This window comes from Leuresthes tenuis, unplaced genomic scaffold (genome assembly GCF_036924035.1).
Source record: "Leuresthes tenuis unplaced genomic scaffold, fLeuTen1.0.hap1 SCAF_18, whole genome shotgun sequence".
Lineage (NCBI taxonomy): Eukaryota > Metazoa > Chordata > Actinopteri > Atheriniformes > Atherinopsidae > Leuresthes > Leuresthes tenuis.
The window spans coordinates 28,279,023-28,398,293 of record NW_027325372.1 but is presented as its reverse complement, the minus strand read 5'-3'; the positions used below and the strand labels follow the sequence as shown (position 1 = coordinate 28,398,293).

The 119,271-nt window shown below is 42.4% G+C and overlaps 13 non-coding genes and 1 pseudogene across 13 annotated transcripts; 6 read left to right on the top strand and 8 right to left on the bottom strand.

Annotated features, from left to right (window-relative positions):
* Positions 1–26,440: 26,440 nt before the first annotated feature.
* LOC140276325 (U5 spliceosomal RNA) lies at positions 26,441–26,554 on the top strand. Its single transcript, XR_011908928.1, has one exon. It is a non-coding gene; the product is annotated as a U5 spliceosomal RNA (small nuclear RNA).
* Positions 26,555–29,374: 2,820 nt separating this feature from the next.
* Positions 29,375–29,558, bottom strand: LOC140276156 (U2 spliceosomal RNA). Its single transcript, XR_011908836.1, has one exon. It is a non-coding gene; the product is annotated as a U2 spliceosomal RNA (small nuclear RNA).
* A 312-nt stretch (positions 29,559–29,870) lies between these two features.
* Positions 29,871–29,984, bottom strand: LOC140276424 (U5 spliceosomal RNA). Its single transcript, XR_011909019.1, has one exon. It is a non-coding gene; the product is annotated as a U5 spliceosomal RNA (small nuclear RNA).
* Positions 29,985–47,154: 17,170 nt separating this feature from the next.
* Positions 47,155–47,342, bottom strand: LOC140275991 (U2 spliceosomal RNA). Its single transcript, XR_011908685.1, has one exon. It is a non-coding gene; the product is annotated as a U2 spliceosomal RNA (small nuclear RNA).
* A 275-nt stretch (positions 47,343–47,617) lies between these two features.
* On the bottom strand, positions 47,618–47,731 carry LOC140275857 (U5 spliceosomal RNA). Its single transcript, XR_011908566.1, has one exon. It is a non-coding gene; the product is annotated as a U5 spliceosomal RNA (small nuclear RNA).
* A 411-nt stretch (positions 47,732–48,142) lies between these two features.
* On the bottom strand, positions 48,143–48,333 carry LOC140275778 (U2 spliceosomal RNA). Its single transcript, XR_011908494.1, has one exon. It is a non-coding gene; the product is annotated as a U2 spliceosomal RNA (small nuclear RNA).
* A 4,697-nt stretch (positions 48,334–53,030) lies between these two features.
* LOC140276237 (U2 spliceosomal RNA) lies at positions 53,031–53,207 on the top strand (annotated as a pseudogene).
* A 30,048-nt stretch (positions 53,208–83,255) lies between these two features.
* LOC140276039 (U2 spliceosomal RNA) lies at positions 83,256–83,446 on the top strand. The gene has a single exon (XR_011908730.1). It is a non-coding gene; the product is annotated as a U2 spliceosomal RNA (small nuclear RNA).
* Positions 83,447–83,856: 410 nt separating this feature from the next.
* LOC140275822 (U5 spliceosomal RNA) lies at positions 83,857–83,970 on the top strand. Its single transcript, XR_011908534.1, has one exon. It is a non-coding gene; the product is annotated as a U5 spliceosomal RNA (small nuclear RNA).
* A 275-nt stretch (positions 83,971–84,245) lies between these two features.
* LOC140276161 (U2 spliceosomal RNA) lies at positions 84,246–84,433 on the top strand. Its single transcript, XR_011908841.1, has one exon. It is a non-coding gene; the product is annotated as a U2 spliceosomal RNA (small nuclear RNA).
* A 529-nt stretch (positions 84,434–84,962) lies between these two features.
* Positions 84,963–85,148, bottom strand: LOC140276210 (U2 spliceosomal RNA). The gene has a single exon (XR_011908878.1). It is a non-coding gene; the product is annotated as a U2 spliceosomal RNA (small nuclear RNA).
* A 275-nt stretch (positions 85,149–85,423) lies between these two features.
* LOC140275819 (U5 spliceosomal RNA) lies at positions 85,424–85,537 on the bottom strand. Its single transcript, XR_011908533.1, has one exon. It is a non-coding gene; the product is annotated as a U5 spliceosomal RNA (small nuclear RNA).
* Positions 85,538–85,947: 410 nt separating this feature from the next.
* LOC140276027 (U2 spliceosomal RNA) lies at positions 85,948–86,138 on the bottom strand. Its single transcript, XR_011908719.1, has one exon. It is a non-coding gene; the product is annotated as a U2 spliceosomal RNA (small nuclear RNA).
* Positions 86,139–111,114: 24,976 nt separating this feature from the next.
* On the top strand, positions 111,115–111,304 carry LOC140275954 (U2 spliceosomal RNA). Its single transcript, XR_011908652.1, has one exon. It is a non-coding gene; the product is annotated as a U2 spliceosomal RNA (small nuclear RNA).
* Positions 111,305–119,271: the final 7,967 nt, after the last annotated feature.

The following is a 119,271-nucleotide window of genomic DNA, read 5'->3' as shown; positions in this document are numbered from 1 at the left end:
TTTACAAACTATGGTCGGACATTTACACCTTCTTGCAGCTGAACACCTCCTCTCCCGCTTATGATGATGTGTGGTTTGATATTCGAAAATTTTCTTTCATGTTTTCTAGCAATTATTGATGGACATTCAGACCTTCTTGCAGCTGAACACCTCCGCTCCCGCTTTTGATGATGTATAGTCGGGCTTTCGAGCCTTTTCTTCCCCGGTTTTTACAAAATTATTGTTGGACATTCAGACCTTCTTGCAGCCGAAAACCTCCGCTCCCTCTTTTGATCATACATTGTCGGGCATTCGCACCTTCTCTTACCCGCTTAATACAAACCAGGGTCGGACTTTCACACCTTTTAGTAGCCGAACAACTCCGCTCCCGCTATTGATTGTGTACAGTCGGGTATTTTCACCTTTTCTTACCTGCTTTTTACCAACTATGGTCAGACATTCACACCTTCTTACAGTGGAACACCTCCGCTCCCTCTTTTGATGGTGTATGTTCGGGCATTCGAACCTTTTCTTACCCGCTTTTTACAAACTATGGTCGGACATTAAAACCTTCTTGTAGCCGAACACATCCACTCCTGCTTTTGATGATGTATGGTTTGGCATTCGTACCTTTTCTTACCCATTTTGCAGTAATTATGGGTGGACATTCACACCTTTTTGCATTTTAACACCTCCTCTCCCACTTATGATCATGTGCGGTTTGATATTCGAAAATTCTCTTCCATGTTTTCTAGCAATTATTGATGGACATTCAGACCTTCTTGCAGCTGAACACCTCCGCTCCCTCCTTTGATGGTGTATGTTCGGGCACTCGAACCTTTTCTTACCCGCTTTTTACAAACTATGGTCAGACATTCAAACCTTCTTTTAGCCGAACGCATCCACTCCTGCTTTTGATGATGGGTATTCAAACCTACTTGTTGCCCGCTTTTCATTAATTATGGGTGGACATACACACCTTGTCGCAGCCAAACACCTCCGCTCCCTGTTAGGATCATGTATGGTTGGGCATTCGTACCTTTTCTTACCCATTTTGCAGTAATTATGGGTGGACATTCACACCTTCTTGCATTTGAACACCTCCTCTCCCGCTTATGATCATGTGCGGTTTGATATTCGAAAATTCTCTTCCATGTTTTCTAGCAATTATTGATGGACATTCAGACCTTCTTGCAGCTGAACACCTCCGCTCCAGCTGTTGATGGTGTATAGTCGGGCTTTCGAGCCTTTTCTTCCCAGATTTTTACAAAATATGGATGGACATTCAGACCTTGTTTCAGCCGAAAACCTCCGCTCCCTCTTTTGATCATACATTGTCGGGCATTCGCACCTTTTCTTACCCGCTTTTTACAAACCATGGTCGGACTTTCACACCTTTTAGTAGCGGAACAACTCCGCTCCCGCTATTGATTGTGTACAATCGGGTATTTTAACCTTTTCTTACCTGCTTTTTGCCAACTATGGTCGGACATTCACACCTTCTTACAGCGGAACACCTCCGCTCCCTCCTTTGATGGTGTATGTTCGGGCATTCAAACCCTTTCTTACCCGCTTTTTACAAACTATGGTCAGACATTCACACCTTCTTGCAGCCGAACACTTCCGCTCTACCTTTTAGTGTTCTATGGGGTATTCACACCTTTTTTTTCACCGCATTTTATAGATTATGGTTGTAAATTCTCACCCACTCTTATCCGAAGACCTCTCCTCCTGCTTTGGTTAATATATAGTCGGGCATTCGAACCTTTTCTTACCCGCTTTTTACAAATTATGGTCGAACATTCACACCTACTTGCAGCCGAACACCTCCGCTCCCGCTTTTGATGGTGTATAGTCGGGCTTTCGAGCCTTTTCTTCCCCGGTTTTTACAAATTATGGTTGGACATTCAGACCTTGCAGCCGAAAACCTCCGCTCCCTCTTTTGATCATACATTGTCAGGCATTCGCACCTACTTGCAGCCGAATACTTCCGCTCCAGGCCCCCCCAGGCCCCCCCTCAACAGGTGCGCTCTTGTGAAAAAGCAAACAGTGGCAGCAACAAAAACACAACGGGAACACCGTATTGAGGCTTTGTTCTGACCGCTCATTTGGTATGCCGTTTCTTTCAAGCAATTCTCCCGGTTAGCCCGCACTCGGCTCGCTCCCAGAGCCGTGTTTGATAAGATCCGACCATTTTATTACGGGAGGATCAGTATGTATGGATTCTGATGTGACTGATAAACCCATTCGTATCTTAAGCATAATCTAATACATGAGACAACGCCCTGGCACACAATCAAAAAAAAAAGAGAGAGCGGTTTTGTGTCCCCACAGTCCATAATGTAGAAAAGAGAGAAAAAAGCCTTTCTGATTTGGTGTGTGTGCTCACAGTGCAGAGTGTAGAGAAAAGAGAGAAAAGAAAGCCGTTTTGGTGTCACGGGTGTTGTGACTTACACACACACATTTCTGAATTGAGAAAGGAAATTATTTTAGAGGAAGCACTAGAGTTTAGATCCCACATTTGTTGATAGGCATTCATTTATTTCTTCACTTCTGATGAAGTTTCAACAATAAACAACAAACTTTGTATTATGAGAAAGAACCAGACTCATTCTTCAGGAATCCGAAAATAAGCTCTATTTTACGAGTTATGCACGAATTCGGATTCTCCTATAAAACGAATTCCTTAACTCTAACCAAGTTAAGACTGCTTTGTCCTTCATATTTATTCATGTCTAATCAAGTTTCAACGATAAACAACGTTGTACTTTGTACTTCTTCAGCAATAAGCATCTCTCGACATATGACGAAATACAGATTTTGCTATAAAATTAATTCCTTCTATCAGCCTGACTTAAAACTGTTTGTCCTCCTTATTTATCCACTTCAAATCAAGTTTCAACAATTAAAAAAATTTTGTAGTTTGAGAAAAAACAAATTAATCTTAAGCAATCAGTAGGGTAAGAAAGGGTAAGAAAAGGTGCAAATGCCAACCATACATCACTAAAAGGTGGAGCGGAAGTATTCGGCTGCAAGTAGGTGCGAATGCCTGACAATGTATGATCAAAAGAGGGAGCGGAGGTCTTCGGCTGCAAGGTCTGAATGTCCAACCATAATTTGTAAAAACCGGGGAAGAAAAGGCTCGAAAGCCCGACTATACACCATCAAAAGCGGGAGCGGAGGTGTTCGGCTGCAAGTAGGTGTGAATGTTCGACCATAATTTGTAAAAAGCGGGTAAGAAAAGGTTCGAATGCTCGACTATATATTAACCAAAGCAGGAGGAGAGGTCTTCGGATAAGAGTGGGTGAGAATTTACAACCATAATCTATAAAATGCGGTGAAAAAAAAGGTGTGAATACCCCATAGAACACTAAAAGGTAGAGCGGAAGTGTTCGGCTGCAAGAAGGTGTGAATGTCTGACCATAGTTTGTAAAAAGCGGGTAAGAAAAGGTTCGAATGCCCGAACATACACCATCAAAGGAGGGAGCGGAGGTGTTCCGCTGTAAGAAGGTGTGAATGTCCGACCATAGTTGGCAAAAAGCAGGTAAGAAAAGGTTAAAATACCCGATTGTACACAATCAATAGCGGGAGCAGAGTTGTTCCGCTACTAAAAGGTGTGAAAGTCCGACCATGGTTTGTAAAAAGCGGGTAAGAAAAGGTGCGAATGCCCGACAATGTATGATCAAAAGAGGGAGCGGAGGTTCTCGGCTGAAACAAGGTCTGAATGTCCATCCATATTTTGTAAAAATCTGGGAAGAAAAGGCTCGAAAGCCCGACTATACACCATCAACAGCTGGAGCGGAGGTGTTCAGCTGCAAGAAGGTCTGAATGTCCATCAATAATTGCTAGAAAACATGGAAGAGAATTTTCGAATATCAAACCGCACATGATCATAAGCGGGAGAGGAGGTGTTCAAATGCAAGAAGGTGTGAATGTCCACCCATAATTACTGCAAAATGGGTAAGAAAAGGTACGAATGCCCAACCATACATGATCCTAACAGGGAGCGGAGGTGTTTGGCTGCGACAAGGTGTGTATGTCCACCCATAATTAATGAAAAGCGGGCAACAAGTAGGTTTGAATATCCATCATCAAAAGCAGGAGTGGATGTGTTCGGCTACAAGAAGGTTTGAATGTCTGACCATAGTTTGTAAAAAGCGGGTAAGAAAAGGTTCGAATGCCCGAACATACACCATCAAAGGAGGGAGCGGAGGTGTTCCGCTGTAAGAAGGTGTGAATGTCCAACCATAATTGGCAAAAAGCAGGTAAGAAAAGGTTAAAATACCCTATTGTACACAATCAATAGCGGGAGCGGAGTTGTTCCGCTACTAAAAGGTGTGAAAGTCCGACCATGAATTGTAAAAAGCGGGTAAGAAAAGGTGCGAATGCCCGACAATGTATGATCAAAAGAGGGAGTGGAGGTTTTCGGCTGAAAGAAGGTCTGAATGTCCATCCATAATTTGTAAAAATCGGAGAAGAAAAGGCTCGAAAGCCCGACTATACACCATCAACAGCTGGAGCGGAGGTGTTCAGCTGCAAGAAGGTCTGAATGTCCATCAATAATTGCTAGAAAACATGCAAGAGAATTTTCGAATATCAAACCGCACATGATCATAAGCGGGAGAGGAGGTGTTAAAATGCAAAAAGGTGTGAATGTCCACCCATAATTACTGCAAAATGGGTAAGAAAAGGTACGAATGCCCAACCATACATCAACAAAAGCAGGAGTGCATGTGTTCGGCTACAAGAAGGTTTTAATGTCCGACCATAGTTTGTAAAAAGCGGGTAAGAAAAGGTTTGAATGCCCGAACATACACCATCAAAAGAGGGAGCGGAGGTGTTCCACTGTAAGAAGGTGTGAATGTTTGACCATAGTTGGTAAAAAGCGGGTAAGAAGAGGTGAAAATACCCGACTGTACACAATAAATAGCGGGAGCGGAGTTGTTCGGCTACTAAAAGGTGTGAAAGTCCGACCCTGGTTTGTAAAAAGCGGGTAAGAGAAGGTGCGAATGCCCGACAATGTATGATCAAAAGAGGGAGCGGAGGTTTTCGGCTGCAAGAAGGTCTGAATGTCCAACAATAATTTTGTAAAAACCGGGGAAGAAAAGGCTCTAAAGCCCGACTATACATCATCAAAAGCGGGAGCGGAGGTGTTCAGCTACAAGAAGGTCTGAATGTCCATCAATAATTGCTAGAAAACATGAAAGAAAATTTTCGAATATCAAACCACACATCATCATAAGCGGGAGAGGAGGTGTTCAGCTGCAAGAAGGTGTGAATGTCCGACCATAGTTTGTAAAAAATGGGTAAGAAAAGGTGCGAATGCTCAACCATACATCATCAAAAGCAGGAGTGAATGTGTTCGGCTAAAAGAAGGTTTGAATGTCCGACCATAGTTCGTAAAATGCGGGTAAGAAAAGGTTCGAATTCCCGAACAAACACCATCAAAAGAGGGAGCGGAGGTGTTCCGCTGTAAGACGGTGTGAATGTCCAACAATAGTTGGTAAAAAGCGCGTAAGAAAAGGTTAAAATACCCGACTGTACACAATCAATAGCGGGAGCGGAGTTGTTCGGCTACAAGAAGGTGTGAAAGTCCGACCATGGTTTGTAAAAAGCGGGTAAGAAAAGGTTCGAATGCCCGAATATATACCATCAAAAGCGGAAGCGGAGGTGTTCGGCTGCAAGAAGGTGTGAACGTCCAACCAAAGTTTGTAAAAAGCAGTGAAGAAAAGTTTCGAATATCCAACCAAACATAATCAAAAGCGGTAGCAGAGCTGTTCGACTGCAAGTAGGTGTGAATGTCAGATCATAATTTGCAAAAAGCTGATGAGAAAGGGTTAGAATGCCCGACTATACACCATCAAATGCGGAAGCGGAAGTGTTCGGCTGTGAGTAGGTGTGAATGTCAAACCATAATTGCTGAAAAATGTGTTAGAAAAGACTAGAATGCCGGACCATACATCATCAAAAGCGGGAAAAGTGGTATTCGGCTGCAAGTAGGTGTGAATATCCAGCCATAATTACTCATAAACCGGTAAGAAAAGGTAGTATTGCCATACCATACATTATCAAAACAGGGAGCGGAGGTGGTTCAGCTGCAAGGTGTGAATGTCTGACTAAAGTTTATAAAAAGCGGGTAAGACAAGGTGCGAATGCCTGACAATGTATGATCAAATGAGGGAGCGGAGGTTTTCGGCTGCAAGGTCTGAATGTACAACCATAATTTGTAAAAACCGGGGAAGAAAAGGCTCGAAAGCCCGACTATACACCATCAAAAGCGGGAGCGGAGGTGTTCGGCTGCAAGTAGGTGTGAATGTTCGACCATAATTTGTAAAAAGCGGGTAAGAAAAGGTTTGAATGCCCGACTATATATTAACAAAAGCAGGAGGAGAGGTCTTCGGATAAGAGTGGGTGAGAATTTCCAACCATAATCAATAAAATGCGGTGAAAAAAAAGGTGTGAATACCCCATAGAACACTAAAAGGTGGAGCAGAAGTGTTCGGCTGCAAGAAGGTGTGACTGTTCGACTATATTTGGTGAAAAGCAGGTGAAGCAAGGTCTGAATGCCCAACCTTACATCATCAAAAACGAGATCAGAGGTGTTTGGCTGCAAGAAGGCCATAGTTTGCCAAAAGCGGGTAAGCTGCGAATGACCGACTAAATATCAACAAAAGTGGGGGCGGAGGTCTTCGGATGCAAGTGGGTGTGAATATCCCACCATACAAGTATGGTGGAGAGGAAGCTGTGATTGGCCGACCATAGTAAAAAGCGGGTGAGAAAAGGTGCGAATGTCCAATCATACATGATCAAAACAGGGAGCGGAGGTGTTTGGCTGCGACAAGGTGTGTATGTCCACCCATAATTAATGAAAAGCGGGCAACAAGTAGGTTTGAATACCCATCATCAAAAGCAGGAGTGGATGTGTTCGGCTACAAGAAGGTTTGAATGTCTGACCATAGTTTGTAAAAAGCGGGTAAGAAAAGGTTCGAGTGCCCGAACATACACCATCAAAAGAGGGAGCGGAGGTGTTCCGCTGTAAGACGGTGTGAATGTCCATCAATAATTGCTAGAAAACATGAAAGAAAATTTTCAAATATCAAACTGCACATGATCATAAGCACTAGAGGAGGTGTTCAGCTGCAAGAAGGTGTGAATGTCTACCCATAATTACTGAAAAATGGGTAAGAAAAGGTGCGAATGCCTAACCATACATCATCAAAAGAGGGAGCGGAGGTGTTCCGCTGTAAGACGGTGTGAATGTCCGACCATAGATGGTAAAAAGCGGGTAAGAAAAGGTTAAATTACCCGACTGTACACAATCGAAAGAGGGAGCGGAGTTGTTCAGCTAAGAGAAGGTGTGAAAGTCCAACCTTGGTTTGTAAAAAGCGGGTGAGAAAAGGTTCGTATGCCCGAATATACACCATCAAAAGCGGAAGCGGAGGTGTTCGGCTGCAAGATATTGTGAACGTCCGACCAAAATATGTAAAAAGAAGTTAAGAAAAGGTTCGAATATCCAACCAAACATAATCAAGAGCGGGAGCAGAGCTGTTCGACTGCAAGTAGGTGTGAATGTCAGATCATAATTTGCAAAAACATGATGAGAAAGGGTGAGAATGCCCGACTATACATCATCAAATGCGGGAGCGGAGTTGTTCGGCTGTGAGTAGGTGTGAATCTCCGACCATAATTGCTGAAAAATGTGTTAGAAAAGGTAAAAATGCCGGTCCATACATCATCAAGAGCGAGAGAGGTTGTGTTCGGCTGCAAGTAGGTGTGAATGTCCAGCCATAATTACTCACAAACGGGTAAGAAAAGGTAGTATTGCCAGACCATATATGATCAAAACAGGGAGCGGAGGTGGTTCAGCTGCAAGAAGGTTTGAATGTCAAACTAAAGTTCAAATATATTAACAAAAGCGGGAGGAGAGGTCTTCGGATGAAAGTGGTTGAAAATTTCCAACCATAATGTATAAAATGCGGTGAAAAAAAAGGTGTGATAGAACACTAAAAGGTGGAGCGGAAGTGTTCGGCTGCAAGAAGGTGTGAATGTCCGACTATATTTGGTGAAAAGCAGGTGAAGCAAGGTCTGAATGCCCAACCTTACATTATCAAAAGCGAGATCAGAGTTGTTTGGCTGCAAGAAGGCCATAGTTTGCCAAAAGCGGGTAAGGTGCGAATGTCCGACTAAATATCAACAAAAGTGGGGGCGGAGGTTTTCGGATGCAAGTGGGTGTGAATGTCCGACTATATTTGGTGAAAAGCAGGTGAAGCAAGGTCTGAATGCCCAACCTTAAATCATCAAAAGCGAGATCAGAGGTGTTGGGCTGCAAGAAGGCCATAGTTTGCCAAAAGCGGGTAAGGTGCGAATGACCAACTAAATATCAACAAAAGTGGGGGCGGAGGTCTTCGGATGCAGGTGGGTGTGAATATCCCACCATACAAGTATGGTGGAGAGGAAGCTGTGAATGGCCGACCATAGTAAAAGGCGGGTGAGAGAAGGTGCGAATGTCAAACCATACATAATCAAAACAGGGAGCGGAGGTGTTCTGCTGTAAGAAGGTGTGAATGTCCAACCATAGTTGGTAAAAAGCGGGTAAGAAAAGGTTAAAATACCCGACTGTACACAATCAATAGCGGGAGCGGAGTTGTTCGGCTACTAAAAGGTGTGAAAGTCCGACCATGGTTTGTAAAAAGCGGGTAAGAAAAGGTGCGAATGCCCGACAATGTATGATCAAAAGAGGGAGTGGAGGTTTTCGGCTGCAAGAAGGTCTGAATGTCCAACCATAATTTGTAAAAACCGGGGAAGAAAAGGCTCGAAAGCCCGACTATACACCATCAAAAGTGGGAGCGGAGGTGTTCAGCTGCAAGACGGTCTGAATGTCCATCAATAATTAATAGAAAACATGAAAGAAAATTTTCGAATATCAAACTGCACATGATCATAAGCGGGAGAGGAGGTGTTCAGCTGCAAGAAGGTGTGAATGTCTACCCATAATTACTGAAAAATGGGTAAGAAAAGGTGCGAATGCCTAACCATACATCATCAAAAGAGGGAGCGGAGGTGTTCCGTTGTAAGACGGTGTGAATATCCGACCATAGATGGTAAAAAGCGGGTAAGAAAAGGTTAAATTACCCGACTGTACACAATCAAAAGAGGGAGCGGAGTTGTTCAGCTAAGAGAAGGTGTGAAAGTCCGACCTTGGTTTGTAAAAAGCGGGTAAGAAAAGGTTCGTATGCCCGAATATACACCATCAAAAGCGGAAGCGGAGGTGTTCGGCTGCAAGATATTGTGAACGTCCGACCAAAGTTTGTAAAAAGAAGTTAAGAAAAGGTTCGAATATCTAACCAAACATAATCAAAAGCGGGAGCAGAGCTGTTCGACTGGAAGTAGGTGTGAATGTCAGATCATAATTTGCAAAAAGCTGATGAGAAAGGGTGAGAATGCCCGACTATACACCATCAAATGCGGTAGCGGAGTTGTTCGGCTGTGAGTAGGTGTGAATCTCCAACCATAATTGCTGAAAAATGTGTTAGAAAAGGTAAAAATGCCGGTCCATACATCATCAAAAGCGAGAGAGGTTGTGTTCGGCTGCAAGTAGGTGTGAATGTCCAGCCATAATTACTCACAAACGGGTAAGAAAAGGTAGTATTGCCAGACCATATATGATCAAAACAGGGAGCGGAGGTGGTTCAGCTGCAAGAAGGTTTGAATGTCCGACTAAAGTTCAAATATATTAACAAAAGCGGGAGGAGAGGTCTTCGGATGAGAGTGGTTGAAAATTTCCGACCATAATGTATAAAATGCGGTGAAAAAAAGGTGTGATAGAAGACTAAAAGGTGGAGCGGAAGTGTTCGGCTGCAAGAAGGTGTGAATGTCCGACTATATTTGGTGAAAAGCAGGTGAAGCAAGGTCTGAATGCCCAACCTTACATCATCAAAAGCGAGATCAGAGGTGTTTGGCTGCAAGAAGGCCATAGTTTGCCAAAAGCAGGTAAGGTGCGAATGTCCGACTAAATATCAACAAAATTTGGGGCGGAGGTCTTCGGATGCAAGTGGGTGTGAATATCCCACCATACAAGTATGGTGGAGAGGAAGCTGTGAATAGCCGACCATGGTTTGGAAAAAGCGGATAAGAAAAGGTTTGAATGCCCGAACATACACCATCAAAAGAGGGAGCGGAGGTGTTCCGCTGTACGAAGGTGTGAATGTCCGACCATACTTGGTAAAAAGCGGGTAAGAAAAGGTTAAAATACCCGACTGTACACAATCAATAGCGGGAGCGGATGTGTTCGGCTACAAGAAGATGTGAAAGTCCGACCATGGTTTGTAAAAAGCGGGTAAGAAAAGGTGCGAATGTCAGACAATGTATGATCAAAAGAGAGAGCGGAGGTTTTCGGATACAAGAAGGTTTGAATGTCCCACCATAGTTGGTAAAAAGCGGGTAAGAAAAGCTTCGAATGCCCGACTATACACCATCAAAAGCGGGAGCAGAGGTGTTCCGCTGTAAGACGGTGTGAATATCCGACCATAGTTGGTAAAAAGCGGGTAAGAAAAGGTTAAAATACCCGACTGTACACAATCAAAAGCGGGAGCGGAGTTGTTCGGCTACAAGAAGGTGTGAAAGTCCGACCATGGTTTGTAAAAACCGGGAAGAAAAGGCTCGAAAGCCCGACTATACACCATCAAAAAGAAGGTTTGAATGTCCATCAATAATTGCTTTAAAACAAGAAAGTAAATTTTCGAATATCAAACCGCACATGATCATAAGCGGGAGAGGAGGTGTTCGGCTGCAAGAAGGTGTGAATGTCCACCCATAATTCATGAAAAATGGGTAAAAAAAAAGGTGCGAATGCCTAACAATACATCATCAAAAGCAGGTGTGAATGTCAGATCATAATTTGTAAAAAGCTGATGAGAATGGGTGAGAATGCCCGACTATACACCATCAAATGCGGGAGCGGAGGTGTTCGGCTCTGAGTAGGTGTGAATGTCCGACCATAATTGCTGAAGAATGTGTTAGAAAAGATAAGAATGCTGGACCATACATCATCAAAAGCGGGAGAGGTGGTGTTCGGCTGCAAAAAGGTGTGACTGTTCGACTAAAGTTTGTAAAAAGTGGGTAAGACAAGGTGCGAATGCCTGACAATGTATGATCAAAAGCGGGAGCGGAGGTGTTCAGCTGCAAGAAGGTCTACATGTCCATCAATAATTGCTAGAAAACATGAAAGAAACTTTTCGAAAATCAAACCGCACATGATCATAAGTGGGATAGGAGGTGTTCAGCTACAAGGTGTGAATGTCCACCCATAATTCCTGAAAAATGGGCAAAAAAAAGGTGTGAATGCCCAACCATACATCATCAAAAGCAGGAGTGGAAGTGTTCGGCTACAAGAAGGTGTGAACGTCCAACCAAAATATGTAAAAAGAAGTTAAGAAAAGGTTCGAATATCCAACCAAACATAATCAAAAGCGGGAGCAGAGGTGTTCGACTGCAAGTAGGTGTGAATGTCAGATCATAATTTGCAAAAAGCTGATGAGAAAGGGTGAGAATGCCCGACTATACATCATCAAATGCGGGAGCGGAGTTGTTCGGCTGTGAATAAGTGTGAATCTCCGACCATAATTGCTGAAAAATGTGTTAGAAAAGGTAAAAATGCCGGTCCATACATCATCAAAAGCGAGAGAGGTTGTGTTCGACTGTAAGTAGGTGTGAATGTCCAGCCATAATTACTCACAAACGGGTAAGAAAAGGTAGTAGCCAGACCATATATGATCAAAACAGGGAGCGGAGGTGGTTCAGCTGCAAGAAGGTTTGAATGTCAAACTAAAGTTCAAATATATTAACAAAAGCGGGAGGAGAGGTCTTCGGATGAGAGTGGTTGAAAATTTTCAACCATAATGTATAAAATGTTGTGAAAAAAAAGGTGTGATAGAACACTAAAAGGTGGAGCGGAAGTGTTCGGCTGCAAGAAGGTGTGAATGTCCGACTATATTTGGTGAAAAGCAGGTGAAGCAAGGTCTGAATGCCCAACCTTACATCATCAAAAGCAAGATCAGAGGTGTTTGGCTGCAAGAAGGCCATAGTTTGCCAAAAGCAGGTAAGGTGCGAATGTCCGACTAAATATCAACAAAATTTGGGGCGGAGGTCTTCGGATGCAAATGGGTGTGAATATCCCACCATACAAGTATGGTGGAGAGGAAGCTGTGAATAGCCGACCATGGTTTGGAAAAAGCGGATAAGAAAAGGTTTGAATGCCCGAACATACACTATCAAAAGAGGGAGCGGAGGTGTTCCGCTGTACGAAGGTGTGAATGTCCGACCATACTTGGTAAAAAGCGGGTAAGAAAAGGTTAAAATACCCGACTGTACACAATCAATAGCGGGAGCGGATGTGTTCGGCTACAAGAAGATGTGAAAGTCCGACCATGGTTTGTAAAAAGCGGGTAAGAAAAGGTGCGAATGTCAGACAATGTATGATCAAAAGAGAGAGCGGAGGTTTTCGGATACAAGAAGGTTTGAATGTCCCACCATAGTTGGTAAAAAGCGGGTAAGAAAAGCTTCGAATGCCCGACTATACACCATCAAAAGCGGGAGCAGAGGTGTTCCGCTGTAAGACGGTGTGAATATCCGACCATAGTTGGTAAAAAGCGGGTAAGAAAAGGTTAAAATACCCGACTGTACACAATCAAAAGCGGGAGCGGAGTTGTTCGGCTACAAGAAGGTGTGAAAGTCCGACCATGGTTTGTAAAAACCAGGAAGAAAAGGCTCGAAAGCCCGACTATACACCATCAAAAAGAAGGTTTGAATGTCCATCAATAATTGCTTTAAAACAAGAAAGTAAATTTTCGAATATCAAACCGCACATGATCATAAGCGGGAGAGGAGGTGTTCGGCTGCAAGAAGGTGTGAATGTCCACCCATAATTCATGAAAAATGGGTAAAAAAAAAGGTGCGAATGCCTAACAATACATCATCAAAAGCAGGTGTGAATGTCAGATCATAATTTGTAAAAAGCTGATGAGAAAGGGTGAGAATGCCCGACTATACACCATCAAATGCGGGAGCGGAGGTGTTCGGCTCTGAGTAGGTGTGAATGTCCGACCATAATTGCTGAAGAATGTGTTAGAAAAGATAAGAATGCTGGACCATACATCATCAAAAGCGGGAGAGGTGGTGTTCGGCTGCAAAAAGGTGTGACTGTTCGACTAAAGTTTGTAAAAAGTGGGTAAGACAAGGTGCGAATGCCTGACAATGTATGATCAAAAGCGGGAGCGGAGGTGTTCAGCTGCAAGAAGGTCTACATGTCCATCAATAATTGCTAGAAAACATGAAAGAAACTTTTCGAAAATCAAACCGCACATGATCATAAGTGGGATAGGAGGTGTTCAGCTACAAGGTGTGAATGTCCACCCATAATTCCTGAAAAATGGGCAAAAAAAAGGTGTGAATGCCCAACCATACATCATCAAAAGCAGGAGTGGAAGTGTTCGGCTACAAGAAGGTGTGAACGTCCAACCAAAATATGTAAAAAGAAGTTAAGAAAAGGTTCGAATATCCAACCAAACATAATCAAAAGCGGGAGCAGAGGTGTTCGACTGCAAGTAGGTGTGAATGTCAGATCATAATTTGCAAAAAGCTGATGAGAAAGGGTGAGAATGCCCGACTATACATCATCAAATGCGGGAGCGGAGTTGTTCGGCTGTGAATAAGTGTGAATCTCCGACCATAATTGCTGAAAAATGTGTTAGAAAAGGTAAAAATGCCGGTCCATACATCATCAAAAGCGAGAGAGGTTGTGTTCGACTGTAAGTAGGTGTGAATGTCCAGCCATAATTACTCACAAACGGGTAAGAAAAGGTAGTAGCCAGACCATATATGATCAAAACAGGGAGCGGAGGTGGTTCAGCTGCAAGAAGGTTTGAATGTCAAACTAAAGTTCAAATATATTAACAAAAGCGGGAGGAGAGGTCTTCGGATGAGAGTGGTTGAAAATTTTCAACCATAATGTATAAAATGTTGTGAAAAAAAAGGTGTGATAGAACACTAAAAGGTGGAGCGGAAGTGTTCGGCTGCAAGAAGGTGTGAATGTCCGACTATATTTGGTGAAAAGCAGGTGAAGCAAGGTCTGAATGCCCAACCTTACATCATCAAAAGCAAGATCAGAGTTGTTTGGCTGCAAGAAGGCCATAGTTTGCCAAAAGCGGGTAAGGTTCGAATGTCCGACTAAATATCAACAAAATTTGGGGCGGAGGTCTTCGGATGCAAGTGGGTGTGAATATCCCACCATACAAGTATGGTGGAGAGGAAGCTGTGAATAGCCGACCATAGTTTGGAAAAAGCGGGTAAGAAAAGGTTTGAATGCCCGAACATACACTATCAAAAGAGGGAGCGGAGGTGTTCCGCTGTACGAAGGTGTGAATGTCCGACCATACTTGGTAAAAAGCGGGTAAGAAAAGGTTAAAATACCCGACTGTACACAATCAATAGCGGGAGCGGATGTGTTCGGCTACAAGAAGATGTGAAAGTCCGACCATGGTTTGTAAAAAGCGGGTAAGAAAAGGTGCGAATGTCCGACAATGTATGATCAAAAGAGAGAGCGGAAGTTTTCGGATACAAGAAGGTTTGAATGTCCCACCATAGTTTGTAAAAAGCGGGTAAGAAAAGCTTCGAATGCCCGACTATACACCATCAAAAGCGGGAGCAGAGGTGTTCCGCTGTAAGACGGTGTGAATGTCCAACCATAGTTGGTAAAAAGCGGGTAAGAAAAGGTTAAAATACCCGACTGTACACAATCAATAGCGGGAGCGGAGTTGTTCGGCTACAAGAAGGTGTGAAAGTCCGACCATGGTTTGTAAAAACCAGGAAGAAAAGGCTCGAAAGCCCGACTATACACCATCAAAAAGAAGGTTTGAATGTCCATCAATAATTGCTTTAAAACAAGAAAGTAAATTTTCGAATATCAAACCGCACATGATCATAAGCGGGAGAGGAGGTGTTCGGCTGCAAGAAGTTGTGAATGTCCACCCATAATTCATGAAAAATGGGTAAAAAAAAAGGTGCGAATGCCTAACAATACATCATCAAAAGCAGGTGTGAATGTCAGATCATAATTTGTAAAAAGCTGATGAGAAAGGGTGAGAATGCCCGACTATACACCATCAAATGCGGGAGTGGAGGTGTTCGGCTCTGAGTAGGTGTGAATGTCCGACCATAATTGCTGAAGAATGTGTTAGAAAAGGTAAGAATGCTGGACCATACATCATCAAAAGCGGGAGAGGTGGTGTTCGGCTGCAAAAAGGTGTGACTGTTCGACTAAAGTTTGTAAAAAGTGGGTAAGACAAGGTGCGAATGCCTGACAATGTATGATCAAAAGCGGGAGCGGAGGTGTTCAGCTGCAAGAAGGTCTACATGTCCATCAATAATTGCTAGAAAATATGAAAGAAACTTTTCGAAAATCAAACCGCACATGATCATAAGTGGGATAGGAGGTGTTCAGCTGCCAGGTGTGAATGTCCACCCATAATTCCTGAAAAATGGGCAAAAAAAAGGTGTGAATGCCCAACCATACATCATCAAAAGCAGGAGTGGAAGTGTTCGGCTACAAGAAGGTGTGAACGTCCAACCAAAATATGTAAAAAGAAGTTAAGAAAAGGTTCGAATATCCAACCAAACATAATCAAAAGCGGGAGCAGAGCTGTTCGACTGCAAGTAGGTGTGAATGTCAGATCATAATTTGTAAAAAGCTGATGAGAAAGGGTGAGAATGCCCGACTATACATCATCAAATGCGGGAGCGGAGTTGTTCGGCTGTGAGTAGGTGTGAATCTCCGACCATAATTGCTGAAAAATGTGTTAGAAAAGGTAAAAATGCCGGTCCATACATCATCAAAAGCGAGAGAGGTTGTGTTCGACTGCAAGTAGGTGTGAATGTCCAGCCATAATTACTCACAAACGGGTAAGAAAAGGTAGTAGCCAGACCATATATGATCAAAACAGGGAGCGGAGGTGGTTCAGCTGCAAGAAGGTTTGAATGTCAAACTAAAGTTCAAATATATTAACAAAAGCGGGAGGAGAGGTCTTCGGATGAGAGTGGTTGAGAATTTCCAACCATAATCTATAAAATGCGGTGAAAAAAAAGGTGTGATAGAACACTAAAAGGTGGAGCGGAAGTGTTCGGCTGCAAGAAGGTGTGAATGTCCGACTATATTTGGTGAAAAGCAGGTGAAGCAAGGTCTGAATGCCCAACCTTACATCATCAAAAGCAAGATCAGAGTTGTTTGGCTGCAAGAAGGCCATAGTTTGCCAAAAGCGGGTAAGGTGCGAATGTCCGACTAAATATCAACAAAATTTGGGGTGGAGGTCTTCGGATGCAAGTGGGTGTGAATATCCCACGATACAAGTATGGTGGAGAGGAAGCTCTGAATAGCCGACCATAGTTTGGAAAAAGCGGGTAAGAAAAGGTTTGAATGCCCGAACATACACCATCAAAAGAGGGAGCGGAGGTGTTCCGCTGTACGAAGGTGTGAATGTCCAACCATACTTGGTAAAAAGCGGGTAAGAAAAGGTTAATATACCCGACTGTACACAATCAATAGCGGGAGCGGATGTGTTCGGCTACAAGAAGATGTGACAGTCCGACCATGGTTTGTAAAAAGCGGGTAAGAAAAGGTGCGAATGTCCGACAATGTATGATCAAAAGAGAGAGCGGAGGTTTTCGGATACACGAAAGTTTGAATGTCCTACCATAGTTTGTAAATAGCGGGTAAGAAAAGGTTCGAATGCCCGACTATACACCATAAAAAGCGGGAGCGGAGGTGTTCCGCTGTAAGATGGTGTGAATGTCCAACCATAGTTGGTAAAAAGCGGGTAAGAAAAGGTTAAAATACCCGACTGTACACAATCAATAGCGGGAGCGGAGTTGTTCGGCTACAAGAAGGTGTGAAAGTCCGACCATGGTTTGTAAAAACCAGGAAGAAAAGGCTCGAAAGCCCGACTATACACCATCAAAAAGAAGCTTTGAATGTCCACCAATAATTGCTTTAAAACAAGAAAGTAAATTTTCGAATATCAAACCGCACATGATCATAACCGCTTATGAGGAGGTGTTCGGCTGCAAGAAGGTGTGAATGTCCACCCATAATTCCTGAAAAATGGGTAAAAAAAAAGGTGCGAATGCCTAACAATACATCATCAAAAGCAGGTGTGAATGTCAGATCATAATTTGTAAAAAGCTGATGAGAAAGGGTGAGAATGCCCGACTATACACCATCAAATGCGGGAGTGGAGGTGTTCGGCTCTGAGTAGGTGTGAATGTCCGACCATAATTGCTGAAGAATGTGTTAGAAAAGGTAAGAATGCTGGACCATACATCATCAAAAGCGGGAGAGGTGGTGTTCGGCTGCAAAAAGGTGTGACTGTTCGACTAAAGTTTGTAAAAAGTGGGTAAGACAAGGTGCGAATGCCTGACAATGTATGATCAAAAGCGGGAGCGGAGGTGTTCAGCTGCAAGAAGGTCTACATGTCCATCAATAATTGCTAGAAAACATGAAAGAAACTTTTCGAAAATCAAACCGCACATGATCATAAGTGGGATAGGAGGTGTTCAGCTGCAAGGTGTGAATGTCCACCCATAATTCCTGAAAAATGGGCAAAAAAAAGGTGTGAATGCTCAACCATACATCATCAAAAGCAGGAGTGGAAGTGTTCGGCTACAAGAAGGTGTGAACGTCCAACCAAAATATGTAAAAAGAAGTTAAGAAAAGGTTCGAATATCCAACCAAACATAATCAAAAGCGGGAGCAGAGCTGTTCGACTGCAAGTAGGTGTGAATGTCAGATCATAATTTGTAAAAAGCTGATGAGAAAGGGTGAGAATGCCCGACTATACATCATCAAATGCGGGAGCGGAGTTGTTCGGCTGTGAGTAGGTGTGAATCTCCGACCATAATTGCTGAAAAATGTGTTAGAAAAGGTAAAAATGCCGGTCCATACATCATCAAAAGCGAGAGAGGTTGTGTTCGACTGCAAGTAGGTGTGAATGTCCAGCCATAATTACTCACAAACGGGTAAGAAAAGGTAGTAGCCAGACCATATATGATCAAAACAGGGAGCGGAGGTGGTTCAGCTGCAAGAAGATTTGAATGTCCTACTAAAGTTTGTAAAAAGCGGGTAAGACAAGGTGCGAATGCCCGACAATGTATGATCAAAAGAGAGAGCGGAGGTGTTCGGCTGCAAGGTCTGAATGTCCAACCATAATTTGTAAAAACCGGTTAAGAAAAGGCTTGAAAGCCCGACTATACATCATCAAAAGCGGGAGCGGAGGTGTTCAGCTGCAAGAAGGTGTGAATGTTCGACTAACGTTTGTAAAAAGCTGGTAAGACAAGGAGCGATGTCCCGACATTGTATGATCAAAAGCGGGAGCGGAGGTGTCCAGCTGTGAGTAGGTGTGAATGTCCGAGCATAATTGCTGAAAAATGTGTTAGAAAAGGTAAGAATACTGAACCATACATCATCAAAAGCGGTAGAGGTGGTGTTCGGCTGCAAGAAGGTGTGAAAGTCCGACAATGGTTTGTAAAAAGCGGGTAATAAAAGGTTCGAATGCCCGAATATACATCATCAAAAGCGGAAGCGGAGGTGTTCGGATGCAAGAAGGTGTGAACGTCCGACCAAAGTTTGTAAAAAGCAGTGAAAAGCGAGAAAAAGCTTTTCGTGAGTTCTGCATGATTTGGGATTTTGCTTATAAAATGCATTACTTCACTCAAACTATGTTAAAACTGATTTGTCCTTCATATTTACCATGTCTAGAAAGATTTAAACAAAAAAACAACGTTGTACTTTGCAGTAAAAGAAAGAGCAAATCTAAAGTTTCAGGAATCCGAGTATAAGCCTGCTTTCATGAGTTCTGCACGATTTCGGATTTTGCTATAAAATGAATTGCTTTGCTCAAACCAAGTTAAAACTGCTTTGTCCTTCCATATTCATCAATGTCTAGATCGACTTCAACAAAGAAAAACATTGGACTTTGCAGTAGAAGAAGTTGAAATCCATCTACACATTGATAAATATGGACAAAGCAGTTCCCACTTGCCCATAAGAAAATAAGCTTATTCTCGGATTCCTGATCAGTTCAGGAAACTTCAGTTTTGCTCTTTCTTCTACTGCAAAATACAATGTTTTTCTTTGTTGAAGTCGATCTAGACATTGATAAATATGAATGAAAAAGCAGTTTTAACTTGGCTTGAGTGAATGAATTCATTTTATACATAAAATCCGAAATCGTGCAGAACTCATGAAAATAAGCTTATTCTCGGATTCCTAAAACTTTTGATTGGCTCTTTCTTTTACTGCAAAGTACAACGTTGTTTTTTTGTTTAAATCTATCGAGACATTGATAAATATGAAGGTAAAAGCCGTTTTAACATAGGTTGAGTGAAGGAATTGATTTTATAGATTAAATCCCAAATCATGCAGAACTCCTCAAAAGGGGCGTATGGCTTAATCACAAGTGTGGCTCTTTCTCATTCAGGGTAGTATGAGGAAGTTTATGCTTGAAATATATGTAGAAATGGGTACATATGAAGGACAAAGCAGTGTTAACTTAGTTTGAGTGAAGGAATTCATTTTATACATAAAATCCCAAATCATGCAGAACGTATGAAAAGAAGCTTATGCTCGGATTCCTGATCCTTCAGTTTTGCTCTTTCTTCTACTGCAAAATACAATGTTGTTCTTTGTTGAAGTTGATCTAGACATTGATAAATATGAAGGAAAAAGCAGTTTTAACTTGGTTTGAGTGAATGAATTCATTTTATACATAAAATCCGAAATCGTGCAGAACTCATGAAAATAAGCTTATTCTCGGATTCCTAAAACTTTTGATTTGCTCTTTCTTTTATTGCAAAGTACAACGTTGTTTTTTTGTTTAAATCTATCGAGACATTGATAAATATGAAGGTAAAAGCTGTTTTAACATAGTTTGAGTGAAGGAATTAATTTTATAGATAAAATCCCAAACCATGCAGAACTCCTCAAAAGGGGCGTATGGCTTAATCACAAGTGTGGCTCTTTCTCATTCAGGGTAGTATGAGGAAGTTTATGCTTGAAATATATATAAAAATGGGTACATATGAAGGACAAAGCAGTGTTAACTTAGTTTGCGTGAAGAAATTCATTTTATACATAAAATCCGAAATCGTGCAGAACTCATGAAAATAAGCTTATTCTCGGATTCCTAAAACTTTTGATTTGCACTTTCTTTTACTGCAAAGTACAACGTTGTTTTTTGTTGAAATCTATCTAGACATTGATAAATACCAGCCGAAACTCTGCTGCCGCTTTTGATAATTTATGGTTGGGCATTCTTACCTTTTCTTACCCGCTTTTTACAAATTATGATCTTACATTCACACCTACTTGCAGTCGAACAACTTCTCATCCACTTATGATCATGTGCGGTTGGGCTTTCGCACCTTTTCTTACCCATTTTTCAGTAATTATGGGTGGACATTCAGACCTTCTTGCAGCCGAAAACCTCCGCTCCTCTTTTGATCATACATTGTCGGGCATTCACACCTTGTCTTACCCGCTTTTTACAAACTTTAGTCGGACATTCAAACCTTCTTGCAGCAGAACCACCTCCGCTCCCTGTTTTGATCATATATGGTCTGGCAATAGTGACTTTTCTTACCCGTTTGTGAGTAATTATGGCTGGACATTCACACCTACTTGCAGCCGAACACAACCTCTCCCGCTTTTGATGATATATGGTCCGGCATTCTTACCTTTTCTAACACATTTTTCAGCAATTATGGTCGGACATTCACACCTACTCACAGACGAACACCTCCGCTCCTACATTTGATAGTGTATAGTCGGGCATTCTCACCCTTTCTCAACAGCTTTTTGCAAATTATGATCTGATATTCACACCTACTTGCAGTCGAACAGCTCTGCTCCCGCTTTTGATTATGTTTGGTTGGATATTCGAACATTTTCTTAACTGCTTTTTACAAACTTTGGTCGGACGTTCACAATATCTTGCAGCCGAACACCTCCGCTTCCGCTTTTGATGGTGTATATTCGGGCATACGAACCTTTTCTTACCCGCTTTTTACAAACCAAGGTCGGACTTTCACACCTTCTCTCAGCTGAACACCTCCTCTCCCGCTTATGATCATGTGCAGTTTGATATTCGAAAATTTTCTTTCATGTTTTCTAGCAATTATTGATGGACATTCAGACCGTCTTGCAGCTGAACACCTCCGCTCCCACTTTTGATGGTGTATAGTCGGGCTTTCGAGCCTTTTCTTCCCCGGTTTTTACAAATTATGGTTGGACATTCAGACCTTCTTGCAGCCGAAAACCTCCACTCCCTCTTTTGATCATACATTGTCGGGCATTCGCACCTTTTCTTACCCGCTTTTTACAAACCATGGTCGGACTTTCACACCTTTTAGTAGCCGAACAACTCCGCTCCCGCTATTGATTGTGTACAGTCGGGTATTTTAACCTTTTCTTACCCGCTTTTTACCAACTATGGTTTGACATTCACACCTTCTTACAGCAGAACACCTCCGCTCCCTGTTTTGATTATGTATGGTTTGACATTCGCACCTTCTCTCACCCGCCTTTTACTATGGTCGGCCATTCACAGCTTCCTCTCCACCATACTTGTATGGTGGGATATTCACACCCACTTGCATCCGAAGACCTCCGCCCCCACTTTTGGCAAACTATGGCCTTCTTGCAGCCAAACACCTCTGATCTCGCTTTTGATGATGTAAGGTTGGGCATTCAGACCTTGCTTCACCTGCTTTTCACCAAATATAGTCGGACATTCACACCCACTTGCATCCGAAGACCTCCGCCCCAAATTTTGTTGATATTTAGTCGGACATTCGCACCTTACCCGCTTTTGGCAAACTATGGCCTTCTTGCAGCCAAACACCTCTGATCTCGCTTTTGATGATGTAAGGTTGGGAATTCAGACCTTGCTTCACCTGCTTTTCACCAAATATAGTCGGACATTCACACCTTCTTGCAGCCGAACACTTCCGCTCCACCTTTTAGTGTTCTATCACACCTTTTTTTCACCGCATTTTATACATTATGGTTGGAAATTTTCAACCACTCTCATCCGAAGACCTCTCCTCCCGCTTTTGTTAATATATTTGAACTTTAGTCGGACATTCAAACCTTCTTGCAGCTGAACACCTCCGCTCCCTGTTTTGATCATATATGGTCTGGCAATACTACCTTTTCTTACCCGTTTGTGAGTAATTATGGCCTGACATTCACACCTACTTGCAGCCAAACACAACCTCTCTCGCTTTTGATGATGTATGGACCGGCATTCTTACCTTTTCTAACACATTTTTCAGCAATTATGGTCGGAGATTCACACCTAGTCACAGCCGAACAACTCCGCTCCCGCATTTGATGGTGTATAGTCGGGCATTCTCACCCTTTCTCATCAGCTTTTTGCAAATTATGATCTGACATTCACACCTACTTGCAGTCGAACAGCTCTGCTCCCGCTTTTGATTATGTATGGTTGGATATTCGAACCTTTTCTTAACTGCTTTTTACAAACTTTGGTTGGACGTTCACACCTTCTTGTAAGCGAAAAACATGCACTCCTGCTTTTGATGATGTATGGTTGGGCATTCGCACCTTTTTTTTACCCATTTTTCAGGTATTATGGGTGGACATTCACACCTTCTTGCAGCTGAACACCTCCTCTCCCACTTATGATCATGTGTGGTTTGATTTTCGAAAATTTTCTTTCATGTTTTCTAGCAATTATTGATGGACATTTAGACCTTCTTGCAGCTGAACACCACCTCTCCCGATTTTGATGATGTATGGACCGGCATTTTTACCTTTTCTAACACATTTTTCAGCAATTATGGTTGGAGATTCACACCTACTCACAGCCGAACAACTCCGCTACCGCATCTGATGGTGTATAGTCGGGCATTCTCACCCTTTCTCATCAGCTTTTTGCAAATTATGATCTGACATTCACACCTACTTCCAGTCGAACAGCTCTGCTCCCGCTTTTGATTATGTTTGGTTAGATATTCGAACCTTTTCTTAACTGCTTTTTACAAACTTTGGTCGGACGTTCACAATATCTTGCAGCCGAACACCTCCGCTTCCGCTTTTGATGGTGTATATTCGGGCATACGAACCTTTTCTTACCCGCTTTTTACAAACCAAGGTCGGACTTTCACACCTTCTCTTAGCTGAACAACTCCGCTCCCTCTTTTGATTGTGTACAGTCGGGTAATTTAACCTTTTCTTACCCGCTTTTTACCATCTATGGTCGGACATTCACACCGTCTTACAGCGGAACACCTCCGCTCCCTCTTTTGATGATGTATGGTTAGGCATTCGCACCTTTTCTTACCCATTTTTCAGTAATTATGGGTAGACATTCACACCTTCTTGCAGCTGAACACCTCCTCTCCCGCTTATGATCATGTGCAGTTTGATATTCGAAAATTTTCTTTCATGTTTTCTAGCAATTTTTGATGGACATTCAGACCGTCTTGCAGCTGAACACCTCCGCTCCCACTTTTGATGGTGTATAGTCGGGCATTCGAGCCTTTTCTTCCCCGGTTTTTACCAATTATGGTTGGACATTCAGACCTTCTTGCAGCCGAAAACCTCCACTCCCTCTTTTGATCATACATTGTCGGGCATTCGCAACTTTTCTTACCCGCTTTTTACAAACCATGGTCGGACTTTCACACCTTTTAGTAGCCGAACAACTCCGCTCCCGCTATTGATTGTGTACAGTCGGGTATTTTAACCTTTTCTTACCCGCTTTTTACCAACTATGGTTGGACATTCACACCTTCTTACAGCAGAACACCTCCGCTCCCTGTTTTGATTATGTATGGTTTGACATTCGCACCTTCTCTCACCCGCCTTTTACTATGGTCGGCCATTCACAGCTTCCTCTCCACCATACTTGTATGGTTGGATATTCACACCCACTTGCATCCGAAGACCTCCGCCCCCACTTTTGTTGATATTTAGTCGGTCATTCGCACCTTACCCGCTTTTGGCAAACTATGGCCTTCTTGCAGCCAAACACCTCTGATCTCGCTTTTGATGATGTAAGGTTGGGCATTCAGACCTTGCTTCACCTGCTTTTCACCAAATATAGTCGGACATTCACACCTTCTTGCAGCCGAACACTTCCGCTTTTAGTGTTCTATGAGGCATTCACATATTTTTTTTCACCGTATTTTATAGATTATGGTTGGAAATTCTCACCCACTCTCATCCGAAGACCTCTCCTCCCGCTTTTGTTAATATATAGTCGGGCATTCGAACCTTTTCTTACCCGCTTTTTACAAATTATGGTCGAACATTCACACCTACTTGCAGCTGAATACTTCCGCTCCACCTTTTAGGTATGTATGGTTGGCATTTGCACCTCTTTTTATACTGATTGCTGAAGATTAAGTTGTTCTTTCTCAAACTACAAATTTTTTTTAATTGTTGTTAATTGAAGTGGATAAATAAGGAGGACAAACAGTTTTAAGTCAGACTGATAGAAGGAATTCATTTTATAGCAAAATCTGTATTTCGTCATATGTCGAGAGATGCTTATTGCTGAAGAAGTTCTTTCTCATTCTACAAAGTACAACGTTGTTTATCGTTGAAACTTGATTAGACATGAATAAATATGAAGGACAAAGCAGTCTTAACTTGGTTTGAGTTAATGAATTCGTTTTATAGGAGAATCCGAATTCGTGCATAACTCATAAAATAGACCTTATTTTCGGATCCCTGAAGAATGAGTCTGGTTCTTTCTCATAATACAAAGTTTGTTGTTTATTGTTGAAACTTCATCAGAAGTGAAGAAATAAATGAATGCCTATCAACAAATGTGGGATCTAAACTCTAGTGCTTCCTCTAAAATAATTTCCTTTCTCAATTTAGAAATGTGTGTGTGTAAGTCACAACACCCGTGACACCAAAACGGCTTTCTTTTCTCTACACTCTGCACTATGAGCACACACACCAAATCAGAAAGGCTTTTTTCTCTCTTTTCTACATTATGGACTGTGGGGACACAAAACCGCTCTCTCTCTTTTTTTTTTTTTATCGTGTGCCAGGGCGTTGTCTCACGTATTAGATTATGCTTAAGATACGAATGGGTTTATCAGTCACATCAGAATCCATACATACTGATCCTCCCGTAATAAAATGGTCGGATCTTATCAAACACACTTTGTTTCTTGTGACAATCAAGTCAGCGAAACAGCGTATACACGTCAAGACACTGAATCAAGTTTGCCACAAGAACTCATAAGTTTGGCAGTATTGCTCTGCCGTCAGCAATCATACACCCATTTTATTTTCGTGAGACATGTGCAAGCACCTGTTCATCTACTGTTCTATCAATATGAATTAGTGATCTATTATCAATAAGGATACTTCTACAACTACTATCAAAGTATGTCCGGACTTCTTATGTTGTCAGTTGCTATATATGAATAAGTGGGTAGCTACTGACAAGCATTAAGCATGTCACACAGCCCAAACATATAACATTTCAGGACACACCACACAGTTAACAACCACAGTGAAGCGTGTCAAAGCCCAAACATGTAACATTCAACAGGACACTTACACAACACATTCAAATCAAACAGTCAGACAACATACAAGAACATATACCCCAGCCGGCATTGCTCCCTGCCTATTTTCGTACAGCACACTATGTGTGCGCACACCTTTATTCACAAACTCTTCAACTTATACTCTTTTACCGAAGCTGCTACAGCTCGATTGGCCGAATACCCTTTGATCCTATTTCGGTGAATTTGACATCTGCCTTACATATAACAGATTAGCGGTTTAGCAGTTTTAATTTAGTTTGAGTGAAGGAATTCATTTTATAGCAAAATCCGAAATCGTGAAGCACTCATGAAAGTAAGCTTATTCTCGGATTCCTGAAACTTTAGATTTGCTCTTTCTTTTACTGCAAAGTACAACGTTGTTTTTTTTGTTTAAATCTTTCTAGACATGGTAAATATTAAGGACAAAGCAGTTTTCACATAGTTTGAGTGAAGGAATTCATTTTATAGATAAAATCCCAAGAGTCTGCTGAGAAAAGAGAGTGAATGCGAAGTAGACTTTAACACGGCTATGGGAGCGAGCCGAGTGTGGGCTAACCGGGAGAATTGCTTGAAAGAAACGCGACACCGAATGAGCGATCAGAACAAAGCCTCAATACGGGATTCTCGTGGTGTTTTTGTTGCTGCCTTGTCTTTTGCACAGAGTAAAAGACAAGGCAGCCATCGAATAGGGCCCGATTGTTCCTAGTTGGTCAGCCGAGGAGCAGGGGGGGGGGGGCAAGCGTCTCAACCAAGCAAAGCTCACCATGGGGAAGGTGGCTATGCCAACTAGCCTGATGCCCTGCTCCCGCAGTGACGGATAATCGTACTCTGGTTTCTCTTCATAACGTACAAGTCTTTCGCCTTTTACCAAAGATTTCTGTGGAGAGCAGCACTAATGAGTTGTTTCTATTTTTGGCAGGCTTTACCTTTGCAGGTGAAGCCCTTTCTGTCTGTGCAAAAGAAATCTTCTTACTGTGCAGAGTGACTTCTCTGAGTAGAGTCGCCTTACTTGTTGCGACTGTGCCGATGTTCGAAGCTGGAGTGCAAAGTTGTTGCTTGAATGGTGCTTGCTGGAGCGTGCGGGAGTGCAAAGTTATACCATTTAAAAGGGCTGAAGAGTGCTCAGTGCAGCGGGTGGGCGACACTCTGGCCACCTTGAAAACCGAGGTTACATCCACTACCAGGGGCAGCCCAAGTTCTGCCGCAAGTGTGGTGAGCATGGGCACCTGGTTGAGGCTTGTACCAAGGTGTTATGTGGGAAGAGCAGAGAAATTGGGCAAACTTTTGGAGAGTGTCCAAATGGCAAGAAATGTAATCTCTGTGGAGAATTAAATCACCTCTTCAGAGATTGCCCTAAATCTTTTGCCAACAAATTAAAGACGGTAAAGCCACAGTCAAGCCAACAAAGAGAAGGACCAAAGGTGGCAGTTGGTGAACAAAGTGAAGAGGTTGACCCAATAAATTCAAACTTCCCGCCAAAAGCTTGGATTGGAAGTGAGGAGCAAAAAGGGGAGGGGCCTGTAGAGGCCTCACCACTCAGTGTTGAAGTCTGTGAGAATTCACAGGCAGAGGGTGGAGCTACGCTAAATGAGGAGGAAGAGCAGACAGGTGAGTCTAGTAAAGATACTCACCTCCCCGAAGGTCAACAGCCGAAGAGGACGGCATCTGAGCCTCTGATTCCCCAGTGGTATCAGAGAAGAGGGGAAGGGTTAGGTCCCTTTCAGACAGTTCTTCAGTGGAAGAACCTAGAGTCTTCCCCTCCGACTCACCAAATGAGGTCTCCTTTTTAACTTCAGCTCTGCAATCAACCCCCAGGGACTCAAAGTTAAATGCAACATTGCGTCAGAGGCCAACACCGAGAGTCCGAAAAGGAAATATAGATCACCCTACTCACTTTTCACCTAAAGAAATGAAGGAAGAGCTAGTTTCCCAAGAAATAACCTGTGTGTAATTTGTTTTGATAACTTAGAAAAACGAAAATGACATACCTACTTTCCTTTATGCTTTTAATGGTTCTCACCTTCTCAACACTAAATGTGAGAAGTGTGAAATCAAAGACAAGAGCCCAGAGTATTTTATCCTTCTTAGACTCCATAAAATCAGATGTGTTTTTAATACAAGAATGTGGACTACCTTTTTTAAAAAACCATAGACAATGGGAGGAAACGTGGCCCCATTTATCGATATGGAGTGGCTCAAATCAAAATAAAAATGATGGTGTGGTCATTCTAATTAAAAATCTGCATGTTCTGGTGAAAGGTAGCACAGTGGTGAGAGACGGACGGGCACTTTTAGCACACTTGAATTTTATGGGGCAAGACTTTAACCTCTTAAATATTTATGGTTTCAATGGAAAAAATGAAAGGTATGACCTTTTAGAAGATATACAGCTTTACATGCTAGGGCAAGTACCTTTAGTTGTAGGAGGGGATTTTAACTGTATCTTGAGCAGGAAAGATAGAAAAAGAGCAGGGGTAGATTTTAAAGTGGATAAGACTTCGATTTTACTTCAGGGCATATGCAGGGATTTTAAGCTTACTGACTGTTTTAAAACCATGCATCCCAGAGAGGAGGGCTTCACCTAGTTTAGTCATGATGGCACCAGAGCCTCTCGCATTGATTATTTCTTTACTAGAGATTGCCCACCCACTGATGTTAGAATAACCCCTGTTTTCATTTCAGACCACCTTATGCTCTCCTGCACCCTTTCACCCCCTTCTGGTGTGACGGTAGGAAGTGGTCTGTGGAAACTCAACTGTTCCCTGTTGGAGGATGAAATCATAGTCAGTCAGTACAGGGAATGTTATAAAGAGTGGCAGACCCTTCAAGACCTCTACAAAACACATGCACAATGGTGGGAAATGGTGAAGGAAACGACCCAGACTTTTTTTAAACAGCAAGGTAAACGTAAAAAAAGGAAAGAGAATAGATGTATGATGGGACTACATAAACGCTTACAGAGCTACTTTAAACTAAATCAGTGTGGCATAGACTTTGAAGAAGTCATTTTAGATGTTTTTAAAGATTTTGAAAAACTCGACCGACTGCCTGACAGTTTTAGAGTGGGAATAGTGACTCTACTTTATAAAAAAAATTATAAGACTGACCTAAAGAATTGGAGGCCCATCACACTTTTAAACTTTGACTGTAAACTTTTTAGCAAGGTTTTAGCGACACGGATGTCCTCTGTTTTAGAGGAGGTAATTCACCCAGACCAAGCTTGTGCCATCTCAGGGAGACAACTCACCGACAGCCTCGTACTGATTCGAGACATCATTGATTACGCTAGAGACAGAAACACCCGGCTTGTCATCTTAAATTTAGACTTTGAAAAAGCATTTGATCGGGTCTCACATCAATATCTCTTTCAGGTGTTGCAGCCATCGAAAAGGGCCCGATTGTTCCTACTTGGTGAGCTTTGCTTGGTTGAGACGCTTGCCCCCCCCCCCCTGCTCCTCGGCTGACCAAGTAGAAACAATCTATTCGATGGCTGCCTTGTCTTTTACTCTGTGCAAAAGACAAGGCAGCCACAAACACCACGGGAACACCGTCTTGAGGCTTTGTTCTGACCACTCATTCGGTGTCGCGTTTCTTTCAAGCAATTCTCCCGGTTAGCCCGCACTCGGCTCGCTCCCAGAGCCGTGTTAAAGTCCACTTCGCATTCACTCTCTTTTCTCAGCAGATTAAAAGAAAGTTTCATCTTGGGCTCCCTGAAACTTCCATCCTGCACCGCTGTTTGCTTTTTCACAAGAGCAGAGGAGAGCGCACCGTTCCCAGCGGCACTGCAGTACCGGGTCGAGGCTTGGGGTGAACGGAGCAAGCTTCTTTTTCAACTCCTATTCTTAAAAATCCATTTTATATGTTGTCCTCGTATAGAGGACATATTAAACTGATAAGAACAGATACTACACTTGATCTTAGCCAAAAGGCCGAGAAGCGATAACTGTCCACTGTTTCAGGTCCGAGGGCCCTTGCTGGCACAATGCGCACTTGTAGCAGTGTTCTTTTTATGGCCATAGGTGGCCAGAGTGTCACGTTGCACCTCCGCCCACCCGCTGCACTGAGCACTCACTCTTCAGCCCTTTTAAATGGTATAACTTTGCACTCCCGCATGCTCCAGCAAGCACCATTCAAGCAACAACTTTGCACTCCAGCTTCGAACATCGGCACAGTCGCAACAAGTAAGGCGACTCTACTCAGAGAAGTCACTCTGCAAAGTAGCAAGATTTCTTTTGCACAGACAGAAAGGGCTTCACCCGCAAAGGTAAAGCCTGACAATAATAGAAACAACTCATTAGTGCTGCTCTCCACGGAAGTCTTTAGTAAAAGGCGAAAGACTTGTATGTTATGAAGAGAAACCAGAGTACGATTATCCGTCACTGCGGGAGCAGGGCATCAGGCTAGTTGGTATAGCCACCTTCCCCATGGTGAGCTTTGCTTGGTTGAGACGCTTGCCCCCCCCCCCCTTGCTCCTCGGCTGACCAAGTAGGAACAATCGGGCCCTATTCGATGGCTGCCTTGTCTTTTACTCTATGCAAAAGACAAGGCAGCAACAAAAACACCACGAGAATCCCGTATTGAGGCTTTGTTCTGACCGCTCATTCTGTGTCGCGTTTCTTTCAAGCAATTCTCCCGGTTAGCCGACACTCGGCTCGCTCCCATAGCCGTGTTAAAGTCTACTTCGCATTCACTCTCTTTTCTCTGCAGACTCTTGGGATTTTATCTATAAAATGAATTCCTTCACTCAAACTATTTTAAAACTGCTTTGTCGTTCATATTTACCATGTCGAGAAAGATTTAAACAAAAAAAACAACGTTGTACTTTGCAGTAAAAGAAAGAGCAAATCTAAAGTTTCAGGAATCCGAGAATAAGCTTACTTTCATGAGTGCTTCACGATTTCGGATTTTGCTATAAAATGAATTCCTTCACTCAAACTAAATTAAAACTGCTAAACCGCTAATCTGTTACATGTAAGGCAGATGTCAAATTCACCGAAATAGGATCTAAGGGTATTCGGCCAATCGAGCTGTAGCAGCTTCGGTAAAAGAGTATAAGTTGAAGAGTTTGTGAATAAAGGTGTGCGCACACATAGTGAGCTGTAGGAAAATAGGCAGGGAGCAATGCCGGCTGGGGTATATGTTCTTGTATGTTGTCTGACTGTTTGATTTGAATGTGTTGTGTAAGTGTCCTGTTGAATGTTTGGGCTTTGACACTTCACTGTGGTTGTTAACTGTGTGGTGTGTCCTGAAATGTTATATGTTTGGGCTGTGTGACATGCTTAATGCTTGTCAGTAGCTACCCACTTATTCATATATAGCAACTGACAACATAAGAAGTCCGGACATACTTTGATAGTAGTTGTAGAAGTATCCTTATTGATAATAGATCACTAATTCATAGTGATAGAACAGTAGATGAACAGGTGCTTGCACATGTCTCACGAAAATAAAATGGGTGTATGATTGCTGACGGCAGAGCAATACTGCCAAACTTATGAGTTCTTGTGGCAAACTTGATTCAGTGTCTTGACGTGTATACGCTGTTTCGCTGACTTGATTGTCACAAGAAACAAAGTGTGTTTGATAAGATCCGACCATTTTATTACGGGAGGACCAGTATGTATGGATTCTGATGTGATTGATAAACCCATTCGTATCTTAAGCATAATCTAATACGTGAGACAACGCCCTGGCACACAATCAAAAAAAAAAAGAGAGAGCGGTTTTGTGTCCCCACAGTCCATAATGTAGAAAAGAGAGAAAAAAGCCTTTCTGATTTGGTGTGTGTGCTCATAGTGCAGAGTGTAGAGAAAAGAGAAAAAAGAAAGCCGTTTTGGTGTCACGGGTGTTGTGACTTACACACACACATTTCTGAATTGAGAAAATAAATTATTTTAGAGGAAGCAGTAGAGTTTAGATCCCACATTTGTTGATAGGCATTCATTTATTTCTTCACTTCTGATGAAGTTTCAACAATAAACAACAAACTTTGTATTATGAGAAAGAACCAGACTCATTCTTCAGGAATCCGAAAATAAGCACGAATTCGGATTCTCCTATAAAACGAATTAATTAACTCAAACCAAGTTAAGACTGCTTTGTCCTTCATATTTATTCATGTCTAATCAAGTTTCAACGATAAACAACGTTGTACTTTGTAGAATGAGAAAGAACTTCTTCAGCAATAAGCATCTCTCGACATATGACGAAATACAGATTTTGCTATAAAATAATTTCTTCTATCAGGGTGACTTAAAACTGTTTGTCCTCCTTATTTATCCACTTCAAATCAAGTTTCAACAATTAAAAAAAAATTGTAGTTTGAGAAAGAACAACTTAATCTTCAGCAATCAGTATAAAAAGAGGGTAACAAAAGGTGCAAATGCCAACCATACATCACTAAAAGGTGGAGCGGAAGTATTCAGCTGCAAGTAGGTGGGAATGTTCGACCATAATTTGTAAAAAGTGGGTAAGAAAAGGTTCGAATGCCCGACTAAATATTAACAAAAGCGGGAGGAGAGGTCTTCGGATGAGAGTGGGTGAGAATTTCCTACCATACAAGTATGGTGGAGAGGAAGCTGTGATTGGCCGACAATAGTAAAAAGCAGGTGAGAAAAGGTGCGAATGTCAAAACATACATGATCAAAACAGGGAGTGGAGGTGTTTGGCTGCGACAAGGTGTGAATGTCCACCCATAATTAATGAAAAACGGGCAACAAGTAGGTTCGAATGCCCAACCATACATCATCAAAAGCAGGAGTGGATGTGTTCGGCTTCAAGAAGGTATGAATGTCCATCAATAATTGCTATAAAACATGAAAGAAAATTTTCGAATATCAAACCGCACATAATCATAAGCGGGAGAGGAGGTGTTCCGCTGCAAGAAGGTGTGAATATCCACCCATAATTACTGAAAAATGGGTAAGAAAAGGTGCCAATGCCCAACCATACATCATCAAAAGCAGGAGTGGATGTGTTCGGCTACAAGAAGGTTTGAATGTCCGACCATAGTTTGTAAAAAGCGGGTAAGAACAGATTTGTATGCCCGACTGTACACAATCAAAAGAGGGAGCGGAGTTGTTCAGCTACAAGAAGGTGTGAAAGTCCGACCATGGTTTGTAAAAAGCGGGTAAGAACAGGTTCGTATGCCCGAATATACACCATCAAATGCGGGAGCGGAGGTGTTCGGCTGTGAGTAGGTGTGAATCTCCAACCATAATTGCTGAAAAATGTGTTAGAAAAGGTAAGAATGCCGGTCCATACATCATCAAAAACGGGAGAGGTGGTGTTCGGCTGCAAGTAGGTGTGAATGTCCAGCCATAATTACTCACAAATGGGTAAGAAAAGGTAGTATTGCCAGACCATACATGATCAAAACAGGGAGCGGAGGTGGTTAAGCTGAAAGAAGGTGTTAATGTCCGGCTAAAGTTAATAAAAAGCGGGTAAGAAAAGGTGCGAATGCCCGACAATGTATGATCAAAACAGGGAGCGGAGGTGTTTGGCTGCGACAAGGTGTGAATGTCCACCCATAATTAATGAAAAACGGGCAACAAGTAGGTTCGAATGCCCAACCATACATCATCAAAAGCAGGAGTGGATGTGTTCGGCTTCAAGAAGGTATGAATGTCCATCAATAATTGCTATAAAACATGAAAGAAAATTTTCGAATATCAAACCGCACATAATCATAAGCGGGAGAGGAGGTGTTCCGCTGCAAGAAGGTGTGAATATCCACCCATAATTACTGAAAAATGGGTAAGAAAAGGTGCGAATTCCCAACCATACATCATCAAAAGCAGGAGTGGATGTGTTCGGCTACAAGAAGGTTTGAATGTCCGACCATAGTTTGTAAAAAGCGGGTAAGAACAGATTTGTATGCCCGACTGTACACAATCAAAAGAGGGAGCGGAGTTGTTCAGCTACAAGAAGGTGTGAAAGTCCGACCATGGTTTGTAAAAAGCGGGTAAGAACAGGTTCGTATGCCCGAATATACACCATCAAATGCGGGAGCGGAGGTGTTCGGCTGTGAGTAGGTGTGAATCTCCAACCATAATTGCTGAAAAATGTGTTAGAAAAGGTAAGAATGCCGGTCCATACATCATCAAAAGTGGGAGAGGTGGTGTTCGGCTGCAAGTAGGTGTGAATGTCCATTAATAATTGCTTTAAAACATGAAAGAAAATTTTCGAATATCAAACCTTACATGATCATTAGCGGGAGAGGAGGTGTTCAGCTGCAAGAAGATGTGAATATCCACCCATAATTACTGAAAAATGGGTAGGAAAAGATGCGAATGTCCAACCATAAATCATCAAAAGCAGGAGTGGAGTTGTTCAGCAACAAGAAGGTATGAAAGTCCAACCATGGTTTGTAAAAAGCGGGTAAGAGAAGGTTCGAATACCCGAATATATACCATCAAAAGCGGAAGCGGGGGTGTTCGGCTGCAAGAAGGTGTGAACGTCAGATCATAATTGTTGAAAAATGTGATAGAAAAGACTAGAATGCCGGACAATACATCATCAAAAGCGGGAGAGGTGGTTTTTCGGCTGCAAGTAGGTGTGAATGTCCAGCCATAATTACTCACAAATGGGGGAAGAAAAGGTAGCATTTCCAGACCACACATGATCAAAACAGGGAATGGAGGTGGTTCAGCTGCAAGGTGTGAATGTCTGACTAAAGTTTGTAAAAACCGTGTAAGACAAGGGGCGAATGCCCGACAATGTATGATCAAAAGAGGGAGCGGAGGTTTTCGGCTGCAAGGTCTGAATGTCCAACCATAATTTGTAAAAATCGGGGAAGAAAAGGCTCGAAAGCCCGACTATACACCATCAAAAGCGGGAGCAGAGGTGTTCAGGTGCAAGAAGGTGTGAATGTCCGACCAAAAATTACTGAAAAATGGGTAAGAAAAGGTGCGAATGCCAAATCATACATCATCAAAAGCAGGAGCGGATGTGTTCGGCTACAAGAAGGTTTGAATGTCCAACCATAGTAAGTAATATTTGGGTAAGAAAAGGCTCGAATGCCCGACTATACACCATCAAAAGCGGAAGCGGAGGTGTTCGGCTGCAAGACGGTGTGAACGTCCGACCAAAGTTTGTAAAAAGCTTTAAGAAAATGTTCGAATATCCAACCAAACATAATCAAAAGCGGGAGCAGAGCTGTTCGACTGCAAGTAGGTGTGAATATCAGATCATAATTTGCAAAAAGCTGATGAGAAAGGGTGAGAAATCCCGACTATACACCATCAAATGTGGGAGCGGAGGTGTTCGTCTGTGAGTAGGTGTGAATGTCCGACCATAATTGCTGAAAAATGTGTTAGAAAAGGTAAGAATGCCGGACCATATATCATCAAAAGCGGGAGAGGTTGTGTTCGGCTGCAAGAAGGTGTGAATGTCCAGCCATAATTACTCACAAACGGGTAAGAAAAGGTACTATTGCCAGACCATATATGATCAAAACAGGGAGCGGAGGTGGTTCAGCTGCAAGAAGGTTTGAATGTCCGACTAAAGTTTGTAAAAAGCGGGTAAGACAAGGTGTGAATGCCCGACAATGTATGATCAAAAGAGGAGCGGAGGTTTTCGGCTGCAAGAAGGTCTGAATGTCCACCCATAATTACTGAAAAATGGGTAAGAAAAGGTGCGAAAGCCCAACCGCACATGATCATAAGTGGATGAGAAGGTGTTCGACTGCAAGTAGGTGTAAATGTAAGATCATAATTTGTAAAAAGCGGGTAAGAAAAGGTAAGAATGCCCAACCATAAATTATCAAAAGCGGCAGCAGAGTTTCGGCTGGTATTTATCAATGTCTAGATAGATTTCAACAAAAAACAACGTTGTACTTTGCAGTAAAAGAAAGTGCAAATCAAAAGTTTTAGGAATCCGAGAATAAGCTTATTTTCATGAGTTCTGCACGATTTCGGATTTTATGTATAAAATGAATTTCTTCACGCAAACTAAGTTAACACTGCTTTGTCCTTCATATGTACCCATTTCTACATATATTTCAAGCATAAACTTCCTCATATTACCCTGAATGAGAAAGAGCCACACTTGTGATTAAGCCATACCTCCCTTTTGAGGAGTTCTGCATGATTTGGGATTTTATCTATAAAATTAATTCCTTCACTCAAACTATGTTAAAACGGCTTTTACCTTCATATTTATCAATGTCTCGATAGATTTAAACAAAAAAACAACGTTGTACTTTGCAATAAAAGAAAGAGCAAATCAAAAGTTTTAGGAATCCGAGAATAAGCTTATTTTCATGAGTTCTGCACGATTTCGGATTTTATGTATAAAATTAATTCATTCACTCAAACCAAGTTAAAACTGCTTTTTCCTTCATATTTATCAATGTCTAGATCGACTTCAACAAAGAACAACATTGTATTTTGCAGTAGAAGAAAGAGCAACACTGAAGGATCAGGAATCCGAGAATAAGCTTATTTTCTTATGGGCAAGTGGGAACTGCTTTGTCCTTCATATTTATCAATGTGTAGATGGATTTCAACTTCTTCTACTGCAAAGTCTTTGTTGAAGTCGATCTAGACATTGATGAATATGGAAGGACAAAGCAGTTTTAACTTGGTTTGAGCAAAGCAATTCATTTTATAGCAAAATCCGAAATCGTGCAGAACTCAGGAAAGCAGGCTTATACTCGGATTCCTGAAACTTTAGATTTGCTCTTTCTTTTACTGCAAAGTACAACGTTGTTTTTTTGTTTAAATATTTCTAGACATGGTAAATATGAAGGACAAATCAGTTTTAACATAGTTTGAGTGAAGTAATGCATTTTATAAGCAAAATCCCAAATCATGCAGAACTCACGAAATGCTTTTTCTCTCTTTTCACTGCTTTTTACAAACTTTGGTCGGACGTTCACACCTTCTTGCATCCGAACACCTCCGCTTCCGCTTTTGATGATGTATATTCGGGCATTCGAACCTTTTTTTACCCGCTTTTTACAAACCATTGTCGGACTTTCACACCTTCTTGCAGCCGAACACCACCTCTCCCGCTTTTGATGATGTATGGTCCAGTATTCTTACCTTTTCTAACACATTTTTCAGCAATTATGGTCGGACATTCACACCTACTCACAGCTGGACACCTCCGCTCCCGCTTTTGATCATACAATGTCGGGACATCGCTCCTTGTCTTACCAGCTTTTTACAAACTTTAGTCGAACATTCACACCTTCTTGCAGCTGAACACCTCCGCTCCCGCTTTTGATGATGTATAGTCGGGCTTTCGAGCCTTTTCTTACCCGGTTTTTACAAATTATGGTTGGACATTCAGACCTTGCAGCCGAACACCTCCGCTCTCTCTTTTGATCATACATTGTTGGGCATTCGCACCTTGTCTTACCCGCTTTTTACAAACTATAGTCAGACATTCACACCTTGCAGCTGAACCTCCGCTCCCTGTTTTGATCATGTATGGTCTGGCAATACTACCTTTTCTTCCCCCGTTTGTGAGTAATTATGGCTGGACATTCACACGTACTTGCAGTCGAACAGCTCTGCTCCCGCTTTTGATTATGTTTGGTTGGATATTCGAACCTTTTCTTAAATGCTTTTTACAAACCATGGTCGGACGTTCACACCTTCTTGTAGCCGAACAACTTCGCTCCCGCTATTGATTGTGTACAGTCGGCTATTTTAACCTTTTCTTACCCGCTTTTTACCAACTATGGTCGGACATTCACACCGTCTTACAGCGGAACACCTCTGCTCCCGCTTTTGATGGTGTATAGTCGGGCATTCGAACCTTTTCTCATCAGCTTTTTGCAAATTATGATCTGACATTCACACCTACTTGCAGTCGAACAGCTCTGCTCCCGCTTTTGATTATGTTTGGTTGGATATTCAAACCTTTTCTTAACTTCTTTTTACATATTTTGGTTGGACGTTCACACCTTCTTGTAGCCGAACACTTCCACTCCTGCTTTTGATAATGTATGGTTGGGCATTCACACCTTTTTTTTGCCCATTTTTCAGGAATTATGGGTGGACATTCACACCTTGCAGCTGAACACCTCCTATCCCACTTATGATCATGTGCGGTTTGATTTTCGAAAAGTTTCTTTCATGTTTTCTAGCAATTATTGATGGACATGTAGACCTTCTTGCAGCTGAACACCTCCGCTCCCGCTTTTGATCATACATTGTCAGGCATTCGCACCTTGTCTTACCCACTTTTTACAAACTTTAGTCGAACAGTCACACCTTTTTGCAGCCGAACACCACCTCTACCGCTTTTGATGATGTATGGTCCAGCATTCTTACCTTTTCTAACACATTCTTCAGCAATTATGGTCGGACATTCACACCTACTCAGAGCCGAACACCTCCGCTCCCGCATTTGATGGTCTATAGTCGGGCATTCTACAGCGGAAAAGACTCATTCTTATGTTTGGTTAGATATTCGAACCTTTTCTTAACTGCTTTTTACAAACTTTGGTCGGACGTTCACAATATCTTGCAGCCGAACACCTCCGCTTCCGCTTTTGATGGTGTATATTCGGGCATACGAACCTTTTCTTACCCGCTTTTTACAAACCAAGGTCGGACTTTCACACCTTCTCTTAGCTGAACAACTCCGCTCCCTCTTTTGATTGTGTACAGTCGGGTAATTTAACCTTTTCTTACCCTCTTTTTACCATCTATGGTCGGACATTCACACCGTCTTACAGCGGAACACCTCCGCTCCCTCTTTTGATGATGTATGGTTAGGCATTCGCACCTTTTCTTACCCATTTTTCAGTAATTATGGGTAGACATTCACACCTTCTTGCAGCTGAACACCTCCTCTCCTGCTTATGATCATGTGCAGTTTGATGTTCGAAAATTTTCTTTCATGTTTTCTAGCAATTATTGATGGACATTCAGACCGTCTTGAAGCTGAACACCTCCGCTCCCACTTTTGATGGTGTATAGTCGGGCTTTCGAGCCTTTTCTTCCCCGGTTTTTACAAATTATGGTTGGACATTCAGACCTTCTTGCAGCCGAAAACCTCCACTCCCTCTTTTGATCATACATTGTCGGGCATTCGCACCTTTTCTTACCCGCTTTTTACAAACCATGGTCGGACTTTCACACCTTCTTGTAGCCGAACAACTCCGCTCCCGCTATTGATTGTGTACAGTCGGGTATTTTAACCTTTTCTTACCCGCTTTTTACCAACTATTGTTGGACATTCACACCGTCTTACAGCGGAACACCTCCGCTCCCTCTTTTGATGGTGTATGTTCGGGCACTCGAACCTTTTCTTACCCGCTTTTTACAAACTATGGTCAGACATTCAAACCTTCTTGTAGCCGAACACATCCACTCCTGCTTTTGATGATGGGTATTCAAACCTACTTGTTGCCCGCTTTTCATTAATTATGGGTGGACATACACACCTTGTCGCAGCCAAACACCTCCGCTCCCTGTTTTGATCATGTATGATTGGACATTCGCACCTTTTCTCACCCGCTTTTTACTATGGTCGGCCATTCACAGCTTCCTCTCCACCATACTTGTATGGTGGGATATTCACACCCACTTGCATGTGTAAGTCACAACACCCGTGACACCAAAACGGCTTTCTTTTCTCTCTTTTCTCTACACTCTGCACTATGAGCACACACACCAAATCAGAAAGGCTTTTTTCTCTCTTTTCTACATTATGGACTGTGGGGACACAAAACCGCTCTCTCTTTTTTTTTTTGATTGTGTGCCAGGGCGTTGTCTCACGTATTAGATTATGCTTACGATACGAATGGGTTTATCAGTCACATCAGAATCCATACATACTGATCCTCCCGTAATAAAATGGTCGGATCTTATCAAACACACTTTGTTTCTTGTGACAATCAAGTCAGCGAAACAGCGTATACACGTCAAGACACTGAATCAAGTTTGCCACAAGAACTCATAAGTTTGGCAGTATTGCTCTGCCGTCAGCAATCATACACCCATTTTATTTTCGTGAGACATGTGCAAGCACCTGTTCATCTACTGTTCTATCACTATGAATTAGTTTATCTATTATCAATAAGGATACTTCTACAACTACTATCAAAGTATGTCCAGACTTCTTATGTTGTCAGTTGCTATATATGAATAAGTGGGTAGCTACTGACAAGCATTAAGCATGTCACACAGCCCAAACATATAACATTTCAGGACACACCACACAGTTAACAACCACAGTGAAGTGTCAAAGCCCAAACATGTAACATTCAACAGGACACTTACACAACACATTCAAATCAAACAGTCAGACAACATACAAGAACGTATACCCCAGCCGGCATTGCTCCGTGCCTATTTTCCTACAGCTCACTATGTGTGCGCACACCTTTATTCACAAACTCTTCAACTTATACTCTTTTACCAAAGCTGCTACAGCTCGATTGGCCGAATACCCTTAGATCCTATTTCGGTGAATTTGACATCTGCCTTACATGTAACAGATTAGCGGTTTAGCAGTTTTAATTTAGTTTGAGTGAAGGAATTCATTTTATAGCAAAATCCGAAATCGTGAAGAACTCATGAAAGTAAGCTTATTCTCGGATTCCTGAATCTTTAGATTTGCTCTTTCTTTTACTGCAAAGTACAATGTTGAGCAGCACTAATGAGTTGTTTCTATTTTTGGCAGGCTTTACCTTTGCGGATGAAGCCCTTTCTGTCTGTGCAAAAGAAATCTTGTTACTGTGCAGAGTGACTTCTCTGAGTAGAGTCGCCTTACTTGTTGCGACTGTGCCGATGTTCGAAGCTGGAGTGCAAAGATGTTGCTTGAATGGTGCTCGCTGGAGCGTGCGGTAGTGTAAAGTTATACCATTTAAAAGGGCTGAAGAGTGCTCAGTGCAGCGGGTGGGTGGAGGTGCGGAATGCGAAGTAGACTTTCACACCTTCTTTTAGCCGAACAACTCCGCTCCCGCTATTGATTGTGTAGAGTCGGGTATTTTAACCTTTTCTTACCCGCGTTTTACCAACTATGGTCGGACATTCACACCTTCAACATGCCCTTCTATGTCCACAATTTTGGCGTCACGAACAGGATCCCTCGACTGGTGTCTCTGGACCGGACCGCAGTGCATGGCCAGCCTGGACTGAAGTAGCTGTTCCAGCCTCATACCTCCAAGGCCTTTTCTGAGAGAGAGGACTGGCAGGTCCTTTTCCTGAATACCAGCGCTGGGATCATTTTTTAAATATGATAGTCTGAGATGATAGGACTGCTTTTTAGTTTTTATTTGAATAAAAGAGGGTTTCCCAGTTGTGTCATTAGTGAGACAGAGATTTCATGGGTAAGGGAAACTTTTGAAGCAGTCCGAAGAAGTGTGAAGTACTCCGAAGAAGTGTGAGTACAGATTAAGGTCCTCATTGGAGACGTCCTTTGAGTGAAGGAATATATTTCCCCATTCCAAGTCTGAGAATGGGAAACAGTAGGTCTCAGACTTTTGACCCTACCGGGGGACCTAAGCATGTTGAAATGAAAAAGAAATATGGTCCAGAGGTTTTCCACCTGAAGGTTCTTTTAGTATGTTAGAAATAAGAAAATTAGAAGAAAAGTTTTGCAAATATGAGAAAGAGATGAAGCAAAAAAAAAGAAAATTAAGTTTAAATAAGAAGTAAGAAAGGTATAGAATGTTGGAAAAAATAAAGTGTATTAAGAGAAAGAAAGGAAAATGTTAAACGAATGCCATGACGGAATGATGATAATAATTTAGTATGTGGACGAAAAGATAATTCAGCTCTGATTAAGACTGAATCTTCTTTTAAACCATCACCATATTCCACTGATAACACTTTTTCTCCTTCTGCACCTCTTTACCCCACCCTGAGCGCTCTCGCTGTGCCGGATCCAGACCTGGACTCCTGCCCTCCACGACGCCTGCAACAACAACAGCCAGCCCTGCCACAAGCCTCTGGCTCTCGGGAAGAAGGGACTTCTTCCATCCTCCCTCGGGAAGAAATTCCATCATTCTCACAACATCAGTTACATAGGTCTGATGATGAGGAAAAGGAAGACGTTTGGTTCTCCAGCGTACCTGCCCAAGAACTTTTAACGCAAGTGACAAAAATCCTTTACCCACAATCTGGACTTCAGAGATCTAAACGTGAGAAAAAACAAAACCAGATTCAAACCATGCCTATGGTTAAAGTTGCAGTTCCCACTGGACCATTACTGGTTTATCGACCCTGGACTGAGACTGACATCATGGAAGCATAACAATGCTTACCAGATCCAGAGATTTCTGGACCCCATTTTGCTGACGAGTTGCGAGATTTCTGCGCACAATTCTGCCCGACCGGGGTTGAATTGCGTCGCATATTGGCAAAAAAGTTCAAACTGACCGACCTCTGCAAAATAGAGGCCAGTATGCTACAACTGGATTTGCGACCTACCAACAGTGAACGAGGACATAATGATAACGCTCAATATGAAGCAGCCATCCAAAGACTGTGTCAAGCCATCACCACTCAATTTCCAACCAAAATCAATATGTCCCACATTTACACCTGCAAACAGAAACCCGGTGAAGGGACTGATGATTTTTTACACCGCATCCTTGAGGAAGTCAGCAAGCACAGCGGTCATCAGAGACCAAGGGATTTGGGTAATGAATCAGGACCATGGGAGAGTATTGCATGCAATGCAATAATTAAAGGCCTCATGCCAGATGTCGCCACTGAAGTAAAGAACATTTACGTGGGATGGTGTGAGGGTCCTCGTTTGGCTGACGTTCGCCGATATGCTCGCCATGCTGAGAGCCAAGTTGAGACGCTTAAGATATAGGACAAGTGTGAAAAGGAGCTGCATTTGGCAGCCATGACCATGTATTACGCAGTTGGTTTAAACAGAGGACGAGGCCGAAGTCGAAGACGTGGACGTGTGGGAGAGGAGGTCGAAATGGGCCACGCCAGAGCTATGATCCGAATATTTGTTTTTACTGTGGCTGTGTCCACAGCTGAAAAGTGATGAAATTGGGCAAAAGGCTGACTGAGGGTGGGAGGCAGGTTCTGGACGTCACGTGGCAGCGGAGCCTCCACTAATGGGTGATAGCACAAACACACTCACACATTTTTCCTGCTCTGTGTAGTGAAGAAACGCTTGCCGACTGTGATTCACGTCGTAAAGTTTTGCATGCTATTTCCGTCCTAGAGCAAAGATATTTCTCTCAGAATATAGGAACTTATGTTCATCAGTAGTGACGTCAGGGGAGTTTGATTGTCCTCCAAAGTTAAGTGGAAACCACGTTTACTCTATGTCTGCATCAGGCCAGGTTGTGAAGGAGAAAATGACATCGCCCATTGCGTGTGTCACTCCAGATGGGCTCTCCTTCAAACACTCATTTTTGTTATCAGAGTTGTGTCCCATTAACCTGATGGGCTGTGATCTCATGTGTAAATTAGGCATTATTTTAACTTCTACACCAGAGGGTGTTAACGTTATGTTACAGCCTGACAAAGTTTTCACAGCAGTGCAGTTTGATTCATCTGCACTTACATATGCTTATGAGTGGAAACTTCCCAGCTCTCCTTTTTCACAACAACTAGTGGAAGAAGCAAAAGCGTTAGTTTCACCCCTTTCTGATTTCATGCAACCTGCTGATTTGCACTGCACATCACACATTTCTTTGGGGCCTGACAATGACTATGAGAAGAAGTGAAAAAATATGTGCGCCTACTTTATTGACTCCAGAGAACTTAGATTTTTTTAATGTTTGTGGTACTCGCCCTCACATTTCCTTGGCCAAACGTACACACTGGCAGTGACAAGGTGTGGGAGAGTTTGTTGCTACATGTCAGAAAGAAATGGAGTGGACTGTTTCACCTGCTGATCCAAATTTGATGTGTTCATCAGGTTTTTGCAAATTATGATCTGACATTCACACATGCTTTTGATGATGTATGGTTGGGCATTCGCACCTTTTTTTACCCATTTTTCAGGAATTATGGGTGGACATTCACACCTTCTTGCAGCTGAACACCTCCTCTCCCGCATATGATCATGTGCGGTTTGATATTCGAAAATTTTCTTTCATGTTTTCTAGCAATTATTGATGGACATTCAGACCTTCTTGCAGCTGAACCCCTCTGCTCCCGCTTTTGATGGTGTATAGTCGGGCTTTCGAGCCTTTTCTTCCCCGGTTTTTACAAATTATGGTTGGACATTCAGACCTTCTTTTAGCCGAAAACCTCCGCTCCCTCTTTTGATCATACATTGTCGGGCATTCGCACCTTTTCTTACCCGCTATTTACAAAAAATGGTCGGCCATTCACACCTTCTTGTAGCCGAACACATTCGCTCCCGCTATTGATTGTGTACAGTCGGGTATTTTAACCAACTACGGTCGGACATTCACACCTTCTTATGGCGGAACACCTCCGCTCCCTCTTTTGATGGTGTATGTTCGGGCATTCGAACCTTTTCTTACCCGCTTTTTACAAACTATGCTCGGACATTCAAACCTTCTTGTAGCCTAACACATCCAGTACTGCTTTTGATGATGTATGGTTGGGCATTCGCACCTTTTTTTTTACCCATTTTTGAGGAATTATGGGTGGACATTCACACCTTCTTGCAGCTGAACACCTCCTCTCCCACTTATGATCATGTGCGGTTGGATATTCGAAATTTTTTTTTCATGTTTTCTAGCAATTATTGATGGACAATCAGACCTTCTTGCAGCTGAACACCTCCGCTCCCGCTTTTGATGGTGTATAGTTGGGCTTCCGAGCCTTTTCTTCCCCGGTTTTTACAAATTATGGTTGGATATTTAGACCTTCTTGCAGCCGAAAACCTCCGTTCCCTCTTTTGATCATACATTGTCGGGCATTCGCACCTTTTCTTACCCGCTTTTTACCAATTATGGTCGGATATTCACACCTTCTTACAGCGGAAAACCTCCGCTCCCTTTTTTGATCATTTATGGTCTGGCAATACTACCTTTTCGTACCCGTTTTTGAGTAATTATGGCTGGACATTCACAGCTTCTTGCAGCCGAACACCTCTTCTCCCGCTTTTGATGATGAATGGTCCGGCATTCTTACCTTTCCTAACACATTTTTCAGCAATTATTGTCGGTCATTCACACCTTTCTCATCAGCTTTTTGCAAATTATGATCTGACATTCACACCTACTTGCAGCCGAACACCTCGGCTTCCGCTTTTGATGGTGTATATTTTGGCATTCGAACCTTTTCTTACCCGCTTTTTACCAACTATGGTCGGATATTCACACCTTCTTACAGCGGAACACCTCCGCTCCCTCTTTTGATGGTGTATGTTCTGGCATTCGAACCTTTTCTTACCCACTTTTTACAAACTATGCTCGGACATTCACACCTTGCAGCGAAACACGTCCGCTCCCTCTTTTGATTGTGTACAGTCGGGTTTTTTAACCTTTTCTTACCCGCTTTTTACCAACTATGGTCGGACATTCACACCTACTTGCAGTCGAACAGCTCTGCTCCCACTTTTGATTATGTTTGGTTGGATATTCAAACCTTTTCTTAACTGCTTTTTACAAACTTTGGTCGGACGTTCACACCGTCTTTCAGCGGAACACCTCCGCTCCCTCTTTTGATGGTGTATGTTCGGGCATTCGCACCTTTTCTTACCCGCTTTTTACAAACTATGGTCGTACATTCAAACCTTCTTGTAGCCGAAAACCTCCACTCCCTCTTTTGATCATACTTTGTCGGGCATTCGCACCTTTTCTTACCCGCTTTTTACAAACTATGCTCGGACATTCAAACCTTCTTGTAGCCAAACACATCCACTCCTGCTTTTGTTGATGTATGGTTGGGCATTCGAACCTACTTGTTGCCCGCTTTTCATTAATTATGGGTGGACATTCACACCTTGTCGCAGCCAAACACCTCCGCTCCCTGTTTTGATCATGTATGGTTGGACATTCGCACCTTTTCTCACCCGCTTTTTGCAAACTATGGTCGGCCATTCACAGCTTCCTCTCCACCATACTTGTATGGTGGGATATTCACACCCACTTGCATCCGAAGACCTCCGCCCCCACTTTTGTTGATATTTAGTCGGTCATTCACACCTTACCCGTTTTCTTGCCGCCAAACACCTCTGATCTCGCTTTTGATGATGTAAGATTGGGCATTCAGACCTTGCTTCACCTGCTTTTCACCAACTATATATATAACATTCACACCTTCTTGCAGCCGAACACTTCCGCTCCAACTTTTAGGTATCTATCACACCTTTTTTTTCACCGCATTTTATAGATTATGGTTGGAAATTCTAAACCACTCATCCAAAGACCTCTCCTCCCGCTTTTGTTAATATATTTGAACTTTAGTCAGACATTCACACCTACTTGCAGCCGAACACCACCTCTCTAGCTTTTGAGGATGTATGGTCCGGCATTCTTACCGTTTCTAACACATTTTTCAGCAATTATGGTAGGACATTCACACCTTCTTGCAGCTGAACACCTCCTCTCCCACTTATGATCATGTGCGGATTGATTTTCGAAAATTTTCTTTCATGTTTTCTAGCAATTAAAAATGGACATTTAGACCTTCTTGCAGCTGAACACCTCCGCTCCCGCTTTTGATCATACATTGTCAGGCATTCACACCTTGTCTTACCCGCTTTTTACAAAATTTAGTCGAACATTCACACCTTTTTGCAGCCGAACACAGTTTTTTGCAGCCGAATTTGGGCATTCGAACCTTTTCATACCCACTTTTTACCAACTATGGTCGGACATTCACACCGTCTTACAGCGGAACACCTCCGCTCCCTCTTTTGATGGTGTATGTTCGGGCATTCGAACCTTTTCTTACCCGCTTTTTACAAACTATGCTCGGACATTCAAACCTTCTTGTAGCCGAACACATCCACTCCTGCTTTTGATGATGTATGGTTGGGCATTCGAACCTACTTGTTGCCCGCTTTTCATTAATTATGGGTGGACATTCACACCTTGTCGCAGCCAAACACCTCCGCTCCCTGTTTTGATCATGTATGGTTGGACATTCGCACCTTTTCTCACCCGCTTTTTGCAAACTATGGTCGGCCATTCACAGCTTCCTCTCCACCATACTTGTATGGTGGGATATTCACACCCACTTGCATCCGAAGACCTCCGCCCCCACTTTTGTTGATATTTAGCCGATCATTCGCACCTTACCCGCTTTTGGCAAACTATGGCCTTCTTGCAGCCAAAAACCTCTGATCTCGCTTTTGATGATGTAAGGTTGGGCATTCAGACCTTGCTTCACCTGCTTTTCACCAAATATAGTCGGACATTCACACCTTCTTGCAGCCGAACACTTCCGATTCACCTATTAGTTTTCTATGGGGCATTCACACCTTTTTTTACACCGCATTTTATAAAAACACCACAGGAACACCGTATTGAGGCTTTGTTCTGACCGCTCATTCGGTGTCGCGTTTCTTTCAAGCAATTCTCCTGGTTAGCCCGCACTCGGCTCGCTCCCAGAGCCGTGTTAAAGTCTGCTTCGCATTCACTCTCTTTTCTCAGCAGATCTGCTTTTTCACAATAGCAGAGGAGAGCGCACCATTCCCAGCGGTTCTGCAGTACCGGGTCGATGCTTGGAGTGAACGGAGCAAGCTCCTTTTTCAACTCCTATTGATAAAAATCCATTTAATATGTAGTCCTTGCATAGACATATCACATATTAAACTGATAAGTACAGATACTACACTTGATCTTAGCCAAAAGGCCGAGAAGCGATATCTGTCCACTGGTTCACGTCCGAGGGCCCTTCCTGGCACAATGCGCACTTGTAGCGGTGTTCTTTTTATGGCCATAGTGTCACTTTGCACCTCCGCCCACCCGCTGCACTGAGCACTCTTCAACCCTTTTAAATGGTATAACTTTACACTACAGCACGCTCCAGCGAGCACCATTCAAGCAACATCGGCACAGTCGCAACAAGTAAGGCGACTCTACTCAGAGAAGTCACTCTGCACAGTAACAAGATTTCTTTTGCACAGACAGAAAGGGCTTCCCCCGCAAAGGTAAAGCCTGCCAAAAATAGAAACAATTCATTAGTGCTGCTCTCCACGGAAGTCTTTAGTAAAAGGCGAAAGACTTGTACATTATGAAGAGAAACCAGTGTACGATTATCCATCACTGCGGGAGCAGGGCATCAGGCTAGTTGGCATAGCCACCTTCCCCATGGTGAGCTTTGCTTGGTTGAGACGCTTGCTCCCCCCCCTTGCTCCTCGGCTGACCAAGTAGGAACAATCGGGCCCTATTCGATGGCTGCCTTGTCTTTTACTCTGTGCAAAAGACAAGGCAGCCACAAACAACACGGGAACACCGTATTGAGGCTTTGTTCTGACTGCTCATTCGGTGTCGCGTTTCTTTCAAGCAATTCTCCCGGTTAGCCCGCACTCGGCTCGCTCCCAGAGCCGTGTTAAAGTCTGCTTCGCATTCACTCTCTTTTCTCAGCAGATTAAAAGAAAGTTTCATCTTAGGCTCCCTGAAACTTCCATCCTGCACCGCTGTTTGCTTTTTCACAAGAGCAGAGGAGAGCGCACCATTCCCAGCGGCACTGCAGTACCGGGTCGATGCTTGGAGTGAACGGAGCAAGCTCCTTTTTCAACTCCTATTGATAAAAATCCATTTAATATGTAGTCCTCGCAAAGAGGACATATCAGACATTAAACTGATAAGAACAGATACTACACTTGATCTTAGCCAAAAGGCCGAGAAGCGATAACTGTCCACTGGTTCACGTCCGAGGGCCCTTCCTGGCACAATGCGCACTTGTAGCGGTGTTCTTTTTATGGCCATAGTGTCACTTTGCACCTCCGCCCACCCGCTGCACTGAGCACTCTTCAGCCCTTTTAAATGGTCTAACTTTACACTACCACACGCTCCAGCGAGCACCATTCAAGCAACAACTTTGCACTCCAGCTTCGAACATCGGCACAGTCGCAACAAGTAAGGCGACTCTACTCAGAGAAGTCACTCTGCACAGTAACAAGATTTCTTTTGCACAGACAGAAAGGGCTTCATCCGCAAAGGTAAAGCCTGCCAAAAATAGAAACAACTCATTAGTGCTGCTCAACGTTGTACTTTGCAGTAAAAGAAAGAGCAAATCTAAAGTTTCAGGAATCCGAGAATAAGCTTACTTTCATGAGTTCTTCACGATTTCGGATTTTGCTATAAAATGAATTCCTTCACTCAAACTAAATTAAAACTGCTAAACCGCTAATCTGTTACATACAAGGCAGATGTCAAATTCACCGAAATAGGATCTAAGGGTATTTGGCCAATCGAGCTGTAGCAGCTTCGGTAAAAGAGTATAAGTTGAAGAGTTTGTGAATAAAGGTGTGCGCACACATAGTGAGTTGTAGGAAAATAGGCAGGGAGCAATGCCGGCTGGGGTATATGTTCTTGTATGTTGTCTGACTGTTTGATTTGAATGTGTTGTGTAAGTGTCCTGTTGAATGTTACATGTTTGGGCTTTGACACGCTTCACTGTGGTTGTTAACTGTGTGGTGTGTCCTGAAATGTTATATGTTTGGGCTGTGTGACATGCTTAATGCTTGTCAGTAGCTACCCACTTATTCATATATAGCAACTGACAACATAAGAAGTCCGGACATACTTTGATAGTAGTTGTAGAAGTATCCTTATTGATAATAGATAAACTAATTCATAGTGATAGAACAGTAGATGAACAGGTGCCTGCACATGTCTCATGAAAATAAAATGGGTGTATGATTGCTGACGGCAGAGCAATACTGCCAAACTTATGAGTTCTTGTGGCAAACTTGATTCAGTGTCTTGACGTGTATACGCTGTTTTGCTGACTTGTCACAAGAAACAAAGTGTGTTTGATAAGATCCGACCATTTTATTACGGGAGGATCAGTATGTATGGATTCTGATGTGACTGATAAATTTGGTGTGTGTGCTCACAGTGCAGAGTGTAGAAAAAAGAGAGAAAAGAAAGCCGTTTTGGTGTCACGGGTGTTGTGACTTACACACACACATTTCTGAATTGAGAAAGGAAATTATTTTAGAGAAAGCACTAGAGTTTAGATCCCACATTTGTTGATAGGCATTCATTTAATTTTTCTTTTAATCAGTTTTAAAGTGAATACTAACTGAGAAATGAAAAAGGTGAAGAGTTTAGAAGCTTGGTTCAAGAGCAAAACTTGGTTTATGATCAGCTGAGTCTCTAAACAGAACAGCAAAGGGCTTCATCGAACATTTAAAAAAGATTCAGATTGTTAGAATATCCAGAATTTATAGGAATGGTGGTGATTACTCTTATTTTCTAGAATGGAAATAACTGCACCATGTCTGTTTTATGAATTTAAGGTTCTAAAAAGTTTTGTTCTCGTTTTTCTATGATTAACCGAATGTATGTGAGAGTCCAAACAGACAGAAGGGTTACTTGCTGCAAGATTAAACATTTGCATTAACTGACTCCAGCAACTCTGAGTCTCATTGAGAGACTTTTCTCAACAATTGGGTCCTCAAACCAGATCTCAACGTTTTTTCCGCTTTCCAGGGTCGGAGCTGAAACCGTGCACGGGGGAGTCCAGTACTCCTAATGAAAGACCCCCTGCTGAATTGCGGTAATTAGGGGCCAGTGTCCACTCAAAGGGGGAAAAAGGGACGAGATCGTACTTTTGAATCAATGGCCAGAAGCCATTGGCAGTGCAGGCATCAACAATAATGGTGTTATTTCACCCATTAACACTTAAGGTACCTCATGCAGTGGCTGTGATATGGTTACTTAACAAAATATCTTTACCAGACATCTCTCCTACATAACAGTTCTTCTTTCACAGCCACACCTTGTTGTCGAGAGATGTGCTACACTTAATCCATCCACACTGCTACCTACCCCACAGATGGAAAGCCTCATGATTGCATGTCAGAAATAACCATCAGTGTTTTACCCAGGCCAGACTTAACTGATATACGTTATGAAAATGCAGAAATAACTATATTTATTCAACAGGTCAAGCAAAAAACCCTGATGGCACAAATGCTACAGGATTTGCAGTAGTAACAGAAACTGAAGTTTTCTTAAAACAACCACTACCAAAAAATTACTCTGTTCAAGCAGTCGAATTGGTAGCTTTAACTGAAGCTTGTAAATTAAATAACAAAAAGGTTGTTAACGTTTACACTGACAGTCAGTATGCCTTCTCAACTGTACATGTGTTAACACAGCATTGGAAAAACAGGTATGTTGACATCCACAGCTAAATGTATAAACTACAAATATTTTAGCATTATTAGATGTTATTCAATTGCCATCTACAATAGACTCGTATGAATGACCGGAAGGAAAACCATACTGCCAAAGAATTTGTTTAAATATGCTGCAGTATTGAGCCACGGACCATGTCATGTCTCAACAGGAGGGATGGAAGCAATAATGAACAAGGTTTTTACAGCATATGGTTTTACTAATTATTGAATTTTTTTTTTTAGAATAAATAAATGAATAAAGTTTTGTCTAGCAGGTCAAATATGTGCAAAATACATTCCACAGGGCAATCTAAGACCAAAACGAAGATAATTCCCTAAGCCAGTGTATCTTTTTCAACATATTTGTTTGGATTTCATTATTTCATTATTGTGTAGATTTCATTGAACTAAATTAATGTTAAGGGAAACGATTCTGCTCAGTGACAACAGAGGTTTTTACCAAATGGTCTGAAATATTTCCATGTGCACAAGCAGATGCACTCTCAGTAGCAAAATCACGCGTAAAATAACTTATTTCTAGATTTGAAATACCTGAAAAGATCTTCAGTGATAATTTGACACACTTTGTAAACTATGTCATCTCACTGATGGCAAAGAACTTAAAATAGATCTTAGAAACCACTGTGATATAGAAGGTTTCGCTAACACATTGGAATTGTTTTACTATTTACATATGCATGTGCAGTGAAGAATTGCTTGCTGCTGATAAATGCAAAGAAGAACAGCTTACACATAGATGCTCACATATAGGCTGCTGAATGCAATGAAGACCTGCTTATCCAGTAAATTTCAATGTCAATGTGTAATATTCAATTAGGATTTGCAAAACAGTGAAGTTAAACAATGAATGGGTCCATAGTCGGTATGAGAAGACTACAGGAATATTTACCTGGGTGTACGTTCAAACAGAGATGAGAAAATTGCGATAAATTATTGTTTGTTTGTTTGTTAGTATGTATATGAATGTTATGTGTATAAACTGTGTTGAGTTGTAGTTACTCAGTAGTGTCTCAGTGAAACAACCGACGGGGGAAGCCTTGCGGTGACAACAAAAGCAGTGTTTTACTGATCAGTCAAGTTGCTCCAGTGTACTCCATACAAACTGGTTGGCTACTGAAGGGATAGAAAATGGGGAATACTTGTTTTAAAGCAAACAAGGAATTAGATGGGAAAAATATATGTTTTAACGGGACCCAGACAATATTAAATACTCAGACAGATGGGAGAAGAAGTGTAGTTTTGTAGGAAATCACAAAATTATTACATAAAATTAGTGAAATCAATTGAAGAATGCCTTTCTGAAGAGCTGTTTACCACAGATGAGCAGCTTTGCGACCAAGCACATTGTAGATCGCTTTACTGCCAAAATGATCTAGTTTAATGGATTGGTTTAGACATGCATAACAGCATTTTAAGAACAAAGAGAGAAACAAAAAGGGACAACGCTTCATGGTGGAAGGTGATGTATAAATAACTGTGTATATGATGAAGGAGAGACCATTTGAGCAGCACAGCCATTTCGCAGCACAGGGACAGCAGTCCAAGTTAAAGGATCTCCCACGTGGTATCACCTGTCACACTGTGTCAAGGCATCAAAAAAAGAAAAAATCACCAAACTCAAGGACAAAGAGACGAAGACTCCGGTGAACGAAGAGAGAGGACTTACAAACCAGAAATACAAAAGGATGCTCGATATCAAGATCCAGAAGAAGAGGCTAACAATGCCACGAACACTTACGATGCTGGGAATGATGCCAGCAATGAACAGAGAAGAAGATTCAGTGTCATCAATCTGCAACACGTGCCTCTAATGAGGGGGTGAATATAGAATCCTCAACGATTACAACGTCTCTGGGAACTGTGACAACAACAAGGTTTAAACCATTTTGATATATATTGTAACCTATTGGCTAAGGAATAGTGCTGAAAATGAGGTAAATCTAATCCACCACTGTCCTTGGTCTTCTGTAGGGTTTGTAAACTAATACGTGGTGGTTTGTTTTTCCACAGAAATTTGGAGATGCATGAATCTAGTGACTTAAACCAAGTAGCAGATGGTTTTATGGGGATCATTGAGAACAAATAGTTAACTTTTGGTAGTATCATCATTTTAATGGTTGTAACTGTCCCCATAAGTGATATAGGTAAGGACTTCCAACGAGAGAGATCGTCCTCTACTCTCTTTAATAATTGCACATAATCCATCTGTACTTATCAGTTTAATATGTGATATGTCTATGCAAGGACTACATATTAAATGGATTTTTATCAATAGGAGTTGAAAAAGGAGCTTGCTCCGTTCACTCCAAGCATCGACCCGGTATTGCAGTGCCGCTGGGAACGGTGCGCTCTCCTCTGCTGTTGTGAAAAAGCAAACAGCGGTGCAGGATGGAAGTTTCTTTTAGTCTGCTGAGAAAAGAGAGTGAATGCGAAGCAGACTTTAACACGGCTCTGGGAGCGAGCCGAGTGCGGGCTAACCAGGAGAAATGCTTGAAAGATACGCGACACCGAATGAGCGGTCAGAACAAAGCCTCAATACGGTGTTCCTGTGGTGTTTTTATAAAATGCGGTGAAAATAAAGGTGTGAATGCCCCATAGAAAACTAAAAGGTGGAGCGGAAGTGTTCGGCTGCAAGAAGGTGTGAATGTCCGACTATATTTGGTGAAAAGCAGGTGAAGCAAGGTCTGAATGCCCAACCTTACATCATCAAAAGCGAGATCAGAGGTTTTTGGCTGCAAGAAGGCCATAGTTTGCCAAAAGCGGGTAAGGTGCGAATGACCGACTAAATATCAACAAAAGTGGGGGCGGAGGTCTTCGGATGCAAGTGGGTGTGAATATCCCACCATACAAGTATGGTGGAGAGGAAGCTGTGAATGGCCGACCATAGTTTGCAAAAAGCGGGTGAGAAAAGGTGCGAATGTCCAACCATACATGATCAAACCAGGGAGCGGAGGTGTTTGGCTGCGACAAGGTGTGAATGTCCACCCATAATTAATGAAAAGCGGGCAACAAGTAGGTTCGAATGCCATACCATACATCATCAAAAGCACGAGTGGATGTGTTCGGCTACAAAAAGGTTTGAATGTCCGAGCATAGTTTGTAAAAAGCGGGTAAGAAAAGGTTCGAATGCCTGAACATACACCATCAAAAGAGGGAGTGGAGGTGTTCCGTTGTAAGACGGTGTGAAGGTCCGACCATAGTTGGTAAAAAGTGGGTATGAAAAGGTTCGAATGCCCAAATTCGGCTGCAAAAAACTGTGTTCAGCTGCAAAAAGGTGTGAATGTTCGACTAAAGTTTGTAAAAAGCGGGTAAGACAAGGTGCGAATGCCTGACAATGTATGATCAAAAGCGGGAGCGGAGGTGTTCAGCTGCAAGAAGGTCTAAATGTCCATTATTAATTGCTAGAAAACATGAAAGAAAATTTTCGAAAATCAATCCGCACATGATCATAAGTGGGAGAGGAGGTGTTCAGCTGCAAGAAGGTGTGAATGTCCTACCATAATTGCTGAAAAATGTGTTAGAAACGGTAAGAATGCCGGACCATACCTCATCAAAAGCTAGAGAGGTGGTGTTCGGCTGCAAGTAGGTGTGAATGTCTGACTAAAGTTCAAATATATTAACAAAAGCGGGAGCGGAGGTGTTCAGCTGCAAGAAGGTCTGAATGTCCATCAATAATTGCTAGAAAACATGAAAGAAAATTTTCGAATATCAAACCGCACATGATCATAAGCGGGAGAGGAGGTGTTCAGCTGCAGGAAGGTTTGAATGTCCACCCATAATTCCTGAAAAATGGGTAAGAAAAGGTAGTATTGCCAGACCATACATGATCAAAACAGGGAGCGGAGGTGGTTCGGCTGCAAGAAGGTGTGAATGTCCGACTAAAGTTCAAATATATTAACAAAAGCGGGAGGAGAGGTCTTCGGATGAGAGTGGTTGAGAATTTCCAACCATAATCTATAAAATGCGGTGAAAAAAAAGGTGTGATAGAACACTAAAAGGTGGAGTGGAAGTGTTCGGCTGCAAGAAGGTGTGAATGTCCGACTATATTTGGTGAAAAGCAGGTGAAGCAAGGTCTGAATGCCCAACCTTACATCATGAAAAGCGAGATCAGAGGTGTTTGGCTGAGAGAAGGCCACAGTTTGCGATGCAATAATTAAAGGCCTCATGCCAGATGTTGCCACTGAAGTAAAGAACATTTACGTGGGATGGTGTGAGGGTCCTCGTTTGGCTGACGTTCGCCGATATGCTCGCCATGCTCAGAACCAAGTTGAGACGCGTAAGACAACCAAAAGGGACAAGTGTGAAAAGGAGCTGCATTTGGCAGCCATGACCATGTATTACGCAGTTGGTGTAAACAAAGGACGAGGCCGAAGTCGAAGACGTGGACGTGTGGGAGAGGAGGTGGAAATGGGCCACGCCAGAGCTATGATCCGAATATTTGTTTTTACTGTGGCCAGACTGGACACTGGAAGAAGGACTGTCCACAGCTGAAAAGTGATGAAATTGGGCAAAAGACTGACTGAGGGTGGGAGGCAGGTTCTGGACGTCACGCGGCAGCGGAGCCTCCACTAATGGGTGATAGCACAAACACACTCACACATTTTTCCTGCTCTGTGTAGTGAAGAAACGCTTGCCGACTGTGATTCACGTAGTAAAGTTTTGCATGCTATTTCCGTCCTAGAGCAAAGATATTTCTCTCACAATATAGGAACTTATGTTCATCAGTAGTGACGTCAGGGGAGTTTGATTGTCCTCCAAAGTTAAGTGGAAACCACATTTACTGTATGTCTGCATCAGGCCAGGTTGTGAAGGAGAAAATGACAATGCCCATTGCGTGTTGTCACTCCTGATGAGCTCTCCTTCAAACACTCATTTTTGTTATCAGAGTTGTGTCCCATTAACCTGATGGGCTGTGATCTCATGTGTAAATTAGGCATTATTTTAACTTCTACACCAGAGGGTGTTAAGGTTATGTTACAGCCTGACAAAGTTTTCACAGCAGTGCAGTTTGATTCATCGGCACTTACATATGCTTATGAGTGGAAACTTCCCAGCTCTCCTTTTTCACAACAACTAGTGGAAGAAGCAAAAGCGTTAGTTTCACCCCTTTCTGATTTCATGCAACCTACTGATTTGCACTGCACATCACACATTTCTTTGGGGCCTGACAATGACTATGAGAAGAAGTGAAAAAATATGTGCGCCTACTTTATTGGCTGTGTCGCTCACTCCAGAGCACTTCGATTTTTTTAATGTTTGTGGTACTCGCCCTCACATTTCCTTGGCCAAACGTACACACAGGCAGTGACAAGGTGTGGGAGAGTTTGTTGCTACATGTCAGAAAGAAATGGAGTGGACCGTTTCACCTGCTGATCCAAATTTGATGTTTTCTGAACGATTGTCAGCATACAAAAAAACATTTTTGAGTACAATGCATTGTCAAAGAACTGTGGACTTAATTCCTACCACAGAATCACATTTTGAAGCATGTTTTTTATCTGAAACAGATTTGTCTTCGATACCCATGTTGGCTGAAGTGCCCAATGATCTTTGGGCTAAGAGCAAATATGATGTGGGGTTGATAAAAGGCTGTGAACCAGTAATTGTCACCCCTAAATCAGACTTTTGTCCATGTAAAAAACAATACCCTTTTAAGCCTGAAGCAATTAAAGGGATTAAACCTGTTTTTCAATCTTTTCAGAAAACAGGCGTTATTGTTCCTTTTGATAATTCACCTGTGCTTACTCCATTGATTCCTGTTAAAAAGATTAAAGATGCTGGCCAGCCAGATGAATGGCGTTTTGTACAGGACCTCCAAGCGGTGAATACTAAAGTTCAGCCACATGCTCCTACTGTGCCCAACCCACACACTATTTTGTCTCAAATTACATCAGATGCACAGTTTTTCTCAGTGGTTGACTTGTCGCCAGTGCACCCTGATAGCCCATTTTGGTTTGCTTTTTAGTTTGAAGGGAGATCTTGGACTTTTACCCGGTTATGCCAGGGGTACTGTGAAAGTCCCACTATTTACAATGCTGCCCTCAAAGCTAGTCTGGATTAACTTCATTCAACCACAGGCTCTGCTCTTTTGCAGTATGTGGATGACATCCTTTTATGTAGTCCATCTAAACAACAGTGTGAAAAAGACAGTGAATCTGTTGAAACATCTTCATTCTTATAGCCTTAAAGCCAGCCTTTCTAATTTACAGTTTGTACAGGACGAAGTCACCTTTTTGGGTCATGTGATTTCTAAGGATGGGCGCTCACTTTCTCCTAAACGTGTTGCTGCAGTTCAGATCATTCCTAAACCGGTTACTAAAAAACAGCTTATGTCATTCTTAGGTATAACATCTTACTGCAGGAACTTTATTCCTAACTACTCTTTTCTCGAAGCTCTCTTAGGTGCTCTTATCCATGGTAAAGGCCTCCAGTCAGCTGACCGTGTTCCATGGACTCCTGAGGCTGAATCAGCCTTTAGTCAGCTTAAGCTGGCTCTTCAAACAGCACCAACACTTGGCATTCCAGATCCTCATAAACCTTTCATACAGGCAGTTGATGAGAAGCATGACATCTGTTCTTATGCAGGAACATGGGGCAGGCAAAGGCCAGTGGCTCATTTCTCAGCAAAACTGGACTCTGTGGCTGCAGGCCTGCCTGGTTGTCTTCGTGTTGTTGCAGCTGCAGAGAAAGCTGTCCTGGCCTCCCAAGATATTGTGGGCTACGCTAATTTGACTTTTTTGGTTCCTCATGCTGTTGCCATTATTCTTCTCGAGCAGAAAACTTCACATCTTTCAACTGCTCGTTGGCTCAGATACACCTCTGTGATATGCCAAATGTCACTGTTAAACGTTGTACTGTTCTGAATCCTGCTACTTTGCTTCCGACTCCTGAGGATGGGGAGCCTCATGACTGTGAAGCTGTTTTGGAACAAGTTTGTACACCCCGACCTGATCTTTTAGAGACTCCTCTTCCAAACTCTGACATGATTCTTTTTGTAGATGGATCAGCTTTGCGTGATCCAGCCACAGGTACTAACTGTGTTTGGTTTGCAGTATGTTCTTCACATGACACTTTGTTGTCTGGTTCTCTTCCTAAACATTTCTCTGCTCAAACTACTGAGCTTATTGCACTTACTGAAGCTTGTAAGTTGGCAGCTGGTAAGTCTGTCACTATTTACACAGATTCCAGATATGCTTTTGGTGTTGTTCATGACTTTGGTGCGCTGTGGAAACACAGGCATTTCCTTAAATCAGATGGTAAAACTATTCTGAACTCCAAGCAGGTTTCTGATCTTCTTGATGTGATCCTTTTGCCTACAGCAATCTCGGTCTGTAAGTGTGCGGCTCACACTAACTCAGACGATCCTGTTGCTTGTGGCAATGCCAGAGCTGATGCTGCAGCTAAGCAAGCAGCTAAATCTTTTCCTGTTTTCGCTTCCCTCTCTTTGCAGGCAGAAGACTCCCTCACAGATCTCCATGCTTTGCAAACTTTTGCCTCTGCAGATGAAATTTGGTCCTCTGGACGCATTTGGTCCTCTGTGGGTGCAACTCATATGGATGGTGTTTGGATGGGACCTGATGGTAAACCCTGTCTACCTAAACATTTTTTTCCTCATTTTTCAAAATTGACACATGGGTTGGACCATGTGTCAAAAGGGGGGATGCTGAATGCACTCACTGCTCAGTGGTTCACAAAAGGGTTCAGTTCATATGCGCAAAAATACTGTCAGTCATGTATGGTTTGTGCCACACATAATGTAGGAAAGGCATTACACACATCGCAAGTTGCACACCCTCCACCAGAGAAACCTTTTGAACATTTGATGATGGATTTTGTTGAACTCACACCAGCTGAAAGAAAGAAATATGCACTAGTAATAGTGGACGTGTTTAGTAAATGGGTTGAAGTTTTCCCTGCAAAACATGCAAACAGTAATGCAGTGACTAAAGCACTGCTAAACAGAAATCATTCCTAGATGGGGCATTCCAGAGAAGATCAGCAGTGATAATGGCACACATTTTGTAAACACTGCATTGACTGAGGTTGGTAAATTCCTGGGAATAACCTTGCGCACACATTGTGCTTATCATCCACAGAGTGGAGGTGCTGTGGAAAGAGAAAATGGTACATTAAAGTCCAAGTTAGCCAAATGTTGTGAAGAAACAGGTCTGCCATGGACAAAAGTATTACCTATTGTGCTTACCTACATGAGAATGAGAATCAGAGCTCAAGTGAATCTCAGCCCATTTGAAATTTTATTTGGCAGACCTCCTAACCTGGGATTGGGACCTGTAACCAGACCCCTCCCTTCCACAACTGTTTGTGATGATGCTATGTTGTCTTACTGTCGAAACCTTTCCACTGTTCTATCTCAAGTTTCACAGACAGTAAAAGCAGCCCTTCCAGCCACAGAAAACACACCACTCCAACCAGATGACAGGTGGTGAAGGAACTTCGCAGGAAACATTGGAAGTCCAAACGTTGGCAAGGCCCGTTCCAGGTGCTACTGGTCACTCATACAGCTGTTAAAGTTGCAGAGAGAGCAACCTGGATTCATGCCAGTCACTGTAAGAAGGTACCAGAACCAGTAGATGGCTTCCACCCTGACATACATCAGCCTAACCAACACGCCCGGAAGGACAAAGATAAGAGTCAGCAGTAAAAGCTGTACTCCACCGGTGTGTTAAGTGCTAGTAACCTCTGACACCGAAGATTGAAACATCCTTGCTGAGACCTGCGATGAAGGTGATCATACACATGCTGTGAACCATGGCAGAAACTGTTTGTTGTTTATATTTTCTTATTTGTAACCAGCATGTGCACATTGTACACATTCGTCCTGTACAAACTGTAACTTAGAAAGGCTGGCTTTATGGCCATAAGAAGGAAGATGTTTCAACAGATTCACTGTCTTTTTCACACTGTTGTTTAGATGGACTACATAAAAGGATGTCATCCACATACTGCAAAAGAGCAGAGCCTGTGGTTGATTGAAGTTAATCCAGACTAGCTTGAGGGCAGCATTGTAAATAGTGGGACTTTCACAGTACCCCTGGCATAACCGGGTAAAAGTCCAAGATCTCCCTTCAAACTAAAAAGCAAACCAAAATGGGCTATCAGGGTGCACTGGCGACAAGTCAACCACTGAGAAAAACTGTGCCTCTGATGTAATTTGAGACAAAATAGTGTGTGGGTTGGGCACAGTAGGAGCATGTGGCTGAACTGCAGCATTCACCGCTTGGAGGTCCTGTACAAAACGCCATTCATCTGGCTGGCCAGCATCTTTAATCTTTTTAACAGGAAACAATGGAGTAAGCACAGGTGAATTTTCAAAGGAACAATAACGCCTGTTTTCTGAAAAGATTGAAAAACAGGTTTAATCCCTTTAATTGCTTCAGGCTTAAAAGGGTATTGTTTTTTACATGGACAAATGTCTGATTTAGGGGTGACAATTACTGGTTCACAGCCTTTTATCAACCCCACATCATATTTGCTCTTAGCCCAAAGATCATTGGGCACTTCAGCCAACATGGGTATCGAAGACAAATCTGTTTCAGATAAAAAACATGCTTCAAAATGTGATTCTGTGGTAGGAATTAAGTCCACAGTTCTTTGACAATGCATTGTACTCAAAAATGTTTTTTTGTATGCTGACAATCGTTCAGAAAACATCAAATTTGGATCAGCAGGTGAAACGGTCCACTCCATTTCTTTCTGACATGTAGCAACAAACTCTCCACACCTTGTCACTGCCAGTGTGTACGTTTGGCCAAGGAAATGTGAGGGCGAGTACCACAAACATTAAAAAATCGAAGTGCTCTGGAGTGAGCGACACAGCCAATAAAGTAGGCGCACATATTTTTTCACTTCTTCTCATAGCCCCAAAGAAATGTGTGATGTGCAGTGCAAATCAGTAGGTTGCATGAAATCAGAAAGGGGTGAAACTAACGCTTTTGCTTCTTCCACTAGTTGTTGTGAAAAAGGAGAGCTGGGAAGTTTCCACTCATAAGCATATGTAAGTGCCGATGAATCAAACTGCACTGCTGTGAAAACTTTGTCAGGCTGTAACATAACCTTAACACCCTCTGGTGTAGAAGTTAAAATAATGCCTAATTTACACATGAGATCACAGCCCATCAGGTTAATGGGACACAACTCTGATAACAAAAATGAGTGTTTGAAGGAGAGCTCATCGGGAGTGACAACACGCAATGGGCATTGTCATTTTCTCCTTCACAACCTGGGCTGATGCAGACATACAGTAAACGTGGTTTCCACTTAACTTTGGAGGACAATCAAACTCCCCTGACGTCACTACTGATGAACATAAGTTCCTATATTCTGAGAGAAATATCTTTGCTCTAGGACGGAAATAGCATGCAAAACTTTACTACGTGAATCACAGTCGGCAAGCGTTTCTTCACTACACAGAGCAGGAAAAATGTGTGAGTGTGTTTGTGCTATCACCCATTAGTGGAGGCTCCGCTGCCGCGTGACGTCCAGAACCTGCCTCCCACCCTCAGTCAGCCTTTTGCCCAATTTCATCACTTTTCAGCTGTCCAGTCTGGCCACAGTAAAAACAAATATTCGGATCATAGCTCTGGCGTGGCCCATTTCGACCTCCTCTCCCACACGTCCACGTCTTCGACTTCGGCCTCGTCCTCTGTTTACACACACTGCGGAATACATGGTCATGGCTGCCAAATGCAGCTCCTTTTCACACTTGTCCCTTTTGGTTGTCTTACACGTCTCAACTTGGTTATGAGCATGGCGAGCATATCGGCGAACGTCAGCCAAACGAGGACCCTCACACCATCCCACGTAAATGTTCTTTACTTCAGTGGCGACATCTGGCATGAGGCCTTTAATTATTGCATCGCAAACTGTGGCCTTCTCTCAGCCAACACCTCTGATCTCGCTTTTCATGATGTAAGTTCCTGCGTATGCTGCCGCTTACCTGGATGACGTCATCATCCATAGCAACAGCTGGGCGGAGCATGTTCAGCAGATGGCGGCAGTGCTGGAGTCACTGCGGCAGGCGGGGCTCACGGCCAACCCAAAGAAGTGTGCAGTTGGATGGAGGGAGGTACGGTATCTGGGGTACCACTTGGGCGGCGGACAGGTGCGTCCACAGGTAGACAAGACAGCAGCGATTGCAGCCTGCCCAAAACCTAAGATCAAGAAAGAGGTGAGGCGGTTTTTGGGGCTGGCCGGATATTACCGGCGATTTATTCCCAACTTCGCGAAAAGGTGCCTCTGATCCGGTCCGGTGGACGAAGCAGTGCCAGGTGTCACTTGAGAGGGTAAAGCAGACCCTCTGTGGGGAGCCTCTTCTCCACACACCTAACTCCTCTCTCCCATTTGTCCTGCAGACTGATGCATCGGGAAGGGGTCAGGGGCTGTTCTGTCCCAGCAAGCAGGTGCGGGGCGTTGACCGCCCAGTGCTTTACATCAGCCAGAAACTATCCGAGAGGGAGACCAGATACAACACGATGGAGAGGGAGTGCCTGGCCATCCGGTGGGTGGTCGGCGCTATGCGGTATTACTTGCTGGGGCGCCCATTCACCCTTTGCTCGGACCTTGCTCCCCTCCAGTGGCTCCACCGAATGAAAAATGTCAATGCACGGATCACCCGCTGGTATCTGGCACTACAGCCTTTTAAATTCAAAGTGGTCCATAGGCCGGGGGCACAGATGGCGGTGGCCGACTTCCTTTACAGCTCGCATGGCGAGGTGGGGGGGGGGGGGGGGGGGGGGGGGGGGGGGGGGGGGGGGTAGGTTAGGCCGGACCGCTCCCCGGCCAAAAAACTCAGAGCTGTTAAGGAGGATTGAAGTGGAGTCGGCAGCACGAACCGGGAGGGAAGGCCTGCGAACGACTCCACATTCATGAAAAAGGGTTAAATAAACTATACGTTGAACCGTCCTCTGTCTCTGAGTCTCTCTGAAAGAACCCGCAGTGGCAACAGGCCGCCTCAATGTGCAATTATTAAAGACAGTAAAGGACGATCTCTCTCGTTGGAAGTCCTTACCTATATCACTTATGGGGAGAGTTACAACCATTAAAATGATGATACTACCAAAAGTTAACTATCTGTTCTCAATGATCCCCATAAAACCACCTGCTACTTGGTTTAAGTCACTAGATTCATGCATCTCTAAATTTCTGTGGAAAAACAAACCACCACGTATTAGTTTAAAAACCCTACAGAAGACCAAGGACAGGGTGGATTAGATTTACCTAATTTTCAGCACTATTCCTTAGCCAATAGGTTACAGTATATATCAAAATGGTTTAAACCTAGCCCAATACATGAACATGGATAAGTATAGAACAAGCATTGTGTGATAATCTGGAAATCTCTGACCTGCCACTTATTAGTCAAAACGTGAAAAATCACAAATGTTTCAAAAGCATTAACATCAGCACCTCTCTGACAGCCTGGTGGGAATTTCTTAAAATAACAAAGTCTTCACTTGTCCCGTGTAAGCTTACACCCATCTGGAACAATCCTGACATCCTGCAAAACAAAAAAATGCTAAACTTTACTCTGTGGAAGATCAAAGGAATCAAACATCTGGAACATATAATCCAAAATGGACATTTTATTTCATTTGATGAGCTCATATCACAACATGAGATAGGCAGCAATAAATTCCTAGAATATCAACAACTTAAGTCTATAATAACAAAGAAATATATCCTCCACCAACCAGACTTACAACTCCCGATTAGGGAAGCAGAATTTCTAAGCATCTGCACCCCAAAACTACTATCAAAAATATATAAATTATTGTCTAAGATAGATGACACAATGTCTCTACCGTCCTCAAAATGGGAGGCAGATTTATCCATCAGTTCTAGTCATAGCTTCTGGCCACAAATATGTTTGAACACCTTCACAATGACTCGAAATCCTAATTTACAGCTCATACAATACAAAATTCTTCATAGAACACACTATACAGGACAAAGGATGTTCAGGATGGGTCTAACACACTCAAACATCTGCTCACATTGCACAGATAACACACCTGATGATTATGCACACGCTTTGTGGTTTTGTGCGCCTGTCCAGAAGTTCTGGCTTGAAGTCTGTGCGGACCTATCAACATGGCTAAAGTGTAGCATTCCTGCATGCCCCACACTGTGCATACTGGGTGACTTAGACAACATCAACGTGGAATTTAGCTTAGCACACATGATCCTCACAGTGTTATGTATAGCAAAGAAAACTATTCTCATGAACTAGAAAGCGAAGAACAATCTGTGTATTAACCAGTTTAGAAATTTTCTTTTAGATTATATTAGCATGGAAACAATGTCTGCCTCCTAAAAACATCAATTGGCTGAATTTAATTCTCTCTGGTCTTAGCTTGATCAAATAGTGTTGGTGGTGGGTTGCTGTCCCGTCGCTCTGGGCGGTTGGTCATTGCTGGGGGGACTGTGTGTCGGGCTTGGAGGGCAGTTTTGGGGGCTTGCGGGTGGGGCTGTCTTGCGGTGTGGGGCGGGGTCCCTTAGGGGCCTTGGGGTGGTGGCTGCTGGCTCTGTACCGGGTGACGGGGCCGCTCTGGCGTGGGTGGTGGAGCTGGGCCTGGACCTGGTGGCTTGCCGCTGCCTTGTGCCCGGGGCGGGGCCCTGCCTGTGCCTGGGGGGTCTGGGTTGCCCTGGACATGCCACAGCATGCGTGGGTTGGTGCAGGTCCTGGTGCCGGCCTTGTTGCTCTGGGAACTCCAAGGTGTCCGCAGGTGGTTATTTTTTTTAGGGTGTTGGGGTGTGCGGTGAGGAGGAGGGGGTCTGTATGGGGGTGTGCTTTTCCCCTGTTGGGGGGGGCCTGGGGGGGCCTGGGTGATGGTGGGTCTCAGGCCCGGGCTGCTGCGACTGGTGTAACCGGGTGATTTGTTTGTTTGTTTGTTTGATTTTTGTTGTTGTTTGTTTGTTTTTGTAGAGGTCCTCCGGGGTGGGGTTGGGTTGAGTGGGGTGGGGCGGGATGGGTTCCTTCTGGGGGTACAGTAGCTCCCGGAATATGGTGACTGCAGGCCCCGAGCCTGGTGGACATCAGGCCCTCCTGCCCTGTGTTGGGTCCCAGGTAGCGGGGATGCCTATTGCAGCCAGTCTCTGGCTGCCCTCTCCGGGGTGGGAGGGACCAGGAGGATGAATTAATTATTCTGCTAGTTTATATATTGTAAACATAAACAATAAACAATTATAAAACTTCCCTTGGCAAAGCAAATCTGTTTGGCATAAAGGTATTCAGACTACAATTCTGCTGCCATAATGCACAATTCCGGATTTTGATATAAAATGAATTCCTTCACTCAAACCAAGTTAAAACTGCTTTTCCTTCATATTTATCCATGTCTAAATAGCTTTAAACAAAAAAGAACGTTGTACTTTGCAGGATAGGAAACAACAACACTAAACCTTTAGGAATCCGAGAATAAGCTTATTTTCACGAGTTCTACACAATTTCGGATTTTGATATAAAATGAATTCCTTCACTCAAACTAAGTTAAAACTGCTTTGTCCTTCATATTTATCCATGTCCAAATAGCTTTAAACAAAAAAGAACGTTGTACTTTGCAGGATAGGAAAGAACAACACTAAACCTTTTCAGGAATCCGAGAATAAGCGTCGTTTGACGAGTTCTACACAATATCGGATTTTGATATAAAATTAATTCCTTCACTCAAACCAAGTTAAAACTGCTTTGTCCTTCATATTTATCCATGTCTAAATACCTTTAAACAAAAACGAACGTAGTACTTTTCAGGATAGGAAACAACAACACTAAATTTTTTCAGGAATCCAAGAATAAGCTTCTTTTCACGAGTTCTACACAATTCCGGATTTTGATATAAAATGAATTCCTTCACTCAAACTAAGTTAAAACTGCTTTGTCCTTCATATTTTTGCATGTCTAAATAGGTTTCAGGCATAAAATTCTTCATATTACCCTGTATGTGAAAGAAGCATACTTGTGATGGAGCAATACACTCCTTTTGGGTAACCTAAACTGATGGTTTGGGAGGAAAGTTAGAAGAACAATCAACTATCAACCAAAGACAGATGACGTGATGAGCGGGCAATATAACTGTGTTTTTGCTTCAGAGCAACTCTGTATTCTGTACTGTGTTGTTCTCTCTTTCAAGATATTATTATTAAAGCCTCTTATCTCCTCAGAAGAAAATAACTGACTCTGTGCGTTACTAAATTTCCACCACAATTTTGGCGTCACGAACAGGATCCCTCGACTGGTGTCTCTGGACCGGATCGCAGTGCATGGCCAGCCTGGACTGAAGTAGCTGTTCCAGCCTCATACCTCCAAGGCCTTTTCTGAGAGAGAGGACTGGCAGGTCCTTTTCTTGAATACCAGCGCTGGGATCATTTTTGAAATATGATAGTCTGAGACGATAGGACTGCTTTTTAGTTTTTATTTGAATAAAAGAGGGTTTCCCGGTTGTGTCATTAGTGAGACAGAGATTTCATGGGTAAGTGAAACTTTTGAAGCAGTCCGAAGAAGTGTGAAGTACTCCGAAGAAGTGTGAGTAGAGATTAAGGTCCTCATTGGAGACGTCCTTTGAGTGAAGGAATATATTTCCCCATTCCAAGTCTGAGAATTGGAAACAGTAGGTCTCAGACTTTTGACCCTACCGGGGGACCTAAGCATGATGAAATGAAAAAGACATATGGTCCAGAGGTTTTCCACCAGAAGGTTCTTTTAGTATGTTAGAAATAAGAAAATTAGAAGAAAAGTTTTGCAAATATGAGAAAGAGATGAAGCAAAAAAAAAGAAAATTAAGTTTAAATAAGAAGTAAGAAAGGTATAGAATTTTGGAAAAAATAAAGTGTATTAAGAGAAAGAAAGGAAAATGTTAAACAAATGCCATGACGGAATGATGATAATAATTTAGTATTAGCTGTGCCGGATCCAGACCTGGACTCCTGCCCTCCACGACGCCTGCAACAACAACAGCCAGCCCTGCCACAAGCCTCTGGCTCTCGGGAAGAAGGGACTTCTTCCATCCTCCCTTGGGAAGAAATTCCATCATTCTCACAACATCAGCTACATAGGTCTGATGATGAGGAAAAGGAAGACGTTTGGTTCTCCAGCGTACCTGCCCAAGAACTTTTAACGCAAGTGACAAAAATCCTTTACCCACAATCTGGACTTCAGAGATCTAAACATGAGAAAAAACAAAACCAGATTCAAACCATGCCTATGGTTAAAGTTGCAGTTCCCACTGGACCATTACTGGTTTATCGACCCTGGACTGAGACTGACATCATGGAAGCATAACAATGCTTACCAGATCCAGAGATTTCTGGACCCCATTTTGCTGACGAGTTGCGAGATTTCTGCGCACAATTCTGCCCGACTGGGGTTGAATTGCGTCGCATATTGGCAAAAAAGTTCAAACCGTCCGACCTCTAGAAAATAGAGGCCAGTATGCTACAACTGGATTTGCGACCTACCAACAGTGAACGAGGACATAATGATAACGCTCAATATGAAGCAGCCAACCAAATACTGTGTCAAGCCATCACCACTCAATTTCCAACCAAAATCAATATGTCCCACATTTACACCTGCAAACAGAAACCCGGTGAAGGGACTGATGATTTTGTACACCGCATCCTTGAGGAAGTCAGCAAGCACAGCGGTCATCAGAGACCAAGGGATTTGGGTAATGAATCAGGACCATGGGAGAGTATTGCATGCAATGCAATAATTAAAGGCCTCATGCCAGATGTCGCCACTGAAGTAAAGAACATTTACGTGGGATGGTGTGAGGGTCCTCGTTTGGCTGACGTTCGCCGATATGCTCGCCATGCTCATAACCAAGTTGAGACGCGTAAGACAACCAAAGGGACAAGTGTGAAAAGGAGCTGCATTTGGCAGCCATGACCATGTATTACGCAGTTGGTGTAAACAGAGGACGAGGCTGAAGTCGAAGACGTGGACGTGTGGGATCAGAGCTATGATCCGAATATTTGTTTTTACTGTGGCCAGACTGGACACTGGAAGAAGGACTGTCCACAGCTGAAAAGTGATGAAATTGGGCAAAAGGCTGACTGAGGGTGGGAGGCAGGTTCTGGACGTCACACGGCAGCGGAGCCTCCACTAATGGGTGATAGCACAAACACACTCACACATTTTTCCTGCTCTGTGTAGTGAAGAAACGCTTGCTGACTGTGATTCACGTAGTAAAGTTTTGCATGCTATTTCCGTCCTAGAACAAAGATATTTCTCTCAGAATATGGGAACTTATGTTCATCAGTAGTGACGTCAGGGGAGTTTGATTGTCCTCCAAAGTTAAGTGGAAACCACGTTTACTGTATGTCTGCCTCAGGCCAGGTTGTGAAGGAGAAAATGACAATGCCCATTGCGTGTTGTCACTCCCGATGAGCTCTCCTTCAAACACTCATTTTTGTTATCAGAGTTGTGTCCCATTAACCTGATGGGCTGTGATCTCATGTGTAAATTAGGCATTATTTTAACTTCTACACCAGAGGGTGTTAAGGTTATGTTACAGCCTGACAAAGTTTTCACAGCAGTGCAGTTTGATTCATCGGCACTTACATATGCTTATGAGTGGAAACTTCCCAGCTCTCCTTTTTCACAACAACTAGTGGAAGAAGCAAAAGTGTTAGTTTCACCCCTTTCTGATTTCATGCAACCTACTGATTTGCACTGCACATCACACATTTCTTTGGGGCCTGACAATGACTATGAGAAGAAGTGAAAAAATATGTGCGCCTACTTTATTGGCTGTGTCGCTCACTCCAGAGCACTTCGATTTTTTTAATGTTTGTGGTACTCGCCCTCACATTTCCTTGGCCAAACGTACACACTGGCAGTGACAAGGTGTGGGAGAGTTTGTTGCTACATGTCAGAAAGAAATGGAGTGGACCGTTTCACCTGATGATCCAAATTTGATGTTTTCTGAACGATTGTCAGCATACAAAAAAACATTTTTGAGTACAATGCATTGTCAAAGAACTGTGGACTTAATTCCTACCACAGAATCACATTTTGAAGCATGTTTTTTATCTGAAACAGATTTGTCTTCGATACCCATGTTGGCTGAAGTGCCCAATGATCTTTGGGCTAAGAGCAAATATGATGTGGGGTTGATAAAAGGCTGTGAACCAGTAATTGTCACCCCTAAATCAGACTTTTGTCCATGTAAAAAACAATACCCTTTTAAGCCTGAAGCAATTAAAGGGATTAAACCTGTTTTTCAATCTTTTCAGAAAACAGGCGTTATTGTTCCTTTTGAAAATTCACCTGTGCTTACTCCATTGTTTCCTGTTAAAAAGATTAAAGATGCTGGCCAGCCAGATGAATGGCGTTTTGTACAGGACCTCCAAGCGGTGAATGCTGCAGTTCAGCCACATGCTCCTACTGTGCCCAACCCACACACTATTTTGTCTCAAATTACATCAGATGCACAGTTTTTCTCAGTGGTTGACTTGTCGCCAGTGCACCCTGATAGCCCATTTTGGTTTGCTTTTTAGTTTGAAGGGAGATCTTGGACTTTTACCCGGTTATGCCAGGGGTACTGTGAAAGTCCCACTATTTACAATGCTGCCCTCAAAGCTAGTCTGGATTAACTTCAATCAACCACAGGCTCTGCTCTTTTGCAGTATGTGGATGACATCCTTTTATGTGGTCCATCTAAACAACAGTGTGAAAAAGACAGTGAATCTGTTGAAACATCTTCCTTCTTATGGCCATAAAGCCAGCCTTTCTAAGTTACAGTTTGTACAGGACGAAGTCACCTTTTTGGGTCATGTGATTTCTAAGGATGGGCGCTCACTTTCTCCTAAACGTGTTGCTGCAGTTCAGATCATTCCTAAACCGGTTACTAAAAAACAGCTTATGTCATTCTTAGGTATAACATCTTACTGCAGGAACTTTATTCCTAACTACTCTTTTCTCGAAGCTCTCTTAGGTGCTCTTATCCATGGTAAAGGCAGCTGCAGTTATGACATGCAGCTCCAGTCAGCTGATCGTGTTCCATGGACTCCTGAGGCTGAATCAGCCTTTAGTCAGCTTAAGCTGGCTCTTCAAACAGCACCAACACTTGGCATTCCAGATCCTCATAAACCTTTCATACAGGCAGTTGATGAGAAGCATGGTTGTATGACATCTGTTCTTATGCAGGAACATGGGGCAGGCAAAGGCCAGTGGCTCATTTCTCAGCAAAACTGGACTCTGTGGCTGCAGGCCTGCCTGGTGGTCTTTGTGCTGTTGCAGCTGCAGAGAAAGCTGTCCTGGCCTCCCAAGATATTGTGGGCTACGCTAATTTGACTGTTTTGGTTCCTCATGCTGTTGCCATTATTCTTCTCGAGCAGAAAACTTCCCATCTTTCAACATCTTGTTGGCTCAGATACACCTCTGTGCTCCTTGATATGCCAAATGTCACTGTTAAACGTTGTACTGTTCTGAATCCTGCTACTTTGCTTCTGACTCCTGAGGATGGGGAGCCTCATGACTGTGAAGCTGTTTTGGAACAAGTTTGTACACCCCGACCTGATCTTTTAGAGACTCCTCTTCCAAACTCTGACATGATTCTTTTTGTAGATGGATCAGCTTTGCGTGATCCAGCCACAGGTACTAACTGTGTTTGGTTTGCAGTATTTTCTTCACATGACACTTTGTTGTCTGGTTCTCTTCCTAAACATTTCTCTGCTCAAACTACTGAGCTTATTGCACTTACTGAAGCTTGTAAGTTGGCAGCTGGTAAGTCTGTCACTATTTACACAGATTCCAGATATGCTTTTGGTGTTGTTCATGACTTTGGTGCGCTGTGGAAACACAGGCATTTCCTTAAATCAGATGGTAAAACTATTCTGAACTCCAAGCAGGTTTCTGATCTTCTTGATGCGATCCTTTTGCCTACAGCAATCTCGGTCTGTAAGTGTGCGGCTCACACTAACTCAGACGATCCTGTTGCTTGTGGCAATGCCAGAGCTGATGCTGCAGCTAAGCAAGCAGCTAATTTTTTTCCTGTTTTCGCTTCCCTCTCTTTGCAGGCAGAAGACTCCCTCACAGATCTCCATGCTTTGCAAACTTTTGCCTCTGCAGATGAAATTTGGTCCTCTGGACGCATTTGGTCCTCTGTGGGTGCAACTCATACGGATGGTGTTTGGATGGGACCTGATGGTAAACCCTGTCTACCTAAACATTTTTTTCCTCATTTTTCAAAATTGACACATGGGTTGAACCATGTGTCAAAAGGGGGGATGCTGAATGCACTCACTGCTCAGTGGTTCACAAAAGGGTTCAGTTCATATGCGCAAAAATACTGTCAGTCATGTATGGTTTGTGCCACACATAATGTAGGAAAGGCATTACACACATCGCAAGTTGCACACCCTCCACCAGAGAAACCTTTTGAACATTTGATGATGGATTTTGTTGAACTCACACCAGCTGAAGGAAAGAAATATGCACTAGTAATAGTGGACGTGTTTAGTAAATGGGTTGAAGTTTTCCCTGCAAAACATGCAAACAGTAATGCAGTGACTAAAGCACTGCTAAACAGAAATCATTCCTAGATGGGGCATTCCAGAGAAGATCAGCAGTGATAATGGCACACATTTTGTAAACACTGCATTGACTGAAGTTGGTAAAATCCTGGGAATAACCTTGCGCACACATTGTGCTTATCATCCACAGAGTGGAGGTGCTGTGGAAAGAGAAAATGGTACATTAAAGTCCAAGTTAGCCAAATGTTGTGAAGAAACAGGACAAAAGCATTACCTATTGTGGTTACCCCTAATGTTGTCTTACTGTCGAAACCTTTCCACTGTTCTATCTCAAGTTTCACAGACAGTAAAAGCAGCCCTTCCAGCCACAGAAAACACACCACTCCAACCAGATGACAGGTGGTGAAGGAACTTCGCAGGAAACATTGGAAGTCCAAACGTTGGCAAGGCCCGTTCCAGGTGCTACTGGTCACTCACACAGCTGTTAAAGTTGCAGAGAGAGCAACGTGGATTCATGCCAGTCACTGTAAGAAGGTACCAGAACCAGTAGATGACTTCCACCCTGACATACATCAGCCTAACCAACACGCCCGGAAGGACAAAGATAAGAGTCAGCAGTAAAAGCTGTACTCCACCGGTGTGTTAAGTGCTAGTAACCTCTGACACCGAAGATTGAAACATCCTTACTGAGACCTGCGATGAAGATGATCATACACATGCTGTGAACCATGGAAGAAACTGTTTGTTGTTTGTATTTTCTTATTTGTAACCAGCATGTGCACATTGTATCTTGATTTCACAGGAAGCAATAATACAGGGCTGCTGTATTTTTCCCTGTGTGAAAGGCCTCATTGTATGTATCTCACCAAATGATTCAAATGACTCAAAGAACTTTTTTGCTTTCAAAATTTTTCCTCTAGTGACGCTGACTTAGAGAGGCATGAAGATAATCATATTTAATTGTTCATGTTTTGATTGTTTATCATTGGACCCTTTATCACTATGATGCCTGCATTTTAAACTCACGTTGTGTGCAAATGCAGGCTGATGTTTTACAGATAAAGTTATTATTTTCCTTGTTTCTTTTGGGTTGATTAATATAATGGTATTATTATAATCAAAAGGGAGGAATGTAATGGAAAATAATTCTTATATGCATTGTATTGAGTGTTACTGTGTATAACCTGCAAATGACTGAGCTGCAAGGTACCACCCTGCCCTGTTTTCTTAAATTCCTCTTTACAATGGTGGGCTTGTTATTATAAGATAGCTGCACTTTAGGGGGGACAGGGTTAGGCTGGTATTTACGAGTGTGTCTGGGTAACCTCAACTAATGGTTGGGGAGGAAAGTTAGAAGAACAATCAACTATACCCAAAAACAGATGACGTGATGAGTGGGCAATATAACTGTGTGTTTTTGCTTCAGTGGTCAGAGCAACTCTGTATTCTGTACTGTGTTGTTCTCTCTTGCAAGATATTATTATTAAAGCCTCTTATCTCCTCAAAAGAAAATAACTGACTCCCCAAGTGCAAGTGTCAGGACAAATGATCAAACTTCTCCAAGCTTCAGTCTGCAGAGAGGTACAAGACAGGGTTGCCCACTTTCGCCCTCACTTTTTGCTATTTTCATCGAACCTTTAGCAGCTGCTATCAGACAAGATAGAAATATTAAAGGCATCCAACCCCAAAATATTGAGCATAAAATAAGTCTTTATGCTGATGATGTATTACTTTTCCTTCAGAACTCACAGACGTCTCTCACTCACACGATCACACTCATAAATAAATTCTCAGCACTTTCTGACTACTCTATCAATTGGTCTAAGACCACAGTTCTGCCCATTAACTATAGGGACCAGAATATACCTGCGATCACTTTACAGTCAGGAAATATTAGATATTTAGGCATAAACATTTCCTCCAGACTCTCAGAGCTAACAAAGCTAAATTATGTGCAATTATTAAAGACAGTAGAGGACGATCTCTCTCGTTTGAAGTCCTTACCTATATCACTTATGGGGAGAGTTACAACCATTAAAATGATGATACTACCAAAAGTTAACTATTTGTTCTCAATGATCCCCATAAAACCATCTGCTACTTGATTTAAGTCACTAGGTTCATGCATCTCCAAATTTCTGTGGAAAAACAAACCACCACGTATTAGTTTAAAAACCCTACAGAAGACCAAGGACAGTGGTGGATTAGATTTACCTAATTTTCAGCACTATTCCTTAGCCAATAGGTTACAGTATATATCAAAATGGTTTAAACCTAGCCCAATAGATGAACCATGGATAAATATAGAACAAGCATTGTGTGATAATCTGGAAATCTCTGACCTGCCACTTATTAGTCAAAACGTAAAAAATCACAAATGTTTCAAGAGCATTAACATCAGCACCTCTCTGACAGCCTGGTGGGAATTTCTTAAAATAACAAAGTCTTCACTTGTCCCGTGTAAGCTTACACCCATCTGGAACAATCCTGACATCCTGCAAAACAAAAAAATGCTAAACTTTACTCTCTGGAAGATCAAAGGAATCAAACATCTGGAACATATAATCCAAAATGGACATTTTATTTCATTTGATGAGCTCATATCACAACATGAGATAGGCAGCAATAAATTCCTAGAATATCAACAACTTAAGTCTATAATAACAAAGAAATATATCCTCCACCAACCAGACTTACAACTCCTGATTAGGGTAGTAGAATTTCTAAGCATCTGCACCCCAAAACTACTATCAAAAATATATAAATTATTGTCTAAGATAGATGACACAATGTCTCTACCGTCCTCAAAATGGGAGGCGTATTTATCCATCAGTTCTAGTCATAGCTTCTGGCCACATATATGTTTGAACACCTTCAGAATGACTCGAAATCCTAATTTACAGCTCATACAATACAAAATTCTTCATAGAACACACTATACAGGACAAAGGATGTTCAGGATAGGTCTAACACACTCAAACATCTGCTCACATTGCACAGATAACACACCTGATGATTATGCACACGCTTTGTGGTTTTGTGCGCCTGTCCAGAGGTTCTGGCTTGAAGTCTGTGCGGACCTATCAACATGACTAAAGTGTAGCATTCCTGCATGCCCCACACTGTGCATACTGGGTGACTTAGACAACATCAATGTGGAATTTAGCTTAGCACACATGATCCTCACAGTGTTATGTATAGCAAAGAAAACTATTCTCATGAACTGGAAAGCGAAGAACAATCTGTGTATTAACCAGTTTAGAAATTTTCTTTTAGATTATATTAGCATGGAAACAATGTCTGCTTCCTCAAAACATCAATTGGCTGAATTTAATTCTCTCTGGTCCCTTCTGATTAGCTTGATCACATAGTGGTGGTGGTGGGTTGCTGTCCCGTCGCTCTGGGCGGTTGGGTGTGTGCTGGGGGGGGCTGTGTGGCTTCGGGCGTCTGGTGGTCTCTCGGGTCGTGGGGAAATACAGCAGCCCTGTATTATTGCTTCCTGTGAAATCAAGATACAATGTGCACATGCTGGTTACAAATAAGAAAATACAAACAACAAACAGTTTCTTCCATGGTTCACAGCATGTGTATGATCATCTTCATCGCTGGTCTCAGTAAGGATGTTTCAATCTTCGGTGTCAGAGGTTACTAGCACTTAACACACCGGTGGAGTACAGCTTTTACTGCTGACTCTTATCTTTGTCCTTCCGGGCGTGTTGGTTAGGCTGATGTATGTCAGGGTGGAAGTCATCTACTGGTTCTGGTACCTTCTTACAGTGACTGGCATGAATCCAGGTTGCTCTCTCTGCAACTTTAACAGCTGTGTGAGTGACCAGTAGCACCTGGAACGGGCCTTGCCAACGTTTGGACTTCCAATGTTTCCTGCGAAGTTCCTTCACCACCTGTCATCTGGTTGGAGTGGTGTGTTTTCTGTGGCTGGAAGGGCTGCTTTTACTGTCTGTGAAACTTGAGATAGAACAGTGGAAAGGTTTCGACAGTAAGACAACATAGCATCATCACAAACAGTTGTGGAAGGGAGGGGTCTGGTTACAGGTCCCAATCCCAGGTTAGGAGGTCTGCCAAATAAAGTTTCAAATGGGCTGAGATTCACTTGAGCTCTGATTCTCATTCTCATGTAGGTAAGCACAATAGGTAATGCTTTTGTCCATGGCAGACCTGTTTCTTCACAACATTTGGCTAACTTGGACTTTAATGTACCATTTTCTCTTTCCACAGCACCTCCACTCTGTGGATGATAAGCACAATGTGTGCGCAAGCTTATTCCCAGGAATTTACCAACCTCAGTCAATGCAGTGTTTACAAAATGTGTGCCATTATCACTGCTGATCTTCTCTGGAATGCCCCATCTAGGAATGATTTCTGTTTAGCAGTGCTTTAGTCACTGCATTACTGTTTGCATGTTTTGCAGGGAAAACTTCAACCCATTTACTAAACACGTCCACTATTACTAGTGCATATTTCTATGCATTGAGTTGCACCCACAGAGGACCAAATGCGTCCAGAGGACCAAATTTCATCTGCAGAGGCAAAAGTTTGCAAAGCATGGAGATCTGTGAGGGAGTCTTCTGCCTGCAAAGAGAGGGAAGCGAAAACAGGAAAAAAATTAGCTGCTTGCTTAGCTGCAGCATCAGCTCTGGCATTGCCACAAGCAACAGGATCGTCTGAGTTAGTGTGAGCCGCACACTTACAGACCGAGATTGCTGTAGGCAAAAGGATCGCATCAAGAAGATCAGAAACCTGCTTGGAGTTCAGAATAGTTTTACCATCTGATTTAAGGAAATGCCTGTGTTTCCACAGCGCACCAAAGTCATGAACAACACCAAAAGCATATCTGGAATCTGTGTAAATAGTGACAGACTTACCAGCTGCCAACTTACAAGCTTCAGTAAGTGCAATAAGCTCAGTAGTTTGAGCAGAGAAATGTTTAGGAAGAGAACCAGACAACAAAGTGTCATGTGAAGAACATACTGCAAACCAAACACAGTTAGTACCTGTGGCTGGATCACGCAAAGCTGATCCATCTACAAAAAGAATCATGTCAGAGTTTGGAAGAGGAGTCTCTAAAAGATCAGGTCGGGGTGTACAAACTTGTTCCAAAACAGCTTCATGAGCGTCATGAGGCTCCCCATCCTCAGGAGTCGGAAGCAAAGTAGCAGGATTCAGAACAGTACAACGTTTAACAGTGACATTTGGCATATCAAGGAGCACAGAGGTGTATCTGATCCAACAAGCAGTTGAAAGATGTGAAGTTTTCTGCTCGAGAAGAATAATGGCAACAGCATGAGGAACCAAAACAGTCAAATTAGCGTAGCCCACAATATCTTGGGAGGCCAGGACAGCTTTCTCTGCAGCTGCAACAGCACGAAGACAACCAGGCAGGCCTGCAGCCACAGAGTCCAGTTTTGCTGAGAAATGAGCCACTGGCCTTTGCCTGCCCCATGTTCCTGCATAAGAACAGATGTCATACAACCATGCTTCTCATCAACTGCCTGTATGAAAGGTTTATGAGGATCTGGAATGCCAAGTGTTGGTGCTGTTTGAAGAGCCAGCTTAAGCTGACTAAAGGCTGATTCAGCCTCAGGAGTACATGGAACACGATCAGCTGACTAGAGCTGCATGTCATAACTGCAGCTGCCTTTACCATGGATAAGAGCACCTAAGAGAGCTTCGAGAAAAGAGTAGTTAGGAATAAAGTTCCTGCAGTAAGATGTTATACCTAAGAATGACATAAGCTGTTTTTTAGTAACCGGTTTAGGAATGATCTGAACTGCAGCAACACGTTTAGGAGAAAGTGAGCGCCCATCCTTAGAAATCACATGACCCAAAAAGGTGACTTCGTCCTGTACAAATTGTAACTTAGAAAGGCTGGCTTTATGGCCATAAGAAGGAAGATGTTTCAACAGATTCACTGTCTTTTTCACACTGTTGTTTAGATGGACCACATAAAAGGATGTCATCCACATACTGCAAAAGAGCAGAGCCTGTGGTTGATTGAAGTTAATCCAGACTAGCTTTGAGGGCAGCATTGTAAATAGTGGGACTTTCACAGTACCCCTGGCATAACCGGGTAAAAGTCCAAGATCTCCCTTCAAACTAAAAAGCAAACCAAAATGGGCTATCAGGGTGCACTGGCGACAAGTCAACCACTGAGAAAAACTGTGCATCTGATGTAATTTGAGACAAAATAGTGTGTGGGTTGGGCACAGTAGGAGCATGTGGCTGAACTGCAGCATTCACCGCTTGGAGGTCCTGTACAAAACGCCATTCATCTGGCTGGCCAGCATCTTTAATCTTTTTAACAGGAAACAATGGAGTAAGCACAGGTGAATTTTCAAAAGGAACAATAACGCCTGTTTTCTGAAAAGATTGAAAAACAGGTTTAATCCCTTTAATTGCTTCAGGCTTAAAAGGGTATTGTTTTTTACATGGACAAAAGTCTGATTTAGGGGTGACAATTACTGGTTCACAGCCTTTTATCAACCCCACATCATATTTGCTCTTAGCCCAAAGATCATTGGGCACTTCAGCCAACATGGGTATCGAAGACAAATCTGTTTCAGATAAAAAACATGCTTCAAAATGTGATTCTGTGGTAGGAATTAAGTCCACAGTTCTTTGACAATGCATTGTACTCAAAAATGTTTTTTTGTATGCTGACAATCGTTCAGAAAACATCAAATTTGGATCAGCAGGTGAAACAGTCCACTCCATTTCTTTCTGACATGTAGCAACAAACTCTCCCACACCTTGTCACTGCCAGTGTGTACGTTTGGCCAAGGAAATGTGAGGGCGAGTACCACAAACATTAAAAAAATCGAAGTGCTCTGGAGTGAGCGACACAGCCAATAAAGTAGGCGCACATATTTTTTCACTTCTTCTCATAGTCATTGTCAGGCCCCAAAGAAATGTGTGATGTGCAGTGCAAATCAGTAGGTTGCATTAAATCAGAAAGGGGTGAAACTAACGCTTTTGCTTCTTCCACTAGTTGTTGTGAAAAAGGAGAGCTGGGAAGTTTCCACTCATAAGCATATGTAAGTGCCGATGAATCAAACTGCACTGCTGTGAAAACTTTGTCAGGCTGTAACATAACCTTAACACCCTCTGGTGTAGAAGTTAAAATAATGCCTAATTTACACATGAGATCACAGCCCATCAGGTTAATGGGACACAACTCTGATAACAAAAATGAGTGTTTGAAGGAGAGCTCATCGGGAGTGACAACACGCAATGGGCATTGTCATTTTCTCCTTCACAACCTGGCCTGATGCAGACATACAGTAAACGTGGTTTCCACTTAACTTTGGAGGACAATCAAACTCCCCTGACGTCACTACTGATGAACATAAGTTCCTATATTGTGAGAGAAATATCTTTGCTCTAGGACGGAAATAGCATGCAAAACTTTACTACGTGAATCACAGTCGGCAAGCGTTGCTTCACTACACAGAGCAGGAAAAATGTGTGAGTGTGTTTGTGCTATCACCCATTAGTGGAGGCTCCGCTGCCGCGTGACGTCCAGAACCTGCCTCCCACCCTCAGTCAGCCTTTTGCCCAATTTCATCACTTTTTAGCTGTGGACAGTCCTTCTTCCAGTGTCCAGTCTGGCCACAGTAAAAACAAATATTCGGATCATAGCTCTGGCGTGGCCCATTTCGACCTCCTCTCCCACACGTCCACGTCTTCGACTTCGGCCTCGTCCTCTGTTTACACCAACTGCGTAATACATGGTCATGGTTGCCAAATGCAGCTCCTTTTCACACTTGTCCCTTTTGGTTGTCTTACGCGTCTCAACTTGGTTCTGAGCATGGCGAGCATATCGGCGAACGTCAGCCAAACGAGGACCCTCACACCATCCCACGTAAATGTTCTTTACTTCAGTGGCGACATCTATATAATATTGTCTGGGTCCCGTTAAAACATGTATTTTTCCCATCTAATTCCTTGTTTGCTTTAAAACAAGTATTCCCCATTTTCTATCCCTTCAGTAGCCAACCAGTTTGTATGGAGTACACTGGAGCAACTTGACTGATCAGTAAAACACTGCTTTTGTTGTCACCGCAAGGCTTCCCCCGTCGGTTGTTTCACTGAGACACTACTGAGTAACTACAACTCAACACAGTTTATACACATAACATTCATATACATACTAACAAACAAACAAACAATAATTTATCGCAATTTTCTCATCTCTGTTTGAACGTACACCCAGGTAAATATTCCTGTAGTCTTCTCATACCGACTATGGACCCATTCATTGTTTAACTTCACTGTTTTGCAAATCCTAATTGAATATTACACATTGACATTGAACTTTACTGGATAAGCAGGTCTTCATTGCATTCAGCAGCCTATATGTGAGCATCTATGTGTAAGCTGTTCTTCTTTGCATTTATCAGCAGCAAGCAATTCTTCACTGCACATGCATATGTAAATAGTAAAACAATTCCAATGTGTTAGCGAAACCTTCTATATCACAGTGGTTTCTAAGGTCTATTTTAAGTTCTTTGCCATCAGTGAGATGACATTGTTTACAAAGTATGTCAAATTATCACTGAAGATCTTTTCAGGAATTTCAAATCTAGAAATGAGGTATTTTACGCGTGATTTTGCTACTGAGAGTGCATCTGCTTGTGCACATGGAAATATTTCAGACCATTTGGTAAAAACCTCTGTTGTCACTGAGCAGAATCGTTTCCCTTAACATTAATTTAGTTCAATGAAATCTACACAATAATGAAATAATGAAATCCAAACAAATATGTTGAAAAAGATACACTGGCTTAGGGAATTATCTTCGTTTTGGTCTTAGATTGCCCTGTGGAATGTATTTTGCACATATTTGACCTGCTAGACAAAACTTTATTAATTTATTTATTCTAAAAAAAAAAATTCAATAATTAGTAAAACCATATGCTGTAAAAACCTTGTTCATTATTGCTTCCATCCCTCCTGTTGAGACATGACATGGTCCGTGGCTCAATACTGCAGCATATTTAAACAAATTCTTTGGCAGTATGGTTTTCCTTCCGGTCATTCATACGAGTCTATTGTAGATGGCAATTGAATAACATCTAATAATGCTAAAATATTTGTAGTTTATACATTTAGCTGTGGATGTCAACATACCTGTTTTTCCAATGCTGTGTTAACACATGTACAGTTGAGAAGGCATACTGACTGTCAGTGTAAACGTTAACAACCTTTTTGTTATTTAATTTACAAGCTTCAGTTAAAGCTACCAATTCGACTGCTTGAACAGAGTAATTTTTTGGTAGTGGTTGTTTTAAGAAAACTTCAGTTTCTGTTACTACTGCAAATCCTGTAGCATTTGTGCCATCAGGGTTTTTTGCTTGACCTGTTGAATAAATATAGTTATTTCTGCATTTTCATAACGTATATCAGTTAAGTCTGGCCTGGGTAAAACACTGATGGTTATTTCTGACATGCAATCATGAGGCTTTCCATCTGTGGGGTAGGTAGCAGTGTGGATGGATTAAGTGTAGCACATCTCTCGACAACAAGGTGTGGCTGTGAAAGAAGAACTGTTATGTAGGAGAGATGTCTGGTAAAGATATTTTGTTAAGTAACCATATCACAGCCACTGCATGAGGTACCTTAAGTGTTAATGGGTGAAATAACACCATTATTGTTGATGCCTGCACTGCCAATGGCTTCTGGCCATTGATTCAAAAGTACGATCTCGTCCCTTTTTCCCCCTTTCAGTGGACACTGGCCCCTAATTACCGCAATTCAGCAGGGGGTCTTTCATTAGAAGTACTGGACTCCCCCGTGCACGGTTTCAGCTCCGACCCTGGAAAGCGGAAAAAACGTTGAGATCTGGTTTGAGGACCCAATTGTTGAGAAAAGTCTCTCAATGAGACTCAGAGTTGCTGGAGTCAGTTAATGCAAATGTTTAATCTTGCAGCAAGTTCAAGAATGTGTGTGTGTGTGTGGGTGTATGTGTGCGAACGTGTGTGAGTTTGTGTGTGTGAGAGTTTAAAGAACCTGTTATCCACAGGCAGGTCTTAACTAGTATGGCACAGGTCCAGCCTGTCTCATCTTTTTTGGAAGGTCCAGTGCTCGGCCGTAACCCTTCTGTCTGTTTGGACTCTCACATACATTCGGTTAATCATAGAAAAACGAGAACAAAACTTTTTAGCCCCTTAAATTCATAAAACAGACATGGTGCAGTTATTTCCATTCTAGAAAATAAGAGTAATCACCACCATTCCTATAAATTCTGGATATTCTAACAATCTGAATTTTTTTTAAATGTTCGATGAAGCCCTTTGCTGTTCTGTTTAGAGACTCAGCTGATCATAAACCAAGTTTTGCTCTTGAACCAAGCTTCTAAACTCTTCACCTTTTTCATTTCTCAGTTAGTATTCACTTTAAAACTGATTAAAAGAAAAATTAAATGAATGCCTATCAACAAATGTGGGATCTAAACTCTAGTGCTTTCTCTAAAATAATTTCCTTTCTCAATTCAGAAATGTGTGTGTGTAAGTCACAACACCCGTGACACCAAAACGGCTTTCTTTTCTCTCTTTTCTCTACACTCTGCACTGTGAGCACACACACCAAATCAGAAAGGCTTTTTTCTCTCTTTTCTACATTATGGACTGTGGGGACAGTCCATAATGTGTGCCAGGGCGTTGTCTCACGTATTAGATTATGCTTAAGATACGAATGGGTTTATCAGTCACATCAGAATCCATACATACTGATCCTCCCGTAATAAAATGGTTGGATCTTATCAAACACACTTTGTTTCTTGTGACAAGTCAGCGAAACAGCGTATACACGTCAAGACACTGAATCAAGTTTGCCACAAGAACTCATAAGTTTGGCAGTATTGCTCTGCCGTCAGCAATCATACACCCATTTTATTTTCATGAGACATGTGCAGGCACCTGTTCATCTACTGTTCTATCACTATGAATTAGTTTATCTATTATCAATAAGGATACTTCTACAACTACTATCAAAGTATGTCCGGACTTCTTATGTTGTCAGTTGCTATATATGAATAAGTGGGTTGCTACTGAAAAGCATTAAGCATGTCACACAGCCCAAACATATAACATTTCAGGACACACCACACAGTTAACAACCACAGTGAAGCGTGTCAAAGCCCAAACATGTAACATTCAACAGGACACTTACACAACACATTCAAATCAAACAGTCAGACAACATACAAGAACATATACCCCAGCCGGCATTGCTCCCTGCCTATTTTCCTACAACTCACTATGTGTGCGCACACCTTTATTCACAAACTCTTCAACTTATACTCTTTTACCGAAGCTGCTACAGCTCGATTGGCCAAATACCCTTAGATCCTATTTCGGTGAATTTGACATCTGCCTTGTATGTAAAAGATTAGCGGTTTAGCAGTTTTAATTTAGTTTGAGTGAAGGAATTCATTTTATAGCAAAATCCGAAATCGTGAAGAACTCATGAAAGTAAGCTTATTCTCGGATTCCTGAAACTTTAGATTTGCTCTTTCTTTTACTGCAAAGTACAACGTTGAGCAGCACTAATGAGTTGTTTCTATTTTTGGCAGGCTTTACCTTTGCGGGTGAAGCCCTTTCTGTCTGTGCAAAAGAAATCTTGTTACTGTGCAGAGTGACTTCTCTGAGTAGAGTCGCCTTACTTGTTGCGACTTTGCCGATGTTCGAAGCTGGAGTGCAAAGTTGTTGCTTGAATGGTACTCGCTGGAGCGTGTGGTAGTGTAAAGTTATACCATTTAAAAGGGCTGAAGAGTGCTCAGTGCAGCGGGTGGGCGGAGGTGCAAAGTGACACTATGGCCATAAAAAGAACACCGCTACAAGTGCGCATTGTGCCAGGAAGGGCCCTCGGACGTGAACCAGTGGACAGTTATCGCTTCTCGGCCTTTTGGCTAAGATCAAGTGTAGTATCTGTTCTTATCAGTTTAATGTCTGATATGTCCTCTATGCGAGGACTACATATTAAATGGATTTTTATCAATAGGAGTTGAAAAAGGAGCTTGCTCCGTTCACTCCAAGCATCGACCCGGTACTGCAGTGCCGCTGGGAACGGTGCGCTCTCCTCTGCTCTTCTGAAAAAGCAAACAGCGGTGCAGGATGGAAGTTTCAGGGAGCCTAAGATGAAACTTTCTTTTAATCTGCTGAGAAAAGAGAGTGAATGCGAAGCAGACTTTAATACGGCTCTGGGAGCGAGCCGAGTGCGGGCTAACCGGAACAATTGCTTGAAAGGAACGCGACACCGAATGAGCAGTCAGAATAAAGCCTCAATACAGTGTTCCCGTGTTGTTTGTGGCTGCCTTGTCTTTTGCACAGAGTAAAAGACAAGGCAGCCATCGAATAGGGCCCGATTGTTCCTACTTGGTCAGCCGAGGAGCAAGGGGGGGAGCAAGCGTCTCAACCAAGCAAAGCTCACCATGGGGAAGGTGGCTATGCCAACTAGCCTGATGCCCTGCTCCCGCAGTGATGGATAATCGTACACTGGTTTCTCTTCATAATGTACAAGTCTTTCGCCTTTTACTAAAGACTTCCGTGGAGAGCAGCACTAATGAATTGTTTCTATTTTTGGCAGGCTTTACCTTTGCGGGTGAAGCCCTTTCTGTCTGTGCAAAAGAAATCTTGTTACTGTGCAGAGTGACTTCTCTGAGTAGAGTCGCCTTACTTGTTGCGACTGTGCCGATGTTGCTTGAATGGTGCTCGCTGGAGCGTGCGGTAGTGTAAAGTTATACCATTTAAAAGGGTTGAAGAGTGCTCAGTGCAGCGGGTGGGCGGAGGTGCAAAGTGACACTATGGCCATAAAACGAACACCGCTACAAGTGCGCATTGTGCCAGGAAGGGCCCTCGGACGTGAACCAGTGGACAGATATCGCTTCTCGGCCTTTTGGTTAAGATCAAGTGTAGTATCTGTACTTATCAGTTTAATATGTGATATGTCTATGCAAGGACTACATATTAAATGGATTTTTATCAATAGGAGTTGAAAAAGGAGCTTGCTCCGTTCACTCAAAGCATCGACCCGGTACTGCAGTGCCGCTGGGAACAGTGCGCTCTCCTCTGCTCTTGTGAAAAAGCAAACATTTTTCGAATATCCAACCGCACATGATCATAAGTGGGAGAAGAGGTGTTCAGCTGCAAGAAGGTGTGAATGTCCACCCATAATTCCTCAAAAATGGGTAAGAAAAGGTGCGAATGCCCAACCATACATCATCAAAAGCTAGAGAGGTGGTGTTCGGCTGTAAGATGCTGCGAATGTCCGACCATAGTTGGTAAAAAGCGGGTAAGAAAAGGTTAAGGCATTCAGACCTTGCTTCACCTGCTTTTCACCAAATATAGTCGGACATTCACACCTTCTTGCAGCCGAACACTTCCGCTCCACCTTTTAGTTTTCTATGGGGCATTCACACCTTTTTTTACACCGCATTTTATAAAAACACCACAGGAACACCGTATTGAGATTTTGTTCTGACCGCTCATTCGGTGTCGCGTTTCTTTCAAGCAATTCTCCTGGTTAGCCCGCACTCGGCTCGCTCCCAGAGCCGTGTTAAAGTCTGCTTCGCATTCACTCTCTTTTCTCAGCAGATTAAAAGAAACTTCCATCCTGCACCGCTGTTTGCTTTTTCACAAGAGCAGAGGAGAGCGCACCGTTCCTTTTTCAAATCCTATTGATAAAAATCCATTTAATATGTAGTCCTTGCATAGACATATCACATATTAAACTGATAAGTACAGATACTACACTTGATCTTAGCCAAAAGGCCGAGAAGCGATATCTGTCCACTGGTTCACATCCGAGGGCCCTTCCTGGCACAATGCGCACTTGTAGCGGTGTTCGTTTTATGGCCATAGTGTCACTTTGCACCTCCGCCCACCCGCTGCACTGAGCACTCTTCAACCCTTTTAAATGGTATAACTTTACACTACCGCACGCTCCAGCGAGCACCATTCAAGCAACATCGGCACAGTCGCAACAAGTAAGGCGACTCTACTCAGAAAAGTCACTCTGCACAGTAACAAGATTTCTTTTGCACAGACAGAAAGGGCTTCACCCGCAAAGGTAAAGCCTGCCAAAAATAGAAACAATTCATTAGTGCTGCTCTCCACGGAAGTCTTTAGTAAAAGGCGAAAGACTTGTACATTATGAAGAGAAACCAGTGTACGATTATCCATCACTGCGGGAGCAGGGCATCAGGCTAGTTGGCATAGCCACCTTCCCCATGGTGAGCTTTGCTTGGTTGAGACGCTTGCTCCCCCCCTTGCTCCTCGGCTGACCAAGTAGGAACAATCGGGCCCTATTCGATGGCTGCCTTGTCTTTTACTCTGTGCAAAAGACAAGGCAGCCACAAACAACACGGGAACACCGTATTGAGGCTTTGTTCTGACTGCTCATTCGGTGTCGCGTTTCTTTCAAGCAATTGTCCCGGTTAGCCCGCACTCGGCTCGCTCCCAGAGCCGTGTTAAAGTCTGCTTCGCATTCACTCTCTTTTCTCAGCAGATTAAAAGAAAGTTTCATCTTAGGCTCCCTGAAACTTCCATCCTGCACCGCTGTTTGCTTTTTCACAAGAGCAGAGGAGAGCGCACCGTTCCCAGCGGCACTGCAGTACCGGGTCGATGCTTGGAGTGAACGGAGCAAGCTCCTTTTTCAACTCCTATTGATAAAAATCCATTTAATATGTAGTCCTCGCATAGAGGACATATCAGACATTAAACTGATAAGAACAGATACTACACTTGATCTTAGCCAAAAGGCCGAGAAGCGATAACTGTCCACTGGTTCACGTCCGAGGGCCCTTCCTGGCACAATGCGCACTTGTAGCGGTGTTCTTTTTATGGCCATAGTGTCACTTTGCACCTCCGCCCACCCGCTGCACTGAGCACTCTTCAGCCCTTTTAAATGGTATAACTTTACACTACCACACGCTCCAGCGAGCACCATTCAAGCAACAACTTTGCACTCCAGCTTCGAACATCGGCAAAGTCGCAACAAGTAAGGCGACTCTACTCAGAGAAGTCACTCTGCACAGTAACAAGATTTCTTTTGCACAGACAGAAAGGGCTTCATCCGCAAAGGTAAAGCCTGCCAATAATAGAAACAACTCATTAGTGCTGCTCAACGTTGTACTTTGCAGTAAAAGAAAGAGCAAATCTAAAGTTTCAGGAATCCGAGAATAAGCTTACTTTCATGAGTTCTTCACGATTTCGGATTTTGCTATAAAATGAATTCCTTCACTCAAACTAAATTAAAACTGCTAAACCGCTAATCTTTTACATACAAGGCAGATGTCAAATTCACCGAAATAGGATCTAAGGGTATTTGGCCAATCAAGCTGTAGCAGCTTCGGTAAAAGAGTATAAGTTGAAGAGTTTGTGAATAAAGGTGTGCGCACACATAGTGAGTTGTAGGAAAATAGGCAGGGAGCAATGCCGGCTGGGGTATATGTTCTTGTATGTTGTCTGACTGTTTGATTTGAATGTGTTGTGTAAGTGTCCTGTTGAATGTTACATGTTTGGGCTTTGACACGCTTCACTGTGGTTGTTAACTGTGTGGTGTGTCCTGAAATGTTATATGTTTGGGCTGTGTGACATGCTTAATGCTTTTCAGTAGCAACCCACTTATTCATATATAGCAACTGACAACATAAGAAGTCCGGACATACTTTGATAGTAGTTGTAGAAGTATCCTTATTGATAATAGATAAACTAATTCATAGTGATAGAACAGTAGATGAACAGGTGCCTGCACATGTCTCATGAAAATAAAATGGGTGTATGATTGCTGACGGCAGAGCAATACTGCCAAACTTATGAGTTCTTGTGGCAAACTTGATTCAGTGTCTTGACGTGTATACGCTGTTTCGCTGACTTGTCACAAGAAACAAAGTGTGTTTGATAAGATCCGACCATTTTATTACGGGAGGATCAGTATGTATGGATTCTGATGTGACTGATAAACCCATTCGTATCTTAAGCATAATCTAATACGTGAGACAACGCCCTGGCACACATTATGGACTGTCCCCACAGTCCATAATGTAGAAAAGAGAGAAAAAAGCCTTTCTGATTTGGTGTGTGTGCTCACAGTGCAGAGTGTAGAGAAAAGAGAGAAAAGAAAGCCGTTTTGGTGTCACGGGTGTTGTGACTTACACACACACATTTCTGAATTGAGAAAGGAAATTATTTTAGAGAAAGCACTAGAGTTTAGATCCCACATTTGTTGATAGGCATTCATTTAATTTTTCTTTTAATCAGTTTTAAAGTGAATACTAACTGAGAAATGAAAAAGGTGAAGAGTTTAGAAGCTTGGTTCAAGAGCAAAACTTGGTTTATGATCAGCTGAGTCTCTAAACAGAACAGCAAAGGGCTTCATCGAACATTTAAAAAAGATTCAGATTGTTAGAATATCCAGAATTTATAGGAATGGTGGTGATTACTCTTATTTTCTAGAATGGAAATAACTGCACCATGTCTGTTTTATGAATTTAAGGGGCTAAAAAGTTTTGTTCTCGTTTTTCTATGATTAACCGAATGTATGTGAGAGTCCAAACAGACAGAAGGGTTACGGCCGAGCACTGGACCTTCCAAAAAAGATGAGACAGGCTGGACCTGTGCCATACTAGTTAAGACCTGCCTGTGGATAACAGGTTCTTTAAACTCTCACACACACAAACTCACACACGTTCGCACACATACACCCACACACACACACACATTCTTGAACTTGCTGCAAGATTAAACATTTGCATTAACTGACTCCAGCAACTCTGAGTCTCATTGAGAGACCTTTCTCAACAATTGGGTCCTCAAACCAGATCTCAACGTTTTTTCCGCTTTCCAGGGTCGGAGCTGAAACCGTGCACGGGGGAGTCCAGTACTCCTAATGAAAGACCCCCTGCTGAATTGCGGTAATTAGGGGCCAGTGTCCACTGAAAGGGGGAAAAAGGGACGAGATCGTACTTTTGAATCAATGGCCAGAAGCCATTGGCAGTGCAGGCATCAACAATAATGGTGTTATTTCACCCATTAACACTTAAGGTACCTCATGCAGTGGCTGTGATATGGTTACTTAACAAAATATCTTTACCAGACATCTCTCCTACATAACAGTTCTTCTTTCACAGCCACACCTTGTTGTCGAGAGATGTGCTACACTTAATCCATCCACACTGCTACCTACCCCACAGATGGAAAGCCTCATGATTGCATGTCAGAAATAACCATCAGTGTTTTACCCAGGCCAGACTTAACTGATATACGTTATGAAAATGCAGAAATAACTATATTTATTCAACAGGTCAAGCAAAAAACCCTGATGGCACAAATGCTACAGGATTTGCAGTAGTAACAGAAACTGAAGTTTTCTTAAAACAACCACTACCAAAAAATTACTCTGTTCAAGCAGTCGAATTGGTAGCTTTAACTGAAGCTTGTAAATTAAATAACAAAAAGGTTGTTAACGTTTACACTGACAGTCAGTATGCCTTCTCAACTGTACATGTGTTAACACAGCATTGGAAAAACAGGTATGTTGACATCCACAGCTAAATGTATAAACTACAAATATTTTAGCATTATTAGATGTTATTCAATTGCCATCTACAATAGACTCGTATGAATGACCGGAAGGAAAACCATACTGCCAAAGAATTTGTTTAAATATGCTGCAGTATTGAGCCACGGACCATGTCATGTCTCAACAGGAGGGATGGAAGCAATAATGAACAAGGTTTTTACAGCATATGGTTTTACTAATTATTGAATTTTTTTTTTTAGAATAAATAAATGAATAAAGTTTTGTCTAGCAGGTCAAATATGTGCAAAATACATTCCACAGGGCAATCTAAGACCAAAATGAAGATAATTCCCTAAGCCAGTGTATCTTTTTCAACATATTTGTTTGTATTTCATTATTTCATTATTGTGTAGATTTCATTGAACTAAATTAATGTTAAGGGAAACGATTCTGCTCAGTGACAACAGAGGTTTTTACCAAATGGTCTGAAATATTTCCATGTGCACAAGCAGATGCACTCTCAGTAGCAAAATCACGCGTAAAATAACTCATTTCTAGATTTGAAATTCCTGAAAAGATCTTCAGTGATAATTTGACACACTTTGTAAACTATGTCATCTCACTGATGGCAAAGAACTTAAAATAGATCTTAGAAACCACTGTGATATAGAAGGTTTCGCTAACACATTGGAATTGTTTTACTATTTACATATGCATGTGCAGTGAAGAATTGCTTGCTGCTGATAAATGCAAAGAAGAACAGCTTACACATAGATGCTCACATATAGGCTGCTGAATGCAATGAAGACCTGCTTATCCAGTAAAGTTCAATGTCAATGTGTAATATTCAATTAGGATTTGCAAAACAGTGAAGTTAAACAATGAATGGGTCCATAGTCGGTATGAGAAGACTACAGGAATATTTACCTGGGTGTACGTTCAAACAGAGATGAGAAAATTGCGATAAATTATTGTTTGTTTGTTTGTTAGTATGTATATGAATGTTATGTGTATAAACTGTGTTGAGTTGTAGTTACTCAGTAGTGTCTCAGTGAAACAACCGACGGGGGAAGCCTTGCGGTGACAACAAAAGCAGTGTTTTACTGATCAGTCAAGTTGCTCCAGTGTACTCCATACAAACTGGTTGGCTACTGAAGGGATAGAAAATGGGGAATACTTGTTTTAAAGCAAACAAGAAAAATACATGTTTTAACGGGACCCAGACAATATTATATAGATGTCGCCACTGAAGTAAAGAACATTTACGTGGGATGGTGTGAGGGTCCTCGTTTGGCTGACGTTCGCCGATATACTCGCCATGCTCAGAACCAAGTTGAGACGTGTAAGACAACCAAAAGGGACAAGTGTGAAAAGGAGCTGCATTTGGCATCCATGACCATGTATTACGCAGTTGGTGTAAACAGAGGACGAGGCCGAAGTCGAAGACGTGGACGTGTGGGAGAGGAGGTCGAAATGGGCCACGCCAGAGCTATGATCCGAATATTTGTTTTTACTGTGGCCAGACTGGACACTGGAAGAAGGACTGTCCACAGCTAAAAAGTGATGAAATTGGGCAAAAGGCTGACTGAGGGTGGGAGGCAGGTTCTGGACGTCACGCGGCAGCGGAGCCTCCACTAATGGGTGATAGCACAAACACACTCACACATTTTTCCTGCTCTGTGTAGTGAAGCAACGCTTGCCGACTGTGATTCACGTAGTAAAGTTTTGCATGCTATTTCCGTCCTAGAGCAAAGATATTTCTCTCAGAATATAGGAAATTATGTTCATCAGTAGTGACGTCAGGGGAGTTTGATTGTCCTCCAAAGTTAAGTGGAAACCACGTTTACTGTATGTCTGCATCAGGCCAGGTTGTGAAGGAGAAAATGACAATGCCCATTGCGTGTTGTCACTCCCGATGAGCTCTCCTTCAAACACTCATTTTTGTTATCAGAGTTGTGTCCCATTAACCTGATGGGCTGTGATCTCATGTGTAAATTAGGCATTATTTTAACTTCTACACCAGAGGGTGTTAAGGTTATGTTACAGCCTGACAAAGTTTTCACAGCAGTGCAGTTTGATTCATCGGCACTTACATATGCTTATGAGTGGAAACTTCCCAGCTCTCCTTTTTCACAACAACTAGTGGAAGAAGCAAAAGCGTTAGTTTCACCCCTTTCTGATTTCATGCAACCTACTGATTTGCACTGCACATCACACATTTCTTTGGGGCCTGACAATGACTATGAGAAGAAGTAAAAAAATATGTGCGCCTACTTTATTGACTCCACTTTGATTTTTTTAATGTTTGTGGTACTCGCCCTCACATTTCCTTGGCCAAACGTACACACTGGCAGTGACAAGGTGTGGGAGAGTTTGTTGCTACATGTCAGAAAGAAATGGAGTGGACTGTTTCACCTGCTGATCCAAATTTGATGTTTTCTGAACGATTGTCAGCATACAAAAAAACATTTTTGAGTACAATGCATTGTCAAAGAACTGTGGACTTAATTCCTACCACAGAATCACATTTTGAAGCATGTTTTTTATCTGAAACAGATTTGTCTTCGATACCCATGTTGGCTGAAGTATCCAATGATCTTTGGGCTAAGAGCACATATGATGTGGGGTTGATAAAAGGCTGTGAACCAGTAATTGTCACCCCTAAATCAGACTTTTGTCCATGTAAAAAACAATACCCTTTTAAGCCTGAAGCAATTAAAGGGATTAAACCTGTTTTTCAATCTTTTCAGAAAACAGGCGTTATTGTTCCTTTTGAAAATTCACCTGTGCTTACTCCATTGTTTCCTGTTAAAAAGATTAAAGATGCTGGCCAGCCAGATGAATGGCGTTTTGTACAGGACCTCCAAGCGGTGAATGCTAAAGTTCAGCCACATGCTCCTACTGTGCCCAACCCACACACTATTTTGTCTCAAATTACATCAGATGCACAGTTTTTCTCAGTGGTTGACTTGTCGCCAGTGCACCCTGATAGCCCATTTTGGTTTGCTTTTTAGTTTGAACAGAGATCTTGGACTTTTACCCGGTTATGACAGGGGTACTGTGAAAGTCCCACTATTTACAATGCTGCCCTCAAAGCTAGTCTGGATTAACTTCAATCAACCACAGGCTCTGCTCTTTTGCAGTATGTGGATGACATCCTTTTATGTAGTCCATCTAAACAACAGTGTGAAAAAGACCAAATGACTCAAATAACTTTCTTGCTTTCAAAATTTTTCCTCTAGTGACGCTGACTTAGAGAGGGATGAAGATAATCATATTTAATTGTTCATGTTTTGATTGTTTATCTTTGGACCCTTTATCACTATGATGCCTGCATTTTAAACTCACGTTGTGTGCAAATGCAGGCTGATGTTTTACAGATAAAGTTATTATTTTCCTTGTTTCTTTTGGGTTGATTAATATAATGGTATTATTATAATCAAAAGGGAGGAATGTAATGTAAAATAATTCTTATATGCATTGTATTGAGTGTTACTGTGTATAACCTGCAAATGACTGAGCTGCAAGGTACCACCCTGCCCTGTTTTCTTAAATTCCTCTTTACAATGGTGGGCTTGTTATTATGAGATAGCTGCACTTTAGGGGGGACAGGGTTAGGCTGGTATTTACGAGTGTGTCTGGGTAACCTCAACTAATGGTTGGGGAGGAAAGTTAGAAGAACAATCAACTATACCCAAAAACAGATGACGTGATGAGCGGGCAATATAACTGTGTGTTTTTGCTTCAGTGGTCAGAGCAACTCTGTATTCTGTACTGTGTTGTTCTCTCTTGCAAGATATTATTATTAAAGCCTCTTATCTCCTCAAAAGAAAATAACTGACTCCCCAAGTGCAAGTGTCAGGACAAATGATCAAACTTCTCCAAGCTTCAGTCTGCAGAGAGGTACAAGACAGGGTTTCGCCCTCACTTTTTGCTATTTTCATCGAACCTTTAGCAGCTGCTATCAGACAAGATAGAAATATTAAAGGCATCCAACCCCAAAATATTGAGCATAAAATAAGTCTTTATGCTGATGATGTATTACTTTTCCTTCAGAACTCACAGACATCTCTCACTCACACGATCACACTCATAAATAAATTCTCAGCACTTTCTGACTACTCTATCAATTGGTCTAAGACCACAGTTCTGCCCATTAACTATAGGGACCAGAATATACCTGCGATCACTTTACAGTCAGGAAATATTAGATATTTAGGCATAAACATTTCCTCCAGGCTCTCAGAGCTAACAAAGCTAAATTATGTGCAATTATTAAAGACAGTAGAGGACGATCTCTCTCGTTTGAAGTCCTTACCTATATCACTTATGGGGAGAGTTACAACCATTAAAATGATGATACTACCAAAAGTTAACTATTTGTTCTCAATGATCCCCATAAAACCATCTGCTACTTGGTTTAAGTCACTAGGTTCATGCATCTCCAAATTTCTGTGGAAAAACAAACCACCACGTATTAGTTTAAAAACCCTACAGAAGACCAAGGACAGTGGTGGATTAGATTTACCTAATTTTCAGCACTATTCCTTAGCCAATAGGTTACAGTATATATCAAAATGGTTTAAACCTAGCCCAATAGATGAACCATGGATAAATATAGAACAAGCATTGTGTGATAATCTGGAAATCTCTGACCTGCCACTTATTAGTCAAAACGTAAAAAATCACAAATGTTTCAAAAGCATTAACATCAGCACCTCTCTGACAGCCTGTTGGGAATTTCTTAAAATAACAAAGTCTTCACTTGTCCCGTGTAAGCTTACACCCATCTGGAACAATCCTGACATCCTGCAAAACAAAAAAATGCTAAACTTTACTCTGTGGAAGATCAAAGGAATCAAACATCTGGAACATATAATCCAAAATGGACATTTTATTTCATTTGATGAGCTCATATCACAACATGAGATAGGCAGCAATAAATTCCTAGAATATCAACAACTTAAGTCTATAATAACAAAGAAATATATCCTCCACCAACCAGACTTACAACTCCCGATTAGGGTAGTAGAATTTCTAAGCATCTGCACCCCAAAACTACTATCAAAAATATATAAATTATTGTCTAAGATAGATGACACAATGTCTCTACCGTCCTCAAAATGGGAGGCACATTTATCCATCAGTTCTAGTCATAGCTTCTGGCCACATATATGTTTGAACACCTTCAGAATGACTCAAAATCCTAATTTAGAGCTCATACAATACAAAATTCTTCATAGAACACACTATACAGGACAAAGGATGTTCAGGATGGGTCTAACACACTCAAACATCTGCTCACATTGCACAGATAACACACCTGATGATTATGCACACGCTTTGTGGTTTCGTGCGCCTGTCCAGAGGTTCTGGCTTGAAGTCTGTGCGGACCTATCAACATGACTAAAGTGTAGCATTCCTGCATGCCCCACACTGTGCATACTGGGTGACTTAGACAACATCAATGTGGAATTTAGCTTAGCACACATGATCCTCACAGTGTTATGTATAGCAAAGAAAACTATTCTCATGAACTGGAAAGCGAAGAACAATCTGTGTATTAACCAGTTTAGAAATTTTCTTTTAGATTATATTAGCATGGAAACAATGTCTGCTTCCTCAAAACATCAATTGGCTGAATTTAATTCTCTCTGGTCCCTTCTGATTAGCTTGATCACATAGTGGTGGTGGTGGGTTGCTGTCCCGTCGCTCTGGGCGGTTGGGTGTGTGCTGGGGGGGGCTGTGTGGCTTCGGGCGTCTGGTGGTCTCTCGAGTCGTGGGGAAATACAGCAGCCCTGTATTATTGCTTCCTGTGAAATCAAGATACAATGTGCACATGCTGGTTACAAATAAGAAAATACAAACAACAAACAGTTTCTTCCATGGTTCACAGCATGTGTATGATCATCTTCATCGCTGGTCTCAGTAAGGATGTTTCAATCTTCGGTGTCAGAGGTTACTAGCACTTAACACACCGTTGGAGTACAGCTTTTACTGCTGACTCTTATCTTTGTCCTTCCGGGCGTGTTGGTTAGGCTGATGTATTTCAGGGTGGAAGTCATCTACTGGTTCTGGTACCTTCTTACAGTGACTGGCATGAATCCAGGTTGCTCTCTCTGCAACTTTAACAGCTGTGTGAGTGACCAGTAGCACCTGGAACGGGCCTTGCCAACGTTTGGACTTCCAATGTTTCCTGCGAAGTTCCTTCACCACCTGTCATCTGGTTGGAGTGGTGTGTTTTCTGTGGCTGGAAGGGCTGCTTTTACTGCCTGTGAAACTTGAGATAGAACAGTGGAAAGGTTTCGACAGTAAGACAACATAGCATCATCACAAACAGTTGTGGAAGGGAGGGGTCTGGTTACAGGTCCCAATCCCAGGTTAGGAGGTCTGCCAAATAAAATTTCAAATGGGCTGAGATTCACTTGAGCTCTGATTCTCATTCTCATGTAGGTAAGCACAATAGGTAATGCTTTTGTCCATGGCAGACCTGTTTCTTCACAACATTTGGCTAACTTGGACTTTAATGTACCATTTTCTCTTTCCACAGCACCTCCACTCTGTGGATGATAAGCACAATGTGTGCGCAAGGTTATTCCCAGGAATTTACCAACCTCAGTCAATGCAGTGTTTACAAAATGTGTGCCATTATCACTGCTGATCTTCTCTGGAATGCCCCATCTAGGAATGATTTCTGTTTAGCAGTGCTTTAGTCACTGCATTACTGTTTGCATGTTTTGCAGGGAAAACTTCAACCCATTTACTAAACACGTCCACTATTACTAGTGCATATTTCTTTCCTTCAGCTGGTGTGAGTTCAACAAAATCCATCATCAAATGGTCAAAAGGTTTCTCTGGTGGAGGGTGTGCAACTTGCGATGTGTGTAATGCCTTTCCTACATTATGTGTGGCACAAACCATACATGACTGACAGTATTTTTGCGCATATGAACTGAACCCTTTTGTGAACCACTGAGCAGTGAGTGCATTCAGCATCCCCCCTTTTGACACATGGTTCAACCCATGTGTCAATTTTGAAAAATGAGGAAAAAAATGTTTAGGTAGACAGGGTTTACCATCAGGTCCCATCCAAACACCATCCGTATGAGTTGCACCCACAGAGGACCAAATGCGTCCAGAGGACCAAATTTCATCTGCAGAGGCAAAAGTTTGCAAAGCATGGAGATCTGTGAGGGAGTCTTCTGCCTGCAAAGAGAGGGAAGCGAAAACAGGAAAAGATTTAGCTGCTTGCTTAGCTGCAGCATCAGCTCTGGCATTGCCACAAGCAACAGGATCGTCTGAGTTAGTGTGAGCCGCACACTTACAGACCGAGATTGCTGTAGGCAAAAGGATCGCATCAAGAAGATCAGAAACCTGCTTGGAGTTCAGAATAGTTTTACCATCTGATTTAAGGAAATGCCTGTGTTTCCACAGCGCACCAAAATCATGAACAACACCAAAAGCATATCTGGAATCTGTGTAAATAGTGACAGACTTACCAGCTGCCAACTTACAAGCTTCAGTAAGTGCAATAAGCTCAGTAGTTTGAGCAGAGAAATGTTTAGGAAGAGAACCAGACAACAAAGTGTCATGTGAAGAACATACTGCAAACCAAACACAGTTAGTACCTGTGGCTGGATCACGCAAAGCTGATCCATCTACAAAAAGAATCATGTCAGAGTTTGGAAGAGGAGTCTCTAAAAGATCAGGTCGGGGTGTACAAACTTGTTCCAAAACAGCTTCACAGTCATGAGGCTCCCCATCCTCAGGAGTCGGAAGCAAAGTAGCAGGATTCAGAACAGTACAACGTTTAACAGTGACATTTGGCATATCACGGAGCAGAGAGGTGTATCTGAGCCAACAAGCAGTTGAAAGATGTGAAGTTTTCTGCTCGAGAAGAATAATGGCAACAGCATGAGGAACCAAAACAGTCAAATTAGCGTAGCCCACAATATCTTGGGAGGCCAGGACAGCTTTCTCTGCAGCTGCAACAGCACGAAGACAACCAGGCAGGCCTGCAGCCACAGAGTCCAGTTTTGCTGAGAAATGAGCCACTGGCCTTTGCCTGCCCCATGTTCCTGCATAAGAACAGATGTCATACAACCATGCTTCTCATCAACTGCCTGTATGAAAGGTTTATGAGGATCTGGAATGCCAAGTGTTGGTGCTGTTTGAAGAGCCAGCTTAAGCTGACTAAAGGCTGATTAATCCTCAGGAGTCGATGGAACACGATCAGCTGACTGGAGCTGCATGTCAGAACTGCAGCTGCCTTTACCATGGATAAGAGCACCTAAGAGAGCTTCGAGAAAAGAGTAGTTAGGAATAAAGTTCCTGCAGTAAGATGTTATACCTAAGAATGACATAAGCTGTTTTTTAGTAACCGGTTTAGGAATGATCTGAACTGCAGCAACATGTTTAGGAGAAAGTGAGCGCCCGTCCTTAGAAATCACATGACCCAAAAAGGTGACTTCGTCCTGTACAAACTGTAACTTAGAAAGGCTGGCTTTATGGCCATAAGAAGGAAGATGTTTCAACAGATTCACTGTCTTTTTCACACTGTTGTTTAGATGGACCACATAAAAGGATGTCATCCACATACTGCAAAAGAGCAGAGCCTGTGGTTGATTGAAGTTAATCCAGACTAGCTTTGAGGGCAGCATTGTAAATAGTGGGACTTTCACAGTACCCCTGGCATAACCGGGTAAAAGTCCAAGATCTCCCTTCAAACTAAAAAGCAAACCAAAATGGGCTATCAGGGTGCACTGGCGACAAGTCAACCACTGAGAAAAACTGTGCATCTGATGTAATTTGAGACAAAATAGTGTGTGGGTTGGGCACAGTAGGAGCATGTGGCTGAACTGCAGCATTCACCGCTTGGAGGTCCTGTACAAAACGCCATTCATCTGGCTGGCCAGCATCTTTAATCTTTTTAACAGGAAACAATGGAGCAAGCACAGGTGAATTTTCAAAAGGAACAATAACGCCTGTTTTCTGAAAAGATTGAAAAACAGGTTTAATCCCTTTAATTGCTTCAGGCTTAAAAGGGTATTGTTTTTTACATGGACAAAAGTCTGATTTAGGGGTGACAATTACTGGTTCACAGCCTTTTATCAACCCCACATCATATTTGCTCTTAGCCCAAAGATCATTGGGCACTTCAGCCAACATGGGTATCGAAGACAAATCTGTTTCAGATAAAAAACATGCTTCAAAATGTGATTCTGTGGTAGGAATTAAGTCCACAGTTCTTTGACAATGCATTGTACTCAAAAATGTTTTTTTGTATGCTGACAATCGTTCAGAAAACATCAAATTTGGATCAGCAGGTGAAACAGTCCACTCCATTTATTTCTGACATGTAGCAACAAACTCTCCCACACCTTGTCACTGCCAGTGTGTACGTTTGGCCAAGGAAATGTGAGGGCGAGTACCACAAACATTAAAAAAATCGAAGTGCTCTGGAGTGAGCGACACAGCCAATAAAGTAGGCGCACATATTTTTTCACTTCTTCTCATAGTCATTGTCAGGCCCCGAAGAAATGTGTGATGTGCAGTGCAAATCGGTAGGTTGCATGAAATCAGAAAGGGGTGAAACTAACACTTTTGCTTCTTCCACTAGTTGTTGTGAAAAAGGAGAGCTGGGAAGTTTCCACTCATAAGCATATGTAAGTGCCGATGAATCAAACTGCACTGCTGTGAAAACTTTGTCAGGCTGTAACATAACCTTAACACCCTCTGGTGTAGAAGTTAAAATAATGCCTAATTTACACATGAGATCACAGCCCATCAGGTTAATGGGACACAACTCTGATAACAAAAATGAGTGTTTGAAGGAGAGCTCATCGGGAGTGACAACACGCAATGGGCATTGTCATTTTCTCCTTCACAACCTGGCCTGAGGCAGACATACAGTAAACGTGGTTTCCACTTAACTTTGGAGGACAATAAAACTCCCCTGACGTCACTACTGATGAACATAAGTTCCCATATTCTGAGAGAAATATCTTTGCTCTAGGACGGAAATAGCATGCAAAACTTTACTACGTGAATCACAGTCGGCAAGCGTTTCTTCCCTACACAGAGCAGGAAAAATGTGTGAGTGTGTTTGTGCTATCACCCATTAGTGGAGGCTCCGCTGCCGCGTGACGTCCAGAACCTGCCTCCCACCCTCAGTCAGCCTTTTGCCCAATTTCATCACTTTTCAGCTGTGGACAGTCCTTCTTCCAGTGTCCAGTCTGGCCACAGTAAAAACAAATATTCGGATCATAGCTCTGATCCCACACGTCCACGTCTTCGACTTCGGCCTCGTCCTCTGTTTACACCAACTGCGTAATACATGGTCATGGCTGCCAAATGCAGCTCCTTTTCACACTTGTCCCTTTTGGTTGTCTTACGCGTCTCAACTTGGTTATGAGCATGGCGAGCATATCGGCGAACGTCAGCCAAACGAGGACCCTCACACCATCCCACGTAAATGTTCTTTACTTCAGTGGCAACATCTGGCATGAGGCCTTTAATTATTGCATTGCATGCAATACTCTCCCATGGTCCTGATTCATTACCCAAATCCCTTGGTCTCTGATGACCGCTGTGCTTGCTGACTTCCTCAAGGATGCGGTGTACAAAATCATCAGTCCCTTCACCGGGTTTCTGTTTGCAGGTGTAAATGTGGGACATATTGATTTTGGTTGGAAATTGAGTGGTGATGGCTTGACACAGTCTTTGGATGGCTGCTTCATATTGAGCGTTATCATTATGTCCTCGTTCACTGTTGGTAGGTCGCAAATCCAGTTGTAGCATACTGGCCTCTATTTTGCAGAGGTCGGTCGGTTTGAACTTTTTTGCCAATATGCGACGCAATTCAACCCCAGTCGGGCAAGATTGTGCGCAGAAATCTCGCAACTCGTCAGCAAAATGGGGTCCAGAAATCTCTGGATCTGGTAAGCATTGTTATGCTTCCATGATGTCAGTCTCAGTCCAGGGTCGATAAACCAGTAATGGTCCAGTGGGAACTGCAACTTTAACCATAGGCATGGTTTGAATCTGGTTTTGTTTTTTCTCACGTTTAGATCTCTGAAGTCCAGATTGTGGGTAAAGGATTTTCGTCACTTGCGTTAAAAGTTCTTGGGCAGGTACGCTGGAGAACCAAACGTCTTCCTTTTCCTCATCATCAGACCTATGTAACTGATGTTGTGAGAATGATGGAATTTCTTCCCGAGGGAGGATGGAAGAAGTCCCTTCTTCCCGAGAGCCAGAGGCTTGTGGCAGGGCTGGCTGTTGTTGTTGCAGGCGTCGTGGAGGGCAGGAGTCCAGGTCTGGATCCGGCACAGCTAATACTAAATTATTATCATCATTCCGTCATGGCATTTGTTTAACATTTTCCTTTCTTTCTCTTAATACACTTTATTTTTTCCAAAATTCTATACCTTTCTTACTTCTTATTTAAACTTAATTTTCTTTTTTTTGCTTCATCTCTTTCTCATATTTGCAAAACTTTTCTTCTAATTTTCTTATTTCTAACATACTAAAAGAACCTTCAGGTGGAAAACCTCTGGACCATATGTCTTTTTCATTTCATCATGCTTAGGTCCCCCGGTAGGGTCAAAAGTCTGAGACCTACTGTTTCCCATTCTCAGACTTGGAATGGGGAAATATATTCCTTCACTCAAAGGACGTCTCCAATGAGGACCTTAATCTGTACTCACACTTCTTCGGAGTACTTCACACTTCTTCGGACTGCTTCAAAAGTTTCACTTACTCATGAAATCTCTGTCTCACTAATGACACAACCGGGAAACACTCTTTTATTCAAATAAAAACTAAACAGCAGTCCTATCGTCTCAGACTATCATATTTCAAAAATGATCCCAGCGCTGGTATTCAAGAAAAGGACCTGCCAGTCCTCTCTCTCAGAAAAGGCCTTGGAGGTATGAGGCTGGAACAGCTACTTCAGTCCAGGCTGGCCATGCACTGCGATCCGGTCCAGAGACACCAGTCGAGGGATCCTGTTCGTGACGCCAAAATTGTGGTGGAAATTTAGTAACGCACAGAGTCAGTTATTTTCTTCTGAGGAGATAAGAGGCTTTAATAATAATATCTTGAAAGAGAGAACAACACAGTACAGAATACAGAGTTGCTCTGACCACTGAAGCAAAAACACACAGTTATATTGCCCGCTCATCACGTCATCTGTCTTTGGTTGATAGTTGATTGTTCTTCTAACTTTCCTCCCCAACCATCAGTTTAGGTTACCCAAAAGGAGTGTATTGCTCCATCACAAGTATGCTTCTTTCACATACAGGGTAATATGAAGAATTTTATGCCTAAAACCTATTTAGACATGCAAAAATATGAAGGACAAAGCAGTTTTAACTTGGTTTGAGTGAAGGAATTCATTTAATATCAAAATCCGGAATTGTGTAGAACTCGTGAAAAGAAGCTTATTCTTGGATTCCTGAAAAAATTTAGTGTTGTTGTTTCCTATCCTGAAACGTACTACGTTCGTTTTTGTTTAAAGCTATTTAGACATGGATAAATATGAAGGACAAAGCAGTTTTAACTTGGTTTGAGTGAAGGAATTCATTTTATATCAAAATCCGAAATTGTGTAGAACTCGTGAAAATAAGCTTATTCTCGGATTCCTAAAGGTTTAGTGTTGTTCTTTCCTATCCTGCAAAGTACAACGTTCTTTTTTGTTTAAAGCTATTTAGACATGGATAAATATGAAGGAAAAAGCAGTTTTAACTTGGTTTGAGTGAAGGAATTCATTTTATATCAAAATCCGGAATTGTGCATTATGTCAGCAGAATTGTAGTCTGAATACCTTTATGCCAAACAGATTTGCTTTGCCAAGGGAAGTTTTATAAATGTTTATTGTTTATGTTTACAATATATAAACTAGCAGAATAATTAATTCATCCTCCTGGTCCCTCCCACCCCGGAGAGGGCAGCCAGAGACTGGCTGCAATAGGCATCCCCGCTACCTGGGACCCAACACAGGGCAGGAGGGCCTGATGTCCACCAGGCTCGGGGCCTGCAGTCACCATATTCCGGGAGCTACTGTACCCCCAGAAGGAACCCATCCCGCCCCACCCCACTCAACCCAACCCCACCCCGGAGGACCTCTACAAAAACAAACAAACAACAACAAAAATCAAACAAACAAACAAACAAATCACCCGGTCACACCAGTCGCAGCAGCGAGACCCACCATCACCCAGGCCCCCCCAGGCCCCCCCCAACAGGGGAAAAGCACACCCCCACACAGACCCCCTCCCCCTCACCGCACGCCCCAACACCCTAAAGAAAATAACCACCTGCGGACACCTTGGAGTTCCCAGAGCAACAAGGCCGGCACCAGGACCTGCACCAACCCACGCATATTGTGGCATGTCCAGGGCAACCCAGACCCCCCAGGCACAGGCAGGGCCCCGCCCCGGGCGCAAGGCAGCGGCAAGCCACCAGGTCCAGGCCCAGCTCCACCACCCACGCCAGAGCGGCCCGGTCACCCGGTACAGAGCCAGCAGCCACCACCCCAAGGCCCCTAAGGGACCCCGCCCCACACCGCAAGACAGCCCCACCCGCAAGCCCCCAAAACTGCCCTCCAAGCCCGACACACAGTCCCCCCCAGCAATGACCAACCCGGTCCCCACGACCCGAGAGACCACCAGACGCCCGAAGCCACACAGCCCCCCCCAGCACACACCCAACCGCCCAGAGCGACGGGACAGCAACCCACCACCAACACTATGTGATCAAGCTAATAAGAGGGGACCAGAGAGAATTAAATTCAGCCAATTGATGTTTTGAGGAGGCAGACATTGTTTCCATGCTAATATAATCTAAAAGAAAATTTCTAAACTGGTTAATACACAGATTGTTCTTCGCTTTCCAGTTCATGAGAATAGTTTTCTTTGCTATACATAACACTGTGAGGATCATGTGTGCTAAGCTAAATTCCACGCTGATGTTGTCTAAGTCACCCAGTATGCACAGTGTGGGGCATGCAGGAATGCTAGACTTTAGCCATGTTGATAGGTCCGCACAGACTTCAAGCCAGAACTTCTGGACAGGCGCACAAAACCACAAAGCGTGTGCATAATCATCAGGTGTGTTATCTGTGCAATGTGAGCAGATGTTTGAGTGTGTTAGACCCATCCTGAACATCCTTTGTCCTGTATAGTGTGTTCTATGAAGAATTTTGTATTGTATGAGCTGTAAATTAGGATTTTGAGTCATTCTGAAGGTGTTCAAACATATTTGTGGCCAGAAGCTATGACTAGAACTGATGGATAAATCTGCCTCCCATTTTGAGGATGGTAGAGACATTGTGTCATCTATCTTAGACAATAATTTATATATTTTTGATAGTAGTTTTGGGGTGCAGATGCTTAGAAATTCTGCTACCCTAATCGGGAGTTGTAAGTCTGGTTGGTGGAGGATATATTTCTTTGTTATTATAGACTTAAGTTGTTGATATTCTAGGAATTTATTGCTGCCTATCTCATGTTGTGATATGAGCTCATCAAATGAAATAAAATGTCCATTTTGGATTATATGTTCCAGATATTTGATTCCTTTGATCTTCCAGAGAGTAAAGTTTAGCATTTTTTTGTTTTGCAGGATGTCAGGATTGTTCCAGATGGGTGTAAGCTTACACGGGACAAGTGAAGACTTTGTTATTTTAAGAAATTCCCACCAGGCTGTCAGAGAGGTGCTGATGTTAATGCTTTTGAAACATTTGTGATTTTTTACGTTTTGACTAATAAGTGGCAGGTCAGAGATTTCCAGATTATCACACAATGCTTGTTCTATATTTATCCATGTTCATCTATTGGGCTAGGTTTAAACCATTTTTATATATACCGTAACCTATTGGCTAAGGAATAGTGCTGAAAATTAGGTAAATCTAATCCACCACTGTCCTTGGTCTTCTGTAGGGTTTTTAAACTAATACGTGGTGGTTTGTTTTTCCACAGAAATTTGGAGATGCATGAATCTAGTGACTTAAACCAAGTAGCAGGTTGGTTTTATGGGGATCATTGAGAACAAATAGTTAACTTTTGGTAGTATCATCATTTTAATGGTTGTAACTCTCCCCATAAGTGATATAGGTAAGGACTTCCAACGAGAGAGATTGTCCTCTACTGTCTTTAATAATTGCACATAAATTAGCTTTGTTAGCTCTGAGAGCCTGGAGGAAATGTTTATGCCTAAATATCTAATATTTCCTGACTGTAAAGTGATCGCAGGTACATTCTGGACCCTACAGTTAATGGGCAGAACTGTGGTCTTAGACCAATTGATAGAGTAGTCAGAAAGTGCTGAGAATTTATTTATGAGTGTGATCGTGTGAGTGAGAGACGTCTGTGAGTTCTGAAGGAAAAGTAATACATCATCAGCATAAAGACTTATTTTATGCTCAATATTTTGGGGTTGGATGTCTTTAATATTTCTATCTTGTCTGATAGCAGCTGCTAAAGGTTTGATGAAAATAGCAAAAAGTGAGGGAGAAAGTGAGCAACCCTGTCTTGTACTTCTCTGCAGACTGAAGCTTGGAGAAGTTTGATCATTTGTCCTGACACTTGCATTTGGGGAGTCAGTTATTTTCTTGTGAGGAGATAAGAGACTTTAATAATAATATCTAGCAAGAGAGAACAACACAGTACAGAATACAGAGTTGCTCTGACCACTGAAGCAAAAACACACAGTTATATTGCCCGCTCATCACGTCATCTGTTTTTGGGTATAATTGATTGTTCTTCTAACTTTCCTCCCCAACCATCAGTTGAGGTTACCCAGACACACTCGTAAATACCAGCCTAACCCTGTCCCCCCTAAAGTGCAGCTATCTCATTATAACAAGCCCACCATTGTAAAGAGGAATTTAAGAAAACAGGGCAGGGTGGTACCTTGCAGCTCGGTCATTTGCAGGTTATACACAGTAACACTCAATACAATGCATATAAGAATTATTTTCCATTACATTCCTCCCTTTTGATTATAATAATACCATTATATTAATCAACCCAAAAGAAACAAGGAAAATAATAACTTTATCTGTAAAACATCAGCCTGCATTTGCACACAACGTGAGTTTAAAATGCAGGCATCATAGTAATAAAGGGTCCAATGATAAACAATCAAAACATGAACAATTAAACATGATTATCTTCATCCCTCTCTAAGTCAGCGTCACTAGAGGAAAGATTTTGAAAGCAAGAAAGTTATTTGAGTCATTTGGTCTTTTTCACACTGTTGTTTAGATGGACTACATAAAAGGATGTCATCCACATACTGCAAAAGAGCAGAGCCTGTGGTTGATTGAAGTTAATCCAGACTAGCTTTGAGGGCAGCATTGTAAATAGTGGGACTTTCACAGTACCCCTGGCATAACCAGGTAAAAGTCCAAGATCTCCCTTCAAACTAAAAAGCAAACCAAAATGGGCTATCAGGGTGCACTGGCGACAAGTCAACCACTGAGAAAAACTGTGCATCTGATGTAATTTGAGACAAAATAGTGTGTGGGTTGGGCACAGTAGGAGCATGTGGCTGAACTGCAGCATTCACCGCTTGGAGGTCCTGTACAAAACGCCATTCATCTGGCTGGCCAGCATCTTTAATCTTTTTAACAGGAAACAATGGAGTAAGCACAGGTGAATTTTCAAAAGGAACAATAACGCCTGTTTTCTGAAAAGATTGAAAAACAGGTTTAATCCCTTTAATTGCTTCAGGCTTAAAAGGGTATTGTTTTTTACATGGACAAAAGTCTGATTTAGGGGTGACAATTACTGGTTCACAGCCTTTTATCAACCCCTCATCATATTTGCTCTTAGCCCAAAGATCATTGGGCACTTCAGCCAACATGGGTATCGAAGACAAATCTGTTTCAGATAAAAAACATGCTTCAAAATGTGATTCTGTGGTAGGAATTAAGTCCACAGTTCTTTGACAATGCATTGTACTCAAAAATGTTTTTTTGTATGCTGACAATCGTTCAGAAAACATCAAATTTGGATCAGCAGGTGAAACAGTCCACTCCATTTCTTTCTGACATGTAACAACAAACTCTCCCACACCTTGTCACTGCCAGTGTGTACGTTTGGCCAAGGAAATGTGAGGGCGAGTACCACAAACATTAAAAAAATCGAAGTGCTCTGGAGTGAGCGACACAGCCAATAAAGTAGGCGCACATATTTTTTCACTTCTTCTCATAGTCATTGTCAGGCCCCAAAGAAATGTGTGATGTGCAGTGCAAATCAGTAGGTTGCATGAAATCAGAAAGGGGTGAAACTAACGCTTTTGCTTCTTCCACTAGTTGTTGTGAAAAAGGAGAGCTGGGAAGTTTCCACTCATAAGCATATGTAAGTGCCGATGAATCAAACTGCACTGCTGTGAAAACTTTGTCAGGCTGTAACATAACCTTAACACCCTCTGGTGTAGAAGTTAAAATAATGCCTAATTTACACATGAGATCACAGCCCATCAGGTTAATGGGACACAACTCTGATAACAAAAATGAGTGTTTGAAGGAGAGCTCATCGGGAGTGACAACACGCAATGGGCATTGTCATTTTCTCCTTCACAACCTGGCCTGATGCAGACATACAGTAAACGTGGTTTCCACTTAACTTTGGAGGACAATCAAACTCCCCTGACGTCACTACTGATGAACATAAGTTCCTATATTCTGAGAGAAATATCTTTGCTCTAGGACGGAAATAGCATGCAAAACTTTACTACGTGAATCACAGTCGGCAAGCGTTGCTTCACTACACAGAGCAGGAAAAATGTGTGAGTGTGTTTGTGCTATCACCCATTAGTGGAGGCTCCGCTGCCGCGTGACGTCCAGAACCTGCCTCCCACCCTCAGTCAGCCTTTTGCCCAATTTCATCACTTTTTAGCTGTGGACAGTCCTTCTTCCAGTGTCCAGTCTGGCCACAGTAAAAACAAATATTCGGATCATAGCTCTGGCGTGGCCCATTTCGACCTCCTCTCCCACACGTCCACGTCTTCGACTTCGGCCTCGTCCTCTGTTTACACCAACTGCGTAATACATGGTCATGGATGCCAAATGCAGCTCCTTTTCACACTTGTCCCTTTTGGTTGTCTTACGCGTCTCAACTTGGTTCTGAGCATGGCGAGTATATCGGCGAACGTCAGCCAAACGAGGACCCTCACACCATCCCACGTAAATGTTCTTTACTTCAGTGGCGACATCTATATAATATTGTCTGGGTCCCGTTAAAACATGTATTTTTCTTGTTTGCTTTAAAACAAGTATTCCCCATTTTCTATCCCTTCAGTAGCCAACCAGTTTGTATGGAGTACACTGGAGCAACTTGACTGATCAGTAAAACACTGCTTTTGTTGTCACCGCAAGGCTTCCCCCGTCGGTTGTTTCACTGAGACACTACTGAGTAACTACAACTCAACCCAGTTTATACACATAACATTCATATACATACTAACAAACAAACAAACAATAATTTATCGCAATTTTCTCATCTCTGTTTGAACGTACACCCAGGTAAATATTCCTGTAGTCTTCTCATACCGACTATGGACCCATTCATTGTTTAACTTCACTGTTTTGCAAATCCTAATTGAATATTACACATTGACATTGAACTTTACTGGATAAGCAGGTCTTCATTGCATTCAGCAGCCTATATGTGAGCATCTATGTGTAAGCTGTTCTTCTTTGCATTTATCAGCAGCAAGCAATTCTTCACTGCACATGCATATGTAAATAGTAAAACAATTCCAATGTGTTAGCGAAACCTTCTATATCACAGTGGTTTCTAAGATCTATTTTAAGTTCTTTGCCATCAGTGAGATGACATAGCTTACAAAGTGTGTCAAATTATCACTGAAGATCTTTTCAGGAATTTCAAATCTAGAAATGAGTTATTTTACGCGTGATTTTGCTACTGAGAGTGCATCTGCTTGTGCACATGGAAATATTTCAGACCATTTGGTAAAAACCTCTGTTGTCACTGAGCAGAATCGTTTCCCTTAACATTAATTTAGTTCAATGAAATCTACACAATAATGAAATAATGAAATCCAAACAAATATGTTGAAAAAGATACACTGGCTTAGGGAATTATCTTCGTTTTGGTCTTAGATTGCCCTGTGGAATGTATTTTGCACATATTTGACCTGCTAGACAAAACTTTATTCATTTATTTATTCTAAAAAAAAAAATTCAATAATAAGTAAAACCATATGCTGTAAAAACCTTGTTCATTATTGCTTCCATCCCTCCTGTTGAGACATGACATGGTCCGTGGCTCAATACTGCAGCATATTTAAACAAATTCTTTGGCAGTATGGTTTTCCTTCCGGTCATTCATACGAGTCTATTGTAGATGGCAATTGAATAACATCTAATAATGCTAAAATATTTGTAGTTTATACATTTAGCTGTGGATGTCAACATACCTGTTTTTCCAATGCTGTGTTAACACATGTACAGTTGAGAAGGCATACTGACTGTCAGTGTAAACGTTAACAACCTTTTTGTTATTTAATTTACAAGCTTCAGTTAAAGCTACCAATTCGACTGCTTGAACAGAGTAATTTTTTGGTAGTGGTTGTTTTAAGAAAACTTCAGTTTCTGTTACTACTGCAAATCCTGTAGCATTTGTGCCATCAGGGTTTTTTGCTTGACCTGTTGAATAAATATAGTTATTTCTGCATTTTCATAACGTATATCAGTTAAGTCTGGCCTGGGTAAAACACTGATGGTTATTTCTGACATGCAATCATGAGGCTTTCCATCTGTGGGGTAGGTAGCAGTGTGGATGGATTAAGTGTAGCACATCTCTCGACAACAAGGTGTGGCTGTGAAAGAAGAACTGTTATGTAGGAGAGATGTCTGGTAAAGATATTTTGTTAAGTAACCATATCACAGCCACTGCATGAGGTACCTTAAGTGTTAATGGGTGAAATAACACCATTATTGTTGATGCCTGCACTGCCAATGGCTTCTGGCCATTGATTCAAAAGTACGATCTCGTCCCTGTTTCCCCCTTTCAGTGGACACTGGCCCCTAATTACCGCAATTCAGCAGGGGGTCTTTCATTAGGAGTACTGGACTCCCCCGTGCACGGTTTCAGCTCTGACCCTGGAAAGCGGAAAAAACGTTGAGATCTGGTTTGAGGACCCAATTGTTGAGAAAAGTCTCTCAATGAGACTCAGAGTTGCTGGAGTCAGTTAATGCAAATGTTTAATCTTGCAGCAAGTTCAAGAATGTGTGTGTGTATGGGTGTATGTGTGCGAACGTGTGTGAGTTTGTGTGTGTGAGAGTTTAAAGAACCTGTTATCCACATGCCGGTCTTAAGTAGTATGGCACGGGTCCAGCCTGTCTCATCTTTTTTGGAAGGTCCAGCGCTCGGCCGTAACCCTTCTGTCTGTTTGGACTCTCACATACATTCGGTTAATCATAGAAAAACGAGAACAAAACTTTTTAGCCCCTTAAATTCATAAAACAGATATGGTGCAGTTATTTCCATTCTAGAAAATAAGAGTAATCACCACCATTCCTATAAATTCTGGATATTCTAACAATCTGAATCTTTTTTAAATGTTCGATGAAGCCCTTTGCTGTTCTGTTTAGAGACTCAGCTGATCATAAACCAAGTTTTGCTCTTGAACCAAGCTTCTAAACTCTTCACCTTTTTCATTTCTCAGTTAGTATTCACTTTAAAACTGATTAAAAGAAAAATTAAATGAATGCCTATCAACAAATATGGGATCTAAACTCTAGTGCTTTCTCTAAAATAATTTCCTTTCTCAATTCAGAAATGTGTGTGTGTAAGTCACAACACCCGTGACACCAAAATGGCTTTCTTTTCTCTCTTTTCTCTACACTCTGCACTGTGAGCACACACACCAAATCAGAAAGGCTTTTTTCTCTCTTTTCTACATTATGGACTGTGGGGACACAAAACCGCTCTCTCTCTTTTTTTTTTTTGATTGTGTGCCAGGGCGTTGTCTCACGTATTAGATTATGCTTAAGATACGAATGGGTTTATCAGTCACATCAGAATCCATACATACTGATCCTCCCGTAAGAAAATGGTCGGATCTTATCAAACACACTTTGTTTCTTGTGACAAGTCAGCGAAACAGCGTATACACGTCAAGACACTGAATCAAGTTTGCCACAAGAACTCATAAGTTTGGCAGTATTGCTCTGCCGTCAGCAATCATACACCCATTTTATTTTCATGAGACATGTGCAGGCACCTGTTCATCTACTGTTCTATCACTATGAATTAGTTTATCTATTATCAATAAGGATACTTCTACAACTACTATCAAAGTATGTCCGGACTTCTTATGTTGTCAGTTGCTATATATGAATAAGTGGGTTGCTACTGAAAAGCATTAAGCATGTCACACAGCCCAAACATATAACATTTCAGGACACACCACACAGTTAACAACCACAGTGAAGCGTGTCAAAGCCCAAACATGTAACATTCAACAGGACACTTACACAACACATTCAAATCAAACAGTCAGACAACATACAAGAACATATACCCCAGCCGGCATTGCTCCCTGCCTATTTTCCTACAACTCACTATGTGTGCGCACACCTTTATTCACAAACTCTTCAACTTATACTCTTTTACCGAAGCTGCTACAGCTCGATTGGCCAAATACCCTTAGATCCTATTTCGGTGAATTTGACATCTGCCTTGTATGTAACAGATTAGCGGTTTAGCAGTTTTAATTTAGTTTGAGTGAAGGAATTCATTTTATAGCAAAATCCGAAATCGTGAAGAACTCATGAAAGTAAGCTTATTCTCGGATTCCTGAAACTTTAGATTTGCTCTTTCTTTTACTGCAAAGTACAACGTTGAGCAGCACTAATGAGTTGTTTCTATTTTTGGCAGGCTTTACCTTTGCGGATGAAGCCCTTTCTGTCTGTGCAAAAGAAATCTTGTTACTGTGCAGAGTGACTTCTCTGAGTAGAGTCGCCTTACTTGTTGCGACTGTGCCAATGTTCGAAGCTGGAGTGCAAAGTTGTTGCTTGAATGGTGCTCGCTGGAGCGTGTGGTAGTGTAAAGTTATACCATTTAAAAGGGCTGAAGAGTGCTCAGTGCAGCGGGTGGGCGGAGGTGCAAAGTGACACTATGGCCATAAAAAGAACACCGCTACAAGTGCGCATTGTGCCAGGAAGGGCCCTCGGACGTGAACCAGTGGACAGTTATCGCTTCTCTGCCTTTTGGCTAAGATCAAGTGTAGTATCTGTTCTTATCAGTTTAATGTCTGATATGTCCTCTATGCGAGACTACATATTAAATGGATTTTTATCAATAGGAGTTGAAAAAGGAGCTTGCTCCGTTCACTCCAAGCATCGACCCGGTACTGCAGTGCCGCTGGGAACGGTGCGCTCTCCTCTGCTCTTGTGAAAAAGCAAACAGCGGTGCAGGATGGAAGTTTCAGGGAGCCTAAGATGAAACTTTCTTTTAATCTGCTGATAAAAGAGAGTGAATGCGAAGAAGACTTTAACACGGCTCTGGGAGCGAGCCGAGTGCGGGCTAACCAGGAGAATTGCTTGAAAGAAACGCGACACCGAATGAGCGGTCAGAACAAAGCCTCAATACGGTGTTCCTGTGGTGTTTTTATAAAATGCGGTGTAAAAAAAGGTGTGAATGCCCCATAGAAAACTAAAAGGTGGAGCGGAAGTGTTCGGCTGCAAGAAGGTGTGAATGTCCGACTATATTTGGTGAAAAGCAGGTGAAGCAAGGTCTGAATGCCCAATCTTACATCATCAAAAGCGAGATCAGAGGTGTTTGGCGGCAAGAAAACGGGTAAGGTGTGAATGACCGACTAAATATCAACTAAAGTGGGGGCGGAGGTCTTCGGATGCAAGTAGGTGTGAATATCCCACCATACAAGTATGGTGGAGAGGAAGCTGTGAATGGCCGACCATAGTTTGCAAAAAGCGGGTGAGAAAAGGTGCGAATGTCCAACCATACATGATCAAAACAGGGAGCGGAGGTGTTTGGCTGCGACAAGGTGTGAATGTCCACCCATAATTAATGAAAAGCGGGCAACAAGTAGGTTTGAATGCCCAACCATACATCAACAAAAGCAGGAGTGGATGTGTTTGGCTAGAAGAAGGTTTGAATGTCCGAGCATAGTTTGTAAAAAGCGGGTAAGAACTGCAGCAACACGTTTAGGAGAAAGTGAGCGCCCATCCTTAGAAATCACATGACCCAAAAAGGTGACTTCGTCCTGTACAAACTGTAAATTAGAAAGGCTGGCTTTATGGCCATAAGAATGAAGATGTTTCAACAGATTCACTGTCTTTTTCACACTGTTGTTTAGATGGACTACATAAAAGGATGTCATCCACATACTGCAAAAGAGCAGAGCCTGTGGTTGATTGAAGTTAATCCAGACTAGCTTTGAGGGCAGCATTGTAAATAGTGGGACTTTCACAGTACCCCTGGCATAACCGGGTAAAAGTCCAAGATCTCCCTTCAAACTAAAAAGCAAACCAAAATGGGCTATCAGGGTGCACTGGCGACAAGTCAACCACTGAGAAAAACTGTGCATCTGATGTAATTTGAGACAAAATAGTGTGTGGGTTGGGCACAGTAGGAGCATGTGGCTGAACTGCAGCATTCACCGCTTGGAGGTTTCGCCATTCATCTGGCTGGCCAGCATCTTTAATCTTTTTAACAGGAAACAATGGAGTAAGCACAGGTGAATTTTCAAAAGGAACAATAACGCCTGTTTTCTGAAAAGATTGAAAAACAGGTTTAATCCCTTTAATTGCTTCAGGCTTAAAAGGGTATTGTTTTTTACATGGACAAAAGTCTGATTTAGGGGTGACAATTACTGGTTCACAGCCTTTTATCAACCCCACATCATATTTGCTCTTAGCCCAAAGATCATTGGGCACTTCAGCCAACATGGGTATCGAAGACAAATCTGTTTCAGATAAAAACCATGCTTCAAAATGTGATTCTGTGGTAGGAATTAAGTCCACAGTTCTTTGACAATGCATTGTACTCAAAAATGTTTATTTGTATGCTGACAATCGTTCAGAAAACATAAAATTTGGATCAGCAGGTGAAACGGTCCACTCCATTTCTTTCTGACATGTAGCAACAAACTCTCCCACACCTTGTCACTGCCAGTGTGTACGTTTGGCCAAGGAAATGTGAGGGCGAGTACCACAAACATTAAAAAATCGAAGTGCTCTGGAGTGAGCGACACAGCCAATAAAGTAGGCGCACATATTTTTTCACTTCTTCTCATAGCCCCAAAGAAATGTGTGATGTGCAGTGCAAATCAGTAGGTTGCATGAAATCAGAAAGGGGTGAAACTAACGCTTTTGCTTCTTCCACTAGTTGTTGTGAAAAAGGAGAGCTGGGAAGTTTCCACTCATAAGCATATGTAAGTGCCGATGAATCAAACTGCACTGCTGTGAAAACTTTGTCAGGCTGTAACATAACCTTAACACCCTCTGGTGTAGAAGTTAAAATAATGCCTAATTTACACATGAGATCACAGCCCATCAGGTTAATGGGACACAACTCTGATAACAAAAATGAGTGTTTGAAGGAGAGCTCATCAGGAGTGACAACACGCAATGGGCATTGTCATTTTCTCCTTCACAACCTGGCCTGATGCAGACATACAGTAAACGTGGTTTCCACTTAACTTTGGAGGACAATCAAACTCCCCTGACGTCACTACTGATGAACATAATTTCCTATATTCTGAGAGAAATATCTTTGCTCTAGGACGGAAATAGCATGCAAAACTTTACTACGTGAATCACAGTCGGCAAGCGTTTCTTCACTACACAGAGCAGGAAAAATGTGTGAGTGTGTTTGTGCTATCACCCATTAGTGGAGGCTCCGCTGCCGCGTGACGTCCAGAACCTGCCTCCCACCCTCAGTCAGCCTTTTGCCCAATTTCATCACTTTTCAGCTGTCCAGTCTGGCCACAGTAAAAACAAATATTCGGATCATAGCTCTGGCGTGGCCCATTTCGACCTCCACTCCCACACGTCCACGTCTTCGACTTCGGCCTCGTCCTCTGTTTACACACACTGCGGAATACATGGTCATGGCTGCCAAATGCAGCTCCTTTTCACACTTGTCCCTTTTGGTTGTCTTACGCGTCTCAACTTGGTTATGAGCATGGCGAGCATATCGGCGAACGTCAGCCAAACGAGGACCCTCACACCATCCCACGTAAATGTTCTTTACTTCAGTGGCGACATCTGGCATGAGGCCTTTAATTATTGCATCGCAAACTGTGGCCTTCTCTCAGCCAAACACCTCTGATCTCGCTTTTCATGATGTAAGTTCCTGCGTATGCTGCCGCTTACCTGGATGACGTCATCATCCATAGCAACAGCTGGGCGGAGCATGTTCAGCAGATGGCGGCAGTGCTGGAGTCACTGCGGCAGGCGGGATTCACGGCCAACCCAAAGAAGTGTGCAGTTGGATGGAGGGAGGTACGGTATCTGGGGTACCACTTGGGCGGCGGACAGGTGCGTCCACAGGTAGACAAGACAGCAGCGATTGCAGCCTGCCCAAAACCTAAGATCAAGAAAGAGGTGAGGCGGTTTTTGGGGCTGGCCGGATATTACCGGCGATTTATTCCCAACTTCGCGAAAAGGTGCCTCTGATCCGGTCCGGTGGACGAAGCAGTGCCAGGTGTCACTTGAGAGGGTAAAGCAGACCCTCTGTGGGGAGCCTCTTCTCCACACACCTAACTCCTCTCTCCCATTTGTCCTGCAGACTGATGCATCGGGAAGGGGGTCGGGGGCTGTTCTTTCCCAGCAGGTGCGGGGCGTTGACCGCCCAGTGCTTTACATCAGCCAGAAACTATCCGAGAGGGAGACCAGATACACTAACACTAACTTTATGAATAGTGCTGAAAATTAGGTAAATCTAATCCACCACTGTCCTTGGTCTTCTGTAAGGTTTTTAAACTAATACGTGGTGGTTTGTTTTTCCACAGAAATTTGGAGATGCATGAACCTAGTGACTTAAACCAAGTAGCAGATGGTTTTATGGGGATCATTGAGAACAAATAGTTACCTTTTGGTAGTATCATCATTTTAATGGTTGTAACTCTCCCCATAAGTGATATAGGTAAGGACTTCAAACGAGAGAGATCGTCCTCTACTGTCTTTAATAATTGCACATAATTTAGCTTTGTTAGCTCTGAGAGCCTGGAGGAAATGTTAATGCCTAAATATCTAATATTTCCTGACTGTAAAGTGATCGCAGGTATATTCTGGTCCCTATAGTTAATGGGCAGAACTGTGGTCTTAGACCAATTGATAGAGTAGTCAGAAAGTGCTGAGAATTTATTTATGAGTGTGATCGTGTGAGTGAGAGACGTCTGTGAGTTCTGAAGGAAAAGTAATACATCATCAGCATAAAGACTTATTTTATGCTCAATATTTTGGGGTTGGATGCCTTTAATATTTCTATCTTGTCTGATAGCAGCTGCTAAAGGTTCGATGAAAATAGCAAAAAGTGAGGGCGAAAGTGGGCAACCCTGTCTTGTACCTCTCTGCAGACTGAAGCTTGGAGAAGTTTGATCATTTGTCCTGACACTTGCACTTGGGGAGTCAGTTATTTTCTTTTGAGGAGATAAGAGGCTTTAATAATAATATCTTGCAAGAGAGAACAACACAGTACAGAATACAGAGTTGCTCTGACCACTGAAGCAAAAACACACAGTTATATTGCCCACTCATCACGTCATCTGTTTTTGGGTATAGTTGATTGTTCTTCTAACTTTCCTCCCCAACCATTAGTTGAGGTTACCCAGACACACTCGTAAATACCAGCCTAACCCTGTCCCCCCTAAAGTGCAGCTATCTCATAATAACAAGCCCACCATTGTAAAGAGGAATTTAAGAAAACAGGGCAGGGTGGTACCTTGCAGCTCAGTCATTTGCAGGTTATACACAGTAACACTCAATACAATGCATATAAGAATTATTTTCCATTACATTCCTCCCTTTTGATTATAATAATACCATTATATTAATCAACCCAAAAGAAACAAGGAAAATAATAACTTTATCTGTAAAACATCAGCCTGCATTTGCACACAACGTGAGTTTAAAATGCAGGCATCATAGTGATAAAGGGTCCAATGATAAACAATCAAAACATGAACAATTAAATATGATTATCTTCATGCCTCTCTAAGTCAGCGTCACTAGAGGAAAAATTTTGAAAGCAAAAAAGTTCTTTGAGTCATTTGAATCATTTGGTGAGATACATACAATGAGGCCTTTCACACAGGGAAAAATACAGCAGCCCTGTATTATTGCTTCCTGTGAAATCAAGATACAATGTGCACATGCTGGTTACAAATAAGAAAATACAAACAACAAACAGTTTCTTCCATGGTTCACAGCATGTGTATGATCATCTTCATCGCAGGTCTCAGTAAGGATGTTTCAATCTTCGGTGTCAGAGGTTACTAGCACTTAACACACCGGTGGAGTACAGCTTTTACTGCTGACTCTTATCTTTGTCCTTCCGGGCGTGTTGGTTAGGCTGATGTATGTCAGGGTGGAAGTCATCTACTGGTTCTGGTACCTTCTTACAGTGACTGGCATGAATCCACGTTGCCGAACACAACCTCTCTCGCTTTTGATGATGTATGGACCGGCATTCTTACCTTTTCTAACACATTTTTCAGCAATTATGGTCGGAGATTCACACCTACTCACAGCCGAACAACTCCGCTCCCGCATTTGATGGTGTATAGTCGGGCATTCTCACCCTTTCTCATCAGCTTTTTACAAATTATGATCTGACATTCACACCTGCTTTTGATAATGTATTGTTAGGCATTCGCACCTTTTTTTTACCCATTTTTCATGAATTATGGGTAGACATTCACACCTTCTTGCAGCCGAACACCTCCTCTCCCGCTTATGATTATGTGCGGTTTGATATTCGAAAATTTACTTTCTTGTTTTAAAGCAATTATTGATGGACATTCAAACCTTCTTTTTGATGGTGTATAGTCGGGCTTTCGAGCCTTTTCTTCCCGGTTTTTACAAACCATGGTCGGACTTTCACACCTTCTTGTAGCCGAACAACTCCGCTCCCGCTATTGATTGTGTACAGTCGGGTATTTTAACCTTTTCTTACCCGCTTTTTACCAACTATGGTTGGACATTCACACCGTCTTACAGCGGAACACCTCTGCTCCCGCTTTTGATGGTGTATAGTCGGGCATTCGAACCTTTTCTTACCCGCTTTTTACAAACTATGGTGGGACATTCAAACCTTCTTGTATCCGAAAACCTCCGCTCTCTCTTTTGATCATACATTGTCGGACATTCGCACCTTTTCTTACCCGCTTTTTACAAACCATGGTCGGACTTTCACACCTTCTTGTAGCCGAACAACTCCGCTCCCGCTATTGATTGTGTACAGTCGGGTATTTTAACCTTTTCTTACCCGCTTTTTACCAACTATGGTCGGACATTCACACCTTCGTACAGCGGAACACCTCCGCTCCCTCTTTTGATGGTGTATGTTCGGGCATTCAAACCTTTTCTTACCCGCTTTTTCCAAACTATGGTCGGCTATTCACAGCTTCCTCTCCACCATACTTGTATGGTGGAATATTCACACCCACTTGCATCCGAAGACCTCCGCCCCAAATTTTGTTGATATTTAGTCGGACATTCGCACCTTACCCGCTTTTGGAAAACTATGGCCTTCTTGCAGCCAAACACCTCTGATCTCGCTTTTGATGATGTAAGGTTGGGCATTCAGACCTTGCTTCACCTGCTTTTCACCAATTATAGTCGGACATTCACACCTTCTTGCAGCCGAACACTTCCGCTTTTAGTGTTCTATGAGGCATTCACATATTTTTTTTCACCGTATTTTATAGATTATGGTTGGAAATTCTCACCCACTCTCATCCGAAGACCTCTCCTCCCGCTTTTGTTAATATATAGTCGGGCATTCGAACCTTTTCTTACCCGCTTTTTACAAATTATAGTCGAACATTCACACCTACTTGCAGCTGAATACTTCCGCTCCACCTTTTAGGTATGTATGGTTGGCATTTGCACCTCTTTTTATACTGATTGCTGAAGATTAAGTTGTACTTTCTCAAACTACAACATTTTTTTATTTGTTGAAACTTGATTTGAAGTGGATAAATAAGGAGGACAAACAGTTTTAAGTCAGGCTGATAGAAGGAATTCATTTTATAGCAAAATCTGTACTTCGTCATATGTCGAGAGATGCTTATTGCTGAAGAAGTTCTTTCTCATTCTACAAAGTACAACGTTGTTTATCGTTGAAACTTGATTAGACATGAATAAATATGAAGGACAAAGCAGTCTTAACTTGGTTTGAGTTAAGGAATTCGTTTTATAGGAGAATCCGAATTCGTGCATAACTCATAAAATAGAGCTTATTTTCGGATTCCTGAAGAATGATTCTGGTTCTTTCTCATAATACAAAGTTTGTTGTTTATTGTTGAAACTTCTTCAGAAGTGAAGAAATAAATGAATGCCTATCAACAAATGTGGGATCTAAACTCTAGTGCTTCCTCTAAAATAATTTCCTTTCTCAATTTAGAAATGTGTGTGTGTAAGTCACAACACCCGTGACACCAAAACGGCTTTCTTTTCTCTACACTCTGCACTATGAGCACACACACCAAATCAGAAAGGCTTTTTTCTCTCTTTTCTACATTATGGACTGTGGGGACACAAAACCGCTCTCTCTCTTTTTTTTTTTTATCGTGTGCCAGGGCGTTGTCTCATGTATTAGATTATGCTTAAGATACGAATGGGTTTATCAGTCACATCAGAATCCATACATACTGATCCTCCCGTAATAAAATGGTCGGATCTTATCAAACACACTTTGTTTCTTATGACAATCAAGTCAGCGAAACAGCGTATACACGTCAAGACACTGAATCAAGTTTGCCACAAGAACTCATAAGTTTGGCAGTATTGCTCTGCCATCAGCAATGATACACCCATTTTATTTTCGTGAGACATGTGCAAGCACCTGTTCATCTACTGTTCTATCACTATGAATTAGTGATCTATTATCAATAAGGATACTTCTACAACTACTATCAAAGTATGTCCGGACTTCTTATGTTGTCAGTTGCTATATATGAATAAGTGGGTAGCTACTGACAAGCATTAAGCATGTCACACAGCCCAAACATATAACATTTCAGGACACACCACAGAGTTAACAACCACAGTGAAGCGTGTCAAAGCCCAAACATGTAACATTCAACAGGACACTTACACAACACATTCAAATCAAACAGTCAGACAACATACAAGAACATATACCCCAGCCGGCATTGCTC